The 140,243-nt window shown below is 43.3% G+C and overlaps 8 protein-coding genes and 1 long non-coding RNA gene across 21 annotated transcripts; 4 read left to right on the forward strand and 5 right to left on the reverse strand.

Moving 5' to 3' along the window:
• The first annotated feature begins 2,724 nt into the window (after positions 1–2,724).
• LOC148320440 (rho GTPase-activating protein 7) lies at positions 2,725–39,409 on the forward strand. Of its 5 annotated transcripts, XM_088280200.1 has the most exons (18): positions 2,726–2,926; positions 5,456–5,508; positions 28,624–28,695; positions 29,163–29,244; positions 30,110–30,173; positions 30,300–30,835; positions 30,991–31,171; positions 31,334–31,672; positions 31,809–32,143; positions 32,526–32,702; positions 34,525–34,687; positions 34,760–34,958; positions 35,217–35,430; positions 36,423–36,537; positions 36,606–36,797; positions 37,547–37,776; positions 38,569–38,745; positions 38,897–39,407. In XM_088280200.1, exons 5-18 carry the CDS (start codon positions 30,141–30,143, stop codon positions 38,997–38,999), a joined length of 2,994 nt encoding a protein of 997 aa, XP_088136326.1. In that variant the 5' UTR covers positions 2,726–2,926; positions 5,456–5,508; positions 28,624–28,695; positions 29,163–29,244; positions 30,110–30,140; the 3' UTR covers positions 39,000–39,407. The 5 variants fall into 5 exon arrangements, with proteins under 5 accessions (XP_088136327.1, XP_088136326.1, XP_088136328.1 ...); XM_088280201.1 differs by having other exon boundaries at positions 2,725–2,926; positions 29,163–30,173; XM_088280202.1 differs by lacking the exon at positions 30,110–30,173 and having other exon boundaries at positions 38,897–39,406.
• On the reverse strand, positions 37,832–41,898 carry LOC148320441 (uncharacterized). The gene is made up of 4 exons (XR_015839637.1): positions 41,654–41,898; positions 40,221–40,325; positions 38,880–39,008; positions 37,832–38,792 (listed from the first exon to the last, which is right to left on the reverse strand). It is a non-coding gene; the product is annotated as an uncharacterized LOC148320441 (long non-coding RNA).
• A 325-nt stretch (positions 41,899–42,223) lies between these two features.
• On the reverse strand, positions 42,224–48,098 carry rars1 (arginyl-tRNA synthetase 1). Its single transcript, XM_088279598.1, has 15 exons — positions 47,927–48,098; positions 46,976–47,113; positions 46,425–46,613; positions 46,197–46,305; positions 45,967–46,067; positions 45,766–45,887; positions 45,541–45,661; positions 45,335–45,464; positions 45,163–45,267; positions 44,570–44,748; positions 44,358–44,467; positions 43,863–43,968; positions 43,558–43,730; positions 43,214–43,461; positions 42,224–42,447 (listed from the first exon to the last, which is right to left on the reverse strand). The coding sequence occupies exons 1-15, from the start codon at positions 47,972–47,974 to the stop codon at positions 42,338–42,340; spliced, it is 1,989 nt and encodes a 662-aa protein (XP_088135724.1). The 5' UTR covers positions 47,975–48,098; the 3' UTR covers positions 42,224–42,337.
• A 251-nt stretch (positions 48,099–48,349) lies between these two features.
• wwc1 (WW and C2 domain containing 1) lies at positions 48,350–67,124 on the reverse strand. Its single transcript, XM_088279811.1, has 22 exons — positions 66,267–67,124; positions 60,474–60,583; positions 60,153–60,356; positions 59,960–60,036; positions 59,523–59,602; positions 57,715–57,844; positions 57,083–57,229; positions 56,935–57,005; positions 56,625–56,870; positions 55,124–55,213; positions 53,983–54,653; positions 53,711–53,828; positions 53,298–53,468; positions 52,858–53,050; positions 52,624–52,758; positions 52,475–52,521; positions 51,787–51,976; positions 51,525–51,695; positions 51,360–51,452; positions 50,920–51,150; positions 50,686–50,804; positions 48,350–50,575 (listed from the first exon to the last, which is right to left on the reverse strand). Exons 1-22 carry the CDS (start codon positions 66,383–66,385, stop codon positions 50,509–50,511), a joined length of 3,480 nt encoding a protein of 1,159 aa, XP_088135937.1. The 5' UTR covers positions 66,386–67,124; the 3' UTR covers positions 48,350–50,508.
• A 1,256-nt stretch (positions 67,125–68,380) lies between these two features.
• arl10 (ARF like GTPase 10) lies at positions 68,381–72,666 on the forward strand. The gene is made up of 5 exons (XM_088280299.1): positions 68,381–68,456; positions 68,883–69,130; positions 70,830–71,007; positions 71,433–71,608; positions 72,106–72,666. The coding sequence occupies exons 2-5, from the start codon at positions 68,993–68,995 to the stop codon at positions 72,277–72,279; spliced, it is 666 nt and encodes a 221-aa protein (XP_088136425.1). The 5' UTR covers positions 68,381–68,456; positions 68,883–68,992; the 3' UTR covers positions 72,280–72,666.
• Positions 72,667–73,556: 890 nt separating this feature from the next.
• nop16 (NOP16 nucleolar protein homolog (yeast)) lies at positions 73,557–76,344 on the reverse strand. Its single transcript, XM_088280300.1, has 5 exons — positions 76,098–76,344; positions 75,708–75,816; positions 75,276–75,342; positions 75,093–75,199; positions 73,557–74,019 (listed from the first exon to the last, which is right to left on the reverse strand). The coding sequence occupies exons 1-5, from the start codon at positions 76,196–76,198 to the stop codon at positions 73,882–73,884; spliced, it is 522 nt and encodes a 173-aa protein (XP_088136426.1). The 5' UTR covers positions 76,199–76,344; the 3' UTR covers positions 73,557–73,881.
• A 1,750-nt stretch (positions 76,345–78,094) lies between these two features.
• On the forward strand, positions 78,095–94,207 carry grk6 (G protein-coupled receptor kinase 6). Its single transcript, XM_088279495.1, has 16 exons — positions 78,095–78,371; positions 82,155–82,250; positions 84,148–84,260; positions 86,351–86,428; positions 86,949–87,049; positions 87,745–87,837; positions 88,229–88,292; positions 89,471–89,611; positions 91,499–91,689; positions 91,781–91,818; positions 92,146–92,235; positions 92,310–92,518; positions 92,667–92,804; positions 93,004–93,141; positions 93,249–93,383; positions 93,827–94,207. Exons 1-16 carry the CDS (start codon positions 78,320–78,322, stop codon positions 93,875–93,877), a joined length of 1,728 nt encoding a protein of 575 aa, XP_088135621.1. The 5' UTR covers positions 78,095–78,319; the 3' UTR covers positions 93,878–94,207.
• A 4,807-nt stretch (positions 94,208–99,014) lies between these two features.
• Positions 99,015–103,575, forward strand: prr7 (proline rich 7 (synaptic)). Of its 4 annotated transcripts, none has more exons than XM_088279571.1 (3): positions 99,015–99,056; positions 100,385–101,133; positions 102,301–103,575. In XM_088279571.1, the coding sequence occupies exons 2-3, from the start codon at positions 100,740–100,742 to the stop codon at positions 102,807–102,809; spliced, it is 903 nt and encodes a 300-aa protein (XP_088135697.1). In that variant the 5' UTR covers positions 99,015–99,056; positions 100,385–100,739; the 3' UTR covers positions 102,810–103,575. The 4 variants fall into 4 exon arrangements, with proteins under 4 accessions (XP_088135697.1, XP_088135695.1, XP_088135698.1 ...); XM_088279569.1 differs by having other exon boundaries at positions 99,041–99,154; XM_088279572.1 differs by having other exon boundaries at positions 99,041–99,154; positions 102,304–103,575.
• Positions 103,307–138,780, reverse strand: dbn1 (drebrin 1). Of its 6 annotated transcripts, none has more exons than XM_088279566.1 (15): positions 138,575–138,780; positions 112,464–112,519; positions 112,267–112,379; positions 111,797–111,871; positions 110,601–110,744; positions 110,318–110,398; positions 110,102–110,253; positions 109,957–110,014; positions 109,714–109,772; positions 109,509–109,627; positions 108,765–108,890; positions 107,967–108,080; positions 107,290–107,735; positions 106,946–107,045; positions 103,307–103,542 (listed from the first exon to the last, which is right to left on the reverse strand). In XM_088279566.1, exons 1-15 carry the CDS (start codon positions 138,763–138,765, stop codon positions 103,535–103,537), a joined length of 1,842 nt encoding a protein of 613 aa, XP_088135692.1. In that variant the 5' UTR covers positions 138,766–138,780; the 3' UTR covers positions 103,307–103,534. The 6 variants fall into 6 exon arrangements, with proteins under 6 accessions (XP_088135692.1, XP_088135690.1, XP_088135691.1 ...); XM_088279564.1 differs by lacking the exon at positions 103,307–103,542 and adding an exon at positions 104,455–106,767 and having other exon boundaries at positions 110,318–110,395; XM_088279565.1 differs by lacking the exon at positions 103,307–103,542 and adding an exon at positions 104,455–106,767 and having other exon boundaries at positions 109,509–109,623; positions 109,716–109,772.
• Positions 138,781–140,243: the final 1,463 nt, after the last annotated feature.

Consider the following 140,243-nt stretch of genomic DNA (forward strand, 5'->3'; position numbering starts at 1 on the left):
TCCTCCTTGTTTTTCCACTAACCCCCCCCCCCAAGCCCTCCCCCACCCCCTTACATCTCCTGTCCAATTCGTTCCCTCCATAATAGCTTCCATGCCGAGTCTTTCTCTTTAACGAGCAAAGCGTGGGATTAACGGCCGCCGGCGGAGGCAAACGGCCATCCGGGGAATTTACCTGTCAGCACCCGGCGGCAGCTCATATGCGGATGCCGTTGCGCAAGCCCGGCAGCAGACGTCACCTCGGAGGAATGCTGGAAATGGAGATGAAGAAAGAGGGGGGGGGGCAGTTTGAACAGAAGGGGGCAACGAGCAGGGGCGTAATAAATAAAACGTGATGCGGCAAGCAGGGGATGTTTACACGTGTGGATGGATGGGAGTCGGTTTTTTAAGGAGCCATCAGCGGTCATCTTGAGACTCATTCCGTTTCCTGATGGTCTCGGCGAGCCGTCGGGGGGGTCCCCTCGCAGTCGTTTGCTCTCTCGCTCGGACTGCTGTCCTGAGGTCATGCGGTAAAAACAAGGGGGGGGAGGGGTTGGTGTGGCGGTGTTGCTTTGCTGCTAGTCCGGAACCCCCATGCGGACAAAAGTATTCAGACGCCAGGCCTTTAAGTTGAATTCTGGAAGGATGGAAGATTTTCCCAGCATTCATTGAGACGTAGCACATCTTTTAGTTAAGCAAAATCTCACAAGACCTCCAAACATAAATGTCACAAAAAAAGGATTTACAGTGGTGTTGGAAAATGCCGTTAATCCGTTCCAGCCTTCACCAACAAAAACAACAACAAGCAATCCATAATATTGTATTTCATAAAAGCCCCGGTAATGACATAATTAAGTATGGTAGATTTAAATTCATGCCATCTGGGTGCAGCAAAAGACAGACAGACAGCCTTAATTGAGCCATCTTAGCTCCTCTCTCAGCTCATTAGTGCAGCATGCATGTTAGTCGTTCTATGCAGAGGATCAAGAATATATTGTCTGACTTGGAGTACTGTTATGTTGGCAGTCGACATGTGTTGCTACAACGTTGTTGTTTGAAGGTTTCAATTACAGCAATGGGTATGTTCTTTAGCGGGCATACAGGTTATGCTTTTGTATGCTATTGTATTAAACCCACACTTATATGTAAAAAAAAAAATCACTTCTACTTCTAAATGACTGAAGAGTTCTCGGATGTCTTTTTTTCGAAGGCCGTGAATAAAAAGTCGAATAAATCAACACATTTTCACCCGAAGCTTCGCCTGCAAAATGTTACGGCAATTCTCATGACCATTTCTCAATCTTTTAGCACCCTCTATTGGTGGAACGTTCTTACTGCAGTCAAGGAACGACAGCCCTTATTTTTTCCCAATGAAATTTGTCAGCCTTTTGTTTTTAAGCGAAATTTGTAAGAGAAGTTTGAAATGATATGTAACTGTTTCAGGGTAAAATGTTTTGTGGTATATTGAAGCTTACAACTATTAAAAAAGACAATAAGAAAAAATAATGGATGGAGGATGTAAATTTCGAGTGATTTTTTTTTCACGCTTTGTGGCTCAGTCCAGTTAATGGATAGAGCTCAAATGTGTTTTTACTGGGCTTGTTCTTCCGTGTACACACTTTCGTCACTGCCATCACCAAAAAAACAAAAAAAAAACACCGCAGCAATTGCGAATGATTTACCATAGCGTTAAATTGTGTCTGATACCCCTTCCTCCGCAAGAAAACCGAACATGAGTGGTGGATGGCTCTTTTTGTTGTTGTTGTTTTGCTGACCATTGCATGCTTTACTGCATGCCCCCGTTTCCCCTCCACTGACGCGTCCAGTCGATTTGACATGACATATTGTGAGGAAAGTACGAAAGGTAGACCCGGTGACATCACTCCCTCCCATGCACTCACACGCCACCCGTCGGCCCTTTCGCACCCCCCCCCCCCCAAATGGCATCGCACCAAGAGCTGTCAGCTGCTTTGCTGCTGCAAGCGCATAGATTGCCCTTGAAAGCTTGGTGTGCGTGTGCTCGCGCGCGTGTGTGTCTGAGTACAAAAAAAAACGCAAAGTATTGCAGCTGTTGCCACTTGAAAAGGGGGCATATTCAGGGAAATTGACTTTTGAATGTATTGTATACAAATAGCTGCATGTCAAGAGTGCCTGCCCACGCGTCGAGTGTGAAATTAAACAAGCAGGAAAATCATTAGCGAGTGTGATTGGGGGTGCACATCTCCTGCTCGCGGCCTATTTGGGCAAATGTGTCTCCGAGCAAGACGTTCAACGCTTCCACGCCACAGTGAGGCGTATTAACATAATGGCCACCCCAAAAGCCTAAAGGTAAGCCAAGCTGCAGATGTTTTAATAATGCTCGGTTTCGTTGTCGACGTGCGGTGCGCTTGCTGTTTTGCTAATGTCGAGTAGGATTCGAGAAATGTCCCGAAGCGAATGATAAAAACTTTAAAAAATTACAGACAGACAGATGTATTTTGCAGATTATGAATTGCACATTTTTTTAGAGTTCGACTTGTCATCGATCCAGAATTGTGTTGGCAAAAATACTATTGTGGCACTACCACAAGTGGCCAAAAGGTGGCAGCAATATAGCAAAAGTATTTGCAAACCGCCAAAAGAAAGTCGAAGAACAAATGAAGACAACAAGGTGAACGGTGAACATTTTCATTAAGATCATACTAAAAAGAAAGAAGAGAAGAAGACGACAAGGTGAACGGTGAATAATGTCTTTAAGCTCATACAAAAAAGAAAAAGGAATATGTCAACCATCAAAAGAAAAAAAATGAAATGGAAGAACTTGTAGTAGTAGTTATGGCAACTAATGAGTGACACATCGATAGCTTAGCATGCTAGCGATTTCCTGCATCAAAATGCGCAAGAGCCGAACAGAACAGAACCGCACTGGACTCTTCCTTTGACCACAATGCAATGCGGGATTCTAATTAAGGTAAGCCATTTAAAAGTAAAAAGAAAACATTTTCCGTAGTTGGAAGCAGACATTTTTTTCCAACCAAAACTCCTCCAATGTTGTGCTTGAACTTTTTCCTTCTTTACTGGGCTCCGGCACTCCTTATTTATTTATTTGTTTATTTATTTATTTTTTGGGGGGTTGGGGGTGCACTTTGACGAACCCAATAGCTCATTTGAACAAAGCTCTGAGTTCCCCACCAAAGCTGTGCAAAGGAACATATCTGCGATTTGGCAACGGTGTTTTGGGCGCTTTTCTTATTCAATTTTTTTAAAAATAAATTTCCTGAAAACATGTGACTAATACTCTGGAGCAATTTTTTTTCTTCATAATGTATTTTTGGACCGGTGCGACTTCGATAGCTTCTATTGAGACACCTGGGAACTGTTTAAAATTGTGAAAGCGCCACACTGCTGCACTAATTGATTGTGATTTGGTTCTAATGAAATGCTGCCGTGAGAATGCAATTGAATCTCCGTAGAGCGTTTCGGAATGTTCGTAAACAAAAAGACAGCAGTATAGTTTCTGTTTACACAGGAAGCAGATTTGCATCCGATTTTGGGAGGTTCACAGTCCATGTATATGCATTCCGGAAAAATGCAGTTCCTTCTCTGCATTTTCTCGTTTTTTTTATTATTTTTTTTTTATTGGGACCAGCGGGGGTTTTAATTGGCTCCGGAGCTGGGCGGCAAAGCCACCTTTGATCTGGATGACGTCACGCCATGAAAGTGTTTGGGATGTGTGTGTATGTTGGGGGGCCACAGCGGGGGATCAAGGGATGAGCCGCCCCCTCCCGAGGGTCATTGTTATCCGTCTCCCAGGTCAATTTTATGGACGCGCTGACATTTTGCTGTACAGGATGGTCAGTGAAATGATGAACTGACAGATACCGTATTACCACTTCAGTTCAGTTGTATTTAACTTTTAACATTATTCACGTACGGTTTATTAGATTTTTATGTGCAATGCATTTGAATTCATTTGCATTCGTTTTGTAACGTAACAGAGGACAACCGACACATTTTTGTCGTTGTTTCAGTTGAACTTTTCTGCTGTTCTAATGTCTTCTGGAACCTGTTCTGAATTTGGAACTATTCCACTGTTGCGTGGACTCCAAATCACAATGTTACAAACTTTGATAAATTAGGGCAATTCAACAAAATATTTTATGTTTTGCTACAGTGCAAATCAGCTTTCCCGCATTTTCAACAAAGAAAGAGTTTCTGCAACTAATTGTCTCCCAACTTGTATAAGTAAAGCTCTCTCGGCAAATACTTTTGGAGCAAACAACTTTCTTGCTTTGTTGTGCTGACTCACATTCGTGGTATAAATGTCAATAATCCGCATTTTAAAGTTGTTCCAACTTAAATTTCTGTGTAAGTTGTGTTTTTCTACCGCACGAGAATGTTTAAGTCTTACTCTTTACACGACATTATCATTTAATCCTTCATCCGCCTCGTCGTTGAGATTGCAATCCCCCTCCATCCTATGCATTAGCCACACTCACAGAATTAACTTCATTTCTCCGACTCTTCGCACGCGGCGTCGGGGATTTGAGGCCAAGGCGACTCATTGCGTGTCGCTAAGTGCAATTTAATTACCTGCTTTGCGCTGACAAAACGGGGGGAAAAAACCCTGCTAGGGATGCAACTAATTAAGGTCTTGTTGGAAGGGTAAACAAATCCGCTAGAGGATGACTCCCATCAGTCTGCCTTCACCGGAAGCGCGAAGGGCTGAAGCGACTTCCTGTCGAAATGCCGCAAAGACATTCGTGACGCTGAATGTTTCGTCAGGCTTTTGAGGACGCCTTTGGAATAATAATAAGAATAATATTAAAGAAAGCAAGGTGTAGCTTTTGCTTTGAGGCTTCTAATTTTGGAGTGCCAGAAAAAAAAAAAAAGGTAATTTTGATGCCGATGCTGCTATTCTGCGGATGAACGGGTTCAAGTTGAGTTCAGTGTCGGAGCGGCAGCAACTTCCCCACCTACTGTCGACGCTCGTCTTTTGTGGGAAGACACGCTCGGGTAGCTCATGTTTCTGAGCCTCCCTTTCGTTTGTTTGTTTGGGCGTCAATGGAACACGAGTTACGAGTCAACATTGCGGCCGCGCAAGTAAATTCGATGAACGGTGACAAACTTGTTACAGTCGTGACACACGTTTACAAAATAACAAACAGCTGGAAAGCGCAAGGATTGGATTTTAAAACAAGTTTATTTTTATTTATTTATTCTTTTGTTGAGGTTTATAATTAGCGCAACATCAATGCTAGTTTTGCTAGCCGCTGATGGCCTTCTGCATCACTGTTAGAATGAAGGCTGCACATTTTTTTGTAAAATCCGTATGTGAAAGTTAAATAGGCTACACGATGTGATATTCTCTTTGTTTTATGGTCTAAATGTTGCAACAAACTTAAAAGTGAGTGCAATAATAGACTGTCCTGGGATGACTCATAAGTCATTTTTCTATCTTGACTCCATTTATTTTGTGTGTGTGTGTGTGTGCTTCAAGGTACAATACCAAGATGGAAAATAAAGCTGACTCACCAATGCAAAGGGCATGAGGTAAGCTTAAAATGTTGCTCACTAATAGGATGATCCTTGAGGAATAACAGTATTTTTCAAGCATCAGTGTTTTTTTTTTCTTTCTTTTTCCTTCCTTAAGTGCTGCATGATGATGAAAGTGATGATGCGGCCATTTGTGTGCCGTTCACTGCAAAGGCCAAAATCAATTCAGATTCTTGCCTTCTTAAGGAAATAAAAAAAAAAATAGTTAAGGCTGGCTTTTGTGTGGCCTTTAGATTTGCACCTCGCAAAAAAAAAAAAAAGACAGCTATCCGTTTGCATGAATCCTATTGCATTGGCAGATTCTCCGCAGGGAAACTCTTGAGATGGCCAAAGCAGAGGTGGCAAAAGTTCTCACGCTCTGTACTTTTTAAATTTTCTACCAGTCAAGATGGCACATTTTTCACTTGAAATCTTAGTTTATATATTTTTGTGATCAAGAAACTGAAATTAGTTATATTTTTCAGTTGTTATTGATTCATTTGGGAGAAATTAGGAAACAAGTGACGACTTGAAAAACACCTACGTTTAATGAGGAATATGGCCACGCCCCCCTCCGCTCTATCCATAAAGATCCGTGCCCGCCTGCTGGCTGTTGTCCGCCGTAGTCTTCTTCTTGAGATTTCGCACAACTTTAGCGTTGCTGAGTGTCGCAAATATAACCAGTCGGGGTTCGTGTGCGCATTTTCTCTCTTGTCCGCTTTTAGCCTGTGAAAGTGGAGACTCGATCGGCGTGGGATTTTTGATTTTTTTGGTGGGGATCAAGAGTTTTTCACCTTTTAGACGACATTAATCTCATCACAAAAAAAAAAATCTAAGGTCAAATACAAAAGCAAATTGCACCAAGAAACATGCACCTTGGACAATTCCTGAGATGAGGAGTAAAACTCAAGTTTATCCTGAAAATATTGGTCAAATTTGGCACATATTCTTCTCTAAACACCTTTTGGGGGAGGGCCCACGAGGGTCTGAGAGTCTCGGTGGTGTTGCACAAATTACATACAGACTTTTTGCATCAAGTGTCAGGGCCCCCTCGCTCCTCCTCCTCCTCCAGCTCAGTCCAAGTCACCCTCAGCGTGAGTCGTGACGGAGCAAACGCTGCCCGCATGGCCGCCAAGACTCACCGCGGCGCTTTTTCCCGACGGGAATATTGAATTCATTAATTGCAGTATGGCGGTGAAAGCGCCGCTGCGCCGATCCGTCAGCGAGCACGTGAAAGTTTCCACCAACAAGGCTTGGGACGTCTTCTGGAGGAGCGTGAGGGAGAGGCGGCTCTGGGGTGAGTCGCGATGGCAACCACCACTGTCCACTTCTTTCAAAGGATTTTTCTCCGGTCGGGAAAAAAAACAAAACAAAAAAAAACGTCAGTCTGTATGTGGACAGTATAGTTTCTGAAATTAAAAATGGCATTATTGAAAGTTTAAAAAAAAAAATAAGACAACAAAACAACTTCTCAAATATTTTGTATATGTTTTATCGTGTTTAATTCAATAAATGTTGCTAAATATCTAAATATGAAAGCCATGCATTGACATTTACTACCATTGACGTATAAAAACGTCAAACGTGTTTTTTTAACGGGTAGGCATGAAAGCGCGTCTTGGCCGGTTTATCCATGAAATTCAGGCTTGCAAACCAGTGTAACGATGGCCATGTAGCATCACTTATGATACAAGATCGGCACAGATTTTAAGTAGAAGATGCAGATGAGGCTGTGAATCTTGACAAGTTGCGTCAAATATGAGGGTGAGAAATGCTAAAAATTAAGGCACCTCACATGCTACGAGTGGAGGCAGATGAAGCACGGACGCATTTTGATCAATAAATATTTGTATTTGTTTGCCAAGGATAGGCAGTTTTTCGGGCTTTTTTTAATGAAATTATTTAACTCTTTAACTATTTTATACTTAATACAGAGGAGTTTTTCACTTACTGCTCTCATAATTCTTACCAGTCCCGTCTTGGCGTAGTTTTTACCATTTGGCAGAGCAACAAAACTCCGGGCGTAAGTGTGCCTTGACCCAGACCCCCCCCCAAAAAAAACAAAAAAACAAAACAGCAATTCTGTTGATCTACTGTGCTGTAACTGCTCGGTCGCCAAAGTTTTATTTGGGTTGTTAAGTTTTTTAATGAGGTGTTAACGATATGTGAAATTGCAGTTGGAAGCGAAATTAAAAAAAAGTAAGAGGAAGAACTGTACTTTTCTTGTATTCTGCCTTCATAAGTTGCTGGTGGCCCACCACAAAAAAAAAACAAAAAAAACAGTGGCACATCAACTCGTATTGTGTGGCTGCACTTTGAGACCCCCACATCCTCAAAAGACCTCCAAAAGTGTTACGAGCAACCACTGATTGGCTCTTTCAAGACTGATTTGGCACCGCAGGCGGCATCCTGACGCCGGTGGCGTTTGTGCGTGAGAATGCGCACAAATCGGTGTTGCTTTTGAATAGCGCGTGATGAAAATGAAGCTCTGAATTGTTTTTTGAATACGTTTCTGGTTTGGCCGACCTGCTCGTTGGGGCTGTTGAATGAATGATGACCTCAGCGGACTGGCTGTTAAACGCCAAGGTGACCCTCTGACCCCGCCCCCTATGCCCTGATGGGGGTCTCGGCAGTCCATGTGAGGTTGGAATGTGAAGCCAGGCTGCCGACGAAGCTAAAAGCGCCGTCAACTGTTTTTTCTCGTTCTCAGCTGTTTTTTTTTTTTTTTTTTTTTTTATTTCTTTATTTTGGTTCCTTGAGAAATTTGACACGAGATCCAGTTGGCGAAAGTCAACGCAAGGTGTCAGCGTGGCGGCGGCCGCCGATTGGCTGAGGCGTGTTATGTAATCTGGCGCTTCACAATGATTGCGTCATCGGAGAAAAAAAAAAATTTGTGACGTAAGAATAAAGAAAGAGCTAATCTCGCCCTCAAATAGTCATTTGGCCGTTTTCTTCTTCTTTTTTTTTTTCCCTCGCAAAGATGAAGGCCGCTGCCTCATTATGCTGAGCCACAGCCAGCGTTGCGCTTCTGGCAATATTTCTGAAAGTAGCGTATGTATGCGTAATAAGTGATTACGGAGCTGTTTTGTTTCTCTTCATTGGTTCCTGCGCGCAGCCGACCTGAAAGCGAAGATCGTCCTTCACGCAGTTTGTGGAGTCTTAACCAGCTTATTCTCCGAGTGTGGAAATAAAATTGCCCCATTTAAATATTGCAATGCCAAATAGCCATGTAACGCCGAAAACGAAGGGAGTGAAGTTCTCCAGGCTGGCGAAGTCACTTTGCGGCACAATGGAGGCGCAAATTAGAGTTGAGAAGCTCAAGCAGGTGTCGGGGCGAACCTTTCATTCGGGCGCATTTGGTTTGCCGCCAAAAGTCAACGGAGGGAAGTTCGCAGGTTGGTGACGTTAGCGTCGCAATATTGCGACAATTTGGTCGCGCTCCGAGTCTCCGGAGCAAACGTTTAAACCATTTTGGAGTAAAAATTAGTACCACGTAGCGTACGGAACCTTTTTTTTTTTTTTTTAACCATGAGCCGTTTTGGACAAAAAAAAAAAATGTCATCCAGTATTCTGACACTATTGATTGGTCAGAGAGCAAAGTTGCCCAGGCTTGCAAAGTTAGCGCATCAGTACCTGTGATTTATTGAATTTTCTTTTGCTATAGAATTCTCTCATGTCTTGCACGTATTTCACCAACAATCAATCGTTTTTAGTCATGGTTTAGCTTGGACCCTCAGGCACCTTTTTAAGCCGTTAAACCGAAAGAATTTCGACTAAAATGGAAAGCATTTTTCGAATTAATGTTGACGGATGAAGCGCATTTATTTCACAAAGACCTCAATTGTGTTCTCGCCTTGAAATTTATTGGGAAGCTGTGCTCGCTCGCTATGTCCCGTTGCCTCTTCTTCATCATCTCCACGTCTCAATATTTACGCGTGCGTAATTCACGGGCCAAATAAGGTCTCTGACCCGCCGCGCTGCTGCAAACAAAAGTCTTTCTGGCGGCGTCGCTCTTACGCCTCCACTCGCCCGTCAACCAAAGTGACATGGTGACGCTTTCCAGAAGCTCTGACGACTACCAAGAATCTGAAATCATCGCAAAGACGTCTGACAGGCTGCGAAAGCCGCGACGTTCTTAACGTGATTGCCATGGCTCCCAAAAAAAAGTTTCTTCTGTCGTAATATGGCAGGAAACTTTCCATCAGGCTTTTATGAGGCCACCAATGCCTTTCCAACACGGACATCTTTGAACGTCCGTAATTAACCGGCGGCAAATGCGAGTCTCGGTGGGACGGCCAGCGCGGAAGTCTGATAGTTCAGCTTTTAAATGTTCCTCTAAAGGGAATTAAAACATTTCCCGCTTGTGTTTGGCCAAAGGCAATGCGGACTGAGAACTTCGTTTGTGATTTGGAATATTACAATTGCTCGCTTGGCTGCTTAAAGAAATTTTTTTTTTTTTTTTGCTTTCCTAGTCCAAATGCAGTGATTGGGTCTTCTTCGGTTTATGCCAGCGTTTCATCCCTCAGGTGTGTACGTAACCCCGACCTTTACCGAAGTCGGAATGCGCCGTGGGTGACACTAAACATAAGCAAACGCAATATTTAAATGAGAATTACAACAAATATTTTATAGAAAACAACCGGTAAGCACGGTGGGAACGGCGGAGTTTCGTTTCACCTCGGCATGCTGGGGGAAGTCGGAAAAAAAAAAAAAAACACGCAGGAACGCCTGAGCAGAGTTTGCGACCCTGAACGTAAAAACTGCGGCGCTAACCACGTGCGCATCATGCTGCCCCAAATTCTGTCAATGCAACTCAGGACTTTAATTGCGGTCATTAAAATCCTTTTTTTAAATTTTTTTTTATTTCCTGTCGGAAGAAACACTCACAGAAGATTATGCAATATCGTTCACATTCTTACGTAATGAAGTCATTTGGCGACATAACAGTGACACAGATGCTCTGAGCCAAACGTACTCAGAAGGAATCAATGCGACGTCCGCTGTTGATTTCCACCAGAAATGCGCCAAGCCTACAGCGGAAACGCAGCTTTTGAACCTGAAGAAAAAAAAAAAAAAAGACAAGCAACCAATTCCCTCGTACCATTTTTTTGTTTCTATACGCTCAGGGGGCGTCGTCACAGCCGCCTGGATTGCATCCTAAGCACTTCTGTCACGTGACACCCACCTCCGATCTTTCTTTGGTTGTCATCCGTTTTTCTTATTTTGCGCTTTCCCACTCGTAGGTTGGCCGTCTCGATTACGGGCGCAAGGGAGAGTATGTGGGTTCCCACTCTTCTTTTGTTATTCACATTTGGAAAAAAAAAAAAAAAGAAAAGAAAGAGAGAAAAAAAACATTCCCAGATGTGAAATGGCAGAGAGCGATCCCGGCCTGCTGTGAAATAAAAAAAAAGAAAAAAAAAAAAAGAAGCATGTGGAATAGAAATGTACAGGATTCAGATTTCATTCCTGGAAACAAGCCAGCATTCAAATGGGGCAAGTTTGATTGATTTACATTTTCCGAAACATTCCTTACTTTTGTTTTTCAGCATTCAAGTCACTTTCAAAGATTACAGTCAAGGGTTCGGTTTAAGGTGAAGGTTTAGCGTTTGCGGGTTTTGGTACAGTTAGGAACCGTTAGTTTAGGTGCAAGGGTTGGCTCTTTAAAGTTTGGGATGGAGTCATAGCTCATTGTGTTCGTACCTTGAAAGGCAGCCCGTTCTTTCCTGCCCAATTTGTTGTCTTCTCAGCGTGAAATTTCGCGTTGCTAATACGATGGGAGTCTTCATAAAACCGAGACAAGATGTCGAGCCGGGTCATGTGTTTGTGATTGTGTGCTCGCTAATGATCAGATATTGTTTTATGGGGTTGTTTTCTTCCACGTTGACACAATTGTGTGTGTTTGTACGTGCCCAGCAGGGATTTGAGGTTTTTTCTTCTTTTTGGCAAAAGAGAGGACCAAAAAAAAAAACAGCCAACAGTCTGAGCATCTGTCATGTTCGGATGGAAGCGCAGTGCGCACAAACAAACTAACCTCTGTGCAACCTCGAGAATTTTTCATTTGGAATCGCAGCATACACACGCACAAACAAATATGACATTTAGTGATATTAAAATGACAAAGAAAGATGCGTATCTGGTGGGTATCTATATGCTGGCGCCCCGCCCCACCCTCACACTGGACACCTGTTAGGCGACATTCAATTTGCAGTTAACACGTTTTCCATTTGCAGTTAGTTGGCTCAATGGCAGACGTAAGAGCTCACTGAAACGTTTCATTACTCAACTTTTCCCTCAAGATTCCAAGCAAAAATTGGTCCTGGGGAGGAATCTGGCTTTGGAAATTTCGACCTGAAATTTCCTTCCGGAGCAGTGAAACCATGCTCCTTAAAATTCCAAGCCACGTTTTGGCATGTTGAACAAGTGTTGCGTAATTTACGGGCGTACCACGTCACCTGCCGGATGCTGAGGTGACCCTTTAGGGAGATAAACAAGCATGTGTGTGTGCGCGAGTGAACGAGGAAAATTATTCCCGTCTTTTCCGTGCTGACAGATTTTAAGAGCATAGTGTCCCAAAATAAATAAATAAATAAATGCAACTTGGCCCCACCCCACTGCTCTCGCAACTGTCTGACTAAAAGTCTAACAAGCGCTCCCGCTCGCATCTTTTGTTGTGGGACAACAAACAAGGCACTGCATCAATTTTCTGTTTTCCATTGTCACGGTTGCGCTTGGAAGTCCGCGTTGGCCCGCTTCAGCGGGTGAGTCATCGTGTGAGCGAGCGAGCTACCAATGACTTCATCATTACGCTGATGCTTTTGACAAATCAATTGCCCGTCGGACAAGTCGCAGCTCGTTAATCTAAATGCTCCCCGGTCTGTTAAAAGGATGTGCCCATCATCACAAGCACTTTCGTCATCCATTTATTTAACGTGTTATTATTACAAACTTTCAGAGTTTGTCATTATCGTATTTAGCGAAAGTGAGCAGCCGTTTATTAAGCGATTGCTTGTTCAAACTCCAACTACGTTCACACGGCTTGGCGTAATTCGCTGGCGTTTCACCGCAGAGGTGTTTACAACGCAGCCACTTCAATCGTGTCGCCCTGGCACGCAATCGCGCAAACGCCATTGACTTCAATTCAGTCACGCCGCCGCAAACGCTCGCATCGGATTCGGTGTGAGCATCGAATCAGGTTCTACTAGGAACGGCAACTCAACTTTTTCAAATGGGAAAGGTACCCGTCCCAAATTGTACCTTGATAGAGGTCTGACATTTCCAGCGGCGTGAAAGTTACCCTGAACCTTTCTTGAGGGAACTTCTTCGTTTGGAACGCAAACTTGAGCCACCTGTCCCAATTGTCATATTTCTTAGACGTTGCACATCTTGAACCTGACATTTCTTGCCGGCCAATTCTTCAGATCCACCATACGTGCGTGCCCTCGTAGCAATTATGATTTTGGGCTTCACAATCGCCCGAGCAGTCCCCGGATTGGCTGCTCAGATAACGGCGGTGTGATTCTTCGAGCAGAGCTTGTTTGTATATAAAAAAGTTAATTTGCGCTCCTACACTGATGACCCCGAGCATTTCTCTCTCTCTCTCTCTCTCTCGCCTGCGGCTCGGACGAAACACGCAGCGAGCGGCGCGGCAGGAGTGGGTGTTCAAAAAACAAATGTGCCGCTGTTTGTGTTTGTAGGTTGCCCACTGGCTGGGATCGCCTTTGGACGGGTGCACAGGCTTTTGTTTTCACTTTCTCTATTATTGGAAACCGCAAGATGTTTTGTTTTCCTCCCTACTTTGGCTCATTATTTTTGTTAGAGCTGAATATTTTAATATGTTGATGCAGCGCTATTGTATGCTTGCAGAAAGTCCTCAGGACCGAATCTCTTGTATTGTTAACGTGATTAGTAATCCCAATATAAGGCGAGTACGTGTTGTGCTGAAAAAAATGATTCGCCCATTTATTTTAATTTTTTTATGATTTTATTTTTTTAATCCTATTAAAATTCCCACATTTCTGTTTTACGCATTCCAAAAAACTTTTACCGGAATTATAATTGCTAATCCCGAACAGAGTCGAGCATTTTTCTCAACTTGTTTTTCCAACTCAACCTCACATTTTTAGACGCATTGTGTTGCTGTTTTCGCATCTCCCCCAACATAAAGCTTCTTTTCATGTCGTTCCAAAGGGCCGTCGGAACGTTAAAGGTTGCTTTAATTACATTTAGTCCTGAGGTAGCGCAGCAATCTGTCGCACTCCCACGGCTGAAATTTTTTTTTAAAAAAAAGTTGAAACCTCCGTCTCGCAGGGTAAAGTAATTGTTTTCTTTTATTGCAGGCAGGCTTCCCAAACCTCAACATTAGTGTGAATCTGCCGATGTGAAAATATGCCGCGGGAGTTGCGCGTGTCTGACTAAATTAGAGTTGTGCTGTTTTGACAGCGCCTCCCTCGCAGTCATGAATCAATCCATTATTTTCTTTCCCTAATGGAAACACGGCAACACGGACATTTGTGGTAAAATGGCTCTCTTAGAGCACGCTGACACAGAAGGCACGAGTCATTTGCATTTTTGGGGTGGGGGGGGTTGGCTGAGCCGCCTGGGAGGGAGGCTTACACTCTGCGAGAGATTTGGAATCCCTTCCGGTTTGTTGTTTAGCATTTTTATTCGCGTGCATATAAAAAGCCACCGTCGCTCAGACATTCAACTTGAAGCTGCTCTCTTCCGGTTTACTTGGGATTTTGAGTTGCACAGTAGCCACAAACTAGTCAGGCCTGAATTGATTAATTTTTATTCTTTTCCAGGTATACTTTAGAATTACTCTTTGCGTCTGTTTGTGTATAATCAAGGACCTCGCCGAATACCAAATGTGCTTTTGTCCAGTTTATTTTCCTGTGATGATTTTCAAAGCTGCCCGTTTTGGCAGAAAACAAGAAGGGTCTGAATTATTTAAATCAACAGCCAGAAATATAGAATACAGAAATCTGTTACTCATCAAGGTCGCTAGCAAATATGCTTTCTTCACAGTCTTTGACAGCAGCCCGTTCAGGCTGGAAACTAGTCGGGCATAAATTAATTGAACCATCTCCAGCCATGCAGCAGAATCTGTTCATAATCAAGGAAGACAATAGCGACCAAACATCCTCTTCACTTTCTGTTAAGATTTCAACAGCAACCTGTTTAAGCGGCAAACAAGTCAGACCTGAATGAATTGCACAATTGCAAACATGCTTAGAACTACAAAGCGGACTTGTGACCAAATATGCTCTCCTTTTGTTTGCGCTCTGTCATGATTATAGAGGCAACCCGTTTAGACGGCCAGCTGAAGGAGTCTGAAACATTTTCAGAGTCTCTTCAAACTCGTCTGAAGTCTCACATCAAAATAAAATCTGAATTAGCCCCAATTTTCATCTCTTCTGTTTAATCGCTGTTTGGATTTCATCAGCAACCCGTTTAGGCAACAAAGTAGCTGGATAACCTAACTCAATTGATTTTTTTTTTTTTTTTTATTCCCCCGTCACTAACAAATTTTGTGGAGACATTGTTATTTTTGACTTCAAAAGCAGTCCCAGTTCCGCACTTAATGTCTCCTGCTTTTTCTTTCATTTTCTGTTTTGATTTCATCGACAACCCATTTAGGCAACAAACGTCATTTGCGAACCTCACTCAATCGATTTTACACCTATTACAATGTTCGGATTATTTATTTATTTTACTTTAAACACAATCCCTGTTCGGGCCCCAAACTTCCCTCCTTTCCTGTTTGTCTGTTTTGATTTCATCAGCTGCCCGTTTAGACGGCAAACTGAAGTCAACAAATTTCTGCACAATAATCAAACCTTTGATTGAATTCCACATCATCAACCAAAGCAATCCAAACATTTTTTTTTTCTGCAAGCCACGGCGTTCTCTAATTCCGTCACTCCTTTGCTTTACGTGAAGATCTGTTGTGTTATTTTCTATTTTTTTCCCCCCCCTCGTCTTCACGGTCATGTGGAGTGCGCTCTCTCTGCACCGGTGCCTCCTGCTAATGTTTCTGCACATTCATCATACTTGTCAGCTCAAGTGACTTCTCCACCGCCCCCTACAGAAGGAGATGCCTTTATCACCGGGTGGCCACGTTTTTATTTAATTCTTGTAAAAATTCTTATGATTTTTTTTTTTTTTTTTTTTACTGCCAGGTGTGCATGGTGAGTGTGACGAAATACGTCCTGGAGCTGATTGATTGTGTGAAGAAAGGAATTTTTTTTTTACCGTGCCAAAAGAGCAAATTTTCGGTGCTTCGCTCCGCGTCCCATCGCTCCAAACGCATCATTAACGTTGCGGTGCACGCAACCGCACCCGCTCGCGCGCACTCCATTACCTTCGATTCAATCGCGCCGCCTGAAACGCTCGCGACGGATTTGGTGTGAACCTAGCATGACTTCTGAACCTGAGACGCATCATTTGTCGACAAACACAAGTTGAAATTTTAATGTTTCCTTTCAAGGTCATGCCTTTCATAGCGTTACTTTGCGTTGCAACGTTTGTAATTCCGAAGTTTGGCCGTCTTCTTAGAACAAAGTCGCGACTCCCATTCCCGCTCCAAAATGTGAGCCTCACATTACATCAGATACTCATTGCTTATCTGAACGGGCTCTCGTCATACTTCTTTGGCCTGATGCTTTCGATTTTCTGTCACCGCCTGGCCGTTGTCCGTCCATTAGCGTTCTCCCAACAGCTCCCCCGGAGAGAAGCGGCGAGGGCCCGTTTAACGATTGCCAGACGATTGTCTCGGGCTTTAAGGGAAAACAACAGCTGGCAATTCGGCGAAGTGAACAATGGCACGCAATTGTTTTCCTTTGCCACCGGTTCTCTGCGTTGCGCTCAATTGGATGCGACCTGTTTCAATCAGGTGAGGGCGGAGGGAGGAGAGAGGTGGGGGGCGAAATTGCAGGTGTCAGGAAACAAAACAACAGCGCGATGGATGAAACTGAGTCTTTCATTTACTTTCACTCAGATAACGATGCCTTTTTTTTTAGGGGGGGGGGTAATATTCTTCTCCCTAGAGACTAATTTAAGTGTCCCCAGAGTTGTTGTGTGTCCTCTCGTCTTATATGAGCATATCCACCTTTCTCCCCTTGACAGATTGTATCTCCCCATTCCTCCCCCAAGCAAACCATTTTCACAGTGATAAATAAATAAAGAACCCACTCAGATGCCTGCTGTCACGTTGTAGCGGCGGTATCCTGCCACCAGGTGCCGTATCACAACCAAACAGGGACAGTCAGGCCAGGAAAGAGAGAAAAGCGCTGGCAAGGACTCAAGTGGTGTTTTCATATTTGAAAACAGATGTCTGTACTTTGTCTTGAGATGCTTTTTCAGCTTTGATTGGAGAGAGAGAGAGAGAGAGAGAGAGAGAGAGAGAGAGAGAGAGAGAGAGAGAGAGAGAGAGAGAGAGAGAGAGAGAGAGAGAGAGAGAGAGAGAGAGAGAGAGAGAGAGAGAGAGAGAGAGAGAGAGAGGCAAAGAAATAGATGTTTTTAAGCCCTTATCGTTTATAAAGTCCTCCATGTGATGTCAAGTAAACTAAACCTCGAAATGGAAAAAAATCTGTTGACCTATGGCGGAATATAAACTTCACTTTTGCACCGTGTCAAAAATAGTTGGACCAGCTGGAGCAGCAGCAGAATAACTTTCAGTGACCCACTTCCAGCCTTTGTGTTGGCGGATGTTTTTTTATTTGAACCCACAAGATCATACACACACACACACACACACACACATTTTGCCGGCTGTTCTAATCATTTGGTTCCACACCGCGTCTGTTAGCGTAGCATTAGCCTAAATACATACAGTATGTCTAATTGGGCCTGTAGCACGTTGGCCTCGTTTCTCTGTAAGGAAAAGATAGATGCTAGTCGACAGTCGCTGCCACCAATAACACTTATCGTATTTGCACAAATAGTGTCCGGGAGTGTTTATTTACTCAGCTGCAAATGTGGCGAGGTTAAGACTTTTATCCGGAGGCAATTTTGCTTTGACTTCCGACTCTTAATTGTTCCGTGACTGAGCTCGTGACTCAGTTGACTCCTTTTAAGTCAATATTTCTCCTTTGAAGTGAATTGAAATGCCATGAATCCATTTCACCCCCTGGAAAAAAATCTCAAATTTAATTGCATCATGTAAACGGACACAATAAAAGAGAAATATGAAGAAGGAAACTAGTTTTCCGAAGATGTAATTTCACCTGTGTTGTAAAACGTCTAAATGTGACACAGTAGTCCTTTTAAAGAGCTTATTTCTTCCGACAGATGGTAATATGCATTCCAACTCATGTCAATTTTGCCACCATCGCCACGGCCGTCGCTCCCTCAAAGTGGCTGCGGTGCTTCTTTTAATGTCATGATCTTTTCAGGCAAATTATTTCCAATAAGGAAAGATGGCCTAACCTTTTGGGCGGAAATCCCTCGTCCTCATCCGGGGAGGCAGACCTCTTGGGTGAAGTGAAGGTAGCGAGATGTGGGCAAATGCGAGTCAACTGCGTAAATGCTGAACGCCAATTTTGGAATCCCAACAAAATAAGGGAAAATAAATTGTTGGCGTGCGAACCTCCCAAGATGTTGGTTGATTATCAAAATGTGACTTTTTTTTTTTTTTATTTAATTTTAAATCCGTAGTAAAAAAAAAAAAAAGCTTTTTAACTCAATTTTGACAGCCCTACTTTAGGTCTAATTTATTGTTCTCTGACTTGCATGCGCACACAAACCGAAAACCAAAATCTACTGTGCATGAAAAGTTGTGACAGGTTTGAAGATGAAAAGTGCTCTGGCACCTGCCATGAAACACCCTTGGAGTTTTTGTAAGACAAAAAAAGATTACGGCTTGTTGAAGCGAAACAAGCGGAGGCCTCCTGCTAATTACAATTGTCAGTGTGATGGAGTGATGATGAGTTGTCAAATGAATCATTGTTTTTATTTGTTGCTCTGCCGCTAGCTCCTATTTAGTCTATTTGGGAAACCGGTTGCAATCAAGCTTCGGAATTCCTGCGCAGTCTCTGACAGTGGACAGAGTAGAAATGCAAATTTGTGGGCGGGGCCTCATGACAAAGTTTGATATTCGTTTTGAGGATGCGTTGTGACTAATGGGCTGTGCGTTTTGTATGAGATGCAACCAAGAAGAGTGTTTACTACTTTGCAAGCTTTGTTTTTTCTTCTTTTTGGAGGTCTTTTGAAGGTCTGATGTGTGCGGGGTGCATCGATCCATTTGCAGCGTCCAACGCTCATTATGGAGTCTGCCGTTAATACCAAAGTCAGAGCGATTCAGTCTCCCCGTTAATGACGGCCTCGTACTTTTGAAAGCAATTTGTCTTCTCGTCGGCCGCGTTCAAAGGGGTCGGCGGATGCGTGAAAGCACATTTTGCGGTGCTCGGTGAGTTAGTTTTCACGCTCCCAAAGTATAGCCAATGTCATGCGAAATGAAAACCGCACCGGACCCGCTTGCTCTCCCAGGAAGAATCAATCAAAAAAAAGTGCAATTTCAAGCCCACCGAGAGATGAGGAGAGCGACGCAAACTTCGATCGCGAGGGAAATGTCCAAGTTTCCTCAAAGTGCTCAGAATGCCCAAAACGTGACGTCCTGGGCTGACAGCCAACACTGCCGTCATCAGTCAAGCTCTCGTTAAGTCCCTAAAGCTGCCAAAAGAACTCTGCCAGGGATTTAGAGCGAGTACAAAAAGAGTCAATTAAACATTTGCAGATTAAATATGGCTCCCCTTTAACACAGAAGTGGATTATGAATGGCCAATAATGACGCAGCTCTTTTTTTTTTTCGGGGGGCGGGGGATCTGTTGTTCCCCAGATATCAGTCATTGTTCTCCTGGCCTCAGGAGAGGAAAGCGTCCCAGTCGTCAGATGCTGCCAGACTAATTGAAGCTCTGGCGTCCGAGTCGACTTTTTAACAACTGGGGAAACAAAGTCGTCGCTGTTTGCATTTGGGCAGTTTGACTTTGTGAAGTATCGCAAGTCGCTATCCTGCTTGTCCTCATTGAGGTCACGATAAAGGCGTCCACATACCAAACCGCCGTCGGGAAGTCGGTAGTCGGCGGCGTCTTGTTTTGGTGTAGCCACATCGTAAAGTCGGAGCTGTAGTAAGGGCGTCTATGGGGGGGCGTGTTCGGTCGATTCAACATGTACAATCGGGTCGGACTGTCGGGATAAATGAGCACTGATTGGCGATGAGCTATCGAATCAGGAAAAACGGTGAAAATTGAAGCTGTTTGAATAAATCAAATGTGTTCATTTTCGCATCCCATCGATGGACACAACGTGAACGGTCTCATTCACGAGAGATCGCCGTTATCGGACATCACCATCAAAGGCTAAACATTGACTAGCGCCACCGATGACATGGAGGGGTACTGCTTCTTCCGGAGTTTTGCCGTGCGCTCTTCTGTCATTTTCCGGTCCGACGTGCCGACTTGAGTTTTTGTTCGACCGCTTCTCATCGTTAGGCTCGAGGCTTACCGGAATTTATTCCAATCGACTATACTAGTCAATGGCAGGGCTCATCCAGACAAGATCATCTCTGCACTGTGAGGCCGTTTTGAAAACCTCTCTCCCACCATGCTGTCATCAGCGTTTGCAAATCAGAAAAAAAGACGGCATATTAGACAATAGAAGCGGTGCCGATAAATGTTTTGCGCTCTGACAGGTGAGCAGAAATGACGAGCGGCAACAATCACAGGCGGCCTTCTCGGGAAGGCGGCGATTAATCACCGAGGCATTTCCTGCGCGGGCCAGCAGGACGGTTCCTCGGCCGCTTCTATAGAAATCGCCGTTGGTTCTGCAGATCACAGTGTTCTGGGCGGAGACTTCCTCTTGTTACGCTCGCTTGACGGCGTCACCGGGGACCCGAAAGAATGCGGGCCAAAGGTTTTTCGACGTAAATGTGACTGCGCTAAAGACTTGTGATTCTGAAGCGAATGCTCGCCAGTGAAGGCGTAAACTTCTTCTTTTTTCTTTCTCTTTTCAAAGTAGCGATTATGAAGAACAAAGGGCTGCCAGTACAATAGACGATCCGCTCTTGACCTTCATTATATAAAAAAATAAATGAATAAATAAAAATCTTTTTTTCTCCATTATAGCAAGTCCAATACTCAGAACAATTTGACGGCAACCACAAGGCTTATAATTGGCGTCCCAATTTTTTTTTTTTCGTTTCTCGTGTCAGCCTATTGTGAGCGTGTCAATGCTTCACATCTTTATTTAGTGCTCCATTGTACTCGACGGCAAATGTTTGTGAAGCTATATTTAGTCGAGGTTGGCACACTTCCACCGAACCCTAAAGTGGCTTCAGGTGGGACCTGACCTGACCTGACTCACTGCTTTTTTTTGTTTTGTTTTTTCCAAGGATTGGGAGGAATTTCCAAACACTAATAGGACTAAAAGTCCGGTAATAGCATCCTCCTACCGCTCTGCCAGGGGCTCCGCAGGCTCCTGGCAGCGTCCCCGAGTTTCCATCAAGCTCCTGAACAAAAACATTTTATTTATAGTGTCGTCAACAAGGACGCTTTGTTTGTTATATGCTTCTGATGCTTTGTGATCTTTAAGAGACTAAAATTCCGGCACTTGTTTTTTATTAGAGATGTAGCACAGAATTTAAAAAAAAAATTTTTTTGACTGATAGCGGCCCTCGAGGACCGGGGTTGGGTGACATCTGGTCTACTGTACATGCGATTGTCTGGCAACCAGTCCAGGGCCGAACTACTAGACATCCGCTTCGTTTCACTTTGGCCATCTCGTACTGAGCAGCCAGGACAGACCACTTTTGTCGCTACGCTAACGAAGTCATAGAATGTCTGTTGTGAAGCCCGACGCGGAGGGTGAGGCGAAATTTCAAGAGGGAAGGACGCTTCCTGTCCAAGCGAGTCGGAAATACCGAACCCCAAAGCCTCGGAGGCCGCCTTCAGATTAGACGACACACAAACACACACGACAGCAAAGTGGGACACACCCAAGAGCACACGAGTAAGCAGCCATGCGAAGTTTGCGGGAGGTAAACACATCACGCGCGTCCCCTTGTAAGCCGCCTGGCTGGAACACACACACACACACACACACACCGAAACTCCCATCCGTTGGGAGTATTGTTGGATTCTTCCTCTTCTGACGCCCGCCAGGCTCAGGAAAAGGAAATGCAGTCTTGTGTAACCTTTCCACACAGAGATTCAGAAAGAGAGAGTTTTTTTTTTTTTTTTTTGTGGGATTGCAAAGCCTCATGACAAATTCCGATCAATCCTGGTCTAGACGTGTTTTACCAATGACGGCCAAAGTTGAGAGTTGCGTAGGAAGTTGCCAGTTTCTACACAAAACGGCGACAGTCTCCGACCTTTGACCGTTTTTGTCCATTTACTGGTCGGTAAGAATTTTTGCTGCGTGTTAGGGAAAGGCGGAACTCTCAATTCTAGCTCATCTGTTTATGACAGAATTCTGTTCTATACGACCAAAATTTCAATTTGTACTTGGGTCAGAACGCACCGTAAACTCCGAATGCTAACAACAAGGTAGCAAAAGTACTCACTTTCTGTACTTAAGTTATGTAAAAAAAAAATCAAAAATTACCTCCCAGTTATACACAGTATCCAATTTAATAACTTGGCACAGCAAATAGGAATTTTTGCCGACAAAACAATTTGAGCTTTTTAATCAATTCGGGCTTCTGGTTGCGGCGTTTAGGCTTCCACAATATTCTGTACCAAGGTAAGAAATAATCGTCATCCCCGAGGGTGAAAAAAAAAAAGTAACAAGCCTCTTTTGACAAAATAAGGGGCGGGGCGTGAGATTGTGTTTTCAAATGCAGAAAGTAAACGGAAACTTTCGAGGCGACGTTGTACGAGTGCGTCTCTTCTGAAAAACCTGATTAGATACTCTTTTGCTGCTCCACTCGGAAATTAATGTAGCGCTTCGCGGGGACCTCGCTTCTCCTTTTGAAGAGTTTATTCACATTTGAAAGCCCGTTTGCAAACACCTACGCGTTAAATGGAAGGCCATTAGCGCTAATGGTGTACCTTGAGCTGAGCGCTGATGAAACCGTGAAGAAGTAGCGTAAAGTCTGCGCGAGTGCGCGGCGAGGACTTGACGCGTTTAGTCATTTTGTCTGAGTGCCGCTTCTTTCTTTGCTAATCTCGTTAATGACCTTGTCCTCTCGCTTTGTAAATCGTACCATCCAAGACAATGAAATCAGCAGCTAATGTGCTAATGGTCGTGACCGCGCAATGGTTTTACAGTCACGTTTTATTTTTATTTATTTATTTTATCTTCTCAAACTTCCTCACGACTCTTTCCGAATCTGCGATACGCAAAACGGCAGACGTCTTAGGAAACCGTTAAAGAATTATGCTAAGATCGCGACGATTTGAATTGATTGCTATGGGAAAATTGGTTTTGAAATGGAACAATTTGTTGTCGGACTGTGCCTCAAAATGTCGGGCATCTGGCGGAATGCTGAAAATTTGTGAGCAGCGTGCGCACTTCCCCAGATGGGGAAAAAAATAAATAAATAAAAATTGAAGTCTGACGTGACAGCCAGCGTGTAGACACAAGCATAGCACTGGCTTGGCTGCTGTAGAGCGCCTCGTTGTCTAGGCCAGCCACCATAAGCCATGGCCGCAAACAAAATAAAAAAAAAAAATTTAATTAATTAATTAATTGATGGTTGACAATTGAGCGAAACGACGTTTCAACATTTTGAGTGGACACGCTCACCGCACGTAAGACGGGAGACATTTGCACAATGTTGAAGCCTTTTATTTGAATCATTTAAATTTGGACACTTTTCTGTCATGTTTCAAATTTAGAAGACATTTTTTTTTTTTTTTAAATGTTCCCATTTTGATGTATTATGTGTCACTGTAACGAAAGTGGTCAAATTCCGGCTTGAAAGAATGACATTTAACTTATTTTGAAGTTTGTCCTTCTCCGTTTGAAGCTGTTAAACTTATAATTGCCCCCAAAAAAATCCACGACAACTTTTGTAACATTCAACTTTTCTTTCCGAAATGACCCGACTGGCTGGCACACCATTATGTCATAAAAAAAAAAAAAAAAACTCCCAGAAATATTAACTGCGAAATTCCCCGCTAATGCTCACATGTCGGGAGCATTTCCCCCTCCGAGGTTTATTTTTAGGACGCTGCCCTGCTTTCCCTGGTGTTTAGATGGTCTGGTCCTGACTAGAGGAAGAGGAGTGGCAGGGAGGGGAAATGTTGAACAATGACTTTATTAACATGATGCCCGACTCAAGCAGCACATCAGGACTGAACCGCGTCGCTCCAGCTCAGGATTTAAGACTTTTCCCACTTTGGATTTAATTCTTTTCAAACAATTTTTTTGTTGTTGTTGTGTGTATTTTATCACATCCAAATGGAAGATTGCTAATAAGCTTCAAGCATGTTAATCCCAAGTGAGTATGTGTTTGACTTATAATAGAATGTTTGTCTTTGATGACAGCTGCTATTTAATAGGCCTCCGCCAGATAAGCGGGCGCTCGGCGTTTAATTAGCATCGTGAGCTGTAATTAATTAGAAGCCCATGCAGCCTTTGCTACTGTAAATGTGTCCTCTGCCAACGTTCGTTCGCCCATTTATAGAGGGAGCTTTTTTTTTTGGTTTGTTTTTTTTTTTCCGCCAGAACAACAATCACATATTGAAAAGTGCAGAAATGTCGACTCTACGCCTGAGGGGGGTTCTGGCTTTAAAATAAAATCCAATGTCTGCTTTCAGTGACAATCATATTTATTCAAAACAATATACAATATAAAAATTATTCTGTTCATGTCTGTTCGAATTAAAGTCTTGAGTCATTTGACAATAAAGAAGTCACTCGAGTGCTCGGAAAAGTTTCAAAATATGACTTTGGCCTACCAGCCAATTTAACAACACTGACTTTGTGTTTGTAAAATAGTTCACTTGCTTAACTCATTCACTACCAGACGAATAAAAAAAAAAAAAAAAAAAAAAATGAATCTTTGACGTCTTTAGCCGTCAATGGCAGTAAATGAATTAAGCTGACCGGGGGGAAAAAAATTGACTCCGACATTGTGACGTAGTTAATCACCAAAATGTTCAACCAAACAACATCATTCCATCCAACAAAGTCCGTTAGCTTCATGCTAACATATGATGTGAAACACGATAGATGGGCTAATGGAAATTAGCATCGATGTAGCGCTAACTCTCAAGCTTCACGCCGCTGCTGTAGCAACACATCCAAACGGAGCGCACATCAATCGTGACAGGTATTCAATTTTCTCTGCTTCTTGGTCACAACTAAGCTCAGTTGGGGACCTTCTCTGCCTTTTCCTCGCCTCTTAATTACACCGCATCTTCTCATGCTAGCTGACATTCCGTTGCACAAACGACAAATCTACAATGTAGCACCAACAATGAACTGAGACGGCAAATAACTGTAAACCAAGAAGTCTAGTTTGTGTTTTGTGGTGATCATCACATTTTTTTTCTGACATCTGATGAGCATTTTGTTTTCTCATGAAACGTGAATTCCAAAGTGCTGCTTTTCAGACGAGTTCAACTTCTGCTGCCAACTACAAACGTATCACCTACTTAGTTCTTTGTTCTTGTTTATTTATTTATTCATTTTATCATCTGCGGTTCATGCGTGTCGACATTTTGACTCTTTGCGCTGTGTTCCTGTCAGTTGGAGTCGGCAACATTCTTGATCACGCGTACCGCCGAGCAGCTACCGACGCGAAAGGGAATCAACGACGCGCCGCATCGCGATCTGTTTTGTTTGGACACAATCCCCAAGCCGTCGCTCCAATTTGCTTCACCCTAACTCGGGAGAGTTTACCGCGACTCATTAGAGCTCGGCGCGCAACTACAAACTCTTTTGGGTGCGAGGGGGTTTGTTCGGCGTGGGGGGGCGGAGTGCAATTCAGTGGAGCTGTCTGTCCGCTAGAGTTTCGTTTGTGCGAGTGTTGTTAGCAACGGATGGCAACGAGAGTGTTGGCATTAGCGCATAATGCAGCTGCACCAACCAGCTGTTATTTTTCTTGAGTTTTAAAAGTGTGAGCCGTTGCTGGCTTATCCAATGTCTGCAAAAGTCAATCCCGTGCGTTGCGGTTTATGTTTCCTGATTGTCAATATCGCGTTGCCCCGTTTCGAGTGGACCACAAAAGCAGACCAGCAATATTTCCCCCTTGCGTGGACATGATGCCAATCGTAACCTTCGCTGACTCTCAGGCCCATCAGGATTAAAGAAAACGTTAATTTCCAATTAATATTCCGTTTTAAACCGAATCACCTGATGTAACCTGCAAAAATTGCTCGACAATCATTACCCGTGAAAGCTTGATTTTTATCGTCTTTCAGCATTTGAAAGTTTGCAAGACTCTTTAAACAAGATGTCCTTGGAAAAAAAGGGATTTGAAAAAATAAACAACATGCTCCTGCTTTTTGCTTGCTGTTTTGTCTTAAATAAAGTACAGAAGGTTGCAGGGTGTATCGGAGGTCAGTTAAGTCGTTCCCAGTGCAGTATAATCGTTCAGAAAAGGAGCCAAAGGTTAATTAAGAGTTTGTTTTTTTTTCTTTCTTGCATGTGACTTTTTTCATAATGTGATTATATTTTCTCTCGGGTAATTACAAAGGTGTAAGGCGGGTGAGCATCTCTCACACTAGAAGCGCACAAGCAAAATACGACAACAAGGCATTGTCCTGAATTTGCTAAGTCCACAAAAATCTTTTATTGGCACCTGAAAAATGATGTTGACAATTATGCTATTAAGATAACAATTTGTGTGTCTGACTCTTAAAATCGTCCACTGCGGCTTTACTTGCCCTGGTGCGAGCACATTACAGCTCCTTAATTATTTTTTTTTTAATTCCTCCTAACTGTAGCAGTGCTGCATCTGAAGTTTGCTCATAACTCAAATTTGCCTCACAACGAAACAAAACAAATTCACCCAATCTCGTTCTTCCAAATCAAAGACTTGAAGTGTCCACTTGCAGCTAACGCAATGCTAGCTGAAGGACTTCAGAACAACGAGCGAACGAGCGATAACGAGACCAAACCCGGCTGGCCTTTGAAGGTGCGATATTGTCCGAATATTTCCCCCAAATCTCATCTAACGGCGCATTATGTAAGCGAAATGGACAGAAATAGAAACGCAGGAAAGCGACTAGCTTGAAAATGACGCTAATTCACGCTTGACCTAATTAGTTCGTGGAAGTTTTAAGCCCAGGCGAGGAAGAAAACACTCCACACCTGTCAGAAACAACAATGAACTCTCTGGCGTTCAGTCGTCCGCTGGCCCAACTTCGTGTTTACGTAAGCGATGCTATCTGCGCAGCTCTCCCGTTTGGCTATTAGCGCGGCCGCTAAAGGCCTCTTCCTTTTTCGAAATGACTGTGTGTCAAAGGAAGTTGTGGCGTGGCCTCTCTGGACTCTGATAAGAGATTTGGAAGTGCGATTAAGCCGGACCCGCCGCCAACGCCTGTGAAGTTCCCAACATGAATCTGGAATCCACCATTTTGTTTTTGGGCCTCTCTGTCTTTCGGCCGGGAAGGAGCCAGAATATCCAGCCATCCGTTTTCTGTGGTGCTCGTAGTTTACGTTACGAGACAGACAAGTGAGTCTTAGCCGTTGTGTCATACGTGGTCAAGTTGAATTTCTAGTTTGATCGTCAACTTCAAACAACTGGACTGCATGTTATCGACTTTGTGTCATTGGACATCAGGAAGGCACGCGGGCAAATCCTTCCCGGCGGCCGCGTTCTTTGTCTTTGCTTCCATTCTGTCTGACATTTGACATGTGAGTGTTGAGTTCCACCTTTTTTACCCCTCAGTGAACTCCTCGCCGGCTTCTGGGCAAGTGCATTAAGTGCTCTTCTTGAAGGTCAGGAAGATGCTGTAGAGGGACTATTGAATTTTTAAATGTGAGTGAATCACACAGGACGAGGGGGGGGGGGGGGGGGGTCCTACCACAAAAAACTTTTCTCCTCGTCATTTTTTATTGTGGTGATTCACTCAGCCGAAGATCGGCCATCATAATTAGTGAAGGGATTATTTAACATTTACAAATGTCGACCCTGACATTCTGAACAGATCAGGGTGAGGGTGAAAAAAAAAAATCTCTCTTCCAACAAGACGTTCACGAATCAGGCTTTCGACCTTAATTGCAAAGGACGGAAAATGCTCAAATTGGCATGATTATCGGGATGCGTTTACCATTTTTGGAGTTGACTGGAGAGGGAAAAAAATGACACCCCTCACAACCCAATTTTCTCTCAGCGTGATCTACTAATCGGGCCTTTGCTGACTGAAGTGCTGAAACACTGCATGTGCCGCTGGAGGTTGTAACCCGTTTCTCTGTCGTAGTGGTGAATTAGTGGGGGGGGGGGTTGCTAAAACCGGGGCTCTAACACCCGCACATCCACATATCCCGTGGATTTCCGCAAACATCTGCGACCTGCTCGCCGAGCACACTTGATCCCGTTTCAAGCTCAAATGTCACATCTCCATCGTAAGGCCCCGAAATAGGTTGAGTCGTTCAGCCGAGGGGGCTCGTTTGACTGGTCAGGATGAATATATTGGAGGTAATATAATGCCATTTTTTTTTTCCTCTTCTCGTGGTTGGCAACGTTGATTCATTCGAGTGTAAAGACTTCCGTGGGTCTATTAAGGTTAAGGCCCCGCTAAATTTAGCCCTTTTCATGCTGCATTCCTCGTAAATTGGCGTAGCATTAGAGCTGGGATTTATTCAGCAGAATATTCACAGACTGACTTGGAGTCGCTATTCCGCATCAGCGCCTTAGCACGGGACAATGAGTCGGAAAAAGCCGTGAAAATGTTCAAGCAGAAAACGAAAAAAAGGAAGCTGGCATAGGTTCTCGTTTATGCATGACTCCATTGACGACCAGAAATCTAGAAAATGAATTTCACTTCTTACATTTGGAGTTCCATCGGCGGTAATTAAAATGGTCGCAGATACATTGACAGTATGCGTCCCTGGGTCCTTTCCGACGCAAATTGAATTAAAGCTCATAAAGACGCGGCTGATTAAGTACAAATATTTGTGCGTTTAAAGCCGTCGGCGCGTGAAGTGATTCGCATTGACTCGAGAGTTGTTTTTATTTCTTTGCAGAAGTCGAAGCCAAGGAGGCCTGCGATTGGCTACGAGCGGCCGGCTTCCCACAGTACACGCAGTTGTTCAAAGGTAAATTATCAACCTTTGTTTGTATCCTGAACGATCCTTTTGAGGATGAATCCATGCAATCGAATCATATTGAAAGCAATTTCACCAATTTCAGTCTTAGTTCAGGTAAACAACATTCTTGAATGTTGGTCAAGAAACAAACCAATTTAGTAAAGTGCTGATGTTCAGTGGCAACTTTCCTTTCAAGACTTTGTAAATGTTTGTTAGTATCTGCGTTAATGACCAGTTACCGATTACAAAGTGATTGTTGCAATTTGTCAGACTTGCTGAAAAGTCGTAAACAAGTTGGGACCCAGTATTGAGCCTTGTGGAACACCCTTGGTTCATGAAAAAGCAGATTGGGACTTACCAAGAGCGTCACATTGCTGTCGTTAGAATAGAACATTTTGAAAGCGGTTAAAAGTCGAAGCCAACATCGATCTGTTTGAGGAAATCCAAAAGTCAGCTTGATATATTTTGCGTCTCAGACTGCAGGTTTCCCATCGACGTGGAGCTCGCCAAAAGGGATCACCACTTCCTGGATAAAGACGCTCTGGATTCTCTCAGCAGGTAACACTCTCAGGATGATGACAGTGGAAAACTTTTTTTTTGTGTGTCTGTTGGGACACCAAATCGGAGCCAGGCTGCAGTTGCTAATTACGTGCCAGGAAGAAAGCATCCAATGCCACTTTGGAAGTCCTTGAACCACTTTGCAAGTCGCCGCCGCTCTCCCTGCTCTGCTTTAATGAGATTTGGACGGCAGCTCACATATGAGCTCTCTCCCGGCTGCAAACTTGTGTTTTGGCGGGAAGTCACGGTAGACGAGAAGTCGGGATACAATGCCTGCTGGGAACTCAACAAGCGGCTAACGGGAGCTAATAGAAGTGAAACTTGTCACAAGAGGGCAAATTCGTAACTTGAAGTGGAAATGAAACCGACGAGCGCTGCTGGGTAACAACGTACAAATACTTGAAAATGTTCTTTCCGTAGATTCTCCAATCCATCTAAATATCGAAAATGCTGTGACCATAAACTTATAAAACCTTAGCTATAGCCGACATGGAAATGTCGCATTTTTTTTAGTCGTTTCTTATTAAATTGGAGACATTTTGTGTTTGCTGACTTTTGGCCAGTAAAAAAAAAAAGAGGAAAACATTGAAACTTTCATGGGGATTTGCTGTTACTAGCCTCAGGCTGGCTGCTAATCGCCGCTGTACTATATAAAACGATTTTTTATGACGCATGTGCTCCTCTAGTTGTTTTTATCCGCCTATAAGTCGTTGGACACATTGGAATCAAAACGATCATTTATTTGCTTGCCAGCTCTCCAGCCAAATTCGCGCCGCTGCAGTCGTTACCCAGGTGACCTGAATCTCCAATGGATTGCATCACTTTTTTTTTTTTTTTTGGACTGACTTCATCTTGCCCTTTGCAGGCGTCTGATCACGTTGAACAAATGTGCAGAGATGAGGCTGGACGTGCCCAAAGCGAAACATCGAGTGAGTTGTTGAGCGGGCGAACAATGCAGTGAGACGCTCGTGCGAAATGGCATCGCGCCGTGAAATGTACTCGTTGAGAATGTGAGCTGTATGTGATTCTTGTACAATTCCGGTGTCCTCTTTCAGAGCGATGAGGACTTGATCGAAGACCATTTCTACGCCATCAGCCCCAGGTGGACCCACGACAGGCGGATGCGACAATGGCGGCGCCTGAACTCCTCGACGGAATTTCTCCGCTTAACTGACACCTCCGACTCCCCTCAGGACGTCTCTTTGTGTGACCACGGGGATGAGCGCCACGACGTCTGCTCCATTCACAGTTCAAGCAGCACTGAGAGCGAACGCCAAAACCGAAAGAGTCCGAAAGAAGGCGGCGACCCGAACAGAAGCCCGACGGACGAGCAAGCCATGAGCCGCTGCTCGTCGCGCTGCTCCTCCACCAACAAGACTCCGTCCCTCGACATCTCGTTCAGCGGACCCCCGTCACCTGGAGGTGGAAGTGGCGGAGGGTCGTCCATGAGTCTGGAAGACAAACCGCCCCGCAAAAAGGGGACCAGCCTGCTGAGAAAGATGGAGAAACTGAGGTTGAGAGGAACAACCGGTCTCCTTTCTGCACCGAGGAGCCATGTAAATCTGGCCGGGATAGCCCGAGGCCCCTCCAGGTGAGAATTATTGAATTGCTTATCTGCTTTGGCACTGAGACAAGGTGATGTGGTGTTCCTCAGGGCTCCTTTCAAGAGCCACTGTTTTTTTTTTTTTTTTTTTTTTAAATCTCTGCAAGCTAAACTTTTTTCTTTTTTGGTATGCTTATTCCTAGCCGTGCATCTTCATCACCTTCGTCGCCGCACGCCATGAGCAGCAGCAGCAGTAACAGCCACTCAGAGAGCAGCAGCACGGTCAGCACGCCCAGCCCGGTCACGCGTGTCCGAAGTAACTGCAAACGCACCGAAATGGCCGAGGGAGTGACCCGCTACAACAACAACCAAACAAACACCACGGTCGGTACAAAACGATGCTTGGAAATAATCCAATATTCCGTGAAGTGTCCCACAAGCATCCATTCTCTGACACCTGTCATTTTATGTTGAAGGAGAGCTTTTGTGGGTTTTGGATAAAAATAATTTCATCAATGTGATTTCATTCCTTATTTATTCTCTCAGGACTACAAAGAGCAGGTCAACAATAACAACAACAACATTCTGAACCATGAAAGTCTGCTCTTCCACATCCCCCATGGCCACAAACCGGGCACCTTTCCGACCTCGCTCGCCCACAAGCACGCCCTCCTGCCCCCCCTCATGGATCAATCTTCTGTAAACTGGAGGACGGGCAGCTTCCACGGTTACCAAAAACGACGCAGTGGCTGCCGCGGCGCGTCCTCGCTCGACACCTCGCCGAGTCCGCCGGACCACCGGCTGAGCGTCTACGACAACGTGCCGGACGACCGGCAGCTGTCTGAAAGCCAAGTTGGCAGCGGTCCGGAGAGGATGGGGGACGAGGTGGGTACTGTGTCGCCGTTAATTAAGTTCTGTCCTGTTATATGGATTTTTCTTTTTTTTTTTAGATACTGCAGTGCTACCTACCTGCTTCTCCATGCGGATGTTTCCATTTTGTTTTTTCTTGACTGTTTGTCAGGTATCTCGACTGTTGGGAGGCGAGGATGTTTTCTCTGCCCTGGACACCGTTTTGGAAAGGATCAATGACCTGCAGCAACTGGTCTCCACCTGGACCGAGAGTTTATCCGAAGACGACTGTCAGCGAGATTCCTCTTCCGCCTCTTCTTCGACTTCCTCCTGCTCCCACGACTCACCCGCCAACGGCTCCTCCGCCGCCTCGCCCTGCCCTTCCTCCCCGAGCCACATCCACCTGGAGGTGCAGCATTCAGAGGAGGACGAGGAGGAGGAGAGCTGCGAAAAGTCGTCGGTGAGCGAAGACGAGTCCAAAACCAGATCGCCGCAAGACAAGAGCAGGTGAGGAACCGGAAATTCCTCTAAGACACCACAATGCGGCTCAGTCCGTTTTGTGATTGGGTTTTACTTGAAATGTGATTTACTATTAATGTTCTTTCAATATCATAGCAAACTTCTGCCTGATTATGGTTTGCTGGTCACAAATTCACCCATTACATTTTTTTACGTGACGTTGTGTATTTAAACACCTAAATGTTCAACCAAACTATATAATAAGAGTCGACCAGCTAAACGCAAGATGACAAGCATTAGCACGGACGGTAAGTTCAGTAATAATAAGTCTTCTCACAAGTTCAACTTGAAGACACATAAACAGGCATACATTCTCTTCTTCTTCTTAAAAAAAAGTCTTACTGGCATTTTGTCATCTTTTTTTTTCCAGCCGCGTGAGCCAGCAGCTGCACTGGTCCAGCGAGCAGAGCCTTCCCTCTTTGCCAGCCAGTCCGGGCGTGGAAAACCAGTCGGTCTCCCAGTTGGCTCTCCTTCAGAAGCTGGCCCTGCTCAAGCTCACCGCCCTGATGGACAAACACTCGCCATCCAGCAAGCAAGGTTGGAGCTGGTAAGTGCTCATCTCGGATGATGAGAAACCAAACGGAATTGTCTTGCTACAGTATTTGCTGGTGCGTGGGCAAAAAGGGTCAATATTTCAGGCAGCCTGTTTTAAAAAGTCGTCTATTATTCATGGCTAAGGTGCAGACTGTATAATTAGTCAAACTAGTAACATGTTTGTTTTTTTTTTTGTTTTTTTGGGGGGGGGTTTTCAAGAGAGAAACTTTTGAAAAATTGCACTGTGGAGACTACGAATTGTAACAAGGTTAAATAATAAATAAATAATCTGAAGCTGTTTTTTCATTTTATTTATTTATTTTTTTTACCTCTTATTTTCCTGAGTGATATTTTCTTAAGAAGAAATGAATTATTGACTCGGAATATTAGATGTATGTCATCTTCATTTTAGTTGAGAGCGCCAGAATTCAATTCAGCAAATTGTGAGTTAATCCCTCATTTAGACGAGCTGTATTTTTTTTTATTTATTTTTTTTAATCCAGCTCTGATTAAAGCACATGCCGATGTTGAAAATTGAAAAAACAATGGCCCGTGTTCTTACTAATGTGGTGCAGTATGTCACAAAAAGTGAGAATGCAGCTGACATTTTATGCAAATATTTTATTCTATTTCTTTGGTGACCCAAGAGGCTCTGGTCAACCATTAAGGAGGTGATTGAATATAACGGTGGCCGCAAAATATTGACGCTGAGCACAATTCAGACATTTTCACTCGGCAGTCTTCTCACTTTTGGTGCCAGCGGCTTCGCAATTAACGTCTCCTGTGTTGAGTTATTTTCAGAGGACAGCAAATGTACACCGTAAGATTTAGTGTACATGGACTCATTTGCATTCTAGCAAAGCGTTACTAAATCAGAGTTTCAAAGGGCGTCACGAGCCAAACGTTAACAAAGACATCATCAATTCTAAAACCTTCAAGGAAATACCTTTGCCATTCAAAGTCAGCCCGATTGTGGGCATGTGTGTTCTGTAAATCGCTTCAGAAGTGCTTAGAATAAAAAAAAAATAAAAATAGTAGCGAGATTGCAGCGGGAAAAAAAAGCCCCAAATGCTCAAATTGTCTTTTTAGGAAAACAGCTGATTCTGGGCGGAGGCTCTTGATTCCGCTTTGCTTTCAAGAGGCGCTCTCGGATTCTCCGGAAATGACGGCGGTCACATGAAAAAGGAGCTGGAAGGCTCTCATAGAAACAGGATGACGAGCCGAGCAAGAGAGTCATTAGTGAGACGAAAAAAAACAACCCCCAAAATGTCCTGAAATGTCGCAGCCTTTGATCCTCGTCCATGATTTCCTGAGCCTGCATGTTTTTTTTTTTTTTCAGGCTGCGCATATTCAACCATCGGGGACACAAAAGAAAAGAAATGTTCATTTGGCTCTTCCTTCAAAGGAAACCCATTGGGCCGTGTTGAGGATTGAGACCGTTTCCTGTGCGTCCAAGCTGTTTGATGGCCTCCCCAAAAATTTTAAATCATGAAAAAAATCAGATCGTCGTCTGCGTGGCCTCGCAGGAGCGTTCTCGAGGACGAGCAAGGCCGCAATAAGTCAGCATTTCATGCGGCGGAAATATTAGGAGCCACAAAGTTAGAATAAAGCCAAGAGAAATTTCCGAATTCAACAACCAAAAAAGTGAATTTTACATGAATAAAAAAAGGACTACAATTGCAAAAATTATTATCCAAGAAAATAAAATTGACAAAATATTACAAAGTTTACAAGCATAAAATCAAACTAAAAAAAACATTTTACAAAGCAGTAGTTTTTGTTTTTTAAAGGAAAAAAATGTTTTTGAATTTTAAGAAATGAACTTCCTTCCGCAGGAGCGTTCCCAAGCCGATGGCGAGGAAGGCCAAGACGTCGTCCGCCGAGCCCAAGCGGCTTTTCGGTCTTCCTCTGCTCGTCAACGTGCAGCAAACAGGCGAGCCTCTCCCTCCCGGCATCCTCAAAGCGCTCGTTTACCTCCGGACGCGATGTTTGGACCAGGTGACGCTTCTGCACCGTCCTCAAGTTGAAGCTGCAATCCATCAAGTCAATAACCTTTGAGCGGGATTTCAGGTGGGGCTTTTTCGCAAGTCGGGCTTGAAGTCTCGGATCCAGTACTTGCGCGAGATGCTGGAGTCCGACCCCGACGGCGTCTCTTACGACGGCCAGTCGGCTTTCGACGTGGCCGACTTGGTGAAGCAGTACTTCCGGGACCTGCCCGAGCCCATCTTCACCTTCAAGCTCTGCGAGTGCTTCCTACACATTTACCAATGTGAGCATCATTTGAAGGAAAAGGGATGGGCGGGGAATATCACCCCAAAAGAAAAAAACTCATTAAAAATAGCTCAATGAAAAAAAAATGAATGAAAATTCTGAAATATAAAAGAAAGCCTTAAATAAATTGACACAAATGTCATTCCTATTTTTTAAGATTATGTGACGGCCCAAACCAAATTTTATCAGAAAGTTTTGTTGTTTTCTTCGAATGCTGCAAGTTCTAACGTGTGGCGCGCTGGTCGGATGTCTGCAGATTTCCCCAAAGATCAGCAGCTGCTGGCGGTCCAGGCGGCCATCTTGCTGCTGCCGGACGAGAACCGCGAGGCGCTGCGGACGTTGCTCTTCTTCCTCCGCGACGTGGTGGCCTGCGTGGACGACAACCACATGACGCCCACCAATGTCGCCGTGTGCCTCGCGCCGTCGCTCTTCCACCTCAACGCGCTCAAGAGGGACGCCGGCGCCAACAGGTCACCTCAGAGACGCGTTACACTGCCATCCAAAACAGTTCATGTTTTGTTTTTGTTTTTTCAAATCATAAGTTTAGGAAAGCTAATGTAAGTCAAATTGATTACAGGGAATAGTGATGTTTTATTTCTTGTCCAGTCCAGTGGGGGAAAAAGGTTTAATTTTGTGAGAAAAATCTATTAAAATTTGAAAAAAAAATCATAATTTCCCAGAAGTTATAAAGGTAAATATTTCATGAGAAAAAAAACGTAGTTTGTAAAAGGATTTAAAATATATTTCTACATTGAATTTTTTTTTTGATTACAAAAAAGTTATCCTATTAATTTGGTATTTTATATAAAAAGTCATAGTTTGAAAATTAATGTTTAATTTTAATTATTTTATATTTTTTTTAGGGCAAAGTAATCTCAGTCCTAATCTTATCAGAAAAGAATACGTTCATGAATAAAATTATAATCGTTTGAGGAAAGAAGTCATAAATTTATTTAAAAAGAAACAATATTCATATTAATGGCAAAATAAAGCACTGTTTGTGATTTCATAACTATAAAAAGTCCTAATATTAAAACAAAAAAGTTGCCATTTTAATCTAAATCATTTCATAATTTTATGAAAAAAAGAAATTTTACAAGAGTAAGGTTGTAATTTGATGAGATGGAATTTGTATTTTAGATTAAATGTTAAAATTAAAAAATTGGAATTTTGATAATGAAAATGTAATAAAATCTGAATTTTATGCAGAATGAAAATAAAATATGACAGTATGTCAAGTCATCATTTGATGATAAAATAAATGATTTTGCATGAATTAAATCCAAATGAGTCTCGATGGGTAATGAAACTAAATTGTCCGTAATATTTTGAAGAAAAACTGTCTGAAATATTTCACCGACAACCACATCACATTCCAGTCGGCATCTTTTGCTCAAACTTGACTCAAGATTAAAACTCACACTGCTGCTTTTTTTTTTCTTCCTGTGTGTCGTCGCTGCAGATCGAGTCACAGGAAATACAGCCTGGGCCGCCCGGACCAGCGCGACCTGAGCGAGAATTTGGCCGCCACGCAGGGCCTGGCCAACATGATCAGCGAAGCGCCGAGACTTTTTGAGGTAGCCGCCAACGCATCATCAACCTTCCCGGAACATTTCTTGCAAACTTCAATTTTCATCTCGTCTAGATTCCGGCGTTTTGGCCGGCTCTGAATCTGAGCTCTGTCGCGCCGACCGATGAGACGACCGGGGACCAACTGGAGGAGAAGGCGAGGAAGCTCCAGCAGAATACGCAACTCCTCATCAAGGAAGCCCGGGACAAAAGTCCAGGCTGGGAGACGTGCGCCGCTCCTCAACATGTCTCGCTGGCTGTCAAAAAGGTCATTTAGACAAATTGCTAGCGCTGGAAACTTTGATGTCGTGTACACTTGGCTTTTTCAACACCTCTACCTTTTTTAGCTGCTTTAAGCTATGTACTGTCCATTTATATGCAGTTAATACGTTTGAAATGAAATTTACAGGACACAGAGCTTCGTTTTAACTGATCTTAAATCTGAGCTACTAAGCTAGCGGCATTTTTAACAATTAGCTTGAACTGCATTTCGCTACAAGTAGCTAGTTTAAGGTATCTGCAGATCACTGCTGAGGTGAAAAATGAAACTCATCCAAAGGACTTCAAAATAGCTCCTAAGCACTGCTTTTATTGGAATGAAACTTCTCAAGTCACTTCAACGACAAGCAACAAAGCAGAACTTTTGTCATGATGACTGGATACATCGAAACTCACTTCAACGTGGTTCCTTAGCGCCCAGATGGTGACAAAGCTCTACTTTTGTCCAAATAAAACTCATTTAAGCATAGTTCCTTGACAAGATTGTATCAAATCCATCTTTTGGTGAAATTAATGCCACAATATGGCGGCAAAGCACTATTTTTGTCTAAATTAAGCAATCCACTTCAACATAGCTCCTCGGAACCAGGACTTTATAAGATGGCAGCGAAGCACTACTTTTATTGACGTGAAGCTCCTCAATTCACTTTACTTTTGTATTTGGATGAAAGTTTGTGTCATTTTTACAGTTTAAGATGCCAACGTAGGGAATGTTGTTTTGTGCTTTTGTGTCGACAGACGTGGTCGGACTGCCCGCTGTGGACGTGGCGCGTCTCGGTGGAAGTGGACGCCAGCCAGGAGGTTTTGCTGCGCCGTCTCCTCGGGGAAGAGCGGCTGTGGGCCGCGGCCTCGCGGCAGGGTGCCGTTGTCCAGACGATTGGCGAGCACGCCCACGTCTACCGATACGTCGTCCGGGGCCACGACGCCGGCCTCGCCTCCTGCCTGCCGCGGGAGCACCTGCTGCTCAGGTAAAAAAAAAAAAATATATCCAATTTATAAAAGGCCTCTAAAAAATGAAAGTCTGATTTCAAGTCTGAGAGAGGGCGTGTTTTTTTTTTTTGGCGTGAATGAGGCTGATGAATATTTAATCCCAGCCTGGAGTCAGATGAGGTTTGACAGCGTGTGTGTTTGCCTTTGTCATCCGCTCGTGGTTTTTGTCAGCATGCAAGTGAACTCTGCGTTACCTCTGAGTCAGGCTGATACTTTTTTTTTTTTCGTAACGCACAAATCAGACGAAAGGGAAGCGTCCGACCGCATTTACACGACACATAAAGACGTTTGAGTCGCTGATGCCACTGTCAAATTACAAGAACGAGAACTCGATTCTCTTGGATCCATTTTATCTTACAAAAATGACAAAAGGAAGATTTTAGGTTAGATCGGTTGGGAATGACGATAGTGTTCTGGGAAAAGGCCTATTAGAATATCTCAAGTTCTCAACCCAAATTTGAAACCCTACTTCCCTAGTTTAAAACCTTAGCAAACCTTCTTGTTTGGGTTTTCTCCAGATGCTCCGGTTTCCTCCCACATTCCAAAAACATGCAAAGCAGTTTGATTGGACACTCTAAAATGCCCCTAGGTGTGATTGTGAGAGCGGATGGTTGTTCGTCTTTGTGTGCCCTGCGATTGGCTGGCAACCAGTTCAGGGTGTCCCCCGCGTACTGCCCGAAAATAGCCAAGATTGGCTGCAGCATGGATGGATGATAAATATTACATATTATATTTATTTTATGTAATGTCAAAAATGTCGTCGTTTGTAGGACGTGGCAGTCGGAGGCGACTTGCGGCCCGCTCTACTTGTCGTCCGTGTCTACGCAGCACCCGCACATGCCACCAGAAGGCGTCCGAGTGCTCACGCACGCGTGTCTCTACCTGCTGGAGCCCGCAGTCGCCGCTGGCAAGACCCGCCTCACGCATTTGTGCCGCACCGACACCAGGTACACACTTTGGATCCCCTTTCAAACACCAATGTGTTGTTTTAGGCCTCAAAAGATAAATTAATGAAGAAAAAAATGTGCATCTTAAAGAGTTCTTGACTTGCAGGAAGCTTGTACGAAAACTCGTCACTTACATCGTGTTATCCTGTAGGGGGCGCTCCCCGGCCTGGCACCGCAAAGTGAGCGGACATCGCATGGTCGCCGCTCTGCTGGCCATCAAAGCGTCCTTCCAAGAGCAGCACAAGGACATCTGATGACGCTTCCTGGACAGCCAGTTGGAAGCAGTTTTGAATTTTATTTTATTTTTTAATAAACGCTTCAAAAGGGTAGCGCTGGTCACACACTCCCAAACTGCAACGTGTTCAAAAGACAAACGGACACTAACGGAAGGAAGAACAAACATCAATCTGTCATACTAAAACACGAATGGTAATTCAGGGACGACGAGGACAACAGCAGGAAGTCAAATGCGAGCGACATCTACCTCTCCATGTCCAATTGAGGATTGACGGCGACAAACGAGTGGACGTCGTTTGGCGCTCTTTGTGGCGCCATGCCTGCATCAAACGCTTCTCATTATTTAAGGGAACTACAAGTAACATATTTAAGCTTTGGAGTGAGGAAGTGATCAGAGCCAAGCGTCTGAATAAAGACTTGTTTTCCTCTGACAACCTGCTTTCTGTCTTTTTTTCCTTTAAAGGGAAAAATGAATAACTTTTAAAAGGAGGAACGTTTTGACAGAAAACAAGAATGAGAAAACAACGAAATTAAGAGGAAAAAAATATATTTTTTAAAAATGCTTTTACAAAGAACATTTTAAAGCATAAAAGAACTGAATTAAGGAGAGCAACAGAAAACACATACAGGTAACAAGAGAACACAAAATTGAGAAAACTGAATTTGCAGAAAAATCTGCGAGGAAAACAACGCATTTAAAGACTTAAATGAGGAACAATTTGAAAGGGAAAAACAAGAACGAAGACGACACGACAAGAAAAACTATTTTAGGAGAACATTTTCAAACAATGGAGAAAAGAACAAAAAATAAGCGTTCAAGAGAAAATTGCTTCAAGCTATGAACACTGAGTCAGAAAAGAACTGAGGAAAAAGTCAAAAGAAAGCAACAGTATGAAATCTGACAAGACATTATTCGAGGAAATTCCAACAAAATCAAAGGTGAAAATAACAAATTTAAAGGAAAGTGTGGCGAAAAGAACAGAATTCAAGGTTTTAAATGAATATACGCAGATATTCCAAAACAGTCAGCGACGTTCCTGAAGCCCAAACTAACAAATCAGCACAAGATTGATTCAAATCAGTAGAACATCTCCATATGTGCCAAAAAGAACTTTCTTCAAGAAAAAAAAAACATTCAGAAGAGGAAGTCACAATTCAGAAAAGCAAACAAGTGTTTTGAAGGAGAAAACACAAGTTTAATAAATGTGTCAGTCTCACGGCGCGTCAAAACAAGTCACCTCTGGCGTCAGTCGCTCGCTCTCCTCATTTGCATCCATTTTCCATATATCTCCATTTCATCCGAGATGAGACGTTTTAATCTCTTCACGCCAAACACCACAAGACTGGAAAATAAATCAGTAGATAAATAAAAAGACTTTCTCGTGGCGAAGGACAAGCACGGATGCCTAGAAATGCTTTTGAGGAAAGGACGTAATCTTTGCACATTATGACTAACACGACAATTTACACGATTCTTGCCTGCGGGCCAACTGGAAGCTCACTAGAATTTTCTTGATTTTTCCCCCCTCAGATGTGGAGCAGTACAGCACAGCGGGCAAGCCAAAAAAAAAAAAAAAACACGCTAACCCAGTTCACTCGAGGCCTGACGCATTCATTACCAGGAAACTAGTTGATGCACATGCTCCATTTGCTCTTTTTTAGCCTCTTGGTAAGGCTTTGGCCACAAATAACTTCGTCATAGAATGCGTCACGACCAAAATGTCACATTATGCAAACGCTAAAAGTAATAATGCGCGGCTACGCTAACAGCTAATGAGACAGCAGAGATGAACGTTTACACTCAAACTACATAGGCTGTGCTATTTGAAGGTGAACATGCACGTTGCGAACTTGTAAATGTCACTCAGTAAAATCTCTCCTCCATCTGACACTGGCTGCTGATTGGTCGTTTGCATTGATTGACGAAATGCGCGTTCCCGAGCTCAAATGTAATGCGAAAAGAACGAATCATTTGAGGAACTCGCGTTCACTGAAAAGATTCGTTCTTTTTGAACGAATCATTCAAGAACGACGCAACACTACCTTACTCAAGGAGAAGAAGAGAAGTAGTGGGAATTTAACAAATGTTAGAAACATTTGAACGACACAAGCTTTTAATTGAATTTTAAAAAATTAATGGTTTAAAACTAAAGTACAGGAGTAATACAAAGATGGGGAAAATTATTGGAGCGGAAGTCAAGCCAAACGTTTTCTTTTCAACATTTTCATGTGCGCTGATAGTACAAATTTGTTTTTCCGATTAAATCTCACGTTCGTGGAATAATAATTAACCAGATTAATCCACCCCACCATAAGATTTTGTACTTGTATTAACGACCAAAGTTTGAGTGCAAAAAGTCCAATTTAAACGTGTCATCGCAAACTTGGTATGTGTGAGCGACAAAACGGATCAAAGGGAATCTTATTTACAAATGTTGCATCTTTAACGTCAAATAGCTATTATAGATATGAATTCACATTTGCATTTCAAATATCACTCACAGCCTGTTGCAAACCATCGCAGGTCTTGTAAAGTAACTACACAGAAAACTTTGAACATGTACTATTAGATAGCGCTAGCACATAAGCTATAGCATTAAATTAAACATTTGTCTTGAGTCTCCAAGAGTCCCACCTTATACAGCCCTTTATGAATAAACTTTGATCTTACCACAATATGCTTTTCAAGTTTGACGGCTCGTGTTCAAAAGACATCAACCGGTGGCACTTCGTTTCGTCCACTTTGCAGCGCATTAGAAATGAGTTCTTTCAGAATAACTCCAAGTACGACCAGTAATGTGCGACGTTAGCGATCTTTTTTTTTTCCCCAACAAACTTCTTGTGGCTGGTGCATGTTTGACTGGTGCACATTTTAACTTCGGCGTTTTTCGTCGGCGCCAGCTTGAGGTGGCGAGTTGTAATTAGTTGATTTGGGTCACGCGCATGCGCAGTGCAAAACACAACGCGTACAAAAACAATAACGCGGCAATGTTACACGTTCATACTTGTCATCCAACCACTATTAAAATCACTCGATAGATCCGAGCGTGATTTATCCAGAGTGGAATGAACACGATCCAAAATGAAATAATTACGAGGCTTTTTGTGTGTAATCCAATTAGTAATAGTTTTTTTTTACCTGTGTGTATTTTACATGAGGTGGAAGTAAAGTTGTGTGCATTTGAGATTCACCTCTGAACAAAATCAAATACGGCAAAAATATATAGACATAAAACCAATAGACGATTAGCAGATTTTTCCATATCAGCTTTTTAATTAAAAAAATATGGACATGATGAGGTGTGAGTTCATGATCTTATAGAGTGGCGGAAATGAAAAAGTGCGTAGGTTGCCGTCACATCCTCTGCACGGGGTTGATTCCCAAGATGTTGAAGCCTCTGGCCATGATGGCCGCCGTGGCTTCGCACAGCAGCATACGCCACATGTTCACCTTCACCACCTCACCTGCAGTAAAAAAAAAAAAAATAATATTCCTTCAAAATTTGCCATTGATTGGGGGTCATTTCAGCCAATTCTCTCGTTAGTTCATCAATTCAACAAAATTGGCTGCTTCAAACCAAAAGCGGCGACTATCAGTTCAATTTTGTCAAAAAATGTCCCCCCAGTTTTGTGTCCAGCAATAAACCTGGTCTAAGGTTTTTTTTTTTTTTTTTTTTTTCCTAACTTTCCAGGTGAGGGCACTACTGAGTATGAGCGGCCACTAAAATCCAAACATTTCCATCAGAAAATTTTCAGGCAGGTTTTCAGCCCCCAGAAAGCCAAAACATTCGTCAGACCAATCATAAAGACTGTTTTCAAGAGGGCCTTCACACCAGGCCCTAATAACACAATCCCACGGGGGGTTCCAAGCATATTAGCCCAGCGCTGCTAATTGGGAATTAACATAATTAAACAGCTCAAAGCCTCAAGTGTTAACACTCCGGCGAGGATGAACTGACATTTAATGCAACTACGTTACCAATGAGGCAAAAGTTGACAACTGCACTCGTAGTGACATCAATTTCTGAGTTATCTGTTTCTTCACTTAATAGTAGCACAAAGACGTCAAACGAGGGCAGTTTTGCCTCACTAACACGAAGTTGTCCGACTATTGCGCAGAAATGCCCTCATGTCAGTATGTTGGCCAGAACACAACTGACGCTAGTAAATGTCAGATGAAATGCATTCTGAGGAAAAATGTGACCGTTGCACCCTGGCGGTTGCCGGTTACCCGTGCGTCGGTCCTTCTCCACGCAGTAGCAGCTGTCATAGAACTCGGTGAAGGTGGTGGCCAACTCGTAGAGGTAATCGCACAGCGTGTGCAGCAGCAGGTCGTCGAGAATCTTCTGCAGGATCTCAGGGAAGCGCAGGATGCACTTTCCCAGCTTCCATTCCTTGTCGTGGTCCAGGAGCACCTCAACGCTCTCGGCCGCCTTCCTCAGCGTCGCCTCGTCCACGTTGGCCAGCCGAGCGATGGAGCTGAGGGAAGGAGGAGGGGCCAGGGGGGGGGGGGGGGGGGGGGGGGCGTCAATGGCACGCAAGGGTGGTCGGCAAGCAGACTTATCGGGCGCTTACCGGATGCGCGTGAAGGCGTAGAGGAGATACGCGGCCGTGTTGCCGCGGTCGTCCAGCATCTTGTCGAAGGAGAAGACGTAGTCGTTGATGCGGTTGTGCGATAGGTCGGCGTACTTGATGCAGCCGAACGCCACCGAACGCTGAGCTTTCGTCAGCTCCTCCGGCGTCAGAACCTGAAAGGGCGGGAATGTCATTCCAAGCCGATGCGGGTTGATCGCACAAAAAAATGTGCGTGTGTGTGGCACCTAAATGAACCTCACTCCATTTTACGCAGCCTGTTAAAAGCCTTTTTTTTTTTTGCTCACCTTGTCTCGCTCTTTCTCCTTGAGTTTGTCCATGGATCTTTTCAGTCCCTCATCCAGCAGGTCCATCAGCCTCACCGTGTCTCCGGAGCGAGTCTTAAACTTCTTCCTGAGGGTGACCAATGCAGCTCAGCGTTTCAGGTTAGCCATCAAAAGAACCCGCGGCACTTAACCGAGCCACAAGTGTCTTGTCGGGAGATAAACAGCAGCAGGACAGTCCGAAATGAAGAGCGAGCAGTTATCCACATCGTAATCGCAGATCGTTGGGAATGAGGCGTGAATGACAAAGCGCTGAAATAGGACTGGACCTCGGCTTTTAATCACCGTCCTTCTTTCGTGTTGACATTGAGCGGCATTTTGGCCCAAAACTAAGTGGAACTGAACTCGAATTTCATTTCAACGAGAATATTGCAACAAAGCTACCGTCCGCGCATTTTATTGGCGCCTCAACACTCTGAACTTTCAGCATATCGGAACTGAAATTGTTTTCGGTCTTACTTGTCTTCCCCTAGCACCACTCCAAATCCGGCGTGCTCCACCCTGGTGACCTGAGGGTCGTACCATCCGATCATCTTGGCGGCGGCAAACACCAACTGGAAGTGTGGGCCCTGAAATACAAAAAAAAAAAAAAAAAAAGATATTGTCTTCGTCTTTTTTCCCCTCGTAAACTTGACATTTTCCACCGCACCAATCATATCTCGTGACCCCACCTGCCCGCTGTCCGTCACGTAGATGATCATGTCGGCTTTTTCGTCAAAAATGCGCTGGCGCAGGGCGGCCAGGTCCGACGTGTCGTACGTGTAGCCGCCGTCCGACTTGACGACGGTGAGCGGGATAGACTGACCGGGGGCGAACACGATCTTGCGGCCCTCGTCCAGCTCCGTCAGGCCTGGCGGAAATCAGACACACACCAAAAAAAAATAATAATGCGAAAATGAGACAGGTGGGGGAAAAAAAAAAAAGATCAGAAATGCTGCAACATTGCTCCCTAGTGGCCAACTCGCACCGCTGAAAACGTCACCGAGGAAGATTCTGCTGCTGTAACTGCCTGACAACTCACCAACCCAAATGAAAAGACGGATTTTATTTTGGGCTTTGAAACATGCTCAGGAGCGCCTCCTGGTGGGTTGGGAAAATCAGACCCAAACACCATTTTCACCATCTGACACAAAACACGTCTTGTTGTCAGAAGACGTAAGAAAAAGTCTCAAAGACCCGAGATGGGAATGAAACAGGAAGTCAGACGTTTTAGGCTAATTCCAAGTCTGGGAATTTCACCCAAATGGAAAAACGGGCTTCTCACCTTTCTTGTCAAACTCCTTCACCACTTCCGTCATCAAGTCCTGGTAGAAGGACTCCCCCCGCTCGATGATGTGCACGTCAAGGCAGTCGTAAACCTTCTGGAACTCTGAAAAGGAAGGCCAACGCATAAGTCGCACGGCTGGATAATTCACAGACCAAAATTAACGCGTCACCTTTCCTGGACACGTCACAGATGAGATTCCAGGCTTTGATGAAGTCCGGTTCTTTACTCTGCAGGCGGACCACGCACTGGTACGCCCGCTTCTTGAAATCCTCCTCGTCGTCAAAGCGCTTCTTGGACTCCTGCAGGACCAGATAGCGCCGTTAGTCGGGTGCAGCCGAAAGCTTTTGCTTTGTGGTTTACGAAGCTCAGACTGACTTTGTAGAAGGCCTGCAGGTCTCCAATAGGGGGCGACACCGTCAGGTAGTTTGGGAATTTATCCTGCAGGTGCGCAATGAGCATGCCGAACTGCGTTCCCCAGTCACCAACGTGGTTCAGTCTGAGCACAAAGCCGACAAACGAGAGCAGGAAATTGCTACTGCTAAGCTAAAGTTAAATGTAAAAAAAATAAAATAAAATAAAAAAAATAAGTCTTCCAGCCACCTGAGCACGTCGTAGCCCAGGAACTCAAAGAGTCGACACATGCTCTCGCCGATGATGGTGGAGCGCAGGTGGCCCACGTGCATCTCCTTGGCGATGTTGGGCGACGAGAAGTCCACCACCACCTGGACGACACGCACACGCATACGTGGGATAATTAAGCGTTTTGACGGAGCGACAGTTGTTGTGAGTCATGTGACTAACCCTCTTCCTGGAGGCGAGCGGAGGCGGCTGCACGCCGTTGACTAGAAGGTTGCTCAGCAGCCTGGACACAAACGATCGCTTCAGGTGGATGTTGATGAAGCCTGTACAAGCGAGGTGCAGCTTATTCAGATTGTTTGTCTTCACAATGAAATTCGGACCCCCCCCCCCCAAAAAAAAAGTTCACAAGTGACAAAAAGAAGCGAGTGATTCGCTTGAGACGGTTGTCATACCTGGACCTGCGATTTCTGTCTTCTGGATGAGTTCGTTTTCCGGAATGTTCTTCATGATTTTCTCGGCGATCTCCCTCGGGTTGACTTTCAAGCCTTTTGCTTTCAACAGCTGCCATCAGCAAAAAAAAAAGAGAGAGACTCAATTGTAAGTCCTGTAAAGTAATCTCGCACTGGTTGGCCAAAACTGTTCCTGACTGTATGAATAAAATTTTAGAAAAATCGATGTACCTGTGCTATGGCCATGGCGCTGTTGCACTGGTAGTCTCCAAACTTGGCCTGCTGGTTGGGCGTGACGGAGAGCGGCAAGCTGTCCAGCTCAGTGCAGGAGGCCCGGATGGCATGGCCAAAAATCTCCTGCAGCCGCTGGTTGATGTTCATCATGGTGGTCCCGCAGTGAGGGGGCTCCTCTTGGAGACTCTGAGGACACGCGCAGCGACAGCCGCCTTAATGTTGAATTTATTAATTTTTTGTCTACTTATTGATTTGAATATACATGTCTTCCATTTTGCTCGTCAGCTGAAATTTCAAATGAAATTTGATAAACATTTAATACAGCGCTATGACAATATGCAATTAAAGACTAATTTTACTTTGATATTTTTGTCAAATGTATTAAACAAGTATATTCAACATGCTTGCATTTAATTATTACATTTAATTCACGTGTCAAAATATTTGTATCACCGTGACTTTATTTGAAATAAATATAATGAATTATAGCTTTGTTTCATTGTTGTTTCAATTTTGAGAGGCAAAAGCGGGGCGTGCTGCTTGCTCACCCTTTTGAGAATGTTGAGGCGATATTGCAGCCTGCTGTTCTCCTCTCGCAGTTCATCCAGACGACAAGAGGGTCCAGACGACCTCTGCGGGTTCTTGAGGCTCTCAACCTCAGCGAAGAGACTTTGGATCTCGCACTCCTGGAACAAAACATTGCAACCGCTTAGTCACAGTAGGAGCACCATAAATGCATATTATTAAGTTATAAATATCATAAATTACAATCACTTTTATCGAGGCTAAAAACACTTAAGAGCCAAAAGTGCATCAGAATTAAACCAAAAGTCCAAAAATAAACATTCAATTAAAGCATAAATAGCACTGAGATGAGCGATATGTTCTTAAAAAAAGGCTTTTAAATGTAACCGTTCTCAAAACGATAATGCTTTATACTCATACACTTCTGTACTCACATGAAGTACAGAAGTTTTACAGCTAGATGGCACTACATGCCTTTGAATTGAGAGCCCGAGCACACAAGACTTCGTTTAATCAATGTGTCATTTAAGAAAAATGTGCGATGATAGCGATAGGTACACATTCACAAAAAGAACAGTTAGTGACAATATGCACCCAATGTCGTGTGGGGAATTCGGCAGAGCAATAAGTTGAAAATTAGCAACGAAGATCTTAGAAATGATAATAAAAGTCGAAAAAAGTGCCGTCAGAAAATGAAACACACGGCGCGGAGGTAGTGCCGAACCAAACCGCAACGTACTTATTTTCTCAGCAAACTAGACATGTCTGACTTTTAAATGAACGCCGAATTTGAGAGCACTAAAGGCCGATAACAAATATTACCACCCACACCAAATAACTAACTTTTAAAGTAAAAAAAAAAAGGAATATGCTTGTTTCTGCCAAATCTGCCTCGATCTACCTGGCTGTCACAGATGGACACGTTGCACCGTTTCAGCAGTAATTTGGCTAACCGCTGTCGCAGTGGGGCTCACCTGCTTCGCGAGTCGCGTCGTGTATTCGTTCACACGGTCTCCGTCCATTGCGAAGCACCGGTTGAGGGATGGAACTAAGCAAATTGAACCTAAACGTAGTCGCGTGGCTGATGAAACAAAGTGACTGAGTCTGCAAAGAGGAAGCAGTTGACAACTTTTTCCATTTTACTTCCGGGAAGGCGTGAACCATCTTCTTCCTAGCGTGCAAAACTGATATTAGTTTGTCGCCACCTGCTGCATAGGCATAGAATTACACACTAGCCGATTAATCCATCCTAATATTTTAAAATGTAATTTAATAAAAAATATATATAAACCAAAACTGTGTGTGTATGTATGCAAGTATGAATGACGCATTTGTAAATAATACATGGAAATATATTACCATTTATAATGTTCTTGACAAGAACCAGACCACATAAATAAAAGATAATGTTTTATTTGTTGTGAAACTACAAAACATAGTGTATTTTTGTTGTGGTTGTTTTTTTTTTGTGCTGGTGAAATATTTACAACTCTGGTTGACAATACAGTGTCTGAGAATTCAATTCACAGCTTTTCGGGACTCCTGACAAGAAAAAGGAAGAAAAGAAAAAGAAAAGGAAAAAAAATAGGAAAAGCACACCCAAATCACGAAGTGCAATAAATACATGCTGGTTGTTTCCTCCTCAAACACACACACACATATCCTCACCCTTAACAACATGGAAAAAAAAGATCACTTGTGACATCAACATCTTTTTCCACTTGACATTCGTGTGTGGTAAAAATGACATTCCTTCATTTGGATGTAAAAAGAAACAACATGGAGAGTCTCTTGACAAAAAACGTTCACACTGAATAAAAACAAACATTTCAGCTTTTGATTTTTTTTTTTTAAACTGAATATTTAACTCTCATTACTTGTGAATTTGACAAGTTTGCATGTCTGGGTTCAATGGCCAGGTTTTCGAGATATGAAAAAAACAAAACAGAAAGAAATGATTTTTTTTGTGGTCGCACAACTGCTGATCACAAATTTCCCTGATTTTGTTTATTTTGTTTTAATTACAATCGCTTAGTTACTTATTTTCAATCTGATGTGGCTGTTAAAAATTACTCGATCTCATCAGTGCCTTTTTGGAAAACCTGGCATTTGAATATGGGTGTGTAGACTTTTTAGAAGCACCGCAGGATCTCCTACGTACTAAAAAGCAACATGAACATATCGTGCACACAAACTTATATGCTAGTTACATTGTGGGGGCATGTTGATAAGCAACAAAATGGTTGACAGCATTTTTGGGAAGGTTGGGAGAGCCATGGTGGGAGGTTACAGTTTGGTGCCGATCCAGTTTAGGATGGCGCTGGTGCTTTGAGATGGTGGTGATACAAAAGCACATTCGGTGAACATCCTCTACCTAAACACAATTTGATTGTTTAAAAAAAAAATGCACGGACACATGTGGAATGACGTTGAGCCGAGTGGAATCAGCATCTTTTAAGATGGAATTTTGGAGGATCCACATCTAGACTGGCAGGACATTTCAAAGTTGGTCATTTCTATGAGAATTCATCTGCATTACAATTTAAAAATTCTCCATCTTAAACTTCCCACAGAAATTTTCATTTTAAGATTTGCACAATTTAACCAGAAATGTTCTACCCCTTTGAAATCCAGCAATTAATAAACACAGATGATGATTGATTCTGTTGTTTCTTTAAGGAAAAAAAAAATCCAGTTATGCATGCGAAAAATGTATCCAGTTACAATAACTTTAGATTAGAATGAGGAGCAAGGCTCTGATTTGCTCCAATTGGCTGCTGGTTGCTGGTCATAGTCATTCAAAAAAAAAAAATTAAAATTTCAATAATCATTCCAGCGTGATGATTTCTTTTGTTTCTCTTTACAACTTTTACAATCATTCCGTTAAAGTGCAGTCTAACTCATTTTCTACCTGAGTGGAGAGAGATTGTGTTTGTTTATGACTCATTCAAATGAGAATAAAAAAAAAAAACAAGATTACGTCCATCTGTGCTGTCGATAGGATACAAACAACCTGATTCTTTTAAGCATTACAGTATTTTCCTTTGCTGATGCGGATGACAGTAAGTCAATATTGTGTGAGAAATATTCAGCTTTCCAGGAAGGTGGTGAGGGGAGGTGATGCAACGCTTGCTGGGGTTTGTAGTTCTCCGAACATCAGGATTGCTTCCAGTTAAAGTGGATTTAAAGAGCTCCAATAAAACATACATCATTTAAAAACAGACATCTTTCATATTACATTCATGATTCTAATCATCTTTTGATGCTTCAGTACCGTTGCTATTGCTAGATTCAATATTTGTGCTGTTGCTTGTGCTGGAATGATTTGAAAGGCGTGTTAGTAACAGAAACAAACAAAAGAAAAGAAAGAAAAAAAAAAAGGAAAACTCAAGCAGTGTCATCACTAAACTTACAAAAGCTAACAATGCTGAGTGGTCACGTAAAAGTTTGTTTTGCGTCTACGATATTGTAAAAATTCTTCATCTAACCACTTTGACTTGACTTGCGTGAGTGAGGAGTCGCAGACGAGGAGGGTTAAGACTCTTGAAATGCTTGGCTAGACGTCGTCGGCCGGCAGGTCCGGGATGGTGGTCTTGGCTCGTGTGAAAAACGCCATTTTCTCTCTGCAGCAGACAGAAATAACAATAATGACTCTTGAGGATTTTTTTTTTAAAAAACCATCAAATATCAGACACCAAGTGGTCGTCTATCCACAGAAATCAGCGGCTCTGACCTGAAGGTCTGCACCTCGGGGACCTCCTTGCGGCTGCGGCCTCTGATCTTGTGGACGTCTTTCGCCGCCGCCCTCATCATCTTCTCCACCCGCTTCTCCTGCAGTTGCTCCTCCTGAGTCTGCAGGACACACCCGCGAGCTTCATTTAAGATTTGGAGCATTTTTTTCGCTCGGAGTGAAATCCAGCGAAAGGTCAATGTAGAGAAATGTTGCACAGTAGTGCTGAACGCTCACCTGTTTCTCGGCATGCTTGAGGAGGAGGCGGAAACGCTCGTCTTCTCGGACCCAGGCGGGCAGCTCACGCCGGCCCTGCTGCCGCGCCGTCTCCAGCTGCGCCTTCAGCTCGCGCAACACGTGCAGCTCCTGAGCCAGGCGCGACTGGCGGGTGCGAGACACCTGCAGGTCCAGCTCCAGGTCCAAAGAGGTGCGCAGCAGGCCGTCCAGACCTTTCACCTGCACGGGAGGCTGGAGAACAAAAGCCAGTTGACATTGTAATATGGAGGACGGTGGATCAGCAAGGTACCATATTGGGTCACAAAAGGGATGCGCCACACCTTGTAAAAAAGAAAAAAAAAAACTAACAATTGTTGGCAGAGTTCTACACTGAAATGTGCTGGTTTCCGTAAGTCATTTCAAGGGATGTTGAATGAAAAATGAGATATTGCGCATTGTACCTTCTTCAGGCGCATGCTACGTCTCTCAGAGGCGTTTCGCACAAACGGAGACTTCTTGGAGAGCGTCGAGCTGTCGCTGTCACTGCGGTTGATCTGCAAGCAGAAAGACGAAGGAAGTTGCAGCCGAGCATTTGTTGTTGTTGTTGTTGCCACAACTTAGCTCACCCTGCAGATGTACTGGCTCTGCGGTCCCGGCGAGAAGGTCTTGGAGCGGATGATGGCGGTGCCTCGCATGAAGGCGTGCTGCTGGGGGAGGTCGGCACGCCGTTCCTTGGGCCGGACCACCGAGTGGTGACTGGATGACGACAAGCCGTCCATACTGGTCTCCTTGTTCACCTTCGGCAAGCACAAACACGATGAGAGGGGGAAACTCAATGCTGCTCTCAAGCTTGTGGGTTATTATTTATTATTTTTCTCGTCTGTTTACCTTTTCTTTAATGGTGGCGAGCGAGGGCACTTTGGCCTGACGCTGCTCCTCCTCCTCTGCTTCCTGCTGCTCATCCTCTGCTTCCCATCGGCTACCGTCAGCATAGAACAGGCCTCCTTCCTCTAGAGGCTCTGTCCCCACAGCGCAGAGTTCTTCCTCGTCGTCAAACACCTCCAGCAGGTCGCCGTGCCTGAGAGTGAAGGAGGCACGAAGAGTTAGACGGTAGAACGGATACAGAGCAGTGAACAAAAATAAAAATAGTACAAAAATGATTGATAGTGCTAAATAAAATGTCAATTACTTAACGGAGACACAATGCATTTTTTGTACAATTTAAAACATTCTCTGAAATGCTTTCCTTTGCAATGCTTTCCAACATTTCCCATCATTTGTCCCTTTTTAAAAGATGTCACAAGAATATTTTGGATATTCAAGCGGCTTGATTTACGTTCGCAAACAGGCCCGGCGGCATTCTGACCGCATATTACCAAGAGTTTTGTCATGCCAAAGACATTGACGACCCAGTTTCTCCAGTTCTCCTCACATCCGCTCTCACGTGTAAACAGGAAAAAGTGTTTACCACAGACGCGGTGTTGACGTTTCGCAAAAAAGACAGTAACCGCGTGTGCGTGTGGAAGTCGACGCCTCACGAGGTCGACGCAACAGGTTCTGATTAGAAGAAACTCACCACGCTTCCTCGTCGTCCGGAACTCTGTCACCGCTGGATGCGCCGGTCTGAAATAGGCAACATTGATTTGTGCCCAACCTTTACTTCACATTCCAAGAATGATGAATCAACTTGTGTGCAAACTACGCTAAGGTTGCGTCAGCTCTTACCGCGTCCAAGCCACCGGCTGCGCCACTCTCCGTGCCGCTGACAACGGGCAGGAAAGCATAACTCAACAGGTTGTACCATTTGGTTCTTCTCTCCTCCGAACAGCTGACGTCAGCCAGGCTGATCTGGGCTCCCGCCTATGGATGGAGAAAAAAAAAGTTGGACTACTTCTTACTCTGGAAGCAAAATTAACAAGGTTTTCCGTGGGTACTTCCTTCCGGCGGAGGACGACTCACCAAGCATTGTTCGTGGCCCGACTTGCTGGTGTCACATACGTCCACCCTGAGTGTCTTCTGCCGCACAGCACTGTGGGAAAGCTGCACACCGAACACCTCGTTGAAGTCCACGACTTCCTGTGTTGGGTAGCCGCAGGTTCGGAAGAGGCAGCGAGTCGTCTCCACACAGGGGAGCACCGCCACGCGAACGTGCCTGCGTGTGACATCGCACGTTAGCCAAGTCATCTTTCTCATGGCTTTTTTCAGGATACAGGCAAAACCGAATTCAGAGTTGCTCGCATTCAGTGCAGTGCCACCAATTTGCCAAGCGGCACTGAGAAATGAAGCATTGTTAAGTTGATAAGTAAAAGTGCGTTTAAAGCAAATGTATTTCAGGTTGGTCTGGAACATATCCCCATCAGTAAGCAGTTATTCACTAGTAATTACTACTGAATGTTTACATTTTCTGGTCAGCCGGAAGACAGAGGGCGCTACAGTTGGACAGCCGCAAAACTGAGATGGTGAAGCGCTGGTCTCGTGGCTCGTAGCGGAAGCCGAGCTGCACTTGAGTGCACCCCAGAGGGAGCCTCTCCTCATCGGTGGCCAGAAGGACGTCGGCGGGGAGGCCTGACCTGGAGGAAATACAAACATCAGACAAATTAATTTCTTAAAAATAAGCCGGACCTATCAAATCAGACCTTTTAAAAAGAACATAAGTGAAATTTACATTTACACCCATAAAATCTGAAATTAACCAAGCAAATCTCACGTGGTTGTGAATCACTAGTACAGCGTTTTCAGCAAGCAAAACACTGAATTTGTCCGCTTAATGAAGCACATAAGGGTGTGCTGAGGGTGGGGCTGGTATTGCTACCTGCGCTCAGAGGGCTCATACACGCCGCTGTCACCGGCAACCGACTCATCGGACACAGCTGAGATCACGCCCATCTTCTTTGGCCCTGCTGCAAGTGACAACACTTGTAACTCTGGAGCTGAAAACGTGAAAAAAGAGGAATGGACGAATTTTACGGAGAGATTAAGCTCATGCAGGTGTTTCGTTTGGAAAGAAAACATGACTTTAAAAGGAGTTTACGTAATACAATTTCAAACAATTGTATTATTTTGAAACGGTTTGTCTTGGTTTACCTTTCACCTCCTCAGCCAGCATGCCATTGCGTTTCTGTTTCTCCTCCAGCCCACCGGGGGCGCCACGCTCCTCCTGCCGCTGCTCCTGGGAGTCCGGCCTGAGATCCAGCTCTGCTAGTCTGCTCTGAAGCTCCAGATCTAGGCTCACACCGCCAGGCCCCGCTTGGCCAGCGAAGGCCTCCTCAGACAGGAAGGTAGTGTCCGTGACAAGCGGCGAGCAGGGCGGAGAGAGCGAGGAAAGCGACGAGCGTGGCGACAAAGAGCTCATGGAGTGAGGTGTCTCAGAGAGTCTAAGTGCTTGAATCCTGGAAGGTCCCACCTCCCCTCCTGCCACTCCCCCCACACTTTTGTCAAAATCTCCAACCAGCCCCGGTGTGCGGCCTTTGTGCCTTTCCGCGTCCCTCCCGTCGGCACCCGTCACCACTTCGTGTTCGTGTATGGTGGTGATGGAGTTGGAGGGCCGGTAGCCCGCTTGGCCGCCCTCTTGCAGGAGGCTGTCCAGCTTGTTCTGGAAGTCCGGGTCGGCCAGCTCCGGCTGCTCCAGGTAGATGTCAATAAAACTGAGGGAGGAGGTGGAGCCCAAGCTGGAGTTGGTGGCCAGAGAGCCGCGGCTTGACGTCAATGAGCCTCGGCTGCTGCCGGACGAACATGAGAGCGTGCTGGCAGACAGACTGCGTGAAGCACACAAAAGAAGAAAATGTAGCCTGTACTGTATGAAAACATACTATGAAAGTGCTGTTTAAAAAAAAAAGCATCACACTGAGTGCAACAGAGATGCAAAGAAAGTTACAGAAAAGCAGCAAAGTGGACCCGCGATGTGTCAAAAAATAAATAAGACGAACAGAATTAGTTGTACCCTCCCAAAAATGAAACATTTTGAAAGTATATATTTGTTAAAACTTATTTGGCTGACACCACGAGGATAAAACAGCAATTGCTGTTACAACCACTGCCTAAAGGTGGCGCCACAGCAACAGTGCTCAACAGGTGATAAGTAAACATAACTTAAATTTGCTGTGCTTTTCTTCTTCTAGTAGGACTTTTTCTTATGAAATTGAACGGATATTTGGAACATAAATTGCCTAATTCATATTTAAATGGCCAAGCGCTAGAATTAAGGAACCCTCTCAAGTGAACCCACCTTTTGAGCTGAGTATGTAATGACGTGGCCAGTCGAACCAACTCCTCCAGCTCCCTGACCAGCTTGTTTCTCCTGCAGTGAAGTCGCAGCCTGGAAACAAAGAAGAAAAAGGAATCATTCATTTACACCCCAACATTGATGACGTTTCATTCAATCGGGTGATTGGAATTCACAGGCCAAAGTCCAGTGAAAGATTGATGAAAACAGCCAAGATGCTGAGCTATTATTAGTGACTGCTTTAGTGTCCAAGTGATAGTGTTGTCACATATGACTGCAGTCGGGGGGATTCGTCATGAGGAAAGGTGGCCATTGACAGCTGGTCACATGATCCAATGTTTTGAATGGAAACGGGCCAAACAAAGAAAGTCTTTGATCAGGTTACCGAGCACCTCCGCGTGGTTCACGTCTACTGAAGCTTCACTTTCTACTTATTCACTCGCAGTACTTCCTGTTGAGAAAATAGCTGTTTCAAGAAGTGGTGTTTACATGTTTGCTCTTCAATGAAAGAAACTCGATAAAATTCTAACTTCTGAAGAGATCACACAAATTCATTTAAATGATCAGAAAAGTTGCTACAAATGTTTCCACGTTGATTGAAAAAGCTCAAGCTGTGAATAATCTTACAGGGGCTTTAACTTTATTTTAATTAATTTTTCTATTCAATAAAGTACTTTTGTTAAGCACAGTTCAGATTTATTTAAGTACAACACGTTTACATTCATTCTTTTAGAAAAAATTTTTTCAAATTATTATTAAGTATTTTTTTTTCTAACTTAATTGACATTTTAGGAACAAAACCTCAGCCTTGTTTTTGAATAACAATTGAATAACAAATGCGGCCCAAGAGAGGCTCTTTATGAACGTCTCGTGTTACGGCAACAGGAGACGGCGCACAAAGGGAGCTCGAGCTCAGAAAGGGTCCGACCTGAACAACAGGAGTCCTGTTGAGAGTGGGGGGGGCGAAGTGGGGCGGCGCCCAAGCTGAGGAGTCCGCATATTGTGATAAGCATCGCAGAGGTTTGACGTCACTCATGGCCAAAGGACAATTGAAGGTCATTTGGTTTTCATCGCCTCACGGTGACCTTCATCAAGACCGTTCTTGTGTTCTCCTTCTACCACATGATTGCAACAGCTTGTAAAGTTTTATCAAACTTTATATAAACCTTTGGAAAGTTTTTAATGTATTCTTGGTGGAGCTGGTAGAATCAAATTCACTTCATGTCGCGCCAATAAAGTGTAGACAGTGCGCCCAACTACAATTCAGCTCATTTCTCGGTGGGGTTGTAACTGCCGAGGCTCATAGCCAGTTGCCTGGCAACTCTCTTCCTTGCAGGCGAAGGGACATCTTTTCTTTACGATAACAAACAGCTATGTATTTTTTTTAGAGTTATGGTGGATGCAATGTTTTATAAATAATGAATACGTTTCAGATTGTGAAAACTTTCTGAATGCACTTTTGGGAAAAGAAATAATATGAAGAGATGAATAGGGCCCCACGCACCTTTCGGTCAGAGCCTTGCTCTGGTTGTCCCTGGCGGCCTGCAGGTCTCTCTCCAGACGCTTCTTCTCCGTCTCCAGCTTCTGGGCGTCGTTGGGCTTCAGGCGCTGGCGTGGCCGCACGTACTGCAGCTCCTTGAGCAGCTCCTCCTTCTCGTTGATGAGGATGAGGCGGTCGCGCTCCGGGTCCAGCAGGCCCGGCCACGCCTCGCTGTCCAGCTTGGCGATCTGCACCTCGATGGTGGCGATCCTGGCGGGAGGTTTACGATGAAGGACGGAAGTAGCGGAAACAGGCGAACAAAGTGATGACTTACCTTCGCCTGGCCTCCTCGTACTTTAGACTCAGACGAACTTTCTCCGCCAGTTTGTTGGAGTTGTTCACAAACTGTACACACACAGAAAGCACCACTGTAGAAGGCCTTTTCTCACGGCTGCCGTCGCCGATGTACGACTGGCACTCACTTCGGCGGGGATGTCGGTCTGGGAACCGGCGTCAGAGTAGAGTCGCGGGATGGACAGCTCCGAGTTGGCCAGCGACGGACTGCTGCCCCACAGATCCTGCTGCGAGCCCGAGTCCAGCTGGAAAGCATCCTTCAAAACCGCCAGTTTCTGCGTGGACAGAACGAATTGCAAGATGGAATATATAGTGTAAATATAATTTTAAATAACTTTTGTAGAGCTTCAGCCGATCAGAAAATGGCCGAGATAAACAATCACAAGTGTTCAACCTGTTGAATAATTATGACTGCAAATCCATGTGTGGTCAAGGTGGTTCGGTCCAGTCTTTCATCACAACAAAAAAAAAATAAAAAATTAAAAAATTAAAAAAAAATAAAATAAATGAGTTTAGTTACCAGACAAGCAACTAATTATCCTAGCTTCTTCTAGTAAAACTGTTTCTTCCTTATATTTTTCAGTACGCACCATGCTGCTTCTCACAGGTCATTCACGGTACTACAATAGACGTCTGTTTGGGGAAGGAGACTTCTTATTGTCACTAAAAATGCAGTTACGCAAGTGGTGTGCTGTGTTGATCATCTTGACACCACACACATTATGAGAGCAGTCAGCACACACGAGTCTTGTATTCGCACCTGCATGAGTTCTTGTTTCTCCTTCTCGCCGGTGCTGATGGCATCTCGGATGGAGCGCACCTCACTGAGGATGGCCTGCGCCTCCTGCAGCTTGAAGCCATACGGGCTGTTGGACACCTTCTGGTCAATCCTGTCGGGGAGCAAGTGGAGTTTGGCTTACAGCGGCTTATTTGTCTATCAGTGGAAAGCAACTTAAGGCTGTACAAGTAGGACAAAAGTGGAAAAAAAAAATCATCACCAGTAAGACACTTGCTAAACCGCTGGGCTGGATTGTGAAATAGCCTGCTTGTAAATTGCTCTTCAATTGGATAGGAAGGATTGTGAATAAATGCTCAATCGGCTTGCCATGTTTCACTCTGCATGTTTCTCGTTTATAAAGAGAAGGCACGTTGAGCGGCGCTGCGGCAAAAAGCCACCGGAGGCGGTCGAGAGCGTCTTGTGATGAAGTCATGCATGCGTCAGGAAAACCGGTCCTTCCACATTCTTTAGGGAGGGAAGAGGCGGAGGAAGAGAGCGAGAGAGCGAGCGACGTACACGCAGAATGAGGAAGCGAAAGAAGGGTGAGAAGACTGTAATCCTCTCAAGTGCTTCTCAAACATGGCAGAGCGGGAACAGTGTCATGAGGACTCGTTGCAAACCAAAAAAAAAAAAAAAAAAACACTTTAGTGTAACATTGCACATCTTACTACATTGTTGAACGTATACTACCACAAGAGTGGCAAATTATTTCGACGTGGAGTGGAGTATCCAGTAAAATTAGTCTGCGTAGAAAAACAAAACAATCTCACTCACATTCACACCCCGAGACAATTTAGTGTCTTCAATTAAACTAATGTGGAATGATGCTGACGTACTAATCACTCAGCCACCACCCGATTTCACTCATGTCTATTTTTGTTATTTCACAAAAAAATATGCCAAACAATTATTTAATGGGCTAAAAGAAAAAAATACATTTGAATTAACAATTTTAGGGACAAAACGTGCTGAGTTGATGAGACGAATATTCCAGAAGTCTTTATGAAAGCAGTCTGGAAAATCGCATTGGTCTTCGCACAATGTTGATTGATGAACATTTCAGGTGAGAATTGTGTGGCTTTACTTCAACAAACAAAAGGTTCCCACACATTCTCGCCGGAGCGAAAAAAATGTCAAAACGCGTCAAGTATTTAGCAAAATCTTATCAGGAAGCGGGCGGCCACATTCCAGCCTTAAGCCTATTTTGTATTTGCGCAAGTGGCGATAGGTCGCCGAGTGCCGTCTGATGACTGTAACAGGAGAGAGGTGGTGGGGGTGTTGGTGGGGGGGGGAGTCGCGCAGGAATGTTGTTCAACCGCTCGGCTACTCATTAATCCTCCTGTGACACTCTCACTTGCATGAGCTCGAGAGTGAGCGAGACACACATTCTTGTTCCTTTTCAGCTACACTTGACAGCTGATTTGCTCGAGTAAAAAAATGCGTGCATTTAAAAAATGCACACAAAATAAAAGAATTAAACTAGATCAGCAGTCTGGAGTTAAAACAAAAGGAAGAATGAATGCCTTCCGCCACCACCGGCTTGACTGAAGGCCGCTGCCGCTGACTCTCCTCAGCTGGTGTTTTGATAGAGGCGTCCGTGTTTAATGGCGGTGTGGAATGCGCAATAAATGCTGAGGTAATAACCGCGGCGATAAGGAGACGTTTACTGCTCACTGGAATGATGATGTTTGTACAAATGTCGAATTCCACAGTGGAGGGAATCGGCACTTCATCCATACTTGAAAACGTGACTTGAGGAGAAATACGCTTGCCGCAGCGAGACGACTTACTCTTTGAGGGTCTCGAAGCCTTGTTCTTTGTACTGGAGCTCTTGCTTCATACAGGCCAGGTCGCGCTTCAGCTTGTTGACCTGAGACACACATACCAAATTGAGGATAGAGGAGAATAAATGAAAAACACTTCATTTCCGCTAAATTGTCTTTAGTGTTTTGCGTGTTAGCATTAAGATGGCAGACGACGAACGGCTCAACGAAATTATCAATCACCATAAAAGATTTTTTTTCGTGCCATTGACAGTAAACTTCGACTGGGAGAAATATTGTAAATTTAGAGTATGAACCAATAATCAACTGACTGTGGCTGCTTTTGTTCCATTAAAGGTGATTTTTGTCACTTTCACGTCAGCATTACATGGAAGCCAACCCAAACCATGAGGCAAACTTTTCCAATTTACGTAAAGGGAAATGTTTGCGTGACATTCTCTTACCCGACTTTTGGCTGTGGCTATTTCAGCTTTGAGGATGTCGGGGTCGTACTTGCTGGAGGTGGACGTTCTGGAATTCACTGGAATGGAATCGTTGGACAAAAATGCCTCATTTTTCTTTTTACTATTCAACAGACTGCTCGACCAACGGGTGACCAGCAGTGTTTTTTTCTCGTTCATCCGACGCGACACTCACAACTGGTCTGCGACGTGGACTTGTCTCGCCAGGTGTTGTTGAGTTGGAGGTACTCCTGCTGCGCGAGACGGAGCCTCTGCTCCTTCACCTGGTAGATCTCCTTCTGGGCGCTGAGGGCGTCTCGGGCCACGGCCAGGTACTCCCGCAGCATGGCCTCCTGCTCCCGCTGCCACTGGGCTCGCGGGTCCTCCACCTGGGTGCTCTCTGGGAGGAAGCATTTGAGATTGGATCAGATGTATCGTACTTCCAAGAGAAATACAACTGAACTGTACTTAACAAATGTACTGCGGCAGACAAATAAAAAGGTGTGTAGAAACTCACTGGTGTTGTGGTCGACATAGTAGGCCCCGACCACAGGGTCGAACGCCTCCTCCCAACCGACTGGCAGCTCATCTCCGATGCAGTCGGCGAACGTCAGAGGTTTCGTCTGCCTGCGATGGAGGGGAAGAAAAAAAAATGTACTTGAGTGTTGCTGTACCTTATATAGCCCTGATATTAAGTGCAGATTATCACAAAATACATTCATGCTGCATTTGCACCGGCACGTACCGGATGGCTATCTACATTTGGAAGAGGGCCAATTCCAATATCGCATACTTTGCATTTTTTTACTTTCCACTAGCATGACTCGTATCCCAATGATGTCAAAATTGAAATGGTGTCACATTTTCAGTTTACGATGTATTTTTTGCATTCACAAAAGTATGCTTTGATCGTCTTTTCAAACCCGACCGCAACCTGTTCTTACATTGCAATGACTGAAAGCGCTTCCATGAGGCACTGGTGGGGGTCGGGGGGGTGTTGAGGGCGGGAGGAAGGTTGACCAGTCTGCTGTTTCAGAGTCCTCTATTCACCTCCAAGAGGGGGGGAAGATAAAAAATAAAAAGCAGAGGGTGGGGGCACGGGGGTCCCTCCTGCCGACCACAATAGGAGGAAACCGACCCGCGGCATTCCTCGAGCAGCACTAACGCATCGCCTGGAGGTTTCTAGGGCAACCGTCGGCCTTCCAGCCAGTCACGGCAGTCATGAGGGGGGTGGGTGGGTTTTTGTGGTGGTACTCAATGATGCGACCATTTTTTCCCTTCTCCTTCTCAAAACTGTGTTTTTATGAGGCGCGGACAGAATTCCATCCAGGTCTGAGGCTCCCTCATTTACATTAATGAAAAATAAAATTTTTTTCCAACACTCAGTTGTACGACTGAATTCATTGAATGGGAAACCACATTAAAAAAAAACAATGAAGCACATGAATATTTCTTCATAAATATGTCAAACAATCATTAACATTTGTTTTGGTGGTTGAATCAAATGTGGGTGTAAAAAGCCAGAATTGACATTTTTAAAAGAACTTCATGATTGTGGATGGTCTCTTTTTTTATTTTGCACAAATCTTAGAGTGCTTCCAACAACAAGAGACAAACTTCTTGCCTGTTTAAACATACTTGGCCAATGAAGACGATTGACTCTACCGTGACCCACACACACAAAAAAAAAAAATTGATTTTGTCGCATGAACCAGGCACAATAAACCGACCGAAGAGACGACAAGTAGCACAGCAACAAAAACATGAGCCTCGCCGTGGACAGAAAGTGAACTGGGTCCTTTTCACTTTTGAATAATAGAAAAAGGGGCCACGTAAGACCGCCTCAGCTTGGCTCTAAATTTAGCTTCCGGACAGAGCAAGACCGAGGCTGCTGCCAACGGCTGGTGGGCTGGCCGTATCCCCATTATTTGATTCCCCCCTCTCTATCCTCTCGCCCACTAAATCCTGTCCTCTAATGGCCGAGCTGTGGCGGGTGGCAGGGTGGGGGCTGACAGCCGCTGACCCAAACTTGTGGCTCTCGGTTTCCCTGCGAGTGAAGGGCCAGCTGGTTACGGCGGCCTGGCCTCCATTTTGCTGTCAGTCGCTCAATAGCCACTTGAAGTCCTTCTCACATGCTCCACTGCTTCACAGCACCATCGGACCAAAGCGAATCCAATCAGTTTGTTAGCGTAATAGACCAATTCTTAATTTGTTTACCTGTACCTGATGTTAACCAGACTGACACGTCACCCGCTCAAACTACTGCAACGCAAACAAGGATCTAAGAAGACGCTCCGCTACATGTTTTAATAAGATGGTGCCCTTGATCGGTTTTTATTTGACCTTTTTTTTTCCAGTCACATGTTGACTTGGCTTGTGTTCAACGCGAGAAGAGCACGCCAAACATATTCCTAAATGACTTTGCAAAATTCCGACCCGCGAGTTCCAAGGCAAACAACTATGCGGCCGGGCCTTAGATCGCTAATGCAAACTGACAAAGCACCCAGGCCCGACCGCAATAGCTGAACGCTGAGTCAGGTGGCGATGGCGGCTGAGGAAGAAACGTTCATTCCGAGTCGCGTTCGGATCCCTCGTGTCCGCGCACAAACTTTCTGTCACGGCTGAGCGTCAGCCCGGATAAAAACGGGAATATCAGGGGTTGATCTGCGTAGCGCTCGTGAGTGGCGAGCGTGCCTTATCTGGCAGATAACATTCCTGTGGCCTGACGACACGCGTTTGGTGCGTCACTGCAGGCGGGATGGGTGATATTGCACACTGAAGAATTTATTAAAGGCTAAGCAGTCAGCCCGCACTCACTGGAGTGTTTTTCCTCCAACACGATGAACTCTCTCCATTCAGCGTTAACCAAAAATGACAAAAAAAGGCTGACGGCGATTGAAGCCAATGCAACACAGATTTCAATTTGACTGTATTCCTAAAAGGTAAATTCTGATTTTTAACGCAACATAGTTTGAACATTAAGACTGGCACTCAAATAATGAATCATTCAAAAGTCACTGACTATTGGCGGCATCTTTTTTTTTTTTTTGCAACAGCGGATGATTACTGGTGCAACATGTCAGTCCAGTTAGATAACGGAAACAATGTTAGCAATCTGAAATATGTTGCTCAGCGCTTCCAAGCATTCGTGTCACACATAATTCAGTTAGGTTATGCCACTTGGCTACTTTCAAGCGACCTGAGTGTTGTTAGTTTCCTGCACAGTAACGCTCGTGTAATGTGATATCGGGAACTGTGGTTGGTGTCAGATGTGGGTTCCAAATTGTAGATGACACACGACTTGGAACACATTAATTAAAGTCAATATTTTTGACATATCATTTTTTTGGTGCGTTAATATAGTGGGTACTGTACACTAGGAATTAGAAAAGCGTATCAGGACTACACAGAAAAGCAAAAATTTTAATAGTCTGAGGGGGAAAAGATAATTTTTATTCAAGAATGAATGTCATTTTGATGAGTGAATGTCAAAATTCCCGTACAAAAACTTGTGTTTTTTTTTATAATCCTCCTTTATAACAAATACTAAACAACCACTAAAAAGCCAAAAGTTTCATCTTGAATTTGTTTCCTGTGCTGCTAAGGGACGTTTGAACGCTATCACAATCGAGCACAAGAACTTGCGATGCAACTCTGTTGGTTACGTATTCGAGAAGGAGGCCGCACTACCGGTGGCCGTCTGTGGGGCCTCACGCTGAACTTTGAACCCCGTGCACCTTGGCAGGCAGTGAAAGGGATTTGGGATGAATCGGACGCTTGGCCGGCGAGTGCTGCTGGGCTCTTCATGCCGCGTGTTTCAGGAATGTGTGTGTGTGTTTGAAGGACGCTTTCCTGTCAGCGGCACTTTCACTAAACACAGTGATTAACCTCGTCCGATCTTCTAAAAGAGGCGGAAAAATTATAACTATATCACTAATATTTAACTGCATTAAGCAAAAATAAAAAAATAAAAAAAATACAATAAATACTTGCTGGTTTGGGCAAGTAGGGCCTCGAAATTGCTTAATTAAAATGCATATAAGCATTTCAAAATAAAATTGTTTTATTATAAATAATGCACAATCTACAGTTTTGTAATTATTTTATTTAATTAGTAATAATTAATTAAACTAAATACAAATACGTGGCCTGCTGCATTTTTTAATCCATTTTAATGACTCAATTCGATTATTAAGAATCTTGTAATATCGTTTTTTTCTATATTTGGTTACTAATTTTTAATTTATTTTTTCAATTCATTAATCTCAATAATTGGTAATTGTATTTATTCCAATTTAATTTTACAAATAATTGTACATAAGTTGTACATTTAACATATTATATGTATCTATTTTGTTAAGTAAGTGGTTAATTAATAGGAATGACATTAACATGAAAGAATACGATTACAAAGCATCCACTTTTGTTTTTCAAAGGCTATCAACGTCAGCTCATTTCTTGATGCGAGATGAGCATGAAAAAAAAAAATAAAAAATGGAGCGCCTTGAAGGACGCTGCCATGACGACGACGTCTGGGCTCACGTCCGTCAGCACAGCTGAGGGCAATCAAATAAAAAAAAGCAAAGCAAAACAAGTCTAAGCCTCTTGGATTCCAGACACGAGAGAAGGATTTGCTGTCAAAGTCGGAGTGGTCTTAAGTAAGCGATAAAGGTGAAGCGGGAGGGGCGCAAGTTTTTGCACTTATGAGCTTGACATGTTTCATTTCACAAAAAAAACAAAAAAAAAAGCCATATCGGCCAGCAATAATAAGATTAGTGCCCGCAGGTTAAAATCGGGTATGAAATGCAAATAAAAATGTGTTGCTTTGTTGAGCTTTGTGTAAACAATGCTGTTTAAAGAATGAAGTGAGTTGAGTGCTTTTTATCTTGCTAAAGATATCTGTTTCCTTTCTGGCTTTCCGAACGTCACCGCGTATATCATCTATCATGCACTTGGTATGTTATCACAGTTTCTTCTGCGCGCCAGGATTTTTCAGGATAGCGTAAAAACATCATCCCGCCAAGAATATACGGCACACCAATAAACCAGAATGCAATTTCAAACACTCTCAAATAACAGCGGCAGCTGGTAATGTGCTATCGTAATTATTCTGATGATTTGTTTTGACACATTTTAACGACATTTCTCAACTAATTCAACCCGCTAGATCAAAACAGTTTGCTCACTGACATTGTGGGATTTACCTAAAATGGAGATATTCCTAGAAAGAAAACGGTGGCACGGTGGCCGAATGGTAAGCACGAACTTCTCACAGTTCGGAGGTGTAGGGTTTAATTCCGGGCTCCTGCTTCCTGTGTGGAATTTGCATGTTCTCCCTGAGTGAGGTTTTCTCCGGGTACTCCGGTTTCCTCCCACATTCCAAAGACATGCATGGTAGGTTGATGGAGCACTCGAAATTGGTCCAAAGTGCGATCGTGAGCGTGAGTGGTTGTTTGTCTTTGTGTGCCCTGCGATTGGCTGGCAACCAGTTCAGAGTGTCCCCCGCCTACTGCCCCAAGACAGCTGGGATAGCCTCCAGTACGCCCGCGACCCTCGTGAGGAGAAGCGGCTCAGATAATGGATAGATAGAAACAAAACCTTTCAATTCAGGGGTACATTATACAAATAGCTCATTTCTCAATTAAGTCAATTTCAGACTTTTTAATATTCCATTGAATTCTATTTTGGGAAGAATAACACATTTTACTTGACAACATTATTGAAATAAAGGATTGCAACTAATTAAATTCAGTTTTTCAACCAATTATAATCTTTTGAACCTCAAAACGTAGCACAATCAGATGTTCCTACCTTTCCCTTGACAAAACTCAACAATTCATTGAAAATACTAATCGCTTCACTTCAAACTTCAAGCCATCGGTTGAGCAATGGTGATCATTGCAAAAACAATAATTAAGGAACATTCAGAGGGAATATGATTCAAATCTGAGAATAAATCATTCTAACTTTAAAATCTTCCTCCATTTTGTAAAGTACACATCTTTACCAAAAGGTCATTCACCTGCAATTTTAAATTTTGTTTACTGCTTCAAATCTTTTTATAAAAATGTACATGTTTCCAATTCATTCTTGACTACTCGCACCTACTTGGGACACATATTACACATTCTAGTTTGGGATGAGGCACTCCTTTACCACTGATGTTTTTTATTTCCAAAGTAAGGTTCGAGGCCCCAAAATGGTCCGTGGAGTGTCATACATTTTATTACCCGAGCAGCATTACTAGTTCGAACGAGTATCTCGATTCGTGCATGCGTTGTTGCCTTTGCTTGTTTTTTTTTTTTTTTACCTGTCTCTGGGATCGATCCAGCTGGTGCTCTGGTTGATGTGGTCGATGTAGTAGACTTTGCCGTCAAAGTCTCGGGCTTCCTCCCAACCGTCGGGTAGTGGCAACTCCGTCCTCGGCATGTCAGGCGAGTCTCCATGTAATGAACTGCCCGCGACTACTCAAAATCTCGACGAGGGGAAACCATCGCTTTTCTCGGTCATCATCGTCGTCATCGCAACTGCTGGTGGCGGTCCTGGTTATTCCCGAGCTGGCTCCTCTTGGCTGAGATGATCCATAATAACAATACTGTAGTAATCCAAGCAAACACACTGGGGGGGGGCTAATAAAAGTGACGCAGGAGGTTAAACAGTTCCATCAGACTGAACTTGATGACTCCCTCCAATGTCGCCATCTTTTATGGACCCAAAAAGTTGAGGGCAACTTCGGATGCGAAATTACCGCGTTGTGCCCCCCTGCCTTACAAAAAAAAGCTGCTAATGGGGAAGGTTCGTCGTTAACGTCTAGAGGCCATACAGCGAGTTCCAAACGCCACTGTTGATAGAATGCTGACTAAAGAAGGATTATAAAAAACTCCACTCGACGTCCCCGGGCTGCCTCGTCGTCGTCTTGGCCGCAGGCCACCACCATGTTCGAGCGAGGAGCGAGGAGGAACCGATGCTAGTCCGCCTGACCACCGAACGCGGGAGGAGAAGGAAATAAGTCCGATGGGATGAGGAGGAACCGCCGACCGCTAAATAAAATACAAATTCGGTGATTTGAAGGAGTCGTTCACGACCGAGGACGTGAAATGATACCAAGGTGATGGTGGTGGTGCTGGATAAAGTGTTCGTCCAGTTACCGGTGACTTCACTACTAGTCATCCGGGATACGTCAAGTCAAACCGGATATCTCCGGCTTGCGATTCCGGTTTCAAAATAAAACAAATTTTATAAAGCGGCGTGAGCGCTTTCAGAATAAAATCCAAGTGTCTTAACTGCGTTGTCTGTTTTTTGGTTTAAATGACATTATTGTAACAACAGTAATAATAATAATAATAATAATATTACATTATAAAGCGTATTATGACCAAAGGTCATAGTAACGAATAATAAAATAACTAGGAACCTAATATTATAATTTGTGCAGAACCTTTAGCAATCCGTTAGTTCCCTCAAGTGGCCAATTGAAGGACTGACACTATGGCGGTACATACAATATATTTGAAGGAAATGCCACATGATAACCAAAATGATTTGTAATTTGACTAAATCCAACCGAATCAAAACATCTTTTATTGGAGAGATGCATGCAGAGTCCTTATGGACCATTCCAACCATATGCATATGCACGATTCTGCAGTATTGCACAATTAGAAAACGTCTTTCTTTTTTTTTATCTCAACGTGATTTATTTGAAATCCTTATGTCTTGGAAAATACGTCATATAATTCATAGATCGTTCCATGCCATGGCCATAATGTCATTTAAGGTTTAAAAGGCTGAGAGAGACAACGTTGTCATTGTAACCACTTACCTCACCGATTGCGCTCCCAAAACTTGCAACTTGTTCGGCAGCCACCACAGACAAGAGACCCGACCGAATGGAGATCCTCGTGATCTTGTGTATTGCGTTTACAATTCTAGGTAAACTGAGGAGCTAATTACACTTTTCTCCCTTTTTTGAAACAAAGAACAAGAACATATGTGTATGTAGTATGTTATTGTTTCTGATGTCTTTTTACTTCGGCGCCACGTTTTCATAGCACATCTGTAAACATTTTATTCGTTTTTGGATCCATATTTCAAAACCTGGACGGATTTCATTTCGTCAATCCCGTTCGTAACTCGTAGCAATTATATAGCCAGCGATGGCGCAACAACGAGCCTAGGGGGTGCTATAACGCCATCAGAAAACTATATCGCCCCAGTTAGGATTTTTTTTTTTCAGGACTTGTTTTATTTTGTACGATTTACAGTTTATGTCTCTGCTGGAGTTATGCCACTCGCAACCTACCCCTTCTGGGTTTTGCAGTCATTCGCCTTCAAGAACGTAGCATGCATCCAAGATTTCTTTAAGATATATTGACACACCATGTAACATGACAGCACGAGCGAAAACTTGATGGAGCTACGACGACCACAACACAGCCAAATACTTGATTGCCGTGACACCACAATTATCTGTTTCAAATCGCGTGGCTGGAGAGGCAGAGTGAGTGATAAGGATCTGACTTCTAATTGGAAGTTCATGGACAACATCATTCATGCAAATTTGATCTGGAAGACAGAGGGTTTGATAGCATCTTTTGAGTACATCTTGGAGTATTGGAATGCCTGCCTGTACGTCTCTGTTTAACATTTAAGAAGTATTTGACAATATCCAGTATTAACTTTAGATAATTTTTCACTGGCTTACTGTACCAAGTGCTACCAGTCACTAGCAGGTTCATAGCTCCGAAATTATTGATAAGACGTTTATTCACACCATATTCCGCGTTTGTTGAGGGTGGTCCAGGTAACTTGAACGCACCTTACAACGAACGCAAAAAACGCGAAGCACACTTTTACGCGAAGCACCTGAACGCCCCTTTTTCATCCTGCGCTTCTTTGGCTTTTGAACAACCAAAAACAACACCAGCGGCGGGCGAGCGATCACATGTTGAGAGGAGGAACCGCAGCAGAGGCGGTCGAGACGGCGGCACTCGTCCGGAAAGCAGCCACTCGGTTCCGGCCGCCAGCCCCGCACACATGGTGCTCCTCCGGAACATCTCGGTGGCGCTGACCGCTGCCGTGGCCGCGCTGGGCTCGGCGATCTTCATCGCCCTCAACTACTTCTACCCGAGGCGAACGTGGTCACCGCACGCCCGATACGACACCATCAAGGAAGTAAGGCACCATTCAATTTGGGTTGGCCACAGTACAGGAAGATTGAATCTGTTAGGTGTTTTATGTTTTTCTAACGATACCGATACTGTCCCAATTGCGTGATGCACCACAGAGATTCACCACATAAAGTCAACATATTTGATCCAATGTATGTTATTAAAAGTATCATAGCAAGCGGACTAAAACTTTAAAACTTGAGTGCTGCGCAGTGTAAAGTTCTGGGTTCAAATCATGATCTATGGTGTGTTTGCAAGTATGCCATTGATTGGCAACCTCTCCAGGGTGTACCCCACTTTTTGATTTGCAGGTGTGATGAGTTGATAACACAAAACTGGAACTGATGCAGAGAAAAAGCTTCCAGTTGTCATCAGATGATTTCAAAATTATCCGGCAATGCGGGAAAGTGAAATTTTCCATGTGGTCAGTCATCCCGGCAATCTGATTGGACACTTAACTAAGTGCTGTTCCACTTTTAAGGACACTTATTAATCGTGCCTATTTATAGTTTACGGGGAAAACCCCCACCAAGTTTGGGAATTATCTCGCAAATGACATTTTAATTGACACAATTTAAAACACTTCCTAGTTGTCGTTAAATGCAAAAATAAATATGCTTCACATCCACTTGATATTTTGTTTAAAATGACTGGGAGGAGTATTTTTGCTCACCACGCCCCCCGTCTAGTGAGCCAATAGGCCTTCATCACCATGGCAACCGGGGGTGGAGTAAGGACATTGTGACCAGGTGAGCTGTGACGTTTACTAAGGCAGCAGAGGTGGAAAAGGATAGTATAAACAGATTGTATTTTCACTTGTTAAGGCAGCACTTCGTTACAAAGCCTGTTCCGCATCGCCAAATGAGAATTTGAAAATGTGCTGCTTATCAGAAGCGAATGCTCGTTCGTCTTCTATTTTTGGGCGTTGACCTTGACTCATTTCATATTCTTTATCCTCTGCGAAGAAGGATTAACAATGTTGGGGAGTTGAGACTTGCTCATATTATGGCATATATTTTGGTGTAGTTTTGTGAAGTAACAAAAATTGTTTTGAGTGGGTTCATCAATTAAACTAAATGTCAAGGGGTACCAAAGGGTCGCTATCGTCACCTGTGACCGCCCCTGCACTGTTTCTGCACGACAATCTGCTTGGGCAATGCTGATAAGAAAGCAGATGGCTGAAAACATGAAGCAAGAACCTCTCTGGTTGTGCACAAAGTCCACGCTGATAACGCAGCAAGACAAAAAAAAAATTCCTAAGCCGTGTCTCGCTCCATCTTGAAGTCAATCCCCCGGTGGCAGATGGCTTGCTTGTTTGTGTGCCGTTTGGCTGTTGACTCAACATAAATCACAAATGCATATCAACACAAAATGTCAGCGACTCGGCCTCCTTTTTTTGGAAACATTATGCAGCTGATTATGTTTAATGACTGCGCACAGATTCGAGGCGCTGCTCTGGCGTGAATAAATGATGGTGAAAAAAAAGGGGTATGACTGACATGAAAGATGCCAGGGGAACATCTCTAACATTCTAAACGGATGCAAGCTGGAGCTCAAGTTGAGTTTGCAGCCTTTTTTGTATTCCTCAACATGTGCTCTTGGAAAAAAGATTGTGCTGGCATGAAGCCAAGTACATGCTAAATACACAAAGGGTGCCCGGAACCGGAGATTGCGGGTCTGACGTTTCTTCCACCCACCCACAGGAAGATGAGGACCGCCGAAAGCGTCAGGTGCTGGTGCTCGGCTTGGACGGCGCTGGTAAGAGCAGTGTGCTCCAGGGCCTGACGCCTGGGGGGGCCAAGAGGGGCAGCAGTCGGCCCACCCGAGGCTTCAACTTCATCAGCCTGAGTGCACCCGCTTGTCAGCTGGACTTCCTGGAGAGTAAGTGCCAATTAGCACATTTGTATGACCCAGCTCTCTTTTTCATTTTAGTCATTTGCGGTTCCGCATTAGCACCATTGTGTGGAATCTTGGTGCCAAGGAATAAGAGTATGTTGAATTGAGTTGAGGAACTTCATTTGGACAGAAGTGTTTTCCCGCCAATTTTGAGGCAAAAAAACTTTATTTGAGCTTAATTTAGACAGAAGTAGCTCTTACCGACTATCTTGCAGTAACTTGCAGTATAGCTCGCCCACAGGCACATGGAAAAAAAAATTAACTTAATTTAAAAAAACTTAATTTAACTTTACGTGGTTTTAATTTGGCACTTCATACACTCTATTATCGGTATACAAGCAATTAAAAAGCCATTTTTTAAAAATGGGTTCCCTTTAAAAATTTTTTTTATGGTTTTGTTTGTTTTAAAGTTGGCGGCGGTGAGGAACTGCGCCCCTACTGGTCCGAGTATCTGATCAGAACTCACGTGCTGGTCTACGTGGTGGACTCGTCTGATCGCAGCCGCCTCCCGCTGGCAAAGTTGGAGCTGCACCGCCTCTTGCAGGTGCAACCCCAGTTGCCCGTAGTGGTCCTGGGGAACAAACAGGTACGAATTTGAAGTCCCTCTAAAATAATATGTCGTAGAAATTTGACACATCACAGAGAAAAGTAACAACCCTGCCAATATGAATAAATCAAATGGCTCAACTACAACCAGGGGAAAAAGGAAATGCCTTGCATTGAACTTCTTCCTACACATAACAGCATGTTTGAGCCACGCACGCACGCACACAATAAGAGCCGCTCACAGCCTGCGGTGGGTACAATATATCCCACCGGGTTGCTGTGACAACCAGGCACAAAGTGGCTACACTCGCAAGAAGCCCTGGTCCACACACTGGCTTTGGGTGCATCTACCTTTTCACTCATGGCTGACAACGAGGCACACGAAACAAGCTTTTCTGAGTTTAGGCATAGCATGGTCACTATCTCTTCACCAGATGTCTTTCAGATGTATTTAGAACCAAATCTCTGAATACACTTCACAGTTAAGACAAAAGTTGCATGGATGCAGTGATTGTAATTATTTGTGGCTCCTACCAGGATAAACCTGACGCTGTGAGTGTGTCAGAGCTCCACGAGGCCTTGTCTCTGGGCTCGGTGGTGGAGGACAGGAAACTGTTCCTCCTGGCCGCCCAGCTGGGCTCAGACGGCGCCCTGAGGAACTCCTGCAGAGGCCTGGATGCCTTCCAGGACCTCCTGCTCCAGCTTGCGTGATAGTTGGAGGAATCGGGGCTCCCGTTTCTTCTGGAACTGTTTTAAAGGAGGAAGACGTGCAAAGGCCGACAGCACAGACTAGAACATTTCAAGTCCTTTTCCGCTCTCATCGCACATATTTTTGCGCTGGCTTGTTTTGGCGTGCCAACGGATATGAAGAACAGATTATACACGAGGATGTATGACTCATCTAAAATGTCATTTTAGAATAGGTTTATTATTGGGCGTTCCTGTTTTTAAAATGAAGCTTGGACCTTGGGGAATGTACATGGAAAAGAGCCTATTTGTCTCGGCTGGCCAAAATTGCTCCTAAGATCAGAGCCAACTTTAACTTTTGTTCCCATATTAACACAGTTGCAACATAAGACAAAGATGATATTCAAACATCACAAATTTGAACAAACTACAGTATTGTAAAACGGTCAAATGTAATTGATGTTTATTGTTTTAAGCATAAAAGGGGAAGTCAACCCTCAAATTTCCTTGACAATATGTTCTGTATTGTATTATAGGATTGTATTGTGTATATATACATTGTGTATTGTTAGTGGAATACAAATTAAGATGCAAAATCCAAACTGTTTTTTAATCCATCTCAGCCGGTGGCCATTTTGTTACTTACTGTGGTAGTAAAAATGGGCTCAGGTAACAACCAATCACAGCTCAGCTTCGCAAAACAGGTGAGCCACGTTTGGTTAATCCCCAAGCGACTTTGATGTCATTTTCAGTCGACAGCAAGTGACAAAATAGCCGTCCCTGAGATGGATAAAAACAGGTGGATTTTTATTCTCAACTTCGGAATTCTATGTTCAGACTCAGTTTGACATTTTCTCATTTTTATGCTACGGTGGTTAACGTATCTTTGAATGTTAAAATGTAACTTCGGCACATGTACAGTTCGTAAATGTTTTTAAGTTTGAGTCTGGAATAAAAAAAAAACATGATGCAGAATGTAGATTACCAGAATCTCATCTCTCATTAATATCTAATATCACCGCGGCGATTGGTGGTTGGGTGAAGACTCACAATTAGGAGGGCTTTTTTTTTTTTTTTGTTTTATTCCCTTTGATAGTCGTAGAAATGGATTCATGAATGGACTCCGATTTTAATGACTGGAGAAGAGGCTTTGCCCGTTTTATGCAAACTGTTGTACATATGTCCATGTCATATTGCAATCTATGTGTAAAATTAAAAAAGAAAGTGTTACAATACATGCCATATAATGCATCAATGTTCGCTGCTCAAGCCTGTGCACGGCTGTATGATGCGAAACAAAGTCATTTCAGAAAACTATTTTATTGAGACGCAAACATCAAAACACAGTCCATATAAAAAAATTGCTCAAGTCCCTTATCCACTGATTTGTGGATTAAAAGAAATAATTCCAGAAGTCCAAGACATCTCAATGTGGTGTTTTTGTTTTTTTCATAGGAAGTGTCGTCAACACAAACTGGGTCAACCAAGGAAAATGTCATTTTATGCGCGTTATTCATGTCCGGGACACCATTTTAAAGCTCTTTTGTGAAGAGCAGACTCTTCTGAGTATATTTGGAACATCCTCTAGGAACATTCTTACTTGAAAGCACCCCCGGCATCCAACTCTCAGTGAGACATGGGGCCGGCGAGCGAGGCGACGAAATCGGCGTGGTGCTGCGGGTGGAAGCGCTTGTACTCGGCGATCTTCCGCTTTATCTGCTTAGGCGTGTCCTGGTAGTAATTTTTCTCGTCACGGGCCATCGCCTGCAGGGTGAAAGGACAGCGGGAGAGAAGTCAGATGGGGCAGGGCGTAAAGAATCCAGTGGAATTGGTCTTTTTTTCACACTGAAATTGGCATGTTTAAAATGAATCTTTTGCAAAAGACAAGGCAAGGCAGTGTCGTTCTCAAGCGTCAAAGAACAACATGTACATTTATTTGGCTTTTGAGGAGACGTGGATTGGAAGACGCTGAGCAGCAAATACAGTGGAACGCCATCTGTTCTGGTTGCTGGATTTACAGTTAAAAGGAAAATCAACCCTGAGGAAGTTCTGTAACGTTAAAGAATTTGTTCCACACCATTATACAAGTGTCATGCACTCACTGCCAATCATTTTACAGCAGTTTGAGTAATCTTTCTAGAGACAAACTGTTGTGTTGACAAAGGACGCAACAGAAGAGTGCACTCTTTTGCCAGAAAAAAAAATTGTAGTTTCTTTTTCAATTTCCATTCTTTAGTAATTAGCAGTAGATGAGAAATTCTGACTGACGCGCAAAGTAAAACATCAAGCAGAACAGTGACAAAACAACAGTGAAGAGGTCTTTTGATGGCAAAATAATTTACAGAAAAAGAACTATGTAACGAACCATGAGTGATGTTGACTCTACGTGGGTTGTGATGAAGATCGCTTTTTTTTTTTTTTTTTTTTTTTAATTGCATGGCATTTGACATCCTCTTGCTGAACCGCATGTCACCTTTTCTCACAATCACAACACTTTTTCTACTACCTCCCATGAGACATTATTTATGGACCTAAACAGTCATTTTACCTGACTAATTTTTGGGGAAAAAAATAAATAACATTGCTATATAAATAAAGTTGTATCGTATTGGAACGGTCGTTGCTCCTTCTTTGCCAAGGAAGCGTAATTATTTATACAGCCACTAGATGGAGTCATTACCCCATCTCTTTTGTTTCATTCAAATTAAAAAAAAAAGTCAATGTTAAGTGAATGATAAATAACCATCATACATGTTGGAAAAATTGCTTGCTTTTCAGAGGTTTGGTTAATGCTAAAGTGCAGCATTAAAGTGTAATGTTCGTTGTTGCCTTCCTACCTTGTAGTTGTCTTTGTGTTCCCGGATCATGTGCTGGACGTACTGGATCAAGTCGGTTGACAGCGTCTTAGGGTCCCGGCCTGGCCGGTTGGCCTCCTCCTCCAACTCTGCTCACACATTTGACACGCACATTGTGACACACCACACCTGTGCCACACTTCACCACCATGCACCAAAACTTACGGTTGACGACGTAAGGCTTGGTCACAATGCGGGCGGAAGCGGTCCTCTTATTTCTTAACCCAAAGAACTGGTAACAGTAGAAGAGGGGGGGGGGGGGGGGGTATTTGGTCATCTTACCAATATTATCACATTTAAAATGTAATCATAGATGCACACATGTCTGGTTTTATTATACTGCTTTTTCACTTGAGTTGTAGCTGGTATCAACAACACCTTTTTGCCACCATATGGGTTTAAAAAAAAAAAAAAAAACAGTTTCGGGAGACCCTGGTGCCTACCCCGAAGCGTGAAACAAACCAAATGCATCTTTTATTATCTGGCCATTTCTGAAAATGTCTGAATGAGACTTTCTTTTTTCTGCACCTCCACTCATTGGGACACAACAACTGCGCTAATATGGTGGGGTTCCATGTACTCTGCATTTACACTTACACTGTCTTTCTTGATGGGAAAACTGCGGTTTGGGTCGGATACCAGACCCATCTCCTGCAAGTTCCTGATCATGGTCTTACGTCGATCCCATGCGTCTCGTATCTGTTTACTGAACAAAAATCAAATCAAAACACACAAGCCATAAATCATGTGAATTTTCAATTGATTTGACTTAGCAGGAACTTAACTGAAAGCCATGAATGAAACTTCATAAACATTGACATGCATATTAAGAGATTTCATATACACCCAAGACGTAAAATAACACACAAACAGCATCACAAAACATGCATTTCATTTCTCATTATCTTATTCATTTCAGGGGATAATACAAAGAATTGACATGTTTGCCACATATAGAGCCATAGCTAGCATGCTAATCACGCTTACGTGTCTATCTTCGGATTGGCTTTCTTCAGGCACCTCTTCTTGAGTTTCTTGCGGTCTACGTTATATCTAAAGGTATTCCTTTTGTTCTTAGCTTTTGGCATAATTACAGATTATTAATCTCAGTTTTTCCTAGAATAAATTTTGTAGGTATTTCAATGCTAAGTGTGGTTAGCAACGAGGAAAAACGTGTAGCAGGCCAGCAGCGAGAGGAGGATGTTGCGCTTGTAAATTTCCGGTCATGTGACAATACTTCGTTGTTTTCCCAATGCTTTAATGTTTATTCCCTTCTATTTTTATTTAGTTGATAACATAATCGATATTTTAACATTTATATGATAATAATAATAATAATACATATACACAATACATAGTTATCTTTTATTAAATGACTCGATAGGCGACGACGTAGTACAATTGTGGTCATGTGACCACTAAGGCGCCCCTTCGTATTTTTCCAAGCATTTTTTTCCATGTTACTCTTATTTTTTCAAATTGAACAACTTTAGTTGGTAACATATAACTCCACTGTTCTAAACATTATATAATAATAAACATTTTATTGATATTAAACTGAGTTGACGAGCGATGACGTACATTTTTTAATTCGGGTCATGTGACATTTAAGGCCACGTTCCTTTATAAGTTTTAAAAACAAATAAACAAATACATAAATGAAAAGATGGTGGGAGGAAGGAAGAAAAACAGGTTAAACAAAATACACAAATCACTGGCACATTAGCACTAGCTTTGAAGTTTTCGTGAATTAGAATTATATATTATTACTATTTATTTATTAGATGACGAGCAAGGCTGCGCAACGCCATGTGAAAATCAGGACGCCTCTATTTTTGCACCAGAGGTCCCAACTGTACAGAGTCCAAGTATAAGATCTAAACACCGGAATTTACAGCTTCATAGAAACCTTTTTTATCAAAATAAGTTGTATTATTAATTAAATAATGCTATGAAGAACTAGCGTTTGTTTATAGTTCCGGTCAGGTAACCTTAACGCTTCCTGGTTGCTAAATATGCTGTATTGCATATGAAATATTTGCTACAAATGCTCATTGCTACTGTTTTCAATTTGCTGGTGGGGCCTGTGCAAAACACTGACATGACGTACGTGGTTTCATTAACAACAAGCCACTCAATACTGCATTATAAGTTTGGAGTGAAGAACAGATCAATAACTCTATCAACCTGACAATGTGCGAGCTGCTGCAGTCATGCCTTGTGCTGGAGCAGTAAACACTAAAAAGTGTTTCCTAATGCACCTTTAAAAAACACTGCGGTGCGTTCATTGATCCCCCGCCGCAAAGAGCATCTGGCCCGGAGTCGTGATCTATTGATTCCTGGGTTTGGAAGCCGTTCATCCCATCTGACGGACACATGCAGAGGAAGCAGAGAGGAAAGCATCATTTTGTAGTATTTTATATTTATTATAGTGGTGCAACAGTTCATCTTTGATCCCGTTATCCGTACAAGCTGTTGTCCGGATTCACAATAATAACAACAGAGGAAGTTGAAAACCCTCACGGATCACGTAAATCGTATGTATGGAAGTATTTTGGCAACATGGGGTGGAACAAAGCATCAAATTAATGATACAGGATTTTTTCCCTGCCGCTTGTCCCATCCCCATCATTAAAGATGCTGCCAACATCTTCAAAAATAAATCTCACCAAACAATACATTGAGTCAGTGATGCGAATGAAATAGCCTAGAATTTAACTTTCAAGCTGGTCCGCATTGGCATAACTCAGATCTCAAATCATTCCATAGGAAGGGAGTGTGACTTGAATTGCACTTTGAGGTCTTTTTCATTTCCATTTTTATGGGCAAGCGCGTTTGATAAAATAAATAAAGACAAAGTTAATTTTTTTCATTTGTTTATTTTTTGCTGATCTGATAAAAATAAAACCGATCCGATCCGTAACGTGACCTCTATACACAGAGACATACACACAAACCTTTATTTTGAAATGCAGGAGGCGATAAGAGGGGGAGGGGGCAAGCGCCCAAGTGCGGATGTCACCGGACAGGACTGCGGTGGGAAAAGTGCGAGTGAGGGCGCAATCTTCCCCCTCGGGCCGGCGGGTGAGAGGAGGTGGTGGACGGTGTGTGTTTACGGAAGATCGAATCCGCCCGGGAGGGGGTGGCGGTTCGCTGTTGCGGAGCTCGTCCCCAGCGTCGCCGCTGCTAAAATTCGACACAGAGCCAACATGGAGCTGGAGAACATCGTGGCCAACACGGTGCTACTGAAAGCACGGGAAGGTGAGGATGGAGATGGCGAATTGACAGCTGCGATCGTCGGTAGCGGGGCAACAAGCCCCTTAGTCACTGTTTCGTGGACTACATATTTATAGGACTAGTTACTAACTAGTAGTTACTATGAAACGACGAGCGGTGTTCTATTTGCGAGCAGAAGTCCTTTTGAAAACCAAGTCATTCAAATTTTGCTCTCGCCTCCCTAACACGAACGCCTACTGTAAATCCCGACAAAGTAGGACCAGATAACGGAACACCTAGTTATTACGACGGCATAGACACAAAGTGTGATGGAAGTTGCGGATTACTATTAAAGCTCAGGCTTTCCAACTGTCAATGACATTGCTGTGGTGCAGATAACCGCTTCATTGAAAGTTTGCTGTCTCCCTCCAAACGTATTCGTCTCCTATTTATCTCATGTAACGTACAAATAGGCTATTTCACACCTAGTTATTGATTCGGCATAGTTTCTAGTTAATTAAATAACACATTAACGTGTCTTCCTTGCTCAATAGGTTTTACTGTCAATAATATTGCTGAAGTTCAGAATTCCATTAAAAAAAAAATGCAATTTTCCCGTCACCGTCCCAATATGTATGACTCCCATCAACCAATATCATGCACCACTTCAATACAGTATTTAAAATAATTTAACCCCTTCGACAGTTTGTTATTATTAAATGGGAAACACATCTAGTTACTGATTTAACATAATTCTAGTGTCATTTGAATCCGTCTAAAACCATTCAATGTAGAACCGGACAATTGAGTATCTGGTTATTGATTGGCAAAGGAATATAGATTTTGAAATTCCTGTTTATTGATTAGTAAAGCAAATTTCTTCCAACTGTAAGTAACAGTGCTGCAGTGCAGAACTCCATTTGAAAACTGAGCAATTTAAAGTTTCCTGTCACCTCGCCCACATTTCCGCTTCCGATGAACTAATATAACGCACAACCTGGCAGTTGAGTTTGACTCAGGTTGCCTGCGGAATATGAATGTAGCGACTTATCGAATTTCTTCTCGTTGATGTTGCAGCATCGTCCTGTTGCTTTACGAAACAGGATGTTGAGCGTGAGCAAATTGTACTTTGTGGGTACACGCGCAATGTCTGATTTGACTCTTTTGTGTCACAACAACGGCCTGGCTTTGAAAGGATGTCGGTGGCCTGTACTTGTGTTAATGGAATGCTGATTAAGAATCGTTTCAATATCCTTGATATGACACATTATATCCGGGCTTAGGTCCATCTTCTTGTTTTTGCGCCTTTTCTGTTGCCCGTACTTCTCCCTGCAATGACTATGCGCTATATAAGTCAAGTTGTATTGTATTGTATTGAGGCAGTCCTTTGTCCTCACAAGTTGATAACTTTAGCACAATAGTAGAATGATTCCATCTCACTAGATATTTTTTTCACTAGGGTTGAACGATTTTGAAAAAATATTCTAATTGTGACCCCCCTCCCCACACAAAATTACGATTGAGACTTAATATGTGATTATTCATTTTCAAGGTCCTCTTCCCATGTATTTTTTAACAAATACAAGCAATTGCATACTAGTTGGCCAGAAATAAAAGTGGGGAGGAAGTCATGACATTCACACTGTTACGTCAGTTAAGTAATATTTTGGATACATTTGTCATAGTAGTTTTGATGCTCCTTTTCCTCGGTTACATTGAGCCAAATTCCGCTTGCTACTTATTTTTTTTTTTTTTTTTTTTATCTGCTGGGATTATTTGTTGGCACAATCTTTTTGCTTTGGTTTCTCAGAGAGCGTTCTTTTTTTTAATTAATTTTTTAATCAAGTGATTGGACAAAAAAAATATTTTGGATTTTGCTTCTCATCAATGTGGATGTGTGGGTGCAGGTATTATTTTTTCGTCAACTGTGATTTTGAGTGTGTATGGCTTTAAAAGGCGGGGCTCGTTGACGTGAGGGGAGGAGCTTCATTTAGTCGGGCTGAAATTGAAGGATTTTGACAATTTTAATTCAAGCAAGGTCTGTAAACTTTATCGATTATCAAAACTAATTAGGAATTAATTTGATGATTAATCAATTTGTAAACACTTAAGACAATCTCGCACATTCGTACAGTAGAACAACTGTCTTTAGTAACGTTTGAGTTGAAGCACCTTTGGCTAAGGTCAAACAGCCCAGTGATTTACTAGAAAGCTTTGTGGGTGCTATCGTTTCAAATTTATTAAATGAAATTATGCATGTTGTGCATTTCCTTCGTTGAATCTAGTCGGCCATTCAGCTGCTTTTATTACCAAGCCCACAGCTGGCTATCTGATGTTTCAGAGTGTGTTCATCTGATACTTAATAATAAAAACACAACAACAAAGGCTGGCCTTGACCCAAGGAGATCTCTATCATTTTGTTTTGCCTGTAGGATTGGCGATTCTCCGTCTGTCGAATAAATCTCTGATTTCCTGAAAAAAAAAAAAAACTCTTTCTTGGCGCTGAGTGTCAATCAGATTTACGAGCGGTGTAGTAAAACAAAACAGGAAGCGCCGCCTGGATTTTTTTTTTCCAGCACCACTTGGCCTGTCACAGGACGCCATGACGTGCTTGAAAGTGAAAGTGATCAGCACCTCCTCAGGTGGTCTCATTGCTTTTATTCCCACGCTGTTCATCTTGATCAACGCCCCCCAAACACACGGAACAACCTTGCTTTTCTCTGCGATTCTGTGGGCACATTTTATCTTGAATGGCGCATCTTGTTTGCATTCAGAGTACAATGTGCCTTTTGCCACAAATAATAACCTTGTATTTGATGCGCCAAAGCAAGTCCAAATTTCACAGTATTGAGTTTGATACAGTTCATATGCGGAACGTATGTCATTGCATTTTTTATTTTCATATAGCAGCAGTGAACTAACTAGGATTTTTTTTTTTTACTATGAAATTTGCAATCTTTGTATTTGCAAAAAAAAAAATACAAATGTCTATTTATTTTAGAATTTGACTTTAGAGGTATGAAGCTAATTTTCTTATTTTCTGTCGATGTAAATCACCGGAACTCAGTTTGAACTGCGTTCGATTGAACAAGTTCATTCTCTTTTCATTTTACATGCGACCCTCGTGAGGATAAGATGTCGGTAAACTTGGACTGTGCGTGACAAATAAGCAGCCTGAAGCAATCATGCGCTCATTTGGAGAAGTGCGCAAGCAAGTGAATAAGAAATAAATTAGAATGTGTACGTTAATAGGTTGAAATGCACTTAAAGTATGTGCGAAGGATGATTTTTTTTCTTTTCTTTTTTTTATTTTGTCTTCGCACAACTGCACGGTCTGAATTGTTTGTCAGTGTCACACTGCAGTGTCGTCAACATGTTTGACATCCCACTTCCGAGTACTTTTTTTTTTTTTTGTTTAACTGCCCCTGAAGAATCTCAGCAAACACAAAGTGTCCTCATGGTTTGATGGTTTTTGTTATTTATACATCGGCACAAAAATGTGACAGTTATGAGCACTTAGGCCAAACTTTCCCCCCGTTTGAGTCAAAACACGTATTTTACATTGGAAAAATCTCACGTGACAAAATTGTCACAAAAAGTCCATCCTGTCTAAATTGAAATAATGACGATTTTGTGTGCAATCTGAGCATGTTTACTTGAACACAAAGCAACTTAAACATGTCAATTTTTACATTTATTATGTGCGTCAGCAGTAAGTGTACGTTTTTAATCAGTTCATCCAGTGTTTACAGCGTGTATACGCGCTCATAACTATCATCGACGTTGTTTGACATCAATAATTCATATTGTCCGTGTTGTTGTTTGCAGGAGGCGGCGGAAACCGGAAAGGAAAGAGCAAGAAGTGGAAGCAGATGCTGCAGTTCCCCCATATTAGTTTGTGTGAAGATCTGCGACATGCCACCGGTAAGCGTTTTACGTTTTGATATTGAGTCGCATTATCATCCTTAACAAACTCACATTTGTTTACTTAAATGCCCCGGAACTTGCTGGTACCAATTCTCTCATTTTATTTGATTTGATAATTTTTTTTTTTTTTATTTTCAGTCATGAACACGTCAACGTGTCATTAGCTGGAGCTCTCACAAAAAAAGTAGGTCGAAGAAACACGTTTAAAAGTTGCACATGATGAAAGGAAACTCCAGCCGTTGCTTTCTGTCGGCGTATAACGCAGGATTATAGAGGCGTTCTATTCGATAATTGTTTTCACTCTTCCTCATTCACATTTACAGCGTTGATTCTTTGTGACAACAGCATGTCAAAACACACAAAAGCTTTTTTAAAATCATCCAAAATTGTCTGTCAAGCCGACAGCAGTTCCCCTCCACTTTTAGGCCTCGAGGCCCGTGCAACAACACCGACCGACTCCGCCGCCAAAGGCTGCCATGCAAATGAGCTTTGAATTTGAATGAGTCAAATGGCCTCCTCATGACGGAGCAAGGCAGGATGCAAGATATTTGACAGCACAAGAAATCTTGCCATGTACAATCTCAACCCCCCCCCCCCATACATCTCGGTGTGTCTGTCATTACGAAAGCTGCAAGTATATTACACGCTCTTGCGAAAGAGATGGCCAGGAAACTGTCAACTTCCTTGTTTGGAAGCTGCTTCTTCTTTTTTTTTTTTTTTTTACGGTATGACATCACGAATGTTGCGCAACTAAGGAGCTTTTCAGGTGGATCCAAACATGCCAGGTTCAGCAATGGGAGACTAACCCCCCCTCCGCCACCACACTCCTTGCCCGTAAAGCTTGTTCTGTAGTTTTTGCATGTTTGTCCACACCTGCTTCAATCTAAAGACGCAGGTGACAAAAGTACTCGTGCACAACACTTTAGTAGAAGTACAGATCTCACAGATAGATTGCTTTTCAAAATCATTGAACCTAACTTTGGATCATGAGCTGCCCTTTTCCCTCGCCGTGCCCTTCTCTTGCCATTGTTCGGATACAAGATGGCCTTTACTGATCTATCTCCAAGAATGTGATTCCAAACATTTGTGGCTTAAAAAAAATGCAACAGTGTTTTGACACATGTTGCAGTATGCTTAGGATCAAACGGGTCCGTTCCTCCTCCGTTCTTTGCTGTTTGCAATCATTCCAATGTAAGCTTCTTCTGTCTCAAATTTTTTTTTTTAAATTATTATTTCAATGTTTGACACATGATGTGGTATGCTTTGGATCGTGGCGTTTTCTTTTCCTATCATGCTGATCTGAGTTGGGCTCGTCCCATCTGTCTCCCCCAAAAATGACTTTTCAGTGTTGTCGCGTTTGCCATTGTGTGGTATGCTTTGGATCGTGAGAACTGAAGACGACAATCACTACTACTAAAATTAATCATTATGTGTCTGAAAAAAGTTAGCATTATTGCAGTGATAAGAGGCCAAATTTATTGGAGAGAACATTTGTTCTGGATAAATGTGACTGTGACGCATGATTTTAGCTTCTGGAAAAGTAAAGTATGCGTCAGCTTTCTTTGGTGAAACTCGCAGAACATTGCTTTCTCAATATCCCGGAGCCCGAAGAAATGAAACAATTGGCCTCATTACTCCAAATACTGTGCGAGCACTCTGGGAAATCTCAAAAATTGATTTGTCTCTGTGGAGACGCAAATTCCCCAAAAAACATTTATTCTGGAAAGACAACCTGAAAGAACCTGAGACGCAGCGATCAACTGTGGACCAGACGCAGATTCTTAGAATGTCTGTCGTTGCTAGCTCGACGACGTCTTTGGTGTTACGTGAGAGGACAAGGTAGCCTCAACAGTTGCCTCACTTGACATTTTTTTTTCTTCTGGTCCTCCAACAGAGAAAGACTACAGCAGCCTGTGCGAACGTCAGCCCATCGGACGCTTGCTCTTCCGGCAGTTTTGCGACACCCGACCTGAGTTGAGGCGCTGCGTCAAATTTCTGAATAACGTGGTAAGATTTGATATGCGTTTAATTTGAGGGATGCGTTGCATTCAACATTTTATATTTAAAAATCAAAACAGTATCATGTCTAATGAAAGTCTGCTAGCTTAATGCTAACACGTAACGGAAATCACCATTGACGGTCTTACGGAAATTAGCCGAGATTTTATTGTAATTATACAGTAAACCTTCAAACAACTCCGACTTTAAAACACACCCAGTGCAGCAACATATATAAACAGCAAAAACCAAAAGAGAAAATTTAAAGAGCAAAACGCCACAAATGAAAATTAGCATTGATGTCATGATAATCATAAACCTTCAAAAAGGAATATATTCTCTCTGCTCTCAACTATTACTGAGGTTGACATAGTTGGGGACCTTCTCTGCCTCTTGTGTTAATTACGCTGCATGTCTTCCAGTTGGCCCTAGTGCTTCCCGGCATATTGTAAAAAAAAACCCAAACCTGATCGCTTAAAAATGTACTTTTAGCACACAATGAGCCACGATACTGTCGCGTGTGTGTCTTGTGTTGTGGTTATTCCTAGGCTTGCACTTTAACGCACAATGATTCAAGTGTACCAAGACAGCTCGTGGGGAAGTGCATCAGGTGATAGATAATTTCAGAGCCAAACCACAATTTCAATTAACTTAAAAAAAATAAATTTAGGTCAATGTGTGTTCAATGTCCATTAAAAAAAAAAGCCACGTGTTCTTCCTTTTTAAAGGAAGCATTAAATTGACTGTTGGGTCTCTGGAAAGCCTGCTCACCAAACGAGCATGAAATTAGACCCAAAAATTCTTTCAGCTCTTCCGAATCTTGCTGTAAAGTTATGTAACAGTGAGGCTAATTTACCACTGCCCAAAAAAAAATAAAATAAATAAATAGCAGTCAGTTGAATTGCTTTAAGAGCATTGGTGTGAACTTATATTACATTAACTTAACATTGCATTAACTTACAACTTGCATACCAAAGACTTGTTATTCTTTAATGGAGATGAAGAGGTGGAAGTGCAACTAAATGTCTGCCATCTAGTGGTCAACTGTGTTATTGCGATTTGAACTGAACAGGCGCAATGTGTGGACCTTTTTTTTGTTTCCCATCCCTTTGTAGGTAGTAAATGGTACAAATTGTAAGGGTCCTAATACGTATCCTATCGAAGGACACCCCCGGTGACGAGCCAAGGTACAAATTTTTAGACAATAGAGGGAAAGGTATGCCTATGTGGGTTTACCCAGTAGGATGATCATCATATTCAATATATTGATCCATCTCCTTGAAATCCACCTGCAACTATTCAATAATGAATGGCTCTTTTATGATTAGGCAACAATTTCTATTGACATGATGGAGTGGAGACGGTTGCCAGTGCGTCAGCGAGGCTCCAGCCTGACCGCTGGGCTTTAACGGCTCTCAGCAGCTCGCATAAAAAATCTCCTCGAACCCGCCTCGTGACCACTTCCTGCCCACCACGAGACGGAGATGGTAAAAGGGGAACGCAAGCGGCGCCGCCGTTGTCACTTAGCGTTCACTCGCTTGTTAGACGGCGCGCAGGAAGCACTTTGCAGTCTTCCGGGCAGGCTGGGCTTTACAAGTGTTACATGCAGTCGGTTGCTTCATAAATCAGGCGGCATTCAGGCCTGCTTTTATTTATTCTGGCATCTTTTTTGTATGCTGCCATCTGCTGGTCGTTAGAATATTTGTTGTTGTTTTTTTCAAATTAGGGGCCATTGCAGTTTTCTGAGCGTCGTAGGCAATTCAGGGATTCAGAATTTTAGCATTATTTAAAAAATCTTGTGTATGTGAAATAATCACTGAATTAAATATTCAAGGTGCAAATGTTATTGTGGCATAAATTTATAAAAAAATAAATAAATAAAAAATCCAATTCAGTATACATGTTAAGTAAAGTTGTATTTAACTTTTAATTTGAATAAATTTAAAAAAATTGTTTTGGTAAAATTTTTATTTAACTCTAAGATTTTAATTCTAATTTACAGAACAATAATAATGCCTTTCTATAAAATAAGTCATGTATTTTTTTGGAGGTGCTGTTTTTTTTTTATATATATATACGTGGATGCGTGTCCTCCACAGGCGGAGTACGAGGTGGCGCCAGACGAGAAGAGGAAGGAATGCGGTCAAGAACTCATCGACGTCTTCTTCAATTCAAAGGTCGACCGCCAAAGTCATTTCAAGCGTTTTGTCTTTTGTTCTGTTCCAGTAATCGCTTTGGTCCACTTTGTGGAACGGGGATATCTTGACATCCTCCTAATATGTATTTTTGTTTTATTCCTAAATTGCATCAGATTGATTGCAAATTTAGCAATATTGCAAAAGTGCAAATACATGAGTCAATTGGTTCCTTATGCCGGAAGTGCAGCAAAAATCGATTTCACATTGACCCGTGCGTCACTGCTTGAGCAAGTTTAGTGGGAATCAAATTTTTTGGTTGTTTAGACTACCTCACTTGTCGTGCAGAAAACTGCTTTCATATGGCAACCCCTCGCTTCTTGCTTTTTGTTTTTGGAAGAAGTAAAAGAGGTCCAAATCATATGACGTGTCATGGTTTGATCATGTCAAATTGAAGAATTCAATAACACAATTGTTTCATTATGAACTGTGAAAATAATTTGCCCATAAAATCATGAATGCGCTCGGGTGTCTGGTTTGTTGAAAACTTTGCGCACGACAGTCGGAGCACCACGTGGCCGAGGTGGACGAGAGTACCGTGACGCGGTGTTCGGAGCGGCTACAACAGGAGGCCTGCAAGGAGCTTTTTAAGGACAGCACCAAGTAAGGGCACACATGAGAGCGTGATGCACGTCCACACTGGTTTGTACATTTTATTAGCCCTCATTTTTACCCATTGACAATAAATTTGAGTTGGATTCTGAGCAACAGATAAAATATTTATAAATAGTATATATATTTAACTCTATTTTTAGATTCATAATATTTTGTAATGACATTTCTTCATTCATCATTTCTTTTAATAATAAATGTAGAGAGCGCCGCTGACCCATTTTAAAGTTTAAAAATCTTAAACAAATTTGAATAACATTTCCTATACTGACCTTTCTTGTGGTCTCTTTTTTTTTTTAATTCCCATTCCATAAATGTGGGTTATTTTTAATTAATGAATTAATTAATCATTATTTAATGGCCAAACACACAGAGTAAAAAGTAAAAATATAAACTCGAGAATTCGAAAATATTTTTTTAAATGAGTAAAGTGACCCGTGAACATTTTTGTTGTTATATTACAACAATGTAGCTGTATGATGAAAAATTTGAAATTGTAACTGCTGAGCCCATTCAAATTCAATTGCTAACCAAAACGGCAGCACCCCCCAATGCCTATAAACAGTATTTTAAGATTAATTGTGTAAACTCTACTTTTTCCTTGATGTAAACAAAGAAAAATTAGGGGGCTTTTTTTGTTTTGTTTTTTGATCTGATGCTCAACCCTGCCTGTTTTTTGCTTGCAGACTGATCCACGACTTCCTGAGTGTGGCACCCTTTGCAGACTACCTCGACAGCATGTACTACAACAGGTTCCTCCAGTGGAAGTGGTTAGAGAGGTAATACCCCCTCCCCAGTGATGTCATACTTCAAGTTTCAAGCAAAAGTAATACCCCCCCCCCCTCAAAAAAAAAAAATGGACTTTCGCAACAACGAGGCACAGTTGCCGATGAGTTGCATCATACGGGAGCTTTTTGAGGTGAAGGGAATTAGAGGAATTGAAGTGAGGCAAGAAGTTGGTTAAGCAGGCCTGCGGGGGCACGTCGTTCACGTCACGACATCACCAACTTGTCTTTGTAAATGCGTCCGGGGAGAATGTGTGTCGTTTGCTGAAGCTTGCCTGTTTACAGAATAAAAACGTTTCGGTTGAAATGGATTTCTATGGTTGTAAAGAGGATTTTTTTTGTTGTCTGCAAGATGGTGTGTGATATGTTTGTTTGGGTTTTCCAGGCAACCGGTGACAAAGAATACATTCAGGCAGTACAGAGTTTTAGGGAAAGGCGGATTTGGAGAGGTAAGTCCATGCCACATTATCTCAAACAACAACAAAAACAAATCTTTAAAAAAAATCCATGGAATGTAATACAATCTAAATATGCGTATCATATAATGACAAAACTAAATTATATGTATATATAATTAAAATATGAAAGCATTTTGTAATACATAAACAGAATACATGAATGATAAATGAATAAAATATATTGCTGCTGTGTTTGTTAGTATGTATTTTCACGTCAACGTGATGTCTGTAGCGCAGAAACCCAATTCACGTAAAGATAAGAAAAATCGAAAAAAAAAAAATTATTATATATTATATAAATATGTTACTCACAGGACAATGACGATATTCCAAATCAAATGTAACAGTAAAAATGTGAATAATAATGTTAAATAGTAATACATAAATTGAATCATATAAAATGTAAAAATTATATGAAGATATTTATAATTAAATATACTTATATGTGTGACTAATTCAGTGTTGATAAAACCTACTGAACTGTAAAATATATTTTTAAATGGTTAAAAGGATTGCACATATATAATAAATACAGTAAAATAGATTTAAAAACATTATACATTTTAATAAATAGAATAGGTTGGAATAAATCCTGTAAATATGCTATACAACACGTAGACATCTATGTGTTGTCTTCTACTATATATGAATAAAAAGCATGTGTGTGAAGCTTCTTATATTTTTCCGTCAATCAAAGCTTCCATTCATCCTTTACGTTGCACTTTTCTTCACATATTGATGGACGTATACGTGCCTTCCAACTTGCTCTATAGCGTGTTTGACCTCCCAATGGCTCATCTGTTGGGGGTATTTTTCTTTATCTACAAATTAGCACCGGGTCTTGAGCCTACAATGAATACATTATTACGCTTTCCCACTAAAAAGAACATATTCTTAGCTCGTGGCCGGCTATTTATAAGCAACCGCCCGGCTTTCACTCAAGTCCCTTTATTGACACACATGCTATAAAAAAAATAAAAATAAAATCAGTGTGCGTTTTCCAATTGCCGCAATTTTTGTTGAAATGATAATATATTTTTTCGCCGTTTTTTTTCTGCTTTTGGATTTACGTGCAGCCTAAATGTTGCATTTGTTCCTAATGTTACAGTGGCTTGAAATAATACGAAATATACTTTATTAAAAAAAAAAAATGCCGCCCGTTTTTGCAGGTGTGTGCGTGCCAGGTGCGAGCCACGGGGAAAATGTACGCCTGCAAGAAGCTTGAGAAGAAGAGGATCAAGAAGCGCAAAGGCGAGTCCATGGCGCTGAACGAGAAGCAGATCCTGGAGAAAGTCAACAGCAGATTTGTGGTGAGCCATCCGATGATCGGCACTTTAGCATCCGTAGCTGAACAAGTTCAAGGAATGGAAGTAGAAAGCGGAGCGAGTTGCAGGTGGCTTATCGGGCAAGGAGGAGGGGGGCGGCATATTGCTTAAAAAGAAAAAATAGCAATGAACTTGTTTCTATTTGAAACGCTGAACTAAGTCAAGAAATTTGAATTAAGATTTTAAAATGAGGGAACTGAACTTTGGACTAGTTCGCATCGAAAATGAATTTCCCCAACTCTGATTTGCACATAGAACACAAAACACACATTTATCATGTTTCAACTTGTCAACGTGACAAGCGGTTTCCGTGACCGAGGGTTAAGTAACCCCCTCTGACTCAATCCGTGCCTTTGTCTCTGGGAATTTTAATGTGCATTTGTGTATGCAACCTGCAGCCCAAGCCCGCATGATGCGCCACATCCATCCTGAAGCGATGTCTTTTTTGTTCTCATGCGAGTAAAAAAGCAAAGCGTTGATTGTGATAAAAGCGTAGGGGGCAGCTGGAGGGAAGTCGGGTTTTGGGGATGAGGCCAGAGACCTTGATGTGGGATATCCACAGCACCCCCCCCCCCCGCGAGAGGGAGGGCAGTCGGTGGGGACATCGTATCGATGTCGTCGCTCCAGGCATCCACAGTGCCTTGACCGCCACTGGTGATAGATCATATGTTATTTTGTTAACTCAAAGAAAATCCCCCAAATCTTGGTTCAAGTGCACCAAGTGTTCCATCGGTTGAACATGCGCTTTGGGCTAGGATGCAAAACTGCCAATGAACATGTTGCAGCTAACATCGCGGTCAGAATGTTAACTCGTTGATGAGCAAAGAGATCAAAGCAGAACTAGGATCTCCTGTTATTACTAAGTTACGACAAGTTTATACCAGATGAAGAGTGAGGACAGTGCATTCTAGTGTGAAAGGTACTAAAATAGGGCAGGCTAATTTTAGCATGACCACAAAAAATAAATAAATAAAAAGCCACTGCCGAAGACTGGACACTGTGAAGTATAATACGACAGTCTCCAGAATGTATGCGAGTTGTTGTCACAGAGGCACAGAGCAACGAAAGAAAAGGTCAATCGTGCCAGTTGCAATCCAATCAAAGGCGATGAAACAATATTCCAGGTGTACCACAGAAATGCATGCTCGAGCCACTGCTTTTCCTTCCATCCGAGCTTCGGAAACGGAGAACGCTAAAAATGTGGCCCGGGTTTCATCAAAGAACTCATTCACAGGCACTCACACAGCATTCGGGTGAAAATCCTGCTGACAAATCCCTCTTGTCGGCTTCTCGTGGTCACGAGTATAAAAAGAAAAGTGAGTCCGTTTGTTGCTACACTTGACATTTCAAATTTTGGACGAACTGGTTTTGGTGGGCTGCAATCTGGAGCCCGGGGCCCGCTGGTATTTAGCTTGACGTTAGATCATTGCACTGATTTATTCATTTGTTATTAAATTCAGCGAGGCATATTGCATATTTTCGCAAGTGAGAACAATTTTCTATTTGTCATAACATGTCGGACAAGAGATAAGCTCAAAATACACACAAGTGGCAATGGTGAGTATTTTTTCTATTTTTTTTAATTTTCTGATTTATTTGAACTAAAACCATGTTTTGTCGGCGGGTTTTTGCACATTATTCTTGATGCTCGGGCTGAAACATTCATTCATTCAATTAAATTGAATTATTCGATTACTGCCTCGAACCTTCACAGTTATAATTAAAAAAAAAAAACGAAAGTTCAGTGTCAACAATGAATCAATCAGATCATCGGTAGAATAATCGTTTCTGAAATTATTCCATAGCTGCAAGCACCCAAAAAGTCCATTTCCCATAAATCTCCGAATAAAGTCTTTCCTCTGACTCTTCCAGGTGAGCTTAGCGTACGCCTACGAGACCAAAGACACCCTGTGTCTTGTTCTGACGCTCATGAACGGCGGCGACCTGAAGTTTCACATCTACCACATGGGCGAGGCGGGCTTTGACGAGAGGAGGGCCGTCTTCTACTCGGCCGAGATCTGCTGTGGTCTGGAGGACCTGCATCAGGAGCACATCGTCTACAGGTGAGGGTGTGGCCAAACCTAACCACCACCCAAGCTATTTTTTTTTCTTGAGGGGGGGGGCTTATGCTCATCTGGTGTTTGTGCCACACAGGGACCTGAAACCTGAAAACATCCTGTTGGATGACCACGGTGAGTCGGCGCATCTGAGGAGGCCTACCTTTCATTTGTCTTTATTCGCGTTCATGTCCTCTTTCAGTAGTGTCTGCCTTGACTGGCACTCTTTTTGTTGGCTCGGTCGAAGTCGGGGACGCTTGCTGCAAACTGCGCGATGCATCCGACCCCAACTTGGACCAAACCATCGCAAAAAAGCACTTTGTGGTGCCAGTCATAGATAATTCACATTTTTCATCAAATATGTAAAAGTCACTCTATGACATGGCAGTACTGTAGAATATTATAAAAAATTTTGGGAGAAAAAAAAATCCCTTTCAGGCCCCATGTTATGTTTTTTTTTAGGACACATCAGAATATCAGATCTAGGTCTGGCCGTTCACGTTCCAGAAGGCCAGACCATACGTGGCCGTGTGGGAACGGTCGGATACATGGGTAAGAAGAACCCACTCAGTTTCCAGGCCAAATGGCAGCTGTGATGTTCAAAGTTCTTTTCCGCACGCCTCCAGCTCCGGAGGTGGTGACAAACGAGTGCTACACCTTCAGCCCCGACTGGTGGGCGTTGGGTTGCCTGCTGTACGAGATGATCGAGGGCCAGTCGCCCTTCCAGCAGAGGAAGAAGAAGATCAAGCGGGAGGAGGTGGAGCGGCTGGTTAAGGATGTGCAGGAAGAATACTCGGGAAAGTTCTCGGAGGAGGCCAAGTCGATCTGTAAAGCGGTGAGTGGATGGACACACAATTGCTGGCTTCTCCCAAATTATCGGAATGAGCGTTTAGTTTTGTGTTCCTTCAGTTATACGTTTGCGGCTTTTCCACTAACAATGCGCGCTCCGGCTTTTGAAACGCGTCTTTTTTTGTGGTTTCCAGCTGCTGGCTAAAGACCCCAAGGGCAGACTAGGATGCCAAGGAGGGGGCGCTTCAGAGGTCAAAGCACACCCCATCTTCCACTCCATCAATTTCAAACGGTTGGAAGCCGGAATGCTGCCGGCGCCTTTCATTCCTGATGTAAGTCCTCCAAATAAACCATTTCATAACTTGTTGTCTGGGTTGCAGCACCTTGTGGGACTGTTATAACTTTATCCTTTGTCAAAAATTAGATCAACTTTGCTGAGGAGGAGGCTGACTTTTTTTCTTTTTTTTTTCTGAAGGAAAATCGCCTATCCACTGTATTTGATGTTCAACACTTTTGTGTTCCATGTTGCAGCCACAGGCCATCTACTGTAAAGACGTGCTGGACATCGAGCAGTTCTCCACCGTCAAAGGCGTGGAACTCGAGCCCAAAGATGAGTCCTTCTATAGCAAAGTGTCCACGGGCAGCGTGTCCATTCCCTGGCAGGATGAGGTGATATCACTAAAAATGAGTACCAATGTAATTCAAAATGTGTATTTATGTATATATATATAAAAAAAAATCTTCAAAATATTTTTTGGGGGGGTGTGGGCCTGCAGATGATAGAGACTGAATGCTTCACAGAGCTTAACATTTTCTACCCGGACGGTATGGTTCCCCCGGACCTGGACTGGCGAGGACAACCATCTCCGCCACCCAAACAGGGACTCTTGCAGCGGCTATTTGGCAGACAGGTGTGTGAGCGCTGTAATCAGGCCTGGTAGAGAAGACTTTTGGCCCAAATCAGGGTTATAATACGTTTGGATTTTGAGATTAGAGTTAGTTTGGATTTCGTTTTGACTTTTGCTTTTGAAATTCAGTTAGTTTTGTTTAGTTTTTAGAACAAGCTTTTTCTTTTTTTTTATTAGTTTTTGTGTTGTTTGTTTTCTTGCTGTAATCGGCAGTTTCAGTCTGCTTTCTTGTAAAGTGTTTTCGTTTTAGTATATTTTGTTAAGGAAAATGTCATTGTTAATGTTCAGTGGTCATTATTTTATTATTATATTATTTTTTATGTTCTTATTTTTTCGTTATCTAGTCATGATCGCAACTCAAAACTGTCCTACGGCATTACAGGAGGACCGCGTTGCCATGTGACACAAATGCCTAACTGTCTAACTTCCTGTATCGCCCCCTGCAGGAATGCTGTGGCAACTGCAGCGACAGTGATGAGGAGCCAACCAGGCTGTGACGCATTTACACACGCGAACACACACCATATTTGTTTACAGCCTTTTGCACATTTCTATTTGAAAGATAGTCGATCTCTAAATGTCCGAATGTATTTTCATCATAGCCATAATAATGATGTGTTTTATTATTTAAAAAAAAAAAAAAAAATCACGGCTGAGGCTTTTCCCCTCTCTGGAGCGAGCGAGAGCAGTGGAACAATCACCTGCTGAAAAAACGAAAGAAAAAAAAGTGCCTTGTTGGAGAGCACTAGTGACAATAAAACTTAGTACAGAGGGCAAAGCCTTCCTCCATTTGTCCAGGGAATAAAACGAGTGACTTTTGACTCTCCTGTGACCGACTTTACTCAACTTTTATTCTGCGTGTCTTTTATTTTTGGTTTCACTAAAAGAGCTCAAAGTGAAGCCCTCAGATGTTTTTATATATAAATATACTTTTTTTTCACCACAGAGAAAATGACCTCCACTTGATGTACTATATAATGGAATGCAACTGTACAGAATGTGTATATATATATATTAAAAAAAATAAAAACACACACAGTGAACCCCCATTTATCATGGGGAACATTTTGCCGAGCCACCACAATCTGTAAAAATCTCCTCAAAGACCTTCATTTAGTTTTACCCGTTCCCCATCCTGCGTTAAAGACATTTAGACTTTCTAAACCACATTTTAACTTATTAAAACACATTTTAAAGTTTTCCTCAGTGCCTCCTCTCACTCTCATTGTGGCAAAATGGGAGACGTTCTTCATCACTTTGAGAAAACGAAAAGAAGACTTTTGCTGAAAAAGTTCTCCACAAAAGAAGCCAAGCGTGCTTGTGTCAAGCTATACGTTTGCAGCGACCAATTCAAGTTTACTGAAAAACTGACACGTAAAACAAATGAGATTTCAACATTGTATATAATAAACGAATTAGCTAGCTTGATGCTAACATAAAATGCGAAACGCCATCTAAGGGCTCATGAAGATGAGCAAAGATGTCATTCTAAACCGACAAACAACTGCTCCTGACACACGCAGTCGTAACACCTACAAATAACAGAACAAGAATTTTCTTCTCCTTGCTCTTGATTGTGCTCCATCCGCATCCAGTGGAGCTCAGTGCTGCCTGGAATTTTGTGGCACAACGTGGTACTACACGGAAGGTGCACAACTAAATTCGGACTTGAGACACAAGCACATTGTTTAAGATTAGGATTGATTTTATTGGTACGTCTGTGTTTTGTTTTTTGTTTTGTTTTTCCAAAAGAAGTCAACTGATATTCAGAGACACCAAAGCCTCGTAATTTATTGCGTTTAGTTTGCTGCACAGGGTTGACACAAATAAGTGCCATTGTGTTTCATTTACAGAATTTTATTTGATTTTTTTTTTTTTACAGATTATGGATATCTGAAATAAAGTTACAGATATTTTATATGCTATCTAATAAATGTGAAGATCTGAAATAAAAGTATTTGAAATGACGTTACAGATTATGGATATCTGAAGTAAAGTTGCGCATGTCCGAAATGCTGGAAGGAAATCTGGAATGAAATTTTGTAAGAAGTTATGGATATCCGAAATGCAACTACGGATAATTGTTACGGATATCCAAAATTCTAGTTAACATCTGAAATTTATGGATAACTGAAATTGAATTAGAGTTAGTAGGTAGTATCGTGGATCAGAAGAATAGAGTTATGGATCTTTCTACTTATGTTTTTGATTCGGCAAAATGGAATTACAGATATCTTCACCACATATCCAGTCTAGCGAGCTGTTAAATCATTTTCAGTCGGGACGAGTCGTCCTGCTGGGCCTCGTCACGACGGCGCAGATGCACACGGATGCTGAAATAAACGTCAATTACACCACGGGACGCTCAAGTGTGCAAATGAAGCGAGAGGCTTTCAGGCCTCAGCGGGGGCTTTCCACGCTTTTTGCTTTTGGGGGAAAATCTTAACAGCACTGGCGACAGGAGAAAGCTTCTCTGATATTTTGACGCATGTTTTCGGCTTTACGTCGTGTTTTGTATACACTTGTGTTAGAAGATCATGAAACAATAGTTGATTTAAATAACTGAAAAACCTTTGAAAACTGAATTTTGATGACCTCATATCACTGCTGTTTCTGCCACATAACATTTTTTTAAACCTGTTTAATGGAAAAAATGTGTTCTTTTTTTTTTTAAACAAGTGTCGTACCATGCAGCCTTTTCTGCCATGTAAAACATGCTTATATTTTTAACTAATATAAAATACTGCATTTTTTTGATTGATTAATAATTTGTAATTATATCTAGAATGAAAAAATGAAAACTAATTTAATTAAAAATATTTAATTATTTTTCTATCTCTGTACTACTTGAGCGCAGCAACTGACGCAAACATCATTTAAAAATGTTTTTAAAACCAAAAATAGGATTGCGTTGCTTTCAAATATGTTTCCTGTTTAATGTTGAAGATTTTACTCTTCAACCTCCGCCCAAAGCTAACATGGAAATTTATTTCCTGTATTTTAAAGAGGACAATTCATGTGTTCTTACGACTGAACGCTCGTCAAGCAAACGTGTTGGTGTCATCATCATCATCATCATCATCCTCCCTTTCATCCTCTCCTCTTGTTGCCACGGCAACTCGAAATAACGGAGGCATCTCGATGGAGGCAGTACGTGCCAAGTAGATAGATCCACGCGTACAGTAAAGAGCGTGGGCCTATGTTTTGATTTCACATTCGCTGTGGTCGGACGTGGCGGACGACCGACTGACTGAGTGTAGGAAGGGATTCGGGGAGCGCAGGTGGCTTGGGGTGGCATCGGTAATCACCATCCAACATGGAATGGCTGTAGTTAGGTCAATGGCAGGTGGTCCCGGGACATGGATGGGGGGCGTAAAAATTAAAGGGTGTATCATTTTAAAAAGTCCTACAGTACATATAGGGACTGCTATGCTGGACTATGAACAATAAAACACAAACAAGTTTACTTACCTTTAGTCCTACTCAGTTTGACTGACCTTTCATTTGATGTGGAGAGTTAGCATGTCACTTCAGCGTACTTGAGGAATTCACAAAAGCAGTTTTTGGTGAGGCACAGATCAACTTTGCACTTTCGTACACCGCCTGGCTTTTACAATTGGAAAAGACGTAGAAAGAAAGAAAAAAAAATCACTTTAGAAAAGAGCAGAGATTTGTATCTTCAATGTGTACGTACATCAAAGTCACAAAGCTTGCAAACTCATTTTCACCTGCTTTCGGAGTGTCTTGCTCATCACTGCCCCCCACGAAAACTGAGACAGCTCCCGTCGCAGTCCGTTGGAGGGGGCCTAACCTGAGGTCCACCTGCTCGTTTTGAATAGAAATAGATTTTTTCGTTCGGCAGAAAAGTAAACAACAGAAATTATGTTCGCAACTCAAGTTTTTGTAATGCTTCCAGATACTAACTAGAGTAGAACTTTCGAACTAAAATGCGCGTGAGTGTTGGAAGGCGTCCATACAACAACGTGTTTTTAATTGCTAAACAGGAAGTGATGTCACCTCTAACCGGAAGTGGGAGAAAATCATTGTTTTACAAAGTAAAAGCGATCCAGTGGGCATGTGACGTCAATTCGACATCAACAGGACATCAAAATCATTCAATTGATGCCATATTGATGTTGTTATTGAGATGCTGAAATCAGAGGACGTGGACAATTTTAAGTTAAACAATGTCTTTGAACAATTACTATTATTTGATCATTGGTTAGATGAGAACTAATCAATTATTTGTTGCACCGTAAATCATACAAAATCCTTATCTAATCTTATCTTTAAAATTTACTATTTTTCATGAAATTTAAAAACTAACTCACGAGCACGTCAAATACTTTATTTTGCTCAGAAATTGCACATGTATTTATTGACTGGACTAGTATGAACATGTTGACTAGTAAGTCCATCAAAGTCTGCTCCAACAAGAGAAAATTCCTTATGTTCACAAATTCTACTTAAAAGAAATTTACCATAATCCTGTGACATATGTGAGTGTTTCTGCTTGTTTGTGTTTTTGGACAAAGTAGTCCGATGACATCACTTGAAAGGGGCTCTGGATCTTCCCCTACCCTTGACATTTGATTTCAACAAAATGGGCTACTTCCTGGCATCAAACGTGATAGCAAAAAAAGGCAAATGAAAGCAATGACTCAAAGTAGATGACTAAGTGGCGTAAAGCTCAGTATGAGCAGTCGCAGCGAGTGTGAGCAATACTCACACATTGGTCACAAGATGGGTGGGCGAGCACTAACGGTGGTCACTTCATCAGTGACTCTATTTTTAACTTAAAAAAATGTGAGTACTTCTTTACTTACACGATGTCGACAGCCATTTTTTTTTGTTTTAGCACACAATAAGTGGTTGACAGTCCAAATGGAAAAATTTCATTTTTATTTGAGGGAGGTTGACCCTGGAATATTTTGGCAGCTGATGTGTGTGTCAGCCTCATTTGAAGAGTGTCCCTATTGATGGCAGAAAACATGACGTCAACACGCTATGACAAAACTTTTGGAGACAACACTTGGCTCTTGATAGAATTTGGGGACAATAACTTTGTTCGTATTTGGTTTTCCACTAAAATTGGGTCTGCGTTAAAATACGTTTTCCAAATCTGCCCTCGTTTTTTTTTGTTCATCTGGGTGGACGCTTTGACTGAAAGCTGCCCTGATGGGATTTTTTTCACTTTCACGTCCATTAGACTGTGTGCGTGTGCGTGTGCGTGTGTGCCGACAGATGAACAGACGGAAGGACAACAGCGTCAGTGTTCAGCACGACAACAATGTCAACGAAGGGCCGTCAATGGGGCGACCAAAACAATACACACAATTGCTAACCAAAATAGCAGCACCTACCAACACACGTAAATGTTATTTCACCATACTTTAACTGCCTGTCGCTGTTGTTCTTAATAATAATAATAATAATAATAATAACCGTCATGGTATAATAAAAACAGCAACCTCCCACTGCTGGGGGTGGAGGGGCGGAAGCTCATGAACCCCCAACTGTGTCTGGTTTTTGCCAAAGAGTGCGTCTCGGTAACCCCCCCCCCCATCAGTATTCTCGTCGTCCGTCCAAATCTGAGCGAGGGGGGAGGAAGGAGGAAGGAGGAAGGAGGTTCTCGCCGGAGGAGGAGCAGCAGGCGTGGCGGGGGTGCGAGAAGAGGTGAGCTCGTCTGCGCCTCCTCATTTTCATTTTCAGCCTTGTCGAGTGCGGCACGACGCGAGGATGGCTCGCTGACACTGGGGAGGGAAAAAAAAAAGGTGCGTTTACCTGCAAATTTCGAAAGAATGCCATTTCATTGCTTTGGGGCATCTTCTGGGTTCAGAAAAATCACGCCGATTCTAAGTAACTCAACGTGTCTTCCATCGGTGATTTTTTTTTTAAATGAGGATTTTGACTGGCGTGTTTACATTACTAGAAAAAGGTGAGCTTACCATTTTATGTGTCGAACCTTAAAATGCGCCAATGAAATTGTTTTCTCTCGCGTCAATTCAGCTTTGCGTTCCATCTTAAAAAAAACAAAAACAACAATTGTGTCGTGTTTCAATTTTGCATGGCCTAAAAGAGGCTAGTTTCCTCACTGACTACATTTAAAAACATAAACTTGCTCCCATTTCCATAAAATCTAAAATGGCAAGTTTTTTACGCTTCATACTTAAAACTAACCAGCTTTTATGAAAAAAAAAAAATTGATTGTTCAAAAAAATGGAAGACATAAAGTTGACACATAATGTAAAGTGAGAATCAATCTCATCTACTAGGGAGTGGAGTAATTAATAAAATGTGTCAAAATCAATTCCTACTCAGAGGTCACTTCATTAGGTACCCACTAATGGCAGCTCAGGTTCCCTCCTAAGATGCCGTTTTCAGGCATTAGAAGCCATTATGATATTTAAATTCAATCAAAAGAAAAAGTGCATCAAGACTGTTGAGTGTGGCATTTTAGACCTGCAGGACTTTCTGTTCCCGACTGCCTTTTTTCCGCGTCTTTTTTGTCTGAAAACGTTTTCAGTACAAGAGTCCTGACTGCATTAAAAGAAACATGAGCGGAATCCCTGCGCCTTCTCCAAATATACGCTGTCGCAGATAAGTCACGTTCGCTGAGTGTGGAAAAAAAAAAAAACAGTTCTTCTGTTTTATATTGCGTCGCCGTGGAAACGAAAGGCGTTTAATTTCCAAACAGCTTCTCCTCGCCTAGATGGTACTGTGCCACCACGAGCATTGTTTGTATTAATCATGAAAAGCTTTCTACAGGTGAAAAACAAGCAATTGTGAAGCATCCGATTTATGGAACTTCTTATTAGAGTTTTGCTCTCTGGTAGAAATGGACCCTTCATGGCCATCAACCAAATCGGAATCTTCACAATTGCTCGTTTTCCACCGGTATTAATGTGAAGCTTCGCAATTTTCATCAACAGCAATCCGGTTTACATGTTCTAAGCAATGCAGTTCTTCTGGGCTACGAGCATCTTCTGTGTTTCTTTCTGTAGCTCCACATGAGGCCGAAGCGTCCCACCGGCATCTGAGGCGGAAGAATTTGGCACCCGGACTGTCTCGGGTCGTCCCGCAGTCTTGAAGGCACCACCACCATCAAGTGGATTAATGCCCGGAGAATGGATTCCTTCACCGCCTCGCATCCATTAGACTCGAAAAACAATGAATGGGTGTCCACTGGGTGTCAAATGTTGTATAAAAGACAAGACGTGACCTTCAAGCCTGTGGAGTTTGGCTCCGTCTGAGGAGGGACAAGCTTCCTAGACTTCATTGACATTCATGGATGTCATTTAACACATCCCAGTGTTAAGTCATCAAGCCCCGCCTCCCGCCTCGCTGTCCCTCCCCGCCATGGTGATGTCCCAGGGCACGTCCACCTTCCTGGCCTGTTTCGCCGGCTTCTGGTTGGTGTGGGCCCTGGTGGTCATGCTGTGCTGTTTCTGCAGCGTCCTGCAGCGTCGCCTCAAGCGGCGCGGCGAGGCTCGTCCGAGGGAGCGCCGTCTCCGGACGGTGGAGACGGAGACGCCGGCCTGTCCCGCCGTCCCGGACTTTGCGCCGCCTCCGCAAACAACCCCCGCACCGATGCCAGTGCCCTTGACGATACCGCCGGTGCCGCCGCCGTCCCAGCAGCAGATGCCGCCGCACTTTTCGCCGCCGCACTTTTCGCCGCCGCACTTTTCGCCGCCGCCCGTTCCACTTGTGGTTTCTCGTCCCTTGCCGGAAGCCAACTGGGTTAACATGCCAAGTAAGTTTTAGATGTGCTCATTCGCAAAAGCCAATATAAAGCTTCACAATTGTATGTTTTTCACCTGTAGACAAGGCTCCACTTTCCAAGCTGGTTACGCCTCCAGCAAGTCGAAATGCAATTTCCAAAGGAGAAAGCCCCTTTTCCAGTTTTCCTTCTTTTTTCCTACATTTATGCCTTCCTTTCTTTCTTCCGCACCTGTCCAACACATCTTTAAAATCCACTTTCTTTCCACAATCAGTGCCTTTTGGCCATTATGGGATGTGTGCGTGAACCTTACAAAGAGGAAGTAAGATCAAGAAAATGAGTGACTGAAAAAAAAAAAAAGAAAACGAGAGGTGAGAGCATCAGCTGCAGTCAGTGGTGGCGGTAAATAAGAAAAGCCGAAAAGAAGCAAGTTGTCTGTATTGGCGTCGGCGTGAGACTGATGAAGAGGTTTTCGTAACCGGGCAGCACGAGGACTCAAAGGGAAGAAGCAGCTGAAATTGAGCCAAGAGGACCTTTTTGTTTTTTTTAACAGCTCCATTGAGACTCAATTCAGGACACATTTTTGGCTGACCTTTTGCATTTGTTTTTTTTTTTTGCAATAATACTCCTCGTCGTCGTCTTCGAAACCCAAAAGCCGAGGCTTCACACTTGCTCACACCTTCAAGTGACATCATAAGCGGCAGACTGCTGCTTTGACGCACGATAGCGAACAATAAGCCCTCCGACATTTTTTTTTTTTTGCCCGAGCGCCGTGGCGGAGCGGAGGCACATGCGCATCCATAAATACGACGACATCCAGCGCAACCATGGCAACAGTTCAACAAAACAGATGCTTGCCTGCCTTTCAAACGCCAAGGCCGGATATAAATACGGCGGCAGGATGCCAGCAGCAAACGGCACGCCGTGATGCTGAGGTGCGCGTGTGGGCGCCAAGCGCCGATTTCTAGAGAGTGTTGTTCATGTCTACGGCTCAGCACAAAGACATTTTTTGGGGAGATTTTCAAGGTAAAGGACAACACGCGGGAATGCCGCTAATGAGCTGACTCTTGGAAAATGATGACTCGGCTAATGAAATCATGACTGCAGGATTTAGAGGTGTCCCGTAACGTCTCTCATTGCAAAAAAAAAAAAAAAAAAAATCCTTTTAGTTGATTTTCATGACTTACTTGTTTGTTCCAGAAGCAGATCTCCTGGAGAACCCGCCCTGTTACGAGGAGGCGGTGCTAATGGAGGATCCTCCACCGCCATACGCCGAAGTCCTGGTAGAACCACGAGTGGGTGGTGGCTACTTGAAACCCGCCCCGCTCCGGGACGCGCCTCCGCTCCTCCGGGACCACCAGGACCCGAGCCCAGAGACACGCAAGGCCCCGCCGCAGTCGTCATCGACGCCGTGCGTGTTTCCCGGGCGGGGCTACTCCTCCCTCATACGATTGCCTTCGTCGCAACGTTGGGACTCGCTAGGCCACCTACTCGCCAACGTGGACTTGAAACCGTTCAACCCGTACGACCCGGTGCCGCCGGGCGTCGCCATGGCGACAATGCCCCGCAGAGACACCAGGACCGGACGCGAAGGAGGGCTTCAGGTCGGGTTCTCCGGGGGGATTCGGGGTCACGGGACACGAGGCCTGGAGCGCAGTTGCGGTCTACCTGCCGCATTCGCCCTGTTGGGACGAAGCACCGCCGTCTAGGTTAGACATTCGCAAACTTTTTGGGGCGACGAGAATGTAGGGGCCCAAGCCGGTTAGAAATAGCGAAAATCCGAATTAAGGTTTGTAATTACTTATAAACGCCACAAGATGGCAGCAAGGAACTTTTTTTTTTTTTTTAACTAAGGATATTAATTTCTGTAAGGCTATGTGGCCTTATTAAAATGAAGCTCCTCCTCCGAGTTCAACATAGTTCTTTACCACCAAGCTGCCACCAGATGACGCCAAAACATTATTTTGTATGCTTTGGCAAGAGGGGATAGGTTTTCCGGAAAAAAAATCCCCCATAAATCCCATTATGTTTTCCAAAACAAAAAAAAAAAGTAAAATAATATTTTTCAAATAATAAAAACCAAAGATTTGTTTAGTCCGAATGAGTGTCGTTTATTGTCCGATGAGAATGAAGTTTATTTTCCAAGATTAAGTTTAACTCTAAGAAAGTCCTTTCTTAACGAAAATACACAACTTCATTCTCAACTTATTTTAGCACGTCGTCTTTCTAGTGTGCCCTCTGGAGTCACTGACGATGCTAATTGACTCAGGCGGAGTCCATTTCAATCAGATCATCTCTATTGTGCTGAGCTGCCGTTGCCATGGTGCCCGGGCACCGTGCGTTCCCCGCCAGGCGACCCCCCATCTTCGCGTTGGAGCACTTGGACTGGTCGTTACGGACACGCCACTTGCATGTCCCGCAAGTCTTTGGATCTTCAATTTTCTATGAGTGGGGAAATAAAAGTTGTTTCTGAGACTGCTATTCCTTAATAAAGAGTGGTCACCAGCTGGTGTTGGGGGAGTGGGGGGGGGGATGAGTCACTGGTGATGGAGAGTATTGTACAACCTAAAAATAAACGCAGAAAATAACAACCGTGCCTAAAAAGAAAAAAATCAAACAAAAAGAAGGTTACATCTTTAGAAAACAATTTTAATTTGAATGCAACTGTGGACATTTTCGAGAACAGAGAGTGACAAATGGAAAAGATGACGTGGACCTTATGTTTCTTATAGGTCATGTCGATGACGTTAAGACCAGAGTAATACAGCCGTCCGTCAGTCCGTAGGTGATGACTAGAAAACTAGCAGCAGCTTTTAAAAATGGAGGAAAACAAGACCGACAAGTGTGTGCTCGTGTGTGAGAGATTAAAGGCATCTTCCGAGGAAAGCAGACGCAGTTTCCATTCAAATTCTAATTGATGTCATGAAATTAGAATTTAAAATTTTCTCATTGCCCAAAAGCCTTTTTTTATAACCAGATTTTAATGCACTAAAATCGTAAAGTCAAAATGCTATTTTTCTTTTGTGTCTTTGGAGGAAAAAGTCCCAAAATTGAGAGAAAAAAGCGGCAGCATTAATGGTGTCGCATTACATGACAAAAAAAAAAATCCGTCTATTATGATTAAGTTCAAATTTCCATGCATTTTTCGCTCATAACATAATTTTCGCTCTTTCTCCATTATTAGAAGAAAATGACAAATATTTTACTTCATATTAAAAAAGAAAAATCATAATACTACATTTTTTAAAATAACAGTGAACTAAAAGAGCAAAATCGAAGTGTGCATACTTGTTCTAAACTGATGTTGACGTGAGGGTCACAATGAGTCAAATCATGTCACGCACGCACATACACTTGTATTATTAATATTATTTTATTGCCTAGGAGTTTAAAATTTCTACAAGGAATATACAGAAGAAGAAAAAAAACTAGAACAATGTTGCCAATATTCAATTGTAGCACACTTCATTTTTCATCCTCCAAAAGAGATTTGTTCCCACACGGAAAAAAAAAATGATGAGCAACAAAGTGGTCAATGCACATTTTTTGCTTGATATAAAAAAAAAAGATCAGATTTGTTCAAACCAAATGATCACTTTGTCATCTTAGGAATGCAATTTTATAGTTTAGATTTTTTATTATCACCAAATTAATAATTATTTTAAAAACCAAATAAAGGATTATAATTTCATTTATGTAACAATGTCTCTTCTTTTCAAATCCAAGTGACCAAATTTTAAAAATCTTTTGGTAACTCAACTTTTGCAATATTCCAACTTTTTTATTTTTTTTTGCAAAATTTTATTTCAAATTCAGTTTATTTATTATTAATTTTTTTTCAGTGTGGTTGATATTTGCATTCATCTTCTTGGGAGGACCAAATGTTTGGAGAGCACAAAAAATTTTTTTTCATTTCCCCCAACATTTGGTTTCTCAACGTTTGTCACTCGCACTTCAAACTAAGCGTATGCGCAATTTAGACTTCAATTCCCACCCTCTTTTTTTTTTTTAAACAGTCAACCCATTTAACAACGTGATCAAATCAACATGTCCAAACTACTTTTTTTTCATGACTGTGCAACATGTTCATTGAAAGGAACTCTTCTAAAAACCTGGAAAAATATCTACAGTAGAATCATCAGGAATTTTTTTTCCGCATCTGTAAATACATTGGAGAAAAAAAAAAAAAAAAAAAAAAACCGGGGCAAAAATGCACAATTGTATCAGACGTCGCTAAAAGAGAAAAGTGCACCGAAAACTAAATTGAGAAACTTAATCTCACATTCAGCCAGAAAAAAACAAAGTCAATTAAAAAGATATTTTTGCTTTCGATGCGATAAATAAATATTTAGCCTCTGGGACGACTAAACGCAAGAATAAGCGGCTCGGACAAATCGAGAATAAAGGCTGCTGAAGACGATTTATTCAACATCGAAGTGCGAGATGTTAACTAGTAGAATGACATCACTAGTTGCACTGTGAGTTCCGTGTACTAGTACACTTGTCCACACTAGTAAGATAATTCAGCACAGCAGCGCAACAAGCGTATTTTACCAGGGATGGATTTATATTTCTGCACACTAGTTGCACAACTTTTGGAATCGGCAAAACTGTGCATTAGCAGACATCCGCATGCTACTAGTACATAAATATTTGGTAGCTGTTAACTAGTTGAATTAAATAGCATTGCCAGTTGCGCAGGTACCGTAGCTGTCTACTAGTGCAGTTTTGCCTCACGATAACCTGCAGTTGTCCTACTAGTGAGCCGAAATGTAGAGTAGTAGGCGGCAGTACTGTAAAAAAAACATTCTTGACAGTCGTTGCACTAGTGCATTGACTAATAAAGAGCGAACAAGTCGATGGGCCAAATCCGTTCTAGCATTTATTTGATTTCCAGAATAAGACATAATCTAGTCGTGGAAGACAAGTCATTTGTTTTACGAGTGGGCCGAACTGTCTTCCAAGTGAGGACAAAGTGTGTACTAGTACATGGACCTTAAGATGGATCTTGAATCAATGCTGAAATTGCTAATTCGGCACGCTAGCAGACCAAGTGTGTTTTTCCACTACTATGACATTTCTGAACACTACTAGTCTACTAATGTGTGACACATGCTTACTAGTCAGTTTTACTAGTGCAGCACGGGTTTAATTGCACACTGTGAAGTTAAAAGTAATACTAGTAGTGGACATTTTCTTTTTACTAGTAAGCCACAGTTGTTTTTTTGCTAGTGAGGAAAAGGCGGACTCGCTGGTGGATCTTAAACCGGATAGTGAATAAATGCTCAAACAGCTTCCCATAGCACTGAAAAGAAAATCCTGGTCATTGCATCTGCATAGCAATAAAAAAGAAAAAAGAAAAACAAATAAATAAAGAAACACACACACACACGCACACAAAAAAATCTTATAGCGAAACCCCTCTCGTTCGGCTACTGTTGTTATTTCCTCCCGAAAAAAAAAAAAGATACATAAGTCGTTTTCATTCCAGACTTCTTCGTTTGTTTCCTAGCATTTTTAAATTTTTTTTTAACTTGTATTTTTCGTAGAAAAATGGGTTTCTTTTTACGAAGCGCACTTCTTCATTTTCGGCCTCGGATTGGCCGGCCGGCTAGTCGTCGTCATCGTCCGCCACGGGGTCGGCGTCCCAGCACGTGATGTCAATCTCTACAAACACCGCAACAGTCGGATGCTACGTTAGCAAGCATCTGAAGGATGCGGCTTCCAACGCAACTATCGCAAAAAATTAATTACAAAAGAAAAAGATTTGGAAATAAAATGCCAAATTCTGGAACAGTGAGGCCGTTTTGGACGACAAATCTAAAGTCAGAAATGGCAAACTGACCTGGTGGCTTGTTATAAAGGACGGGTGCGGGTTTTGCCGAGCCCTCCTCCGATTGGCCAAATTCCTCCTCCTGTGATTGGCTGAAGTAGCCCTCGCTTGCCTGCGAGGACAGAAACCAAGATATTCGTTCTTAAAGATATGAAATATCAAAATTTAAAATTCTGTTATTCTCTTAAAGACTTTTTTTCCCTCTTACGGTCATCACTTTTTTCTAAACTTAGAACATCATTATAATAGTTTGGCTTTATTTTCGCTCTTGATTTTTTTTCTCCTGATATACAATTTTGACTCCGCAATTTCTTACTAATTGTAATCAATCCCGACTTGTGCGTTGTGGTCCATACCTGAGTCGCTTCCTTCATCAGCAGCTCCCCGTTGGTCATGAGCATGTGACCGTCGCCGGCGGCGTGCTGCAACGCATGCTGGTAGCTGAGCGTCATCTGCTCCGAGGCGTTGACGTCCACCAGGCTGGCGGGGTCGTCCTCGGCCGCCGAGCAAACGCCGCCGTCCATCATGTCGTCGAAGCTGAGGAGCGGCTGCGAGCGAACGCCGGCGTCGGCGAGGTCGCTGCGAGGTGCGTCGCCGGCCATCAGGTCCACCAGATCGGAGGAGGTGCAGGAGGGCTCGGCGGGCTCGGCGGCGGCGGCGGCGTCCCACACGTCCACCAGGTCGTCCGTGGCCGAATCCCACGTGGAGAAGGCGGCCGGCTCGCGGGCCTGGGGGGCCACGCTCTGCACGGGCTTGGAGGTGTTGGACTCCTGGACCGGAGCTTTCTGCTCCTGCTTTGGCTCTAAGGGACAAACACGCAACGATATGCTAAAGGTGCAGATGGTTTCCATGGCAACCACACAGTACACAATCTTTTTTCCCATTTTTGTTGTAATATTTGATTGCAAAAATGTGTGATGTGATACATTGAAGTTATTTATATTGAGTATTACAGAATTTAAAAGTGAAGTATGAGGACCAGCAATTTCCTAAATTCTAAAACTGTGTTCATGTCGTGAAAATTCCAAATCACCCCAGTCAAAATCGTCCATGTTGGCGTCCTCCTTGATGGGCGTGGTGACGATTTTGGGGATGGGCGACACGGCGGCCACGTTGCGCTCTCCGCTCGCTTGCTCGTCATTGTCCTCTAGGGGGCACAACAACACAGAAGGCGTCGTCGGAAAAGGATCACAAAAATTCTGACCCCCCCCAAAAAATGCGAAGACTTGACTTGAGCCACGATGACTGATACAAGTCGCGACCAAATGAACACCATCTTTAGGGTCGAACACGGACATGCAATTGGTGACACACTCACAGGTAAGCAAAGCTGCAAAGCGTACGTGTGTGTGTGTGTGTTTGTGTGTGAGAGAGTGTTCGTGCAGGACGCCATTCAAAACGGCTGAGGAGGATGGAAAAAAAAACAAAAGTTTCTAAATAATTCCTTCTGAGTATATAATAGTTGTGTCAAAATATTTTTAAAAAATTTGGCCAGGCTAAAATTTTGTGTCTTTATCCTCTCCCAGTTTCATTATTGCTTGATTTTCACAATTGTAAATTAAGTCCGCACTTGTGGCAAAACCCAAAAATGACACTTGTAACAAGTATAAAAACTGAATCTGAAGGTTCCAAATTGCTTGTTTTCCACTCGTACGGATCTCACGAGTTTACATGTTGGTCACACATCGAAGTTTCTGGAAATGTATTCTTGGCAAACCCAAAATGTAAAGCATAAAAGCCACATCTGAAGTTTCACAAATGTTTGTTTGTCACACGAAGGCCGCGTCACGTCTCCATTCCTCCGTCCTTCGGGATCGCGCGCTGTACCTACCGGCGCTGCGGTGCGTCCGTGCGTGTGTCGCGGTGGCGCGCAAGGGCGACACACCCCTGGGCGGGGGGGTCGAAGTGGGGCTGCTCGGACTGTGCTGCTGCCTCAAGAAGGGGCTGTCCAAGCGGCCTGGCGAGGGGCGGGGTTTGAGGGGTGTGGAGGAGGTGAGGGGGTGGGGTTGACACGCAGCCGCGCCCACACACACACACACGCACACACACACAAAGTCCACGCACCCACGCACGGGCGACAAAGACAACAAGCAACGCAACCCAGGAAGAAAGACAACATGAGAAGGAAGGGGAAAATAAAAGGACGGCATTGTGAAAAAAAAGTTTTTAAAAAAAATGTTGGGGGTTAAATAGAGAGGAAAAAAAGCAAAGAGGGAAAAGAAAGAGAAAAAAAGACGAGGTTAGTGCGCTGGCACACGCCGCCGACAGTGCAGACTGCATGCAAGAAATTAAACGCTTCTTCTTCTTCTGTTTCGTGTCAACAGCCAAAAAAAAAAAAAAAAATCTAGCAAGCATAAAGCGCAGTTAAAAAAATAAATTCAAATCTGCCACAAGACAACCTGATGTGCGGTTGTCATAGCAACACATTTTGCTGAGTGAGATCACGCAGACATACTGCACGATGGACCAATCAGAGACCGAGAGAATATTGAATCCTTTCTTTCCCTCGCTATTACCTCCACCAAGGAAGGTTTGCCGTCACAGTGGTGGCGGAAAAGTGCATCATGTGACTTACCGGCCCGGTGGATGGCGACTGGTGAGGTGTCGACGCTGATGGTCATGGCTCGCTCCTTCTGCTTGAAGAAGTCGCGGGGGTTTCCGGATCGCTGAGCGATGATGGCCTTCGCCTCCTGAACATGTAAGCGGGATGGACAAGTTGATTTTAATTGCATGTTTGGGTGGGATGCAAAGAAAACACAGAGGATAGATTGTTTCAGCATACCTCCACTTCAGACTCCTTCTTGTCCAGGCTGAGGTCGTCGATGCTCAGCTCCGCGGGCTGCGAAAATCACAACCGGATTGACTTTTAGGAATCGTACAGGTTCAAACTTAAGGTTGATGAAGTTGCTTGGATGCGAAACTGCCTCGTTTGACATCCTCAAGAGAACTCAGGTGTCCGTTGAGGACACACACTCGGGTGTCTGGTCGTTATGGCAACCGGCCAGTCCATCCCATACACTTACTAAGTTGCTCTGACTCTGCAACCTCTCTTTGGCCTCCTCTTCCTCTTGCAACTTCTTCCTAAACACGTAAATCACAAAATCAAATGACGATGATGCACGTTTTGTGGTTTCCTACGGTACAGAATTTGGGGGTTAACGAGGTCACCTGTGCTCTTCGATCTGCCTCTCTCGCTCGCGATAGCGCCTCTCGCGGTTCTCCTGCTCCTTCCTCTCCAGCTCCATCCGCTCCTCCTCGAAACGTTGTCGTTCCTCCGCCAACTTCTTTCTCTCTTCCTCCTTCCTCAGCTCCTCTTCGCGCTGGCCACCAAAAAAACCAAACGTTTTCACATTTTTTTTTTTTTTTTTGGTTTGCTCAACTAACCTTGGCCTGCTCCCAGAATTCTTCTCGATTGATTTTCTTCATCTCCACCTCTGCGTTGGTCTTTTCATATATCGTGCCCTTCTCCCGGGGAGAGGAAAGAACAGAAGCAAAAGGTGAGGACGCGTTAACTTGGAGACGGCAAAAAATAAACGGCGCGCATCGGTTTTGTTCCGTATCGCGAGCGTGAAATCGCAATGTCCTGATTGTTTCCCATCGCATCGCAAAAGGAGCGAATATCGACTCGTATCTGGCTGAGCGACGGATTCCATGCCCCTTCTAATACCACGTCTCCGTGCTCCTCCTCTCGGGTTTTCAGACGGCTCAAGACGGGACTCGCCGCCACCGTCGTCCCGTTGGTGAGACGCTGTCCGATGGCGGACGGATCGATGTCGTCCAGACTGCTGGCGTTGATGATGATCGCGACACCCTGAGGGACAAGGACGTGAAATCGCTCAGTACTTTTGCCTGCCGTGTACTATAGTTGGACCATCACTCTTAGAAACACGTCAGCGGTGCTTTAATCTCGTCTTCCTTTTATCTAGTCGGCAAATCCTAAAAATAGGATGTCCGCCAGGTGTACCATTACACACACACACGCATAAAACACAGGGATGCTGAGGAGGACCGCAGAGAGATTACATAAAAAGACTGGCCGTATTAGTCATGCACCATGGCACACACACACACACACACACACACACACACACACACACACCCCGACACATACATCTCTTTGAGCGTCTTACAGCTTCTAACATGCTTTTACCGAAAACGTGGGAACCTTTTTAGTAATCATGTACAATATGTAAGTGAATGAATACATTATAATTCTCCGCATTTGATATCAAATATATACATTTGAGACTTTAAAGAATATATTTGATTCATTTATTGGGTGGACAGCCAATGAAACGGTGGTGAGCTATTAAGACTTGCTATGATGCGAATCGTCCTGGCTAGCCAAGCTAGCGGCTAGCGTTGCGCAATTAATCCAAATTCAATCACGATTATTACACTCAAGGATGACAAAATTGCCGTTACACCTGCAACTTTTTTAATTATTATTTTAAGATAAAATAATTTGTTTGGATATTGTTTTATCTTTTTTTTTTTTTTTGGACCGCCCCCCCAAAAAATAATTCTTTCAATAATCGTGATTTCAATTATTACTAAAATAATCAGGATTATTTTTTTTAATAATCGAGCAGCCCGACTAGTGGCCAGCCTTCTTTTTCCAAGGGGAATCCTTGAAATTATCACCACAATTTGACATGTTTTGTCCACATTAGATGGCATAGGCATAAAAAATAAAGAAAGAAATCTTAACCAAAAAAAAAAAAAAAAATGTCTGGGATACCTTCTTCAAATTAGGGCTCTCATTTGGGAGTGTTACCCTAATACGAGTTTTTCAAGCTGTGGAATTTTCCCAAAATGGACGACCCGATATTGGGTTGATAAGAGAAACCCGACCAAGATTACCTGGAAGAAGTCGGCAATGGTGGCCACGTGGCTGGCACAGGCGCACTTCCTGGCGTCGGGGACGTCATCTCCCACCTGGTGGAGAAAGAGGAGGAGTTAGCTCGTAAAACTAAAGAACAATGGAGCTGACGGAAAAAAAAAAAAAAAAAGGATGAAATTGAATGTTCCCGAGAAGCTGATGTGCATCGTTAACTGTATGATTGTTTCACGGTGATAAAAAGTAACGGCGCTGACCTCACAGCCAAGATATCTTTATTTCGGAATTTTTATCCAGACATTCGGCAAAATATTTGCATACCAAAAGTTAGCGTTTTAGCATTTCATCCATCCTCATTACGGTAATACCTAAAGGTGTAAAAACATGACGAGCATTTTGCTATTTTGTTTGTCTAAATTGGGAGTTTTTTTTTTTGAGAGCATAAAAAAAAAAGAAAAATCCGCAAATTTGTGGCTTATCCGTGTAACTTTACCCAGTTGATGAGGATGTATCTGGGCAGGGCGGCGTTGGGCTCCTTCAGGCTGCAGAAGCCGTACATGACCCTGGCGCTGTCAAACGTCTGCGTGATCTCCGCCAGGCCGCCCCCTGCAGCGCAATGGAGGAAAAACGTGCGTCAACGCCGCTAAATGTTCACGAAAGTCCATCCAGCAGATAAAAGAGAAAAACCACCTCCTGATGACGCCAGCGTCAAGTCGTTGCTGTCATCTTCGTACGTGTACAAGGCCCTGTGAGAAAGACGGAACAGACAATATTAGCCCCAAATGTATTTAGAACACTCATTGACTGGAAAAGCGTTTTAGGTGCTGCTGTTTTGGTGAGCGACTAAGTGGTCAGCAGTTCACTTCCACGTACAAACATTAATTATATAATCTTATTTCAATCACATTTATTTATAGTTATAGTTTTAGAGCCGCAGAGCAATCCTTGCTAAAAATATCTTTCACAGATGATGTATCATATCGACAATATAATAAATCACACACACACACACACACACATCCTCCTTCCAATGTTGAGGTGAATTGAAGGTGGGAAGAGATTAAGATTTCAGGATTAAATCTTGTTAAACTCTGCCGATGTGGCATTGAAGGACATGCAACAAAACCTCAGCTAGCAACAATCAAACATTTTGGGGATTTATGACCAATTTTGTGTCATTATATCGAATATAATTCCGAATGTTGAGACGTATGTGATGACGACAAGACAGAGTAAAAGGTTGTGTTGGACGTGCGCGTGGCTCGAGTGGGCCAATCAGCAGCCGGTCCGGCTGACCTTACGCTATTACAGCCTGCGGCGCTCGTCTGACTTTGTGCTGACCTTCCCCCCTCGCCCCCCCCCCCCCTTTCACTGATTTTCTCTCTTTCTGCTTAGTCACCCTGCTTGGAGGAGAAAAAAAAAATCAATCAACGTACCCGCATGTCATCATTTAACAGGCCTACCCGACCAATAATGCTGGTAGCAAAAAATGTCTCCAGACATCATAAATTTCCATCGAATTTCTATAGTGCTCGTCGTCGCAAGAGTCAAAGGACAACTGGATCTCATCTGACTAAATTTCAGGCACTCGTGACCTTCCTACATGTGAAAACCATCACCACTATTTATATATATTTATTTATAACTGCTACATCAGTGAATCGGTGTTAGAAAATGGAAGTCTGGATATTATTTCAGAAAAGGACAACATTAAAAGGAGGCAATTTCTGGCAAGTATAGGCAGTGGGCTACATGTGACAACAATCGCCCCAATTTTACTTTATATCCATGTGAGAAAGGAATAATGCCTTTACCAGAGGCAGACGGGGTTTACTGATGAAACAACAGGAAAAGGAAAAACAAAAGAGGGGAGGGACGAGGCGCAGGTTAATATTGAGAGGGCGCCTTATAAATAATTCTCGAGAAAAAGCAGACAGCTGTTTATTATTCATACGCAGCCCCCGTGACCCAGAAACGGCTCCAATAAAACTGAAGAGTGTCTCGAATCATGGTAATGGTCGAATTTCTACAGAGGACTGATGAAGAAGAAGAAGGAAAAAAAAGACGAATAAGAATAATAAGCGGCGAGGGCCAGGATGAGTAAAGTGGTGAGAAGTGATTGCAAGAGACAAAATTAATCCGATTCATCACAAGCTTTTGAAACTTTCCTCTATTCAATGCATCGCCGACCATTTTCGAGTTCTGTACAAGCACCTCAAGTCCGGGTTTTTATTTCTGATTAGGAGCGTGGCAAAAAGAGAGACAGGCCACTTGGGAGCGTCTCCATGGCAACGGGGCGCATCCCCCGCCACCCCTCGTCGTTATGGAGGCAACAGCAGTTTGCGACCGCAGGCGAGCGGTGGCGTTAAATAAAGATAGGAGGAGGGTAGCGGAAAGGCAAAAATATTCACAGTTAGAAAAGAGGCTGCTTATGGAACAGAAACGACGTTACGGATTTTTTTTTAGATTACTAGTCGAAGTAGTATGAGAATAACAAGTTAGACTAAAAACAGTAAAACTCAATTATTTGTATTAATATCCAATTACAGACAATAAACGTGATACGTATTTCCATCTTTTCTTTTTTGGGTCTACTAACATGGAGGAAATCATTCCTGACATTCAGTCAAGTGCCACCAGGGGGCGATAGAGCTCTTTTGACTGCATTGAGTGCGCTGCTTCCAAAAGTATTGGAACATTTATTTTTTGTTGTAAACTGTAAAATGTTGGGATTGACCAACTCACTCTTGAAGTCTTGAAACGTGTGACTGACACATGTGTGTCCTGTTACACCATTTTAGATTTCAAACAGGACAACAGAGGTCTGAGAGTGAAAAGTGAGCAATTGTGAAACAATGTCAAGGTTAGGTTAAAGTTTATAAAGACTGTAAATTGTCTGTCGCTGTGGTTGATTAGCTGGCAAAAGATTCCGGGTGTACCCCGTTGGACCCTCATGAGGAAGACTTTGGACTTTTAAGTACTTTTGCTCCCTAACAATAAACTCACTGTTTGGTGAGAACGAGAAAAGCGTACCACAGTTGGGATGAATGTGTGAATAGACGAGCTCAGCTTGATCTAAACGGAACGAACAAGCATTTGAGGAATGTCTGACGCGATATGATCTAATTATGGTTCAATCATGATAAAAGGCTGTCAAATAGAGTTGGGAGCGAGGAAAGAATTGCTTTCGTTGCCGTGACAACCTCATCAAAGTGGACTCAGTCCACGGAGAGTGTTTCAAGTCGAAAATAATGAATTCACATGTGATGAATGGCCCGTGCTTTTTATGATGGAAGCCCGGCAAGTTCAAGTAAATTCTTCTAAATTCTGGGAACTATTTTGAATCGTGGTGGGGGGGGGGGGAGGCATAAAACTTCTCCTTTCACGGCAAAAGCATGCAACCAGTCGGGGAGTTATGCGCAAACGGGCCAAGTAAGAGAAAAGTGGAGATGGCATTGTGTTATTTATTGCCGAAGAAAAACCATAGCGGTGACTTCATGCACAAGCAATGGAGTCAACACACAGACGAGACGGGAGGGGGAATTAATGGGAGGGAGGCGAGCATGAGTAAGAAAATTGAATTTGTACGCACACTCTGTACTCAAGTAATAGTCCGGATATTTGTGCTAAAAAATATTTTAATCGTTATAAAAGTCGTTTTCTGTCATCTGTTCACGTCGTCATCAAATGCGTGACAAATATTTAAAAGGAAGTAAAGAATATTGTTTTCACATCATAATCAATTCATTAGGGGGCAATATAATATGATCGTGAAGACAAAAAGAAGAGTTCCACAACTACTGCAAATGCCTCGGTAAGCTGTAGCAATATTTTGTTTTTTTTTTAGAGGAGAAAGAACATGCCTGTGACTAATGTTATACTGTCTGTCTACATGTGTTGCTGCACACGTGTTGACATGTTGCTTAAGGTTTTTAACACTAGGACTACAGATGTTATTCGTTAGCCTGTCGATAGGGTTTTTAACGCTCTTGATTGTTGCCTTTCCTGACATTAGCATTGAATAACCCCATAAAACATCCGTGGGGTTCTTTTCTGCACCGCCGACGACTTCAGTTTCTCCCCCTCGACGACGTCACTTCCCTTGCAGATGTTCGTGAGGCTAAAAATGCATCGAGCAGATGGGAATCCATCGCGCGGATCGGAGCCAAACCACCGGCAGCAGCTAAGGCGGCGAATTGAGCAAGATTTTTCCATCGATGTTCTTTGGCTGTGGTTTTATTGTTGTTGAGTGTTGCCATTACACACGCGCACACGCACACACACACACACAAAGGCTGACTGGCGTTCGATTGTCTGGATCAGCAACATGTCGGCGGTTCACAAAAGAGGCGCAGAGACCATTAGCTCATCGCAAATGCGTTGCAGAGGAGTTGGAGAGGCAATTATGATCTCAGATTGTCAGGAAGGACTAATCGAAAAATCCTAAAATCGGACTACAGGTTGCGATCAAACCAAAAGGAAGTTGAAACTGAGAGCAGTGGCGCAATGGCCACGCGGAGCATCTCGTGCGTACAAAAACGCGAAATGAAACCAGCACACGTAAAACAGAAGTTTGGAGGCAGGTTATATAATCAACAACACAAAAACAAAATGTTTCAATTCTCTTTTCAAGATAGGAGGGGGGGGGGATTCTCCATCCTAGAGTTATTTATTCATTCATTTATTTATTTATATTTTTATTTACCAAAAAAAAAAAAATGGGTCAGACACGACCCAACACTGGCAGATTGAAGAAAAGGTGAAGAGGATGTTCGGAGGATTCCGACTTATGGACAAAAAAATCAAAACTGAGACGTCTTCAGCTGGATTTGATTTGGTTTGGCCTTGCGAGATGTTTCGCCCGCCTCAAAGCTGGCGAGTCCACGCCTCGAGAAAGTGTCGTCGCTTGGGCTCGGTAATCCAACGCAATCACAACAGCAAGCTGAAAAGCACTCAAGTGCCCGAGAGCAAGTCCATCATTCCGCAAATACTTGAAATGCCCTCCAATTCGCCGTTCGCGAGCACACGAATTGCTGCTTCTACTCCTAATAATTCATTTTATACTTTGTCGTTCAGCTACCTCTAAAATCATTTTTTTACGATGTTTATTTCTGAAATATAGTTTCTGTTGAATGCGTTTTATTTTATTTTATTAACGTGCCGTTAGCACAAATGTCATGAGGCTAGATTTTATGTATGCTAGCTTTATGCTAAAAAGTCACTCTTTTACTTTCAGTTTTATTTCTCAAATGACTTTCAGTACAATAAAAGCCTGATAACTTTTTTAAAGTTTTCAGTATGATCAAATTTTTAGCTAAAAAAAAAAAAAGTTTATTTTCAGGAAGTTTCCAAATGAAAATGGCACTGATTCAGGAATTCTCTTCTTCTTGTTCTTAAGGCTTCATCGAGATCCGGTAGAGCTCAGCGCCGTTTGGCATTTTGTGGCAGAACGTGGTACTACACTCAACTCACAAGTAAATCTGGAATGTTAAAAAATAAATAAAAAAAATCTAGCACTTCATCCCGCATGAAACAATTTAGAAAAATGTGCCGCTCCGTCATCGCTGGCGTGACTCAGGATGAAGGAGGCCCGATCAGCGTTCACAGCCTCCCTTTGTGTCGCGCTGAGCGAATAATGGACTTCCTGTGAGTCCTCCCCTCTCCTCGCCGCGCCAATGGCGTCCGAGCGCTGACCAGCTCGGCGTCCAGCACAATTGTTGGGCCGTTGCCATGCGAGCCAACGTAAACAAGAGCGAGGGAGCCGAGAATGTTTGGACTGGTTGTGACGGCGGTGTTTGACTGGGACCCGATGTTTTGTGGCGATAGCCCGATGCTTCTTTTTGGATTTTGACATGTTTTAAACAAAGGGGTGCCGCTTTTTTTTTTTTTTTTGCAAAAATTTAAAAAAATCAAGCCCAAAGTGTCAAGATTTTGTGGACGTCGCAGATTATTATTATTTTTTTAATAATCTAAATGTCTTTTCCCCCTGTGAGCATTATTTTATGCTTGATCGTGCTGCAGGAGCAGTTGTAGACGTGCCGTAGCATAGATGCTAATTTCCGTTAGCTCATCTCTGATAATTCTCGTTTTCTGTTCGGATTTGTCTGGTTCACTTCCACGGCGGTTTGGTGACATTTTTGTGACCCGTTCCCCCAACAAACGGTTGCTGAAGACATGTTGGGCATTTTGAAGGCAGATTAGAACGGGGAAGGCTGGAAAATCCGTTGGTCCTGAAGCAAAATAGTGGCAAGCAGGCTTATGTGTGGGCTGAGAAGTTTTCATTGAGAAGCAGCGGGCGTCAAGTCTCCTCCGACAGAGACGTCTGTGTCACACAGGGGGCTGCTCTTAAAAAACAAAACAAGAACTCACACAGAGTGGCTTTTGTGAGCTGCCATTCCGTTTGATAGGCCGCTTCTGCGTAGGCAGCGGGCCAGCGGGGCCTTTTTTCATCCTCCCTCATGCCTGCTTGCTACTCTTGCTTCACAAATGTTGTTTTTTTTTTTTTTTGTCAGCTTCACCCGCGCACTACAGTTGCCATCTCGTACATCGAGTTGGTCTTACTCGTAGTTCAGCATTCGTGAATTGACTTTTTTTTTTTTATCCTCAGTATGTCTCAGACCAAGGCCCTGTCTAATACAAAAATATTGCTTTGGCGCCATCTGGTGGCCACAAACGATGTTGAAGCGAGTCAAGGCGCTTCACTTTGTCAAAAAAAAAAAAAAAAGCCTCTTGCTGATATCTTGACAAATTCCCGTTCATAGCGGCAGCGCTCCGTCCGAATAGCGTGGGAACGCCGGACCAACTTTTAGAGGGGACATACTGGACTTTTTAATGGCTTGTGGTCTCTGGAGGGCCTGCTCACCTGTCAAGCTTGAAATTAATCTAACCAGCACATTTTCTGCAGGATGCCCACGTCCGAAAATGTCAATTGCCTCTGGAAGAAGAAGGAACGAGACAAAAGTAGCTCATCCTACCGCGGAGATGTCTTCTGTGACGCGACCGGCGGTGAACAGCAGTAATTAACGGCAGCGCTTTGCAGCCTAATTCATCCCCAGCCCAATTACCAAACAGACAAACATCAAACCTCTGATCAGCACTTGATGTTTTTTTTTTCCTCACGTTGGCCGGACGTTGTCACGGCTTTCAAAACGACGCGTCAGAGCTGACATATTTTTGCAGTGTTGTCTCCCACCTAGCAGAACCATCTGTGCATGGTGATTTCTCTGGTTCTGGTCCCCCCCCCCCCGGGAGCGTCTGACTCACCACTGCAAATGACCCGCCGCCCGCTTTTATGTAAAAGCTGGAGGATTCGTTATGGCGCCGCCAAAGCCCAAAAGTGGGTCAACAGCTGCAAATTTAGACGGTAATGGACATTTATTTAATAGACGTGATGGAAAATGGACTTTTTAAATCATTTGTATGCAAATACATCGGTGCCTATTTTCATCAAAAATATTGTTGTGGTTGTTATATGAAGACACCTGAATTCAAAGGTGAATGATACGTTTCCTTTCAGACTTTTTGACTGTGCGTTATCTGACAAGTTATTCCTTCCCCGTCCTCCTCTCGGGTTATTGATCGGTCCAGTCAATACAAAGCGGCCTTTTTAACGTCGCTAACTTCTGTTTATGGCTCCACTTGAGCGCCCGCCTCTGCTGCCTGAATAACAAAAACATTTGCAGACATCGACATCCCTTGTTTTTAATAAATTCAACTTTGGCAGTGAACGGGAAACTGACCGGGGGGGGGGGGGGGGGGGCGAATATTTACACAGCTGCAGATGGAAGTTTTTTTTTTATTTGTACACATTTTGGGAATGAAATGAAACCACGGTTTAAGTGGGATGCTAGGTGCTGCTGTTTTGGTTGGCAACGTTCAAATTCATATCCAACATTTTCCGTCACATGAAACTAGAGTAAAACACGACATTTAAAACGGGCTTAGCAGTTAACTCTTTAACGCCCAAATATGAACAATATTAATAAGTTCAGTTACGACCCGTTTTGTTGTCTTGATGTAAAAATGGAGGCTTTTATTTGAGGGAAGTCCTTACTATGTCTCACATGAATGAAATACGCTATTAAAGATAATGTCACAGATTGGTGACAACAATAAAAAAAAAAAAAAAAATCTCATCTATTTCCGTTTGATTGTGACTGTAGCCGAGTTCTTTATTTTTTATTGCCGTTATCAAGTTTATCGTCTGGGTCGGCTTGCACTTTGTCGCGACCTTTACAAGCTCAATGTCCCCCGTCGCATCGATTTGTTAGCAAAGGCGTTGACTTCCAGCAGGGTTACACGATGGACCGTTAACTACCCGCCCCCCCCCCCCCACCCTCTCCAAATATATCGACGCTTGCAAAGATCCTGACGGGGAAAAGACATTCCCATTGTCTGCGTTCAATAAGGTTACACATGGAAGGGTTCATGTCAAAACATTTTCTTACCTGACAACGTCAGACGACAGAGAGGAGACATGGAAGAGAAGAGAAGAGAAAAAGGAGATTAGTTCCAAACTTAACAAGAACAAACCAGGAATTTTTCAAATGAGTGTATCGAGTTTAGCTGATTTAATTCCCACATTGCTTTGAAATTATGAATCATCGTTATCGTCTCCATTATCTGTAAAGATTGTGGATTTTATCTTCAAGTTCAGGCAGGGAAGGGGAGAAAATAAAAATCCCCTGCCACCCTTGAGGCTTTCATCTCAAATAATGAGATATTCATTCGCGACGGCGTACAAATGACGCAAGGGCGAAAAAAAGAACGACTACGCCACGCCAAATGGAACGAAAGCATTTCACCCAATTGGCGGGATTTTCGTTTGGAAGCATTATTATGCTCTTCAGTGATCATGCCGCCGAGCTGGCAGCCTTTGAAAGGAAAAAACGGATCTGCCTAAAATCGCACTTTTCTTCAGCTAATATTCATCCACCGTGGAAAACAACATCCTCTCAAAGGACATTTTTGCACGCATGTTCAAATCGTCTCCATTCTAACTTTGCGCAACTGCGACATTCCCAAGATTTCCATGATACATCGTCGTGTCGCTGCGCTGATTTTCAAAATCCTCATCCACGACGCTCAATGTCTCGCTGTTCCTCATTAACACCTCGAAGCTGCCATACGACGACCGAACACGCCAAAGCAGGCAGACTGAGCACCGGCTGCTTTCAGAGCACCCGGCCGATCATTGTTACAAGAATATCTTAGCAGTTTCTTCCACGTCAATAAACAAATGCTAAGTCCAGGAAGCCTCGGCCCAGATTTCAGGTCAGCTCCGGGCGCTTTGGAAGAAACATTTATCGGCACCGACGGTAAGGAAAGAAGACCGAGTCGGTCCCCCGGTGAGCCGGTTGACGGTCGATTAGAACGGGCGCGTCGGTGACCAAGAAACGCAGAAAGTGCGTCTCAATCACTCCGCTTTGTCGAATAACATCAAAGTGTTTGACTCAATCACTGCCAGCCCAGTTAAAAAAACAAACAAAAAACAAAAAAAGGGATCTTTGACGTATTTAGCCGTCAATGGTATTGAATGAGTTAACTCATTCACTGCCAGCCCAGGTAAAATGAATGTACTTTTTGGCGTCTATATCCGTCAATGGCAGCGAATGAGAAAATAGCGCAGCCAACGGGAACCGCTACTGCTTTTTTGCCAACCGGAAGTGCGTGACATTGTTGTGAAATGTCCTCCAACCGCATAAATCACAGCCTCCCAGCAAAATAAGCATGTTGGACTCACTGTACACTCTCAGCAAAGGCGGTTGGCAGAGCTCCATGCCAAGACGCCACGTGAGCTCCCCCAACATGGCAGGGAGGACGGAGGGGCTACATGCCGTTTGTTTTTCTGACAGGATTGTTGACGGCCACGACAGCTGCTGGCTTCCATCGACAAGAAACATCTCCGGATACTTTCGTACAGGTTGATTATTTATTCTCCAAAGGGATCATAATATGGAAATTGAAAATGTTCCGGGTGGCTTGGGGGCGTTCATTTTCAGTCCGTCGAGGGCTTGGGGTGAAATTCTACAGAAAAGCCTCCAGGTAAGCAGAGCTGCAAAGGTTAAAATGAGGTAACATTGTTAGTCTGTTAGGTCGCCCGGTGAAGTCGACGGTCAGTCAAAAGCGAGACACGCCCCTCAAGTAAGTCAGAAATTCCCACGGGAGCTCCTGTCAATCAAAAACAGCCAAAGACCGACGACGTCCAGCAACTCACTCGCTCAAGACAATCGCTTGAATCGTTTGAACTTAATCGTTTCAAGGAAACGTCTTCTACTGTATGAAGCTTGTCAACAATCTAACAAACGGCCGAGTAGTGAGTGGGAACGTGATCAGAAGCATCTGGGACAGCATGTGCTCCAAAACATATTTAACCGAGATAACAAAATTAGTGGAGGAAACGAGTGAAAAACACTTGAGTCACATTTTTTTTTTTTTTTTTTTTAAAGCATCTCTTGATAAGATGAAGCGTGTGTATTAATGCAGGATATATATATATATATTTTTTTTAAAAAGCCTGTTGGCTTTGAGGAACGACTAAATTCATGACTCACAAGTGAACACTTTGTTCATGTTTGGGCTGATTTATAGACGGGCAATGTGAATCGAAAGAACAAAAACACAAAATATCTGAAGAATTTTTGCATGAGGAAGAAAAAAGAAAACGACACTCATATAGTGTACATTAAACGCCACCCGTCCACAGTCTTACGTCAAATAATTAGAAATTAAGTGCGGAATGGCTTTGTCGTACATTTTGGTGTAAAAAGGTGTCAAATACCGGATTGTGTTTCCCCTTCATGATTTTCATTCCGCTTCCTAAACGTACGCTTTGGATGCACATGTGTATGATCGGTCGCCCCTCCCCCTCGGGGATACGGTCGGCCTACATCCGGGGAGCCTCTCGTACCATCTCGAGATGAGCGCATGGAAGGGTTTCACGTCGCAGCGAGTATCAAAAGACGGATCTGGAAGCGCAACGATAAGTCCAAGGCAAGAGTTGAGCGTTTTTGTTTTGATTTTTGTTAACGCTCGGACGCTCTGCCACCGCTGCTAATATGAACGATGCGGCGGGGAGAATGTGCCGCAGATCAATTTGCACATTGGACACCCAAATATTCATATTTTTACGAATGCATCTAGTTACAGAAAAAAAGTTTCTTCTGAGAATGCCTTCCATACCAAAGTCAAAGCGGGAAATCCTGGATCAAATCGAAAAAAATCGAATCGGGCCATTTTGTTTGGAATCAAATCAATTTGGGAAATTTGAATCGATACCCGCCGCTATTAATCACGCATGCTTTGGCGCGACCTTCGAAATGGAAACTTGCGACGTTGACGCTTTAACATCGTGATTTGCCCCGAATATTTAGCATTTATTTGCTTCTCACGCAGAAGCCACCGAAGCAGGAAACTGCCACACTCGTGCACGGACCAGAGGAGGATCATGTTAAACTCCAGGACGTTTTCTGTAATTCCATTTCTAGAACTTATGAACGTTCTAAGCCAGACGATTGCGTAGTCAACTTCAAACAGACAAACGTTCGTCGACATCCTCTTTTAATCATTCAGAGCTCGTCTAAAACTGTTTTTCTTTCCCAAAATCCAGCAAAAGCACCCGGTGTGCGTTTTCTACAGATGACAACACTTCAGCGCACCGCTAACGTCGCCAACTGGTGCATCTCGTTCAATCAATAACGTTCTCTAACACAGCGATTGCCACAAATCCCTGCGGTGAAAACGGGAACCATTACAGGAGAGCGGCGAGGACGGGTTAAAAAAAAAAAAAAAAAAAAGAAGGCTGGCGAGACGGCGTAATGACCTTGAACACAAATCAAGTGAAGAGCTCCAGCGCCATGAATAAAACATGTTGTTGACTTGGTCTGACTGGAAACAAAAAGTAGGCGGCGGTGACGGGGCAACGGGAACGTCAGATAAACAGATGTCGCGCCCGTTAACGACGACAATCGGTGACGTCGTCCCAAGCCTTTGAGTGGGAATACTAACAAGGCATCGAAAGCGAATGCGGATGTTAAAAAGCTTGACAAACCATTTTCAAAGTTAAAAGATAAAATTCCAGTCATCTATTAAACACTTGTGAGCGAACGTTGATCACAAAATGCTCAAACCAAGTCCAAATGTGTGTACGTCAAGAAGCGCCGAGACTATTTGACACGGCGAATTCCGTTTTCACTCGCGACTCCCCCGCTGTCAAGACTGCGATTACCCGGCGTAGCGCTCTTCAGCTCCGTGTGGGTGCGAAACAGAAATAGACATAAGTGTGCCAGCGTCACTCGGTTTACCTGCCTGTCTGACGCACCACCGGCACTTTGAAAGAAGTCTTTGGTGAGTCAGTGCACAGGTTCAAATCTAGCCAAACGCATGCGACATTTCATCGTAAAAAAAAAAAAAAAAATTTAAAATAATTGGTGAGCTGCCAACCTTATGGTCTAATCGAAAAAATTATATATAATTTTTTGTATATTTTTTTTTAACGATTTGTGATAAAATATATCTTGCTAGGTCACAGATTTTTTTTTTTTCATTTAATCCAACAGTATACAATAAATATGGTCCATTAACATCGCGTTTCAACCTTGCTCAGTTACAAAATGATTCCCGGCGCGCCGTGGGTATTTATGGCTTCTCATGCAACGTGACAGACAGTGCCGCTTCACCTTCTTTATTATTTACAGCCACATTCCAACAGCAGACGTTTTCAGATGGATAAGAGCATCATTTTCATCCGTTTTTTTTTTCTTGCGGTAAGGAATACAGAGAGAGAGCAAGGTGTGTCCTCAAAAAAAAAAAAAATTGTCACTACAGCCTTCTATCAGCAGTTTTTCCGTATCAAATGTTTTGTCAATACCCGCAGTCCCTTTTTTTAGTCTCTGGAAATCCACACCAGAATTCATAATAGACCAAGCGGGTCTTGTGCCGATATTGAAGACGAGATCGAAATTCTATAGACGGATATCGCTGAGGAGGTTCTGATGGTACTAAAAGGACATCGATAATACCATTTGTCCTGTTGAGGTCATGGGTGACAGATGACCTTTGGCAAGAAGAGTCAAGCACAGAAGTAAAATCACCAACATTTCCAACACCAATTTTTAATTCACCTAACATGCCTGTTTTGGGAAGTGGGAGGAAGCCGGAGTAGCCGAGAAAATCTGACGCAAGGACGGGATTTGTACCCTCGAAGATCAGACCTGTGAGGAAAATGAGCTAACTGCAAAATGTCAAAGTCCAGAAGATTCCGATGTGGCCCGTATCAGCCGGTGCTGGCATCTGCGTGTGTGAGGGGAATCTGGACTGCAGCGTAAGCTTTATGCTTTACATAATAGCCTTATTCTGTGGAACACACAAACTCTGCCAAAAAAAAAAAAAAACAACCTAATCTCTTTCTGTGATAGGCCAAAAAAAAGCGAGAAGATCGGCGCACTCAAACGACTGCGAGGACCAGCAGCGAATCATTTCTATTTCGAGAGACAATTCAATCTGCGTCTTTTGACAATGAAGCAGCTCTGACATTGATTTGATCGCAGGTTTTGTGCCATTTCTGGACTCCGCGTGATGTCCTTCTTCGGCTACGAACTCGGTAGGCGCGGGCGGCATCCGGACCGGATGATGACCGAGTCTCGAGTCAGCCGTGACGTTATCCCTCCGGTTGGCGCTCATTCCAGAGACACCAACTCAATTACGTCTGACAATAGTGGATGTATACGCTTCCATAAATGATTTAGGCGTTCCTTGTGGTCTCGTTGCTCGGGCGTTCTGCTTTGGGACAACTCATCAGCGTAAGAGTTGTCAAGTTCGGAGATTGAATCATCTCTCCGGACTCCACTGTTTGAAAAGAATTGGTCGAGACTTCATTTGCCTGTGAATGTCTTGTTGATGGCCGCCGGTCCAGGCTGCGCTCACAAAACTGAAAGGAAGTTTGGTTTGAGTCACATGTTCAACGTGATACGGCGCTCGGCACGTCAGGTGTCGTCCGTTTTTCATACTGCGAAAGGAGAAGTGCGACTGACCAGAGATGACAAGCGTGACTCTCGATTCTTGTGTTGCAGCGAAAGCCAGTTGTGCGTCATTTGTAGCCTTCTTGAAACGTTCTGATCAACGATAGGCGAGAACCTCCCTGGAAACTGAACACTCTGGACCACGGTTCTCGTTTGCCCTTTCCAGAACGGCCACAAAGTCGGGAGGAATTGGCAAACATTTCATTGGACTATGAAGAATCGCGACCCAGGGACGATCCCGACATTTGTTTTAATCTGTGAAGCGTAATCCAGGATGCAAAAAGAGGTGAAAAAGCAAGGCGGTTTTGTGGCATTTGGCTTGGCTTATGTCTGGTAGCCGACTGAAGAGCGACAGAAGCAGTTGGCTGGACCGCGCACCGGCTGCCCAGATGGTCCAAGAAGGACGTGTCAAGCGTGAAAAACAGAAAGAACATTGCCAGTTTCTCTCTGTGGTTTCTTCTTGCGTCACCGCCAGTAAATGCATCTTGTAATTACTCTCAGAAATGGCAAATTATTTCAACCAGGACATGAAATAAAAGACGGATATGAAATGAAAAATTTAAGTGTTTCCGAGTCTCGGTTCTTTCCAGTCGGCAAAGAAGCCGCGGTGTACATTGGGCCGTGATCGTGCTCAAATAGCCGCGAGGCATCCCGGCATCGGCGGCTGATTGTTGGAAGCAAACAGGCGGAGAAAACAGACCGCCGACTGCGAGGAGCTTCGGGGCAAAGACATCCCCGGAGAAACGTCATTAACGCTCGTAGTCATTCTAAGGAAATCAAATCGCCATGGTACAATGGGAGCGTGCACCTAAAATCGGCTGATTTTGCATTCTCATAAATTAAAACAGTACTAAAACACACAATTCCGTGAAAGAAAAATGCAGTAGTAAAAAAAGAACGAGAACCCAGGATGGACAGATTCAGAGAGGAACATGCAGCACAGCTTGTATCCAGGCAGAGGGAGAGAAACCTGTGTGGAAACTACCCACAATGCCCCCCGGCGGACCTCCCTGCCTCCCTCCTCTCGAAGCACAACACGCTTCACTGCAAAGCGGCAGAGTGCTGAACTCAGCAAACGGCAGGCCGAGCCGCTATCTCTCGTTTGGCTCGCAGCTCGAGTTATTCCATCATTTGCAATGTCCACGCTATTGAGCATTTAGCAAATGGGACATAAGAATTGACTCCGACGTGCGAGATCGGAGCGGCCATCCATTTTTGCCAACAATGACCTTTGATATATAATCAAAATGAGTCGAGCAGAGCGGGTCCGGCCCGGCCGGATGCCCATTTTCAGGCTGGAGGTTGATTTTAGCCCGGGCCCACGACTCGACCCTCGCGCGTGTGATGAATCTACCCACGAAACGGGCAAACGACAAAAATCGACAATTTTTACGAATAAGGCCGGAGGGTCGAGGCCGGAACGGTACAGAGATGGCGGCCGGAGGGCGGGGGACTGACCGGCAAAAAAGGGTCAAGTGCCCAACTCCGATAATCAGAATCATTCTGTCAAAAACGCGAGATGTTTACGAGTAGAATTAGAGAATTTCACGACTAGTACGAGATGAACGCAACCGTCAAACTTGAATATCTGTGGGCTGCTAGTGCTACAGGGTGGAAGGTAAACAAAACGGTGAGGTGACGCTAAGACAATTCAAGGACGGCAAGAGGTGCGCAACAGGATCTTTCACTTCTTATTAAGAAGCCAAAATAGCCGTTTCCCAAACATACGGGACTATCGCTCAAGCAACCTGCACAACATGTCGGCGACTGGAAGGAAGCAACGGGCGTCACCTCGTCCTGCCACGGGTTTACGATCGGGATCATTCGGTTCCGTGCTCACGTCCGGCGGCAAATTGGAGTTACAACGCATCCATTCATTTTCGTGATCCTTTCTTCTCATTAGGCACGGAGACTATAAGCCTGTCGAGGATTTTATGCTGTTCAGGGGTATTACGGTTAAAAAAAAAACAATGTGAATGAAATAAAATAAAATAACTGAGGCAACATTTTCCTGGAAGATTAATCGATTAATCGACAACTAACGCATTCTACAACTCGTCAATTATTATATAGCGACCTTACTGATTTCTAACAGTCCAAATCCTTGAACTAGTCAACATGTATTTGTAAAAAAAAAAAGAACTAAATGTGTGCGTAAGCAAATAAAATACGAAGATCGTCTCTCAAAATGATGTCGTACGACGAGGTCTCGTCTCAGCTGTCATTAACCGACGTCATTTGGGTATCGTGACAACTCGAGCGGAGATTACATTAGGAGTGACGGGGAGTCTGGTTCATGAGTGGCTCGGCCTTTTGGGGGCGAGGGGCTCTCAAAGTCCGAGCTTTCACCCCCGCTGGGGCCCAAACATGTTTAGCCAAATCCTTTACTTTGCAGACACACGCGTGCCATACAAATCCCAGTTAAACGCCACGACATGCCAGACTAATGGAGACGGGTGCGACACAACGGGGAGGGGCAGGGACACACAAATTGTTTTTTGCGCTACACACACGCATGCAAAAAAATAAATAAAAAATTGTTCCGTGCTGATTTTGGCCCATCGATCGGCAGATTTCCGAGCAATTCTCTTCACATCAAACACAAAAGCCACAGCCGCCATGAGGATTATTAGCGTCCCATCTGCATGTGGAAAGATCCGTTTGTGAAAATGCTGGCTGGAGGGGAAGACGGCTAAAATTGCAGCAGAGCTTAAAAAAAAAAAAAAAAAAAAATAGAAATAAATAAATAAAACATCTTACGGTCCTGCCGCCTGCAGCTGAAAGCACCGAGGGACAACCGAAGCCTTCAAAGGCTCCCGACAAAACAGGCCGGGCGTCGTGTATAGTTGTACACAGCCCACAAATCCATTTGTTGGTTTTTTTTTTATTTACCCCTTCTTCCTTTCCCCCCCCCCCCCCAACATGTCCACCTGAGACTCAAACAGCGTTTACTCGTTTCGCTTCGCTCTTTCTTGCTCCTTCGTACCTCGGAGAGTTTGCGTCCTGCAGGCTTGAAATAACAGCGGAAACGTGATTATCATCTCGTGCTCAGGTCTTGCTTTGCAAACAGTACGATTTTTATTGAATTGTGGTGTTTGGAGAAGAAAAAAATAAATAAATAAAAAAAATCGGGTAATAATGTGAAAATCAGTTTCATTCTTTTAAAGCGATGCGGTCATAAAAATCTGGACTTGTTACTTACTTGATTGCATTGGATTGCGTTGCCATAGTGAAGGATTTGAACATTTCCGAGCCGAAGCGACCCACTTTTCGGGACTTTTCATACGCTTGTGGAGCGAGACGAGGCGTGGGCAAAGTATGGCTTTGTTATTTCATACGGCCCACTGAGCATTTATATAATCAAGTGTCTTGTACTTCTGCAATCAATTAGTTGGCCCCTCCAGAAAAGTCATTCAATAATTAATTACTTTTATATCCATTACATTTAAAGAAATCAAATATATGCGTCTAAAAAAAATATTTTTCCACTGCTAAAATATCAGACATCCCTACCATTGCCTGAAATAAATATTAATAATAATAATAATAATGATTACATTTTACGAGAAAGTTTTACAATGACCAATTGTCCTCATTAAATAATTTATTAAATTTCTTAAAAAAAATAAAAAGCCAATTCAATGATGAAATTAATAATTGTTTAATTGATTGGGAGAAATGGTTCCGAAAATCGATGGTTTATTAAACGTAATAAAAGAAATATTAGAAAAAATAACATTTATATTTCATTAATTGAATCGGCCCTAATTTGCAAATACGGGATTGAGAATTGTCCGCTTTCTTCCGCGTTCCAATCAATTAACCGCGAGGTGCCAGATCGACGGACTGTTATTGTGGCGACCTCAAAATTTGGCAAAAGGTTCAACATTCCAGATTTTTTTTTTTTTTTGTCTGCGGTAACAACATAATAAATCCCGATTACGGCAACTAATTGGGAATAATGTACAGTAATCAAAATGGCATCCTGAGAAGGAGACAGCCGTAACTCGAGCCTGCAGCTGCTTCATCTCAACAAAGACCAAAGCGCCACGAGGCCGCCAGAGATGCGAGGATCAGCTGGACGGATGCACAAACAAATCAGAGGCGCGTTTCCTCTCCGGGAGGCTAAATCGTGCAGATTCACCGTGGATGTACGGCTCAACAGTAAATGGCGACTTGACGCGTATGCGCCCCACATAGTTCACGTACCGAATAGAATATATATATTAGTAGCCATTCCCCAAAGAGGAAAAAGAATATATGCATGTGAGTAGTGTGAGAGTCAAAAATATCTGTTGCTAAAAGTGTTATAACAGCGCTATTATCGATGCTATCCACTTTGTTTGTTAGCATTAAGCAACGCTGACATTTTTAAAAGGCATTGCGTTCCGTTTGACAGTGAACGTCACGGCTGCGTTCATCAAGCTTGTTTGTGGAGCCGCTGCAGGGGTTGTCTCCTCGCATTGTGTTTTGATGTCGGCGCAGCTCCCCGAGCGGATCCCAACGGACAACGGTCCAAGTTTGAGGAGTCAAGCTGCGCTCAGCTGCTTTGGTGCCAACGCGCCTGTCGGAGGGGTAGGGGGGCTTATGGGATTGATGGAGGGAGTTGGACGAGAGGGGGAGGGGGGGGGACATGACACTGACATGAACGCCGGAATTAAAAAGTCCAGCTGAAGGAAAGCCTCACGGGGCACGCCTGTTTGGAGAGCATCACTCGTCGGTGTGGGGAGACGGGAAGTTGTTAGCTTTGCTTCAGCAAGCTCAAATTGGAATATGTTCCCTTCCTTGCCAGTGTCGAGTTTATGCAGAAGAGGTCAAACTAGGCATGAATTGTCCTCAGGTAAAAGCAATAAAAAAGATCAAAATAATAAAATGGCAATGTCCAAATGAATCCAAATGTAGTCGTTCTCTTGGAGTCAAAAGAGTCATGTCAGAATCCCAAAAGTATTCCACAAATTACTTAAGCAAATGTAATCGAGTAAATGTTGCGCAATACTAAGCACCTCTGCATGTCACTGAAAGATTATCCTGAGCGGTATCCCGCGGCGTATGGCGGTGGTTCCTCACCACCAGGCCGCGGATTTGGGTTGCCGATTCCGATCGTGACTATACGTCAGCAACATTTTCACTTCGGGGGTGTTCGACGTGAACTTTGTGTTGAGTTATTTTTTTTTGGCTGGTAGTGAATGAGTTAACGATATATTAAAATGTGTTTTTAGCAGATGCTGTGCCTGCTTTAACCTAAAACTGTTTGAAAATCCTCTGAACGCGAAGACCCGACCGCTAACGCAACGGCGTGACAAAATGACAAAAAAAATGATTTCTTTCCAAAAGAATACGCCGTCTGTCCATCACACTGAATTAACTCTGCAGCTCTGATCCGTGAGCCGGAATTTAATCACCGGCAGACATTTTAACGGTATTAGCGCACGTGGAGGGGGCAGGGAGGAAGGAGAGATGAATATGTATGAGCAAAGCAGAGGACAGAGCGAGTGAGAGAGGCACAAAGAAAAGATGGCACACACGACGGAAGACTGTTGTCCTTTGGAACGGCGGTAAAAATCAGCCGGCGTGGCGACAACTATCGAACAACTCCCCAAGTCGTAAGTCAACTGCAGCGCTACCGTCGGAAAAGACGTTCGGTGGCGTGCTCGGGTGAAGAGGTTCCAGCTCGCCGGGTTTCGGTTGATTGGTTATCGGGGCGAACGTTTGGATAAAATATGTTCTCATGCAGACTTGAATTCTTTGACTCTCCCGATCAGTTTGTCGGCGAGTCACAACCACTTCCTGGCAGTCCAGCCTGAATGACCGCATGTGGATGGAATGCCGTGTCGAAAGTTTTTACCTTGTTATTAATGCAGAGTCCAATTATGAAAGTATGTTTCACGTTCCTCGTCAAGTCGCATTCCTCAAATGTTTACAACCAAAGTCCGAGCCTCGCAGCTTTTGCCCCGCGACTGACCCGCGAAAACTAATTTGAAAACCGCACCATCAAATTTTCCTCTTTTAACGCACTGCTCCCGTTCCCTCAAGATGAATCCAATATCTTCTCCTCCCACCATCAGTGTCTGTTAATCTCATTTTCATGAAGAGGGTCTGCCGCCGCCCCTCCCGTTCGGAACAACTCCGCATTCCGTTTTGTGCCAAGCCATCCAAGACAGCAAATAAATCATTTGACATCTTGCCCTGCCACGGCAGTCGTCGACGTTTCAGGGTTGCGAGGTGACGCGGGTCCGTTGGAGGGCTCGTCAACGAATCGGCGGACGCAGGAAACAGATGGCGAAGAAATGAGCGTCTGGATTCGAACGAAGAGAAGCGGAGACTCGTAAACCTTCCCGGCATTTCGGACGGAACGTCAGCGGAAGCCGCGAAAGGGGAAGCGTTTTGCGGCGTCCGCTCTGAATCAGACAAGGGGATGATGGCGACTGACACGTGGAGATGGAGGAGGGGCAGCGGGGAGGGAGAACGTCTTCGCTCAGAAATGATGGGCCAAGAGTACCATCAAATACAACAAAGGAGAGCCCGGAATATTTTTCAGTGGCCGGATGGCGGGCTGTGTATTTGGGAGCTTGGGAGGGGCTTTGGCGTTTGGGTTCTAAATCATAGTTTCAAGGCGGTTTAAACTGTTTCATTGCTGCCATTGGAGTTTCTATCTACAAAAATAAAATAATTAACTAAAAATAAAACAATTAACTAAAAATAAAATAAAATAAAATAATAAAATAAAATAAAGTTAAATAAAATAAAATTAAATAATAAAATAAAATAAAATAAAATAAATTAAATTAAATTAAATTAAATTAAATTAAATTAAATTAAATTAAATTAAAATAAAATAAAATACAATAAAATACAGAGATGCTGATTTGCTAGTTGAACTTGGCTGGAACAAACTGCCGTTTCTGTCTCACAGACAAGAGAAACCCAAGAGCCTCTTGAGACCCAAAAAAAAAAAAAAAAAAAAATGAGGAAAGAAAGAGATCGCGAGCCTGTCCAGAGAATATCACGGTCTAGTCTTCATAGCCTGGAGCGAAAAGAGTCGAGCACAAAGATGTGTCTGTTATGCATTACTTGCTTCTCGAGACAGAACAGCTTCAGCCGCAGCGGCGTTCAGAAGGGCGTCGCACATTAGAACTTGCAACATCACAACTCACCACCACTCGCATTCAACAATTGCCTGTCAGCACTTGTATGCTCTCACACCAAAAAAAAAAAACAATCGAGCAGTGATCAGCAATGTCTGCGGTTCTGTATGAATGTCGGCCCAATTCCAACAATCCCAAGGCAGTGTGAGCTTGGCCCGTCCTGCCGTCCATTGTTTCTACAGAAACGAGAGGCACGAGCCGCGTCTCTGAAGCGCTCCTAGCTTTGCTATTTTCAACCGTGCAACGAGAGGAGCCACCCAGCAGCTTTTTAGTTGATGTTGATGAGGACGGGAGAAACTACAAAGCGCTTCCAAATATAGATTCAACTTGGCGCTGGCTCCCAGAACAAAAAGGTTTTGAGGACAGGTGGGTTGTTTCAAAAAGTATTAGGTAGGAGAAGCAAACACTGTTTTTCGGGGAGGGGGGGGTGATTTTCAGAAGCGATTACAGGCAGGTCGAGGGTCACATCACAACGCCGGTTTCCTAGTCAACACCCAAAAAAAACAAAAAGTCCTCCACATCAGCTACACATGGAAAGTTAGTGAAATTGGACTTTGGCGTGAAATTTCAGGATGACCCTAAAATGTGCAGTAACCTTTCAAGAGGACTAAATTCGACCCTCTCCGACAATTCGATGTTTCCGTACTTTTTAGAGCTTGCTTCTCTCTAACAAGGTGCTGATCTTCATCATAGCACAGTTCCTTGTCAGGTTACGTCCCTAAAAAAATATCTAAGGGGCCACAATGCACAAAGTCTTTAAAAAAATAAATAAAATGGATTCCCGAAGTGGATCTCGCATTGATCGCTCAACTCAATCAAATAAAAAAAAAAAAAATGAACCGAAGTGAGCATTCAACACTCGAGAAGACTCCAGCCTTTTGCGGTTTCTTTCAGTCCTTTGTTTGCTGGTGGCCTTGAGTCTGCGGGGGCCTCTAACACTCAGAATGTCTCGCCTGATTGAAAGAAAAACACAGTTTTCCCACAGTGAGTTGAGAAGACGAGATGACAGACACACGTCGGGTTGGCCCGCAAATGCCGTCACCGTTAACGTCGCTGTGAAAGCGAGTCCAAAAGAAGAATAAAACGCAGTGGCGGGCCGTGCCTTGCGGCCGTTGGACTTTACCTAGCAACTCAAGATGATACGTTTATGAAATCCCCAAAAAAGACAGCCCGTGCTGTGGGAGCGTAATTTTCGGCTCTTCCTCATTCCTCATCGTGACGCTGACCTCAGTCTGCCATGCCGCCGCCTGAAACACGATATCACGCGTTTCGGGGATGTTTACTGGAGGTGGTGGAAGAAGCGGTTCGCCCGGGAGTGAAGGAACATCTCCGTGTGATTGGTTAGAAAGCAGAGCTTATTGATTATCTTTAATTGTCACGCTGAAGAGCAGACGAGGAGTCACGATGCAGCTTTTGGTTTTTAGCCGACGAGTGAATTCTTTCTTCAAAGCATTTCATCCTCCGGTTTAAGAACTGGATGGCGCGGTCGGTGGCTGCAAGGTTGTCGATGACCACATTGTATCCCATTTTGGGGTTTGCACCCTCGGCGATTAATCCTGACAAAACCGCATCCAAAATGCGGTTGGAGAACCACCACAAGATAAAACATCCAAGAGAAGCTTTATGGCGCACGTGCTCCGAAATAAACCAAACTGGCATACAATCGCTGTTCATAATCACGCCGCAAAATAATCTGATCGTGCAAATCTTCACGACAAGAAATGGGAAGCGGGAATAATGCTTTTTAGTCATTTCCCTCGTCAAGGCGGTTAGCCGCTGCGATGTTGCGTCACAAGGTTAATGACTGCAAGTTGGACTCTCAGTGCAAACACGACTTCACCCCAAACAAGAGGACAAGGCTGCCTCATCCGTCACGCAGATGCGCAACGCACATTCTCACCTGGGCTTGAAGCGAAGCGGGTGTCGCAGTCGAGGCGGACCGACGCCCTGACAGGCGCGAAACAAAAGATAAGGATAGCGATCACATGAGTGGAGTACGCTCATCCATCCTGGGCTTAGAAGGAATTGCCACATTTGGCGAGCAGATCTTTGTCAATTCCAAATATTAAAAAAATCCCCCCCCACCCCCTTACCCCCAACACAAACACGCTCAATTTTAAAGTTTGCTCATTTTCCCCCGTTTTAAATCTTCTGAATCGGAACCAATGAGCCGCCAGTGATTCGGGGGAGACGTTTACAATCAGCTGTTAAAAGCGCATTGATGGCGTGCTTCCTTCCTTCTGGTCATTGATGAGCGTATCATTACTGGGGGAACGGCGGGGGGGGGCGGCCGTTGGGGAGGTGTTCCGTGTTGTTTGGGGTCAGCCGTGTTTGGAAGTCTCTGCTTTTGTTCAAATCCCATCAAGTGTGAAAAACGGGGGCAGGCCCGAAGCCCCCGGCGTCATCGTCATCTCCGTCACGCCGACATTTTTGGGGTTTGAAGCACAAACCTTTGGGCTTGAATATGAATGAAGCATTTTATTTTGCATGGGATTTTTTTTTTTTTGGGGTACACACCTTGAATGTGAATTATGCTAACATTTTTAGCATCCTGTTACTCAACTGGTCACTTTTTGTAACGAGGGTAAAGAAAAGTGGGGATCAAGAGCCAAGCAAGGAAAACAAAGTCCACAATGCAACTCACGAATGAGTCAACGCAGGCGGGACGATTGGAAAGGAAGGACAGATACTAATGAGTATTGATTGGGAACAAAAAGCGAGCAGAGCGGTTCACAGCTGTGTGCGTTATAGTCCAAATTTGGGATGATGCCTGATTGGTCAAGAAAGCAACATATTGAATAATAAATTAATTTAAAAGTACCAGGTACAATTATTTTTGTATGCGTAAAAAAAAAAAAAAAAAAAAACATAAAAAAATCGAGGACAGTTTAGTTAATTTTTTTATGTTTTCATTGTCACTCAAATATTTTTTTTCTGCATTTGATAGTTCAACAACCAAGTCCTCTCTTCCAAATTTCTGACAATGACGATTGATTGATTAAGAAGACGCCCTCCTATTTCCAGAGCAGGGAGGCTCGGAAGCAGATGTCTCCGATTCTCATTTCCCCATCTTGTGATCGACTCCAAACAAAATACGCAATCTGAGCTGCGACGTGTATGCTCCCTCCCAGCTGTTGAACGGGGGGCTATTTTCATTTTCAAGCTCAAAATCTTTCGCTCGTTGCACTCCGCCGGGGTTGTCCTCCTGCTCCTTGGGCACAATCAAGGACGAGCAGTTTACAGTTTAACTACAGCTCTGCTGAAAAGCCAAATATGACCTCCGCCAATGTTATCTGCTCCATCAGGCCTTCTAAAGGGATAAATAATTCACAAATCACTCGCCGCTGGAGGGAATCAACAAACGACTCACAATCCCAAGCAAGACAAAGTCAATTGACCGGACCCTCGCATCCTTTGTTTTATGGCCAATCCTCCAAATGATTATGCAACTTGAAACTAAAATTATACGGACTAATAAAAAAAAAACTTGGTTATTTAGCTGGATCAAATTTCCAAGTCGGAGTTGGACAAAGTACTATGTATGGAATTCACTCCCCCCCCCTAAAAAAAAATTGAGGCTTGAAAACAAAATGGCTGACTTCCTTTTCAATTTTAGACTTGAAACATTTTCAGGTGTTGGCTAATAATAAACATGTACACCAAATATTGTGTTGATTGGTGAAACTGGGGGCGGGGGCTGATATTTTTCGTTATCGCTCTGTAGCTTTTTCATGGCAGGAACTGTAAATAATCATTTACCATGCTAACTTTGCGCACAATTGACGCCATCGACAATAAAAAATTTTAAAAAAACATAATAAAGAATTATCATCGCCTATCTGTTTAGACTACTTGCGTCCGATTGTGGCTCATTTGGCAACACGAGCCATGGAATTCAACCAAAATGGCTGCTTCAAATCAAAATGGCCGACTTCCTGTTCAATTTCGCACATGGGTCTATAAGACTTTTTCATGCGTCCTGTCTTGATAGACATGCCCACCAAATTTCACATCAACAGATGAAGGGAGTGACGAAATCTTTTTCCAATTTAGCATGAGGTGCTATTGAGCAACTTTTAGGTTGTAAAGTTGGTGACGCCTAAAAACATCTTTTCCCCCATGATACATACGCTTGAGTCATGGGGATGAGAACGCAAAAGGCAATCCATTCATCTGAACAATGAACAGCGATTGCAAACAGCACAAACAAAAGAAACAACATCCTATTTCTCCAATCCTGCAATCCATATTTGGCGGTGCTAAATAGCGACTAGCGCCAAAGATGTCCTAATGTCCTCGTGCCATGTTGCTACACTGGCACCAAATATTGATTTTGTCGACACATCAAGCTGTCACTGCTGATTTCATCACACACATGAAAGTAGTGGCTTCAATCCAGATAACTGGAACAATGCTTGCGTGCTGATTGATTTTGGAATGTTTGCTGGATTGCGTTAAAGACTCGTTAATAATGACGACAAAATATTTGGCACAGTGCGTAGCAGAACTTTTATTTGGTGTTCTGCTTTCCAGATATTTGGTAGAGGTACGCAGACGACCACCGATGTATCCTATTGGACAGCTGGATTTTCTATGGCAAACGGAGTAGCTCAAAAGATTAAAACTGTGAGTTACTTTCAGGCCGGTGCTGTTCTGCTCCAGCCCTGAAGTTGGCGCTAAGGAGCATTGTTGTCAAATTAATAATCCGAAGAAGACAGTGGAATCACAAAGCTAGTTAACTAAAGAGATTAAATCAACTCCTTGATAAGAATTCTGTCGTGCATTTCCTAAATTTATGGAACACATTTGTACGAACATTGCAATTTATTTTTCAGCAGAGATGGAAATAAGAATATAGCCTGTGACGCCATTTTCATCGATGGACATGATATGATCATAACCAGGCACACGAAAGAAATCTCAAAGACGCATGTTCGACTACATTTTGTGAGAGTGTAACCTTGCCAAAATTCATAACCAACAACCTTTGAACAAAAACAACTTGTCCTAAAGTTAAAATAACCCCTCCCCCCAATGTTGTCATTGCATGTTGACAATAAGTCATCATATCAAACAGTCACGTGAACTCTTAAAGCCTTTGAGACTTTGAAGACGCTTTTTTCTATTTCCTTCTTATTGTTATCAACCGTGCACAATGTTGGCCGTGCGAGTATACTGAGTACGGAAGGCCACAAAGGGTGATGGTGGATGCCTCCCTTACGTCCCCCTCCTCCCACTCACACCCTGGCCTCGCCCCTCTCCTTGCTCGCCCTCATTTTGGGGATGCAGGAGCTCATCAGTATCTCAAGCACACACACGCAGACACAGACTGACATTGTGTAAAAAGTCACAAATTGCTCCCATCTGGCTGCACAGCAAACATAGCTGAACACAAAAGCTGCTCACTCAGGCTATGCAAAGATCCGAAAAGTCGCATTTGGACAAGTTTGCACGCGTTCACATCATCTAAATCAAAGCTACATGCTCTATCGTGGATGTGCAGCCAGTACGGCGCATCTTCCTCCCCCCCTCAAAAAAACAAACAAAAAAAAACGCCAGCATCCATGCCACAGATGCAAGCCGGGAAAGGTGCGAGGTGAGCGGCGAGAACCCGGTCGGGCACCCGGTGGGGACTTACCAGTCGGTGTCGGTGCTCTCGTCGATGACGTCCTGGTAGGCGGTGAGCAGGGCCAGTCTGTTCTTTGCGAGATTCACAGCCATGTTCGAGCCCAGCGGAGCATCCAGGCCGCTGCTGATGGAGGAAAGACGCGGAATGAGTGACGACGACGACGAGGAGGAGGAGGAGGATGAAGAGGAGGAGGAAGCCATGAGTGGTGGAGACAAAGGAAACGTCATGGTGGCCGAGAGGTCCTAGCGCCGCAGTTTCATGCACGGGGGAGGCACAGCCTGTTGCTGGGTCCTAGTGCCACCTATAAAAAAAGAAAGACAATACATTGGACCCCGTTATTCGCGGGGCATAAGAACCGGGCTGTCCCGCGAATAGCGAAAACGGCATATCATCAGAGCTGGTCAGTCCGTCCCGGGGGCAGAACGGTCCGGCCCAACGGCACAGTCAGGCGCCCATTTATTTAATATTTGCTGTCTTTCACAGATGATACAAAATATATGTCTGTGATTATTGTTTTATTGTCTGTCTGTCTCTTAGCACCGGTACTATTTTCATTCGTCTATCAATGCTGTTCTGCATTGTAAGTTAACATGAAGCTAGCAGACTTTTGTCGCTACTCAGATTTTTGCTCGAAAGTCAAAAAAATACAAATAAAAAATTGGCTGAGCAATGGAACTCATGGAAGTTCCAAAAACTCATATGTAGGGTTCAAAGTTACAAATGAAAATGTCCTTCATTTTTTGTCTGTGTCAATTAATATCATACATGAGCTTTCATTTTAAATGTATTTATTTTTCTGCTGCGTTACGCCAGTACCGAAGGAAGGTCACCACTATTCAAGGTGCACTCTTAAAATATTGTAAACTCCTCTTGCAAAGTGAACTGGAATTATTTTAGTTGAGAGACATCTCATTAACATTTTAAAAATAAACACATTCAAAGCCTTTGGTGGAGTAAATAGTTCTTTTGTACAAGGTCCTTATGAACTTGAAATCGGGGTTCTCACCCCACCTCATTTCCCGGAAACATTTATTCGAGAGGCTTCCCCCATTGGCCGGTGGTGGCGGCGGTGGGCTGGTTGCCACGGTAACATGCCTGCCTTACAGCGTCCAACCCAACACGGGGGGTGTTTTTCTCCCATAGACCGCGCGGGGGTTGGCTCCAAGCCCGCATACCTTCATCATTGAGGCCGCACTATAATGGACGATCGCGTAGGAGCGGGGGGGGGGCTCGATTGACACGTTCAGAGTGTTCAGATCGGAAAACTCTAGAAACACGCAATTCAATGTTTTCTTTCGATCAAACAAAATGAGTGGCTCACTAGTTTTCATTCATTATTCAGCACACAAACAGGATAGCAAATAAACGTGTAAACGGCGTGTTTGGATCGTAGCGCTTTGATGCACTAATAGAAGGACATTGCATCTGATTAGCCGAGGAATGTTATTAATTAGCATGTAGCTGCACAAGATTTGGCCTGGGAATGCAAATTTAGCGACGGAGAACAAGAGAGGGCTCACTCCATTTTTTGCTCATGAGGGTGATTTCAAATTTATGGCTGCCACTCAACATTTAGTGCAACAGTGGTCTAAATCTCGGTGGCTCGATAATTCAGCATAACGCTAATTAATTCTAAATTAAGATATACTAGCGACTCTTTGGAGATCTTATGTCAGCC

Source organism: Idiotropiscis lumnitzeri, chromosome 17 (assembly GCF_059441095.1).
Source record: "Idiotropiscis lumnitzeri isolate Australia: NSW breed Sydney's pygmy pipehorse chromosome 17, RoL_Ilum_1.0, whole genome shotgun sequence".
Classification (NCBI taxonomy): Eukaryota; Metazoa; Chordata; class Actinopteri; order Syngnathiformes; family Syngnathidae; genus Idiotropiscis; species Idiotropiscis lumnitzeri.

Excerpts from the sequence above, each read along its gene's own strand:
- prr7 (XM_088279571.1), top strand. The coding sequence starts at position 100,740 with ATGGTGATGTCCCAGGGCACGTCCACCTTCCTGGCCTGTTTCGCCGGC. Across the intron at positions 101,134-102,300 it reads CAACTGGGTTAACATGCCAA|AAGCAGATCTCCTGGAGAAC; the intron begins GTAAGTTTTAGA and ends TGTTTGTTCCAG.
- arl10 (XM_088280299.1), top strand. The coding sequence starts at position 68,993 with ATGGTGCTCCTCCGGAACATCTCGGTGGCGCTGACCGCTGCCGTGGCC. Across the intron at positions 71,008-71,432 it reads TCAGCTGGACTTCCTGGAGA|TTGGCGGCGGTGAGGAACTG; the intron begins GTAAGTGCCAAT and ends TTTGTTTTAAAG. Across the intron at positions 71,609-72,105 it reads TGGTCCTGGGGAACAAACAG|GATAAACCTGACGCTGTGAG; the intron begins GTACGAATTTGA and ends GGCTCCTACCAG.
- wwc1 (XM_088279811.1), bottom strand. The coding sequence starts at position 66,385 with ATGCCGAGGACGGAGTTGCCACTACCCGACGGTTGGGAGGAAGCCCGA. Across the intron at positions 60,584-66,266 it reads TGGATCGATCCCAGAGACAG|GCAGACGAAACCTCTGACGT; the intron begins GTAAAAAAAAAA and ends CCTCCATCGCAG. Across the intron at positions 53,469-53,710 it reads TATGAGCCCTCTGAGCGCAG|GTCAGGCCTCCCCGCCGACG; the intron begins GTAGCAATACCA and ends TATTTCCTCCAG.
- LOC148320440 (XM_088280198.1), top strand. The coding sequence starts at position 6,679 with ATGGCGGTGAAAGCGCCGCTGCGCCGATCCGTCAGCGAGCACGTGAAA. Across the intron at positions 34,688-34,759 it reads GGACGCGATGTTTGGACCAG|GTGGGGCTTTTTCGCAAGTC; the intron begins GTGACGCTTCTG and ends GCGGGATTTCAG. Across the intron at positions 34,959-35,216 it reads CTTCCTACACATTTACCAAT|ATTTCCCCAAAGATCAGCAG; the intron begins GTGAGCATCATT and ends GGATGTCTGCAG.
- dbn1 (XM_088279563.1), bottom strand. The coding sequence starts at position 138,765 with ATGGCTTCCTCCTCCTCTTCATCCTCCTCCTCCTCCTCGTCGTCGTCG. Across the intron at positions 109,773-109,956 it reads TGCAGAGTCAGAGCAACTTA|CCCGCGGAGCTGAGCATCGA; the intron begins GTAAGTGTATGG and ends TGATTTTCGCAG. Across the intron at positions 106,768-106,945 it reads CCTTTATAACAAGCCACCAG|AGATTGACATCACGTGCTGG; the intron begins GTCAGTTTGCCA and ends CGGTGTTTGTAG.
- rars1 (XM_088279598.1), bottom strand. The coding sequence starts at position 47,974 with ATGGACGGAGACCGTGTGAACGAATACACGACGCGACTCGCGAAGCAG. Across the intron at positions 43,969-44,357 it reads GTGGTGCTAGGGGAAGACAA|GAAGAAGTTTAAGACTCGCT; the intron begins GTAAGACCGAAA and ends GGTCACCCTCAG. Across the intron at positions 42,448-43,213 it reads GGAGAAGGACCGACGCACGG|GTGAGGTGGTGAAGGTGAAC; the intron begins GTAACCGGCAAC and ends TTTTTACTGCAG.
- nop16 (XM_088280300.1), bottom strand. The coding sequence starts at position 76,198 with ATGCCAAAAGCTAAGAACAAAAGGAATACCTTTAGATATAACGTAGAC. Across the intron at positions 75,343-75,707 it reads TTCCCATCAAGAAAGACAGT|TTCTTTGGGTTAAGAAATAA; the intron begins GTAAGTGTAAAT and ends TACTGTTACCAG. Across the intron at positions 75,200-75,275 it reads CAAGCCTTACGTCGTCAACC|AGTTGGAGGAGGAGGCCAAC; the intron begins GTAAGTTTTGGT and ends ATGTGTGAGCAG.
- grk6 (XM_088279495.1), top strand. The coding sequence starts at position 78,320 with ATGGAGCTGGAGAACATCGTGGCCAACACGGTGCTACTGAAAGCACGG. Across the intron at positions 91,819-92,145 it reads CATCCTGTTGGATGACCACG|GACACATCAGAATATCAGAT; the intron begins GTGAGTCGGCGC and ends GTTTTTTTTTAG. Across the intron at positions 93,142-93,248 it reads CCATTCCCTGGCAGGATGAG|ATGATAGAGACTGAATGCTT; the intron begins GTGATATCACTA and ends GTGGGCCTGCAG.